Source organism: Lepidochelys kempii, chromosome 9 (assembly GCF_965140265.1).
Source record: "Lepidochelys kempii isolate rLepKem1 chromosome 9, rLepKem1.hap2, whole genome shotgun sequence".
Lineage (NCBI taxonomy): Eukaryota > Metazoa > Chordata > Testudines > Cheloniidae > Lepidochelys > Lepidochelys kempii.
The window spans coordinates 80,019,443-80,144,543 of record NC_133264.1 but is presented as its reverse complement, the minus strand read 5'-3'; the positions used below and the strand labels follow the sequence as shown (position 1 = coordinate 80,144,543).

Sequence of the window (125,101 nt, the reverse complement as noted above, 5' to 3'; positions counted from 1 at the left end):
AAGGGAGTAACAGTTCAATGGCATGCTCTCAGCAAATTTGCGGATGATACTAAACTGGGAGGAGTGGTAGATACGCTGGAGAGCAGGGATAGGATACAGAGGGACCTAGACAAATTGGAGGATTGGGCCAAAAGAAATCTGATGAGGTTCAATAAGGATAAGTGCAGAGTCCTGCACTTAGGACGGAAGAACCCAATGCACAGCTACAGACTAGGGACCGAATGGCTAGGCAGCAGTTCTGTGGAAAAGGACCTAGGGGTGACAGTGGACGAGAAGCTGGATATGAGTCAGCAGTGTGCCCTTGTTGCCAAGAAGGCCAATGGCATTTTGGGATGTATAAGTAGGGCCATAGCGAGCAGATCGAGGGAAGTGATCGTCCCCCTCTATTCGACATTGGTGAGGCCTCATCTGGAGTACTGTGTCCAGTTTTGGGCCCCACACTACAAGAAGGATGTGGATAAATTGGAAAGAGTCCAGCGAAGGGCAACAAAAATGATTAGGCGTCTGGAACACATGACTGATGAGGAGAGGCTGAGGGGACGGGGATTGTTTAGTCTGCAGAAGAGAAGAATGAGGGGGGATTTGATAGCTGCTTTCAACTACCTGAGAGGTGGTTCCAGAGAGGATGGTTCTAGACTATTCTCGGTGGTAGAAGAGGACAGAACAAGGAGTAATGGTCTCAAGTTGCAGTGGGGGAGGTTTAGGTTGGATATTAGGACAAACTTTTTCACTACGAGGGTGGTGAAAGACTGGAATGCGTTACCTAGGGAGCTGGTAGAATCTCCATCCTTTGAAGTTTTTAAGGTCAGGCTTGACAAAGCCCTGGCTGGGATGATTTAATTGGGGATTGGTCCTGCTTTTGAGCAGGGGGTTGGACTAGATGACCTCCTGAGGTCCCTTCCAACCCTGATATTCTATGATTCCTCCCCCAAGAATCCACAATTCACACTCCATGCCTGTACCCAATATTTATCCCGGTGACAATTTATCAGGAGCTCCCCTCACCTGCTCTGGCTGTCTATAACTTCCCTTTGGTCATAGTCTTTCAGATAGCTTTCAAGGCACAGGAATGATCCTTTTCCAGGAAATCTTATGTGGGATGAAAAAACATTCAAATGCTTTAGGAAAACATATCTGCCATGTTCCCTTCACCCAGTCCAGTTGTACTTCTAGTAAAGAAAGCAACCAGGCTTGCTTGACAAGATTTAAATTCACAATACTTGATGCACGTTTCTAATAAAACAACAGAACTTCTAGAAGATAAAGGAATCAGAAGTTAGATGTATGAGATAGTATTTGCCAAGATCACACTTCCTTCCTTTCTAAACTGCTACATTTGCTTTGATAAAACCCCCAAAACTATCAGATACAACAATTGCTGGCTTACTCCCTTATCTGTCTTCCGAGCTATATATGTTCAAAAATTTTAAGTACTCTCTCAATTGCTTTCAGTCACTTTCTACAAGGTCTTCCAAATTTATCAAAGTTAAGAAGTTTGGACAAGTTACCACTAACGTATCCTTCTATATTACTGGACTTAGGCACATAATTTTAATGGTATTTAGGTGTTAGACCTTGCAATGCTGAATGGATCAATGCCTAAATACCTTTAAAAATATGGGCCTTGCTGTTTATCTGTACTTTCTCATTTGTAAGAGCCCTTGTTACCTTTATCCCAGGCTGGCCAAGAATTTCAGAAGTGATTATTTTGAGTGCTCAACTGAAGATGCCATAATGGGATCTGTTTTCCAGAAAGTCTGAGCACTTATTTTTTGAAAGGCAGGTCTGTCCAGATGGGTAATCACAGTCACTTTTTTAAAAATTGGTATCTCTGTCCCTTACTTTTTCCTTACAGCCCACTCCTGACTTTGCTTTCTTGTGTGGCTTCATTCCCTGTTCATAGAATCCTAGAATATCAAAGGGTTGGAAGAGACCTCAGGAGGTCATCTAGTCCAACCCCCTGCTCAAAGCAAGACCAATTCCCAACTAAATCATCCCAGTCAGGGCTTTGTCAAGCCTGACCTTAAAAACCTCTAAGGAAGGAGATTCAACCACCTCCCTAGGTAACGCATTCCAGTGCTTCACCACCCTCCTAGTGAAAAGTTTTTCCTAATATCCAACCTAAACCTCCCCCACTGCATTGAGACTGTTACTTCTTGTTCTGTCATCTGCCACCACTGAGAGCAGTCTAGATCCATCCTCTTTGGAACCACCTCTCAGGTAGTTGAAAGCAGCTATCAAATCCCCCCTCATTCTTCTCTTCTGACGACTAAACAGTCCCAGTTCCCTCAGCTTCTCCTCATAAATCATGTGTTCCAGTCCCCTAGTCATTTTTGTTGCCCTCTGCTGGACGCTTTCCAATTTATCCACATCCTTCTTGTAGTGTGGGGCCCAAAACTGGACACAGTACTCCAGATGAGGCCTCACCAATGTCGAATAGAGGGGGACGATCACTTCCCTCGATCTACTGGCAATGCCCCTACTTATACAGCCCAAAATGCCATTAGCCTTCTTGGCAACAAGGGCACACTGTTGACTCATATCCAGCTTCTCATCCACTGTAACCCCTAGGTCCTTTTCTGCAGAACTGCTGCCTAGCCATTCAGTCCCTAGTCTGTAGCAATGCATGGGATTCTTCCGTCCTATGTGCAGGACTCTGCACTTGTCCTTGTTGAACCTCATCAAATTTCTTTTGGCCCAATCCTCTAATTTGTCTAGGTCCCTCTGTATCCTATCCCGTCCCTCCAGCGTATCTACCACTCCTCCCAGTTTAGTGTCATCTGCAAACTTGGTGAGGGTGCAGTCCACGCCATCCTCCAGATCATTAATGAAGATATTGAACAACACTGGCCCAAGGACCAACCCTTGGGGCACTCCGCTCGATACCGGCTGCCAACTAGACATGGAGCCACTGATCACTACCTGTTGAGCCCAATGATCTAGCCAGCTTTCTAGCCACCTTATAGTCCATTCATCCAGCCCATACTTCTTTAACTTGCTGGCAAGAACACTGTGCGAGACCGTATCAAAAGCTTTGCTAAAGTCAAGGAATAACACGTCCACTGCTTTCCCTTCATCCACAGAGCCAGTTATCTCGTCATAGAAGGCAATTAGGTTAGTCAGGCATGACTTGTCCTTGGTGAATCCATGCTGACTGTTCCTGATCACTTTCCTCTCCTCTAAGTGCTTCAAAATGGACTCTTGGAGGACCTGCTCCATGATTTTTCCAGGGACTGAAGTGAGGCTGACTGGCCCGTAGTTCCCCGGATCCTTCTCCTTCCCTTTTTTAAAGATGGGCACTACATTAGCCTTTTTCCAGTTATCCGGGACCTCCCCTGATCACCATAAGTTTTCAAAGATAGTGGCTAATGGCTCTGCAATCACATCCGCCAACTCCTTTAGCACCCTCAGATGCAGGGCATCCAGTCCCATGGACTTGTGCTCATCCAGCTTTTCTAAATAGTCCTGAACCACTTCTTTCTCCACAGTGCGCTGGTCACCTCCTCCCCATGCTGTCCTGTCCAGTGGGAGCTGACCTTGTTCGTGAAGACAGGCAAAAAAAGCATTGAGTACATTAGCTTTTTCCACATCCTCTGTCACTAGGTTGCCTCCCTCATTCAGTAAGGGGCCCACACTTTCCTTGACTTTCTTCTTGTTGCTAACATACCTGAAGAAACTCTTCTTGTTACTCTTAACATCTCCTGCTAGCTGCAACTCCAAGTGTGATTTGGCCTTCCTGATTTTACTCCTGCATGCCTGAGCAATATTTTTATACTCCTCCCTGGTCATTTGTCCAATCTTCCACTTCCTGTAAGCTTCTTTTTTGTATTTAAAATCAGCATGGATTTCACTGTTTTTTCATTTGCAGTAGTTTGTTTAAAACTCAGGAAGCCCTGTTAGCTGCTGCTTGTGCCTTGTATTCTTTTCCAGAAAAAATTCTCGTCTGTTGCACCTTGACTATGGTGTGCTCTAAATTTTCCCACCATTTTAACACACCGATGTATTGTAATATTTCCCTTCACATACTTAGGACCTCAATCCTGGAATTCAGAGTAACAGCCGTGTTAGTCTGTATTCGCAAAAAGAAAAGGAGTACTTGTGGCACCTTAGAGACTAACCAATTTATCTGAGCATAAGCTTTTGTGAGCTACAGCTCACTTCATCGGATGTATCTGATGAAGTGAGATGTAGCTCACGAAAGCTTATGCTCAAATAAATTGGTGGGTCTCTAAGGTGCCACAAGTACTCCTTTTCTTTTTGCGAATCCTGGAATTGGATCTGTGAATCCTTGCAGCATCAGGGCCTTTATCACTTAATTTGCTAAATGTTCTGCTGTGTAAGGAGCAGAAACCTTAATTAAAGTCAGGTCATTGATCAAAGCCCTGAACCCAGCCTGGAGATAGCTGGTTCTCTTGGAACTGTTCCAGAATCTTGTCCCAAGACATTAACCATGAGGCCAAAGGACAGTTCTGGGATTTTTATGCAAACTGACTTTCCTTTTAAGCACAGTTTCCATATAGGCAACATCTGATCGAACAGGGACAATTGTTTCAGGGTTATCCTTTTACATCTAACCACTTCTAAAAATTAAGACGCTATCTTTCCTGACAAGAGAAATTCAGCCATGTACATGATTAAATCATGAGAGGAACCAGAACATGTGCTTCACTGAAAAAAGAAAGACCTCAATAGTGATCTATTGGAAATCAAGTATCTTTTTCAAGAACAATTGAACACAAAAGAGAAGCCAAGATCCAGGAAGAGGGTTCACTTTTAACTGGAGAATATTTTATTAAATATAAAAGTTTAAGAAACAATGAAGGATTCCAATGTAAGTTAACCCTAAAACTATATTTCACATAGCTCAGTTAAAAAGAGGTAGGAATTAACTTTTGTTGTTAAATAGACTAGAGTTAATAGACAAATGACCTCAAGCACAAATCAAGTTATAAAATAGTCAAACACTTATTTCCCCCAGGAATTTTTTGCATGATAGACTATTTTAATATCACCATGATATCTCTTTGTGCTACTTATCTTGTCTAAAACTGGCTGCTTAGAAGAGCTGAAGGCCACTTTTTATTCTATGGAGGTCATTCTGGGTCCACAATAATCCTTCCATCACACCTCCATTCGATTCAGGAGAGCTGCAGAAAGGAAGAAAAAGAGCAATTTAAAAGCCTCAGTGATTTGTGTAAGAGCTAAAGTGAAGAAAAATCACTTTGAAAAGCACTTTTAACTTTGCCAATGAGAGCACGCGAAAAAGGGCTTGTGATGCGTGCCCTTTGGCACCATACTCTTGGCTCATTTTTAACTCGAGCTGCAGTGTCTGAACGTCCCCAGTCAATATTCAGGATCAACTATGAAGCTGCCTTTCCCCTCTACAGGTAAATATAACGTCTGCTAATGTGAAAGATGCAAATGGATGCAGAATTACCTGTGCAATAATATTTCAGCTGAACTGCTCTTTGGAATCGGGAACACAGATATATCAGGCAACATGGTATTTCAGCAAGCAGTCAACTTGAGACCTGCCTATGCCAGGAGATACCTGGTATGCACAATACAAGTAGGCACAAGTCTCACAGCCTTGCTGTATCAGCCATTTTCTATTACTGAGGTCCTTGTTGAGGTTGTGACCACCCTGCTCTCGGCAAGAAGGGGCACAGATCATGAATAACATCAGGAACTCCCACCTGTCAGCAGGATGCTAAACCAGTATAATGAGAAGGATGGTTCTGAAATAAAGGTGCAGCTCTGGGGGTCAGGAGATGTAGATGTCACTCCTGGCTCAGCCAATGACTCCCCATTGCTTAGATCATAGGAGAGTCTCTTGTGCCTAGCCCAGTGCAGTCCTTACCCATAAGTGGGGCTCCTACCACCATACAAATAACTTCTAGAAACCAGAGTGTACTTAGAGTTTTGTTTAAGGAATTTATTGTTTGGGCAATGCCCACAGTGTTCTAGGCCATTTCCAAACATAGATGGTGGCTCGCTCCCTCACAATCAGTATAAATAACCCTTTCCACGGCACAAATTACCCTCTATGGGGACGTTTTAACAGTGTTTCCTTATCCCAGGGAGAACAACTGGGGAACACAGGTAAACCACGCTATGCCCATCAACACTGCAAGACACACGTGTGGTTGAAACTAGTCAAGACACTACCAGGTTGTGAGAAGACCTTCAAACAGTAAGTTTTACAGCTCTTATTCATTTTCCTGGAGTTGAAAAGATGTGAACCACGGTTAAATTTAACAGTTAAGTGTCTAAGGGATTCACCTGAAACCTGCACTCTGGCGCTGTGGAGAGCAGACGGCAGTCCGTGCTGTCAATTTCAAGTTTTTCCATTTTTGTTCTCTTCATGTTCAAGGACAGATCAAATTTCAGCTACAACCCAGCGTCCTCCACAGTAAGTGTATGTTCTCTACTGACACTATTTGATGAAACCCCTGGGTTTAGATACAGACTGCAGTGTCTTTCCTGCTGACTCATCGCTCAAGGGCACTGAAATCCAGTGATTAAGCAAGACTATTAAAAATGAATCCTATTTCTGAAATGTCAAAACTACCTTTTGACATGATCTGCAAGGCTGTGCCATGCTAGCAGCTATGCCCAGCCACCCACAGACAGATTCCCTTCTGGCTATCTTATTGCCAGCACAGCTATTGCTCTCAGGCAAGTATGGAGAAAACAGTGATAAGAGTAACAGAGAGGTGAGAAAACCAAAGGCTCTGCTTGCCTATGTGCAAAGAGCAGTCCCTACTTGAGGAAATGGGAAGGGATTCAAGACTCAGCAGCACCGTTCCTAAACCACCAGTAGCCAGAGGCATCCACTGAATTCGAAGTCAGGTGAAATTCTTCCTTTAGGGCCCACAGTAATTCTTAATTTATTTCCCTGCCGCAGCTTTGAGCTGCGACACACCATCTGGTAATCTGCCCTCCACTGCCTGAGATTGTGGAGTTAGTGGCCAGTATCAAATCTATATTTGTAAGTAAAAAAAAAAAAAGGTGGCTACAAATTACAAGATAGAGAAATGATTCATCACACACTTTTCACAAATACATGGAGATGGGTGCACAAGGAAGACTCCCACGAAAGACTTCAGACTCAGTGCTCAGCTCATCTTCCCCTATCCCTCACCTTCATCAACAATGCCAGTTCTGACACACAGTTTGTTGTCTTTTCCCACTCCTGTCTGTGCCAAACATACAATATGAAGAAATACCCTCCCACCATACCTGTTCACATAGCCACCATCTTCTCATTTAAATCCTGCATAAAGACTGACTCTCTTCCTTTGCAATGCCTACCAGGAGTTCATATAAAAATTCCAACTTTATCCATCCTATGGGATTCCCAGAGTTCCAGACTTCTGTGTTTATCCTTTGAACTGTAAGCTGTTTCAGGCTGGGATTGTCTTGTGTATCTTGTACAACGCATACCACATAAATAGCATTTAAAGAAGACCCTATCAACCCACAAAACTATTTAACTCTTTGGCTCTTGTATACTGCCCTAAAATTGCCTACAAATATACAGAATATAAAAACTAAGGAGATATAATTATGAATAATGGTATGATACTAAGAAAAAACTAAGGCTTTCTGGAAGCATCTCCCAATAGCAACGTCTATTAGGCTATAGCCGAGTCTCACAAGGTCAGACACCTCTTCACTACTGCCATTTTAAAATTGGACATCAAAGAATTCTCATTCAAGTATGTCTCCCAGCAACTCACAATTTCTACAGCTACCTGTGGTAATTTCAACATCAAGTATTGTTCCACTACTAATTGTTTTCATTATATTTTTAATAAAACATCCAATAAACTAAATTGCAAAAGACTCTGGAGACAAATACTGCAGAGAACAAGCTGCACTGAGTGGAAGGTGGACTTCATGTGGTCAGGAAGGCCTTTTCAATCTTTGATTTTTTAGGATACAAATGTGTGTTGCGGTGCACTGTTAAACCGCTGCCAAGTTCCACCCCAGAGATGGCTGCACTTCAGCAGTGGGCAAGATCATTTCCGTAGATACACAGTTTACAAATTGCTTTGGGTACCACTTCAATAAGAGGTGCTCAAGAAGCATAAGGAACAGATTCATAGATTATAAAGCTGGAAAGAACCATTGTAATCATCTAGCCTGACTTTAGGTTACATAAAGCAGGTACCGCAAGCTGCATGTCTTCTGCAGTGCAGTTCTATGTGTGGGCTAGTTTCTGCTGTGTTGTAATTGCAAGAAGCTGCAGCTGAAGTCAGCTGTTAGGTGATTTCTTCAGGAAGGCAGCTGCATCCTATACGTCACTTGCCCTCTTCCTCTTTCACTTCCAAGAGATGCTGGGGAGAGCAGAAAGCTGAAGATAAAAGAGGTAAATAACCCTCACTCCCAACCACAAGACATTAAAAAAATAAAAGCCTGAGTCACAGAGAAACGACATTTCCAAAGGTATCATTCGTTGTGTATCGTTGGTTTTCCTTATGGCTGCTTCTATAAACCCCACCAGTCAAGGCCTCTCCCCCAAGCACCACCACAAAGTTTCCCCCAGCCTACTGGGAACTTATCTCAAGAAGCAGTTACTGCTCTCTTCAGGATTATCTGTAGCCTTTCAGATCATAAGAATGACTGACCAGCATCCTTCCTCCTCACTCCACTCTGAACAAAACACCCCCTCACACCAACAACTCTGTCACAAATTCACACTTACTACTGAACTGAGGCCTGTATTCTGCTATCACCTATTGCATTCACTTCTGCAACACCCCTGCTACACCAAATTACTGAGCACTGACAAATTATACATCAAGAGACAAAAAACAAACAAACATCCCTCCCCCAGTATCTTACAAAACAAGAAAGAGAGGAGGGAGAGAGAGAGACACACATACAAAAGCTCTCTGGATGGATGCAGATATGTAGATAAACTAGACGCCATGTGTCATTAGTTATTCTATTGCTGAGAGGAGAATCATTATGGGGATTTCAAGGGGAATGATGCATGCACCTAAAGAACATTTTGCTGCAGGCAGGAAGTTAGCAGAGAGTTTGAAAGTACAGCGAAAACAGCTAAAATGGGTCAGATCCCCACATTGTCATTTGTGGGACACTGGAAGATTCTGGGGGCTTTCACCCAAGCATTATTAAAACTCTGCATGACTTTCTGGGGTGGAAGTGAAGGCACTACATGCATATATCTGCCAGCACAGTATGCATCCCTGTAAAGCCCGTTTAGGTTTCATCCTCCTGGATCAAGCAAATGTGCACATCCACTTTTCCGTAAATTTTCCCACCAAAAATACAACATCACTCTGATTATCAGTCATTTATTCTCCAGTCAAGGTAAGAGCTGTGGATGAGAGAGTGCAATTGGGGTGGAAGAAGTTACAGTACTAGCTTAAGAACTCAGGAGATATTTTAAGGCTTCTCCCAAGTGAAGTATCTTTACCAATGTTTCCTGTCTGTTGTTCCATAGCTACGTTATACACCAGGGGTCTCAAACTCAATTAACCTTAGGTCCAGTGCCAGTCCTCAAATCCTCCCAGCGGGCCAGTAATGTCACTCATGCCGCCCAGAACCCGCCCCCGCCTAAGGCTCTGGGAGGGAGTTTGGGTTGGGGAGGGGGTCTGGGGTGCATGTTCCGGGATGGAGTTTGAGTGCTGAGTGCAGGCTCTGGGACGGAGTTTGGGGGCAGGTGGAGGTGCAGGCTCTGAGAGGGGGTTGGAGGGTTCGGTGCTTACCTGGGTTTCCAAGGTGAGGCAGGCCAGGGGGCCTCCACGTGCTGCTGCCCCCAGGCACCACCCCCGCAGCTTCCCAGAGGCCGCAGGGACGCTCGGGGTGGGGACAGTGCGTGGAGGCGCAGCCCCACCCTGCCCTGGGGCCGGCAGCCACATGGACCAAGCGCGCAGGAAGCCGCTCAGCTCCACTGCACTGCTGGTGGTGGGTGGGCCCCGGGCCATTTTAAATCGCCCGGGGAGGGAGTGCCTGGGGGTGGCAGGTGGGGCCAAGAGAAAGACCCATCTCCAAAATTGCTGGAGCCCTGCAAGCCACATTGGGGAGGTTCTCGGCTGCAGATAGCCCGCGGGCTGGGACTTTGAGACCCCCCATTATACAGTAAACATTCCAGTTATCCGCTTGAAGGAAAACGTTCATCTGGGTCTTTAGTTTTACCAACAAACTAATTTCTATTCTGTTTTTCTGTTCTACAGCAATGTCAGCTGCTCACTGCTCGACATGCTGATAAGTCAATCATTTTACCAATGGACATCCCTACCCGACAGGAATCAATTTTTTTAAATCTCTGTCCTGTTTTGTGTGTCAAGCAAAGTTTACCCCTTATTTCAGTCTATGGAAACCATGGCAGATTGTCAGAGGTCATCTGTGGAGAGACAGAAAAAAGCATTTCTTTGAATTTGTTATTTGGGGTGAAGTCCTAAGTAGGGAAGCACAGTGAATGACTTCTGAAGGCCTTGATGTTCAGAAATAAAGACAAATACGTTCTGCTAGGGGTCACTACTGTGATAGACAATTGAACGCCACATTGCAAAGGACACTTTAAAAAGAAAGAAAGATTGCCTAGGAGGTTGGAAATCCACTTCTGTACCAAATTACCCACATAAACCCCTTTTCTTTACTGTTTTAAAAGTACAATGACTCTAAAGACACAGGTGGCTTTTTACCCATATACCTGCCCTCTCCAGGCTGGAAGGGTCAGTTGGGACCAACTACAAGCCTGACTTTTTAAATATTCTCTTAACAGCCCATGAAACAACTGCAAAGTCAGTTATAAGGAGGAGGCGTTTAAATCTTGACAAGTAACATTCTATAAAAATTATCCAGTCTGGGGGAAAGTCTCCCAAAGGGTTTGCCAAGGATTTCTTCATGTTGCGACTGCTTTTTAGAGACACAGCTTTTACTTGCTCATCATTTTCATTTAAGAAACATATTTGACTGTCCTTAGTTTTGGCTTTAAAATAAATAATAATTTTTTTGCAATTATTTGGTGTCTTTCAACCAAGACTCTCAAAATACTTTACACATAGTAAGCCTTGCTGCACAAGTGCACTATCCATTTAAGGACACAAATGGTGTGTAGCATTTAAAAGTTGTATCAACAAATACAAGAGGGAGAAAAAATCACTCTAGAAGTTCTCGTTTTGGCAAGGTAACTCTGGCAGGTTTTACCCTGAAAATGTCTATAGCCCCTGCTGATAAATTATTATATGCCCCAAAATCCACTTAATCAACATGGCCAGTCCAACTCTGATGTACCAAAGGTGATGTTCCATCAACTTCCGTGGGAAAGGAACAGTTGCTAGCAGTAGTATCATAGTATTCACCTGCTACTTCCTTTTGTTGTGCAATTACAATAGCTTCAGCTACCTCACAGTATTTAATACAGCAAATGAATTTCACATAAGCAGCTAAAGAAATGAGGAAGAGTAATCAGGTGCAGCAATGCTAAGAGAATACAATATTCAAAACAGCAGGTGAGCAAGAACCATGTGTCTAAAGCCATTTCTACTTTCTACTTGTAAGGAACTGTTCACAGGCTCTAAATGCAAAGAGTTTTTTCCTTCTTGTCAATCTATGTGATGGTATATATACCCCATATAGTGGTGAAAGGGTTAATGTGGGCTTGAAAGACCAATTAATCCAGCTGGCCATACCTGGAAGGTGGGCCAGCCCTAATTAAAGATGATGCCCAGCTGGGTAATGGCTGTAAAGAGAGGTAGTACACCATAGACAGGTGCTCCAGGGAGAGAGGCAAGAAATCTGTAGTCACTGTTTTGTTAGTGGAGAGACCTGTGGTGAACAGGAAGGCTCCTGCAGGGTAAGGAAGAAGGTTAGAGAGGGAAGATAGCTGAATACACATGACTGAAGCAAGCTCTCGTGGTTGACCCTGACACCAGGATGAGAAACCAGACCTGTGGGGAGAAGCCCTGGATGGTGTTTCTTATTACAAAGAGCCCAGAAGGAGCTGTGACAAAGGTTATGGTAGGAAGGGAGGCAGGAGTGTGTTTGGCACAACTTGGCTGCTCATCCAGGGGTCCCTGTGTAGAGGATGGGTCTAGGTTCCCCTACCAGCCACTAAGAAGGTGGTGTCAAGCCCCTGATGATGCACATAATGAAAATTCAGAGCCTTGAGAGGTGGTGTGATGACTGCTGGGTGCAAAACCAGAGACCTGATGCAAGGTTTTGGAATTTCTTGTTGTACTGTGTTACACTGGAAGGGATGGGACTAAATGTGACCTGGCTGCAGGACCAAGTCTTGAGAGGGGATGGACCACTGCAGGGCCGGACTGACTATCTGCAGGGCCGTGAGAGCTGAGAGCTGCCCAGCCATGAGAGGGCACACCAATGCTGAGTCTACAAGGAGCAACGGAAGCTCCCTAAAAGGGGGGGAGGCCCCCGTGCTGCCCCTTCTCCTGAGGCCATGCCCCTGCACCACCCTAAGCTCACTCCTCTCTACAAACCCCCAGCATCCCATCGCTCACCCTTATGGCCAGTAAAAAGCATCTAAAAGTGATGGGGCCCTGGCCTCCCCTGTTCTGGTGCCCCTGGAATCTACCCTTCCACAATCACACAAATTGGAAACACTGCCTGTAGGATTCCTACAGCTCAGACACTACAGCCAACGTTAGATAACTGTGTACAATTCTAGTACAAGGATAAGCAATGCTTGAAAACTGCAGCGGATGTTGGCAAGTCGGACACATTCTGTGAGGAGTGGGTGAAAGCTGGCAGGAGTGGAGTGAAAGTGACCAGAATGTGGTTAACGCCATTGCTGATAAGAAAGCAGCTGTGACAATAACCAGATGCCTATCAGCTGCGTGAATGGCTCCCACAGCAGTACTAAAAGCATGAACTTAGTGTCTGAGGGAGGCACTTTATGGTGATGAGTGTTTGTTCTTCCCCTCCTCCCCTCTTTCAAACAATGGAGGAGAGAATTGCTGCCTCTTGTGTTTGCTTCCAGCAACTCAGCAAAAAGCAAATCTCTGTTAGCTTTCACTGTCCCTTAACATTATGAGGTGTAGGAGTGACTGGGGAATGGGGGAGGGTGAAGAAGAGAGCATGAAGGGTGGGGAGAGATTCCCCTCTCGTTTCCAGCAGCTCTGAAAGGAAGGGTGGAAAGCTGTAGAGACCTTCAATGCCCATTCCTCCCTCCCACAAGGAGGAGAGCAGAGACTTCCCCCTAGGGTGACCAGACAGCAAGTATGAAAGATCGGGACAGGGGGTGGAGGGTAATAGGCGCCTATACAAGAAAAAGCCCCAAATAATGGGACTGTCCCAATAAAATCGGGACATCTGGTCACCCTATTCCCCCCTGCATTTTGCAGTAGCTGGGTGTGGTCAGGAACGGAGAAAAAATAAACTCCCGGTTCATCTAGCAGACAGGAGGAATTCTAAACATATCGGACAACAAGAAGAAAAGGGCAACAAGACAGACAGAGAACCTTATAGCAATGGCTCATGCCTGTTCTCCCCCACGCCCTCCCCAGGCATCAGGACGTACTGGGCTACTCCACTCTTCTGCAAGTCTTTTATGTTAGCCTCCAGCTAGTAGATTTAGTCCATTAGCTAGCAAGTGTTTGATAACTGTTTCAAACCCTATCTACAAAGATGTACTAAATCACCTGGAATGTGGTTAAGATGTAGGGGAAGAAATGATCATAGGCGCCCTGGTCACCTTGATCGATTGGTCTATCAGCCCTGACAAAGAGAGTGCCAATCACGTCTTTCGTGTTGTCCTAGCCATTCCTGGTCAGGCTGTCAGTGGCACCGGATGCCCAATCCGCATAGCGCACTGCAGCCCAGAACCCTTGAGCGCAAGTGATCTACCAGCCTCAGCCTCCCAAATACCTGGGATTACAGGCACATGCCACAGCACCTGGTTATAGGGCTCCTTGACAAGTTTAAAAAAATTTCTTATCAAATAAGATACTCTCTGCACTAAGAGACCAAAGTTCTAAGGAATCAGCTTTCCATATTAGGGTCCCCTACTATTCCCACTGAGTTCGCTGGCAAGGCACTCTGAACTCAGATGCATCATAATCAAGCCCATAAAAATCGTAAACATTACTGAATTTTGCTAATGAAGGAAAACACTGTGTGCTACAGAGGCAGGGATTGTACATTTACAGCTAGCTACAGGCAAACTTTAATACAATCCAAGTTCCAGACATTTTAACCAATGGACTGATGAGTTTCTATACATGGGAATTCCTTCACATGTAGACCGCAAATGGCAGTGTCCCAGACAGTGGGATTGTAGGGTAGCTATTATTCCCTACACTTCAGAAAAGCTGTATCACCACCAATTCTGGGAAATATGTTTGGACTACAGTATGTCTATTATGCCTACCTGGGTTGAATCAAAGGGCATATTCTGCAGCTGGCATCTAGAATAACAAGTTGCAATCAAACCTGAGGAATGAATCACACCATTCTTTCATGCATTTGATTGCAGCCTCCATAAGCAGGAGTCTATACTGTATAGCAAAACCAAGAGTTTGTCCACATGACCCTGCAGTTTCGACTGGAGCGGGAGGGAGATGAACCTCAGCGTGCCCCATAGTGGTATGCTGTAACTCCCCCCTGTGGATGCCGCAGGCATGAACTAAAAACTATGTAGTTCATGTTAATATAAATGATCTTCAAACAGAACTATGTTAATGTGAACCACGCACCTTTTAGTTCATGCCTGCAACAGCTACACGGGGGAGTTAAAATGCAGTGCTTTGGCACACATTGCAATTCATGCCCCAGTAGTCCGAATGTGGGGCCGTGTAGACAAGTCTTAAATCTACTGATGGGAAATGAATGACCATTAAAGAACAAGCAACCAGTCTCCTATCAGAGCATTTGCTGTCAATTTGACAAATCTAAAGTTCTACCACAGCTCCCCATTCTGATGTCTTCTCTCATCAATCTAAATACTAGTTATACAGCTGGATGTTATATTCTTCAAGGTAAAGGCTCCCTACCCAGCAGTATCAATTTTGGGATACAGAGATTTAATTAAAAATAGATCTCTAAATTCCAATATTTACCCTACATGAAACATGTCCTGATGATTAGAGTTCATGCCTTGGGTGACTTCGAAAACAAGCAGCAGGCTACAGGTCTGAGGGGTTGGAGATCTCCCTTTAAATGGAAGCAAACACACCAATGTCTAATTTTACCCTGACCAATCAAGCAGCAACACAGTCCTTGGTGCTGACTAAGAGAAAAGTGTACTATTGTGGCTCCATTCAGCTGACCATCTGTGCTTACTGTCACAGAGACAAGGTGGGGAAGGGAATATCTTTTATTGGACCAACTTCTGTTGTTGAGAGAAAAGCTTTCAAGCTTACACAGAGCTCTTCTTTGAGTTTCTATGACTTAGGCAGACTGAGCTAATAATGGATAAATTGAGGAGTTCCAATTGGAAAATGGGGCTGTCACTCTCCAAGGGTTAACCTGATGCAACTCACAGCAAAATCCAAAGCCAGCTCAGAAAGGTCAGCTAACACTACAGAAATATCTAATGAGCATGAATTATTCCATAGCAACTGTAAATTGCCATAGCTGCTTCTGTTACAGTAACCAAGTGAACAAAATGCCTTGAACTGCATGCAGAAAACCACAATCCACTTGGTCTCTTTACTGAGGGCTTCTTTTTGCCTGAGGTAAGAACTTGTTTGTATGTTCCATAGCCTGAAAGACACCAACAATTGTTCTGTATCTTGTTCATTCTGTGGACCAATGATGTGCAAGAGACTTCACAGACCCTCTCACTCTCCCAACACCCCAATCCTGAAATATATGGATCTCATGTTTCCTTCTCCAGAACACTAGGACAGGCTTTACAGACCAGTTTGAGAATCACAGGTCTAAAAGTGTGGTAGCTATCACAAATGCAATGCGTAGGAATGTAGGAACTGCCATTTACTTATATTTTGTTTTCGAAGAAGAAAGAGTTTCTGTGCCCCTGTACTGCAATGTAAGAGACAAAATTGACTGGACAGTGAAACAGCCTTGCCAAGGCGGAGCTACTGGATTAACAGGGCAAATACCACAGCCAAGTTAAAAAAATCTTAAAATGGAATTGATAACTCCACATTAACCAGAGCGGTCCCATTCCCTAGAAGAAAAGACTCAGCTAAAGCTTCCTCCAGTACTACCACCATCTCCAGCACATCCTGTAATTCTTCACTGAGGCTGGGTGCAACCCAGGGGGGGCCAGATCTTTGGCTAGTATAAATTGTGTAGTTTCTTTGAAGTCAATGGTGCTGTTTCAGTTTATATCAACTGAGAGTCTAATCCTTGATCTCTAACACAGCCACAACAGGTTTGAAAATTCAACTCCAAACATTCATCACAGTCTGTGAAAAACAATAGCTTCCCTGATGGGATACAGCAAAAACCCACCACTGCTGGTTTTTTTGTTTGTTTGTTTGTTTTTAAAGGACGACAGAGGAAGGGGTGGGACATATGGGGGGATGAAGATGGGACTGCCAGGAGCTGGTTTCCTCAGCAGGATTGTACTGAAACTGTGCATGTGACAATTAGGTTCATCTTTCCACAGATGTAACTGCATTTAACTGTCCAACAGGTTAAAAAAAACCAACCCTGAGGTGCAAAAAGAGACAACACACAGATTCTCAGACAGAAAAAAAGAAAAAAGCTGCTTTTATAATGGCGGCAATTACAAAAAAAAAATCTCTCAAAATTATTCTTGCTAGATATAGGGGACAAACATTAGTGTAGGGTAAGATTCCTCCATTCAGAAAATGACTGCCACTGCTTTCTAAAGATTCATAGTGAGATGCTGGATGAGATTCAGAGGGTGTGCATGTCACTGCCAGGCAAAGATAACTTTCGTCCCATTATACGCAGCCCTGATTTTCTGAAGGTTTATAGAAGCACACACAAAGTCTCACAGGGAAACAAAGCATGAAGAGAATAGCCATCAGGGATGCCTGACTCACCTGTGGTTAACCAGAGACTGGATAGCTGAGACTACTACATTGTTAATGAACTCATTCAGTAAACATTTTGTAATAGTCACACTGAGCATATTAAGTGAGATAAGTTTGTTTGCTCACACCAATTTCCAGGTATAGTCATCTCCATGGTTATGTAAAAGAAGCACCATTCTATATTATGACACACATTCTGCAGTTACTCATTTCCTGTAGCCCCCTGTGATAAGATTGATTTTTCTTTTAGTTCTTTTCACCAGAGTACCTCAAAGTGCTTTTATAAACACTTGTTCATTAAGTCTCAACACCTATCCCATGCAAGATAGGCTAATATGGGAAAAATGATGCACAAAGCGGTTAAATGACCTGCCTATGATTAAGCAGTGAGTAAGTGCGAGAGCCAGGAACACAACACCCAGGTCTCCTGGCTTCCAGTGCTGTGCTTAAGCCACAAGATCATGCTTCTTTCCATTAAAGGCATCCTGACCACATCACATCATAGAGTGGCTGTTCTGGTTACTTGGATTTTTAACTTAACTTGAGGGATCTGGGTAGGAGGTAGTGATAGTAGGTGCTGGGACAGCATATTTTACCCAGTGACATCACTGAATGCATTTGCCAGTGGTTAAAATAATACAATTTGGACTGCCACATTACCGTGTTAATTGATCTTGTCAAGGTAAAGGTCTCTATGCCCCTGCCTTTTTCCTGTGAGATTCAGCCACTTTGCTCAAAACAGACCCCCCCCCTTTTTTTTTTTTTTTAAGTAACCCTCTCTGGCCTCTTCCTGCATCCTCAAACTACAGGTCAATGAAATGCTAGTGGAGAGAGAGAGAACAATTAAACATTTCTCAAACTGCTACAGCTATTAACAGGAACAGCTGTCTCAGACTCTTCTTGTGGTGGTGCAGGGCTGAGCATAAACAACATGTACTTGTGGCATAATAGCAGAAACCCCCACCCATACCATTACTTACTTTGTACTGGGGGAGTTCCTTCCACCGTCTCTTGTCACTGGCTGATCAAGCATGGACATCATAGAATAACTATCCACCAATAGGCTATCAGGGTCATCTGTCTGACCTGGAAGTTTCCCAAGAGGAAAGTCTTTCCACTGCACTCCATCTGGGTGGGAAAATAACATTCATGGTACAAAACAAGTGCGCACTTTCTAAATAAACTTCAGAAAACAGTATGTGGGCTGTTCATACATTTCATAGCTCATGTAAGAATTGTGTAGCACACATTTGGGAATAACTTCTCCAAATTTTGATTCTGACTTCTGCTGCTTCTCCAAAGTATAGCTTGTCCAAACATTTTGGGATACTCTGAGTTATTAAACCCCACAGATTCCAAAGCCAGAAAGGACCATTCTTGTCATCCAGTCTGACCCCCTGTATAGAACTTTTGGGCAACAGAACTTCCCCAAAATAATTCCTAGAGCAGATCTTGTACAAAAATATTGAATCTTGATTTAAAAGTTGCCAGCGATGGAGAATCCACCACAACCCTTGGAAAACTGTTCCAATGGTTAATTACCCCACTGTTAAAAATTTACACCTTATTTCGAGTCAGAGTTTGTCTAGCTTCATCTTCCAACCACTGGATCGTGTTATGCCTTTCTCTGCTAGATTGAAGATCACATTATCAAATATTTGTTCCCCATGTTGCAGGTATTTATAGACTCTGATCAAGTCATCCTTTAGCATTCTTCTTCATTAAAAGTTTGAGCTCTTTGAATCGATCACAATAAGTTACAGTTTCTTATCTTTTAATAGTTCTTCTCTGAACTCTCCCGAATTTATCAACATCTTTCTTGAACTGTGGACACCAGAGCTGCACACAGCATCCAGAAGTGATTGCATCAGTGCCAAATACACAGGTAAAATAACCTCTCTGCTCCTACCTGAGATTCCCATTTATTCATCTAAGGAACATATTAGCCCCTTTAGCCTCAGCATCGCACTGATAATCACTTTCAGCTGATTATCCACCATGACCCCCAAGTCTTCTTCAGAGTCACGTTCTAGAGCAATTTCTTTTATTTAAATTTAGATTTTTTTTTTTTAATATACTTGTGGCATTTGAAAACTAACAAAGCCGTTCATGTGTGTTAATTCCGAAAAGCACCTGATTTGATTCCTAAAAAAGTCCAAGATCTAGTACATGGAAAGAGCCACTTGCACACATGTAAGACACTCCCCCATCTTAAGGAGCAGAAAGCTATATGTTTGCCACCAAGCAGTTTGCTCCTTTGGTTTCCATCCACAGTAACCTCTTTGCCAGTATCCCCATCAGCAAAGACAGGAGCGGAAGAGAGGAAATATATTTTTAACCAAGTGGGAGTTGGATAATTGGAACAAGATCACTTAAGATAAGGGGGATTCAAACTGGGATTTTTCAAAAAAGCATAAGGGAGTTTGACACCAATCTCACATTGAACTTAGGTCTCTTTAAAAATCCCAGCCTGAAAGTGTTAGCAAAATACAGTAGTAATTGAAAACAGGAACTTGCCCTACAGAATAGAAGGGAAGCAAGACAAAAGCTGGGGGAATAACCTGTAAAAAATCTTTTGCACATGACTGGCCAGGGTGGGGGGGAGAAAGAGATGTGAAAGAGGGAACACAGCAATAACTTGGAAAGTACACATTATCTTATCAACTGGTAGGGTCTTACAACAGTGATGGGCACAGTTGTATCTTCCCCACCACTTCCTACTCCTTTATTCAGTTTCTGATAGTCTACAGGCTGCACACTCTCACAGGAATTATCTGCCAACTTGGACAGCAGTAATGAGGCTGTTTGTTTGTACTTCATATTCAAAGTTCAGCAGACAATGCCAAATCCAAGTCATCTCCTACATTTCAAAAGCCAAGTCAAAGATAGGTGTGTCGCATATCATTGTTTGGAAAGCAAGGCTTCTCAAAACTCGTTTGCTTTCCTGATAAAGGGATGGCTGCTACTTTGGAGGGGGAGAACAGGAACCTGATCAATCTAAAAAAATAAGTGGTATTTCATGTTCCAAGTAAGAATGTTAGCCCAAAGGAGAATGGAGTTGGGGGGTGCAGGAAGAAGGGTAAAACAAAGCAACCTCACTTGTCTCAGGCTACTGGAAGTGGAACCAATATGGCAGAGCCATGTACGCAAACCAACCACAGCACTGAAAATGTTCTCTATTCCAGCCAGCCATAGAATGTGAACCGAATGTTTCCAACTCCTGCTTACCATGGAAAAGTTGCTCATTTCACTGTTACTTCATTCTCCCACTCACCTGAATATTCAGCTCCAGTGACGCAGCATCAATCTGATTAAGAGTAATTGCTTAGACAAACAAAAAATAACGTACTTAGGAAAAGTATCTGAGTGAACTGCCTTTCGCATTGTTGCCCATGTCTCCTTTCATGCAGCTCCATATCTGAAATGCCTTCCCTGATCTGACTCACCAGTTCTTTCCTCCTCATCCCATCCCCCCACCAAAGTCTTCAACAAATTGTGCTTCTTCCATGAACCCTGTAAACCTTAAAATCCTCCTAGTCCCTCAAAAATAAGTGTTCAATAGTAGTGGGGAGTAGTCTTATAACTAACAATGTGCTTGCTAAACTGCCCTAAACACAATAGTTTAATCTCTTAAGGGTTGTAAAACTTTGGTCTAATTCCAGTTGTTGGGTTTAGTGTGCGGGGTACTGGGTGGTGTTGGTATTCATCCATTTGCATGCTGGCTGTGTATATTGCAAGCTTCCTGAAGCATGGTACTTGTATGGAAAGCACTTTGCACATCACTGGAAATACATAAATAACATTTTTAATGAACTCTTGGTCTGATAAGGGGAGGCTTTCAGCATGTACTGCCAAAGTCCATGAAATGTTCATATTTTCTTTACTGCTCACTACTAGCCCACACCCTTCTCCACCAACTAGGTGAAGTGGAATTTTAAGTACAGTGATATGAAAGTTAATGAAGCATTAACTGTGTGTACCTGTAAAAAGTAACCACAGCGTTATGGGAGCCACGAGAAGGGAGATGCCTATAAGTGGCAGGCTGTGAAAAAACAGTTTACAGGGTTTAGCTTTAACATGGATTTGAAGTACGCTTCAGTCTTAACCAGGCTGAGAGGTTTGAGGGGCCACTGTGCGTTTCAATTTACATTTAGTGGTGACAAAAAGACCCAGGACATCAGAGTAAGTCTTAAAATCACTTTTACCTGCACTGATCTGCCAGATGGACCCATGCAGCGCTGCCCTTTTCTCAGCAATAACCATCATGTTATCAGCATGAAGAAGTTCCTCCAAAGGCGTTGGCTCAGCTTCCATCTCTTCTTCCTCAGCTTCCTCCTCCCCCTTGTCTTCTTCATCACCAACACCACCCAGTACAGTTTCTCGCCTTTCCACCCTCTGGCCTTTGGCCTGACTCTCCTGTCTGGCCTTCCACTGTAAGCTCTCAATGGTGTAAATTGGCTGCCCACTGCTGTCTGAAGAAGAGCCTGGACTGGAGAGAGAGTCTCCTTCTTGGGTGTAGATGGAGGAGAGATAGAGAAGGTTCTCCTGAGCATCTGAAGGCAAGGGAGGCTCCATGTCTGACAGGATCCTAGAAAGAGAAGGAGGGAACCAAAGCATTACAAGCAAGGAGAGACTCCAGGACAGAGGCTTATGGAATTGAGCAGCTCTTAAAAAGGGCTCTTCTAAACGAGCTCTCCCATGCCATTGGGATGGTGCGCATGACAGAGGTGGTAATTCTCCCAAGCTGAGTGGGGTCCTAGGCTACTCACTCTCCCTCTTTGCTTTCTTAAAGATTCTGATTTTTTTTTTCTTAATTTCCCCCCTAATGATTTTCATGAAACAGCACAGATTACAACCCTTATAAGATCTCACTACATTATTAACTTCAACCAGCCTTGTCAATGATTCTTTGCCCATATTGCTTTTCCGATACCTCAAATGTGGATTTTTTTTTTTAATCACCAATTTCTAGTTTCTCTACTCCACTCTTAATTTGTTTTTTGAAAGAGAGACCTGAAAAATTCTGCTGCTTTCTCTCTTGTAGCACCAGTGGAAAGAAGAGCAGAAACAATATAAGTTTAGTATACACCACAGGGTTTCCACAAGGGTGACAGCAGGTCAGTGAAGGTGTCCCAGCCACAACTGAACATACTTCTTTTTAGTGGCTCTGACCAGGTTGCGTATGATCTGTTTCCTGTCCCCTCTTTCCTTTTTCAAAGAGATGAGGGTCACACTTACAGCTGCAGGAGGTGTGGGGTTGCCCAGCAGGGAGCTTCCAAACATTTATCAATGAGCTTTATCCACTGCAAAGAAACTCTACGGAGAAACAGCTTCCTTTTGTTTATCTGACTCTGTGAAGGGCGTCTCATTTTCCTCCCTTAAAAAACAAAACAAACAAACAAACAAAAAAAAGATAAAGAAGAGAGGGGCCTCACAACATAAGAAACATGTTTATAACCAACCCTTTACATTTTTATAGTACCTTTCACCCTTAAGAGGCAGAGTTAACGTGCTTCTCAGGCCACCATTCCAACCAGCTGTGGAATGCAGCTACCTCTGGAATGAAGCACAACATACCATGATCTGGCAGTTTCAGCAACTCTCAAAAGTTCAGGACAGGAAGTGAAAGACAACTCACCCAAAGGCAACATATGCTAAGTAGGAAGAATAAAATGAGAATAGCCATAGTGGGTTCTGGTCAGGACACTAAGAGTAACCCCAGGGTGTTGCAAAGGCAGCACCGTCTGACCTAGTGGTGGTCTGAGCACAGCACTGGAAGCCAGGGACTCCTAAGAACTGCTTATTATGAGAAGTCCAGCCGGCATCTGTAGTAACACAAACTACTGGTTTAGGTTTTATGTATAAAACAGCACTTTAGCAGTGCAGTGCTCTCAACACCATGCTGGTGCATTGGTCCCTTACAGGAAAAATTACCACCTTTCAAATCTTGATAAAACCCATAATGAAGTTTTGGAAATGATTTTTCCATATATTACAATGAACTAAAGGGTACCCAGAAAGTGCACGTTAAAAAGCATGAAAACTGAGATCTTGAAAGCCATAGGAAATTAATGTGACCAGTATAATTAGGATCCTGAATTTCTGACTTGAAAGTACTACCATCTTCCTTGCACTGGAACAGGAGAGGATTTTAAAGCCATCTTCATATAGAACCTAAAGAATTTCAGACTCACTCACTGGCTTTTGCTTTGGCGTTGGCAGTCAGAATCTCAGCAATCCAGTTGATCAGGTACTGAGGCCTGAGTTCTGAAGATTCAGAACACTGCTTCAGGTCAGCAAACATTTTCTCTAGCAGGGTCTGTGTAAAGTCTCGGGACTGGAGGCCCTTTAGCAGAGGCTGCCAGAAGTAGTAAAATGTCTGAGGGATTTTGAAATCCAGCAACTCTTTATTTTCTATGAGAAAAAAACAAAAACACTACACTTAAATGGTAAAGTATTTTAAACATAACATCTGGTTCAGTGATAGCTCCAAAGCGAGTAGCATATACTGTATTAAGTGGCCTTATATTTCTCCTGACATCCCACTCTGAAGCAGTCATAATCAGCAAAGACAGGAAAAAACAATGAATGGATAATTAGGTAATTAATACAATCTTTCAATGAAAGCAGAAAATATGAAGCCTGATCTAATCATGCAAGCCACAGGAAAACCTCTCTGTTTGGCTAATGCTTTGCCATCATAAGCTCAACGCCCACAGAACTGAGAGCTAATCTATCTAAAAAGTTACTATAAAAAGGGTTAGTAAAGGGTAAAGCAACATAGTATTGAGCAGCTCCGAAGAGCTCTATTACTGTAATATAATTACAGCAACATGCAGATAACCCCCTGGGAACCTCTGAGGTGGGGATTTTCAATTAGTCCCAAGGGAGTTAGTCACCCGATTTCCAATGACAATAGGGTTTGGGTGCCCAACACTCTTTAGACAGCATTTTAAAGGGGCCAATGTTGACGTCTCTCAGTTCAGTCTCTCTCAACCTGTGAGCAGCAACACGGAAGCAAGTCACAGCTAGAGGCAGTCATACAAGGGTAAGAATTATTTTTGACCAGTTCCAAATGGAAATTCCTGTGGTCTCCATGAAACCCGTAGCTATAGTGGATACAGAAAGAGAGTCACAATCAGACTTAGAAGGAACCCTCCGCTTGCAACCACTTAACTGCAGCATTGGCATGGAAGGTCTGCCTTCATGCATGTAGGAGTGAGTACATGAGAAGGTAGACATGAAAATAAAAGGGGCTCCAAAAAGATGGGGTAGGATTTACCAAAACTTGTCGTAGACAAAAGGGACACGAGAGTAGGCCTGGTGTAAGCACACAGCATGTTTCAATACAAATTACACTAATGCAAACTTAATTTTTCATCATAATGAGAAAACATATTAAGCCTAACTCACTGCCTTACCCTGGGGTGTGTTAATTTAAGGCAGGGATTGGCATCCTTCGGCATGCCGCCCGCCAGGGTAAGTCCCCTTGTGGGCAAGGCCGGTTTGTTTACCAGCCGTGTCTGCAGGTTCGGCTGATCGCGGCTCCCACTGGCTGTGGTTCGCTGTTCCAGGTCAATGGGGGCTGCGGGAAGTGGCGCGGGCCGAGGGATGTGCTTACCGTGGTGGGCCGCATGCCAAAGGTTGCCGATCCCTGATTTAAGGGATTTCACATAAAGTCTGAGACACTAACCTTCACACTTGATATTTAAAGTCTCCAGTTGTTCCACAGTTGGGATGAGACAGCCATCATCTAGAAGAGCTTCAGCCACCACCTCCCTATAACAAATAGAAATCCCCATTAGTCCCACCCGTACCTCACATTTCCAAAGCATCTCTTGTCCTGACCCCCAAAACACTTCACATGCTACATACAACGGGATTCATTTCATCTGCTGCTGAAATGTGGTGGGACGTGCCAGCTCCTTAATAGGCAGGATTTGACTTTAATCAACTAAGGTCATTAAATGTCGACTTCAGCTGACACCCTCAAATCAACAGAAAAAAACCCCCAATCGATAAACAAGCGGCACAAATGCAGCCTCCCTCCCCCTTGCACCTGCAGGGATTGGTGTCACCAGCCCTGTGGCTGTGCAGGGAGCCCTCTGCAGCCCTGCCATCACAAAACTGCTCTCTCACACACCAGTTGGGAGTGCTGGGGCGGGGGTCTCTGCTCTGTTCCACCAGGACCCGCTCAGTGGAACTGCAGAGGGCTCCCTGCATGGCTGCAGGGCTGCTGACACACAATCCCTGCGGGCACAAGGTGCGAGGAGGCGGCTGCAGTCCTGGAGGGACAGAGCAGAGATCCCCAGCCAGGACTGTGAGGAGTACTCCAGCAGGAGACATTCAGTAGCGGGGTGGTCTCTCCCATGGTTGGGGAGTTAGCCAGGCCAATGACACCCAGTAGAAACCTCAATTAAAAATTGATTAAAATAAAAACGTAGTTCTGCCAAGCCTATTAATAGGCCCCAAAACACTATACGAGCTCTAGTCTGAGAGTTAAGATACCCACTGAAACGGGAGGGGAAACACAATCCTCCAAACCAGAATGTGACCAGGTCACTACAGTTAACACTTGTACTCTGGTGAGGGGGGAATCCCTAGGCATTGAGATTTCAAAAGCAGTGCAGGGGATTCAGCACTATGTTTTTCATTAAAATGATTCGATAATGTGTGGTAGAGGTCTAACAACCAGGATCTATAAGAACCACAAGCAGTCAGCCCTGTTAAGTCCCATCTGAAAGATGGCATCTCTGAACCTCTGGCAGAAAAGCATCCCCGTATCACGATGTTAAAGATACTAGTTCAAATGTCAGAAGACGGGCACTCCCTACTGCCATTTTCTGCAATACCTGGGATGTACTTTGATGTCTCCCATCCAAACATCAGCCAGGGTTAGCATGGGAGATCTGGAGCTCACAGCCCAAGATGGCGTGCAATTGCTAGTACAAGGGCTTGGTGCAACTGAAGTGGGAGACAGAGGAAAGTCATTTAAACTCTCTGGTGACTCTCTGGTTCAGATAGGTTGAACTGGAGGTTGGCAGTGAGAAGCAGCAGTAGGTTCAGGTATAAATTCCTACAGCCACTCATTATTTGAATAAGGGCTTCTGCTCAGTCCAGTGTTTGGTAATATACAAAGGACAGCATTAAAAATAACAGCACAAATATCAAACCAGCAATTTTCAAATGCAAAATGCTCAAGTGAGAGAAAACGGCATCTCTGCTTCTATTTTCTTTGGGTTTACAGAGGTAGAACCAGAGTTAAACAAGACATACTTTGTTACAGGATGCCTGTGGCTTTTATTGTCTGGGGGGGAAGGGGAGATCCCCAAACCCAAATCTGAACATCAAGACAAGTTAAATAGACCTGATCTAAGATTCTATAGACACCAAATTGCAGCAACTAAGTGATTCAGGGAGACCCCAGCTACTAGAAAGGCTATCCATAGACTGTGACTTGCCCTACAAAATAGGTTCTAATTTAGATCCCTCTCTTTTCTGGAATCTGTTCTAGGATAATTACTGTATTCCTAGATACAATGACTGTTCCTCACTGACTATTTAAGGTTACAGCCATGGAGATGCAGGCTCAACCTTGTGATTACGCAAACAGGGATGACAAGCACAGCTGACTCAAGTCATTAGCACTGGAAACTAATTCTGCTTTTAATCTCTAGAGGCATCTTCCTGCCTTTCCACCACTGCACACATGTGGTCTATATGGACAGAACCATAGCAATGAACAGTACCCAGAGTCATGTAGGAATGCTAAATGACGTGTCTTCTCAGGTTGTATGGAGCACTAGAAGAGGTTATTGGACCCCGTTAGCCCTGGACTCTGCCACCTGGATTGCCAAAACCAGTGAACTAGTAAATTTGTCATTTTTAGACTCATTTCCTTCCTGCCTTCCCAGCAGTTTCTCTGTTTTCCTACAAACATGAGACCACTCCCACTACTGCATACCGGTATCTTATTGCTCGTTGCCCACCTTACCACTTCTGACAATACAGTACCATCTTTCAGCTGATCAGTGCCATCATCTCCATGCCAGGCCTTCCCTACATTCCAGTGTAACCCTTTTCCCCTCCCTGATGGTTCTCAGTCTGAGGGAATGGCAAGGAACGAACATCAGGTAGGAAGAGGGTCATGCTATGGGGGCAGGCTTGGATCCTCTCCACTAGTCCCAACATCACTTGCAGCTGGTGGCCAGACAGCTGCCTCCATCCCTGGCACAATGGCCAGATAAATGCTAAGGGGGGCAGGGTAGGGGAAGGGGAGTGGAAAGTCTAAAAAAAAACTTGCCATCAAAGAACTCCCATCCAAATTCTAGGTGCTTCTGACATACATATAAAACCAATACTAAATGGAGTTACAACAGTCATCCAAAGCAGTGGTGTTTCTCCATTACCCACACCCTGCCACATCTCATTTAATCATCAGTCAGCAGGATTTAGTTCCCCACCACGCATCTCCATTCCAACTGCCTCAATTCCCTGCCAATGCCCAGACTGTACTGCTGTATGCCCAGGCCGGGCCAGCCACTTCAGATGGGGTGGGAGAACAGGTCAAGGAAGGGACCCTCACAGAGTATACACTACCAGTAGCTCTCTCATACAAAAGCAAACCAAGCTCAAGCACCCCTGTTCATCCTAACTGGGCAGAGTGTCATAGGAAGAAGGCAACCTCTCAGGTAGGAAGGTCTGAGGCCACTTAGGGCTTCATCGGTTAAACACACCATTTTAAATTCCACCCATTAGTCAATACCCAGTCTCAGCAGGTCCTGGAGCACAAGCCTAGTGTGCTGAGGGCAAGAAACTGTACTCATCAAGCAGCCTACCAACATTCTGCACTAGGTACAGCTTTCCATTACATTTCAGATCCAGTCCCAAATATGTTGCATTACAATATTCAGTCTAGAGATGAGAAGACACCGATCATAGTTAAGGCTACATTTTTGTCACTGTGGTCACAGAAGTCAAGGAATCTGTGACTTCCAGAGACCTCTGTGATATTCTCTGCTTCAGCCCCAGGTGTTGCAGGACTCTGGAGCTGACAGCCAGTGGGACCCTGGCAGGGTTCCAGCGACAGCAGTGACAAGTGACAGGAAGCCCCCTGCAAAGTTCCAGCAACAGGTGACAGACTCCTGAGGGGCCCTCCTCAGGGTTCCAGCGACAGCCTCACGCGGGGGAAAGGGGGCGCCTCAGGTAAGCGGCTGGGGTGTCCCGTTTTCTCTGTGGGAAATATGGTCACTCTGCAGCTCCCAGCTGCCCTGGGCGGAGGGGAAACCCCACAGCTCCCAGACACCACAGTAGTGGGGGAAACCCTGGAACTACAGCAGCAAAAGTCACAGACAGGTCACGGCGTCCGTGAATTTTTGTTTACTGTCCGTGACCTGACAATGACTTTTACTAAAAATAACCATGACAAAATCTTAGCCTTAATCATAGTGCAAGTTTCATATCCAGGAGAGAACACAGCAACCTCACCCAATGCCACTATTTGATCATCTGGAAACAGCTGGGAGTGAAACCAGACCCCAAGTCGTAGACTTTGGTCACAAACATTGATTGTACATCCCCAAAAGGGCTGAGAGATCCTGACCCAACTACTCTCCTTCCTTCCCCCAGTGATTGAGCTACAGCCAGTTTGCTCTCATCCATGGTCCAACAGTACCCAGACGCCAGGAAATGCATTTGGTTGCACTCTTCAGATCACATGAGACAGCAATTTTAACCTGGGCATCACCAGCATACTGCAAATGCTTCAGCCTATGCCTCCTCACTAATTCTCTTCATATATGCACTGAATAAGAGGGGTGATACAGTAGATTCTTCCAATACAAAACACTAGAGTATCCTTGGAGCAGAATACACCGATCGCCAGTTCGCACCTTCTAGCCACCGGGAAATTAGCACATTTTCTAAGGGTTAACTATGAAAATGAAAGCAAAAATTTTCCCATTTTTAAGAAGTAAAATATCCGCAAAAATTCACAGGAAACAGTTGTTATGCCCCATCTTCCCAAGAAAGAGGGCTATGGTAGTCCTTTAAGAACTAGACTCTCTTTGCAGGCCTCCTGGAGGTGTTATCTCTATAGTACCTGTGGCACTAGTTAGAATTCCCTGGACTGACAGAGTATTTCTAGCACTGCCAGAAACATGCACAACACAGAGCAGTTCCAGTTGGCTCCTTGGGGCCTCTGTACGGTTAAGCAAGAGGGTACTTATCAGACCAATGGTATGCATCATAAAGCACTCCTCCTGTTCTCTCTGCTGCTTTTGCATCCAAATACCATTCTTTGCTCTCTCTTTGGTGTCAAAAGGCAATTGGCAGATTCATGGCAGAACTTCAAACTGGAAGCCACAAGCTGTAGGGAGCAGAGGTTCTATTTTTAATTTGTAATGCTTCGGTGGCTTATTGGCCATTCACTTGCAGTTTACAGACAATTCCAATTAAGGGAGGGAGGTTTGCACTCAGAAGAGGCGAGATCCATTGGCATTACCCAGTAGGAACCTATGCTATGCTATAGCATTGGTTTTGCTATATAAAGATCAATGGAAACAATAATGTGACAGGGTCTTATTTTCATTTTTAATATAGTAATGTACTACTGCTAATAAAAAAAGGCAAAAGACACAGGTAGGATTCTTTTATGGGAGATGCTTTTAATCACGCTTGACTCTCAAAGAAAGCCTGTGGGAGGAAGAGAAATGTCACTCCAGTCAGAGCATCATTTCCAGCTGCTGGAAATAGGTACAGCCTCCCCTTAACTATAAATATAACAGCCCATACTGTTCTTTACAAGTTTGAAGCTCTGGACTTAGTAATAAAGATAGAATGAGAGGAAATGTGGTCTAATGGCCCAAGCATGGGACTGAAAGCCAGATGATCCCGAGTCCAAATCCGGGCTCTGCCCTCTGACTTATCACATGGCCTCCATCAAGCAACTTCACTTCTCTGTACCTCAGTTTCCCTATCTGAAAGAGGGGTAGTTCTTGAATATGTTTGCTACGAGTCACAGCAAAGAAATTCCAGTAGAGTTTGTTCCTCCAGTGGTTCACCATTTCCCCAGCAAGCTCACCTGCTTAGTGCAGGCAAGTGCAATCCATTCGCACACAGCATTTCTGAGAACGTGGTTGCATCTGTGCATAGTGGAACCTGTCCCATTTCATCAATCAGTTCCACAGGGCAAATGGATGAAAAGAAGTATGCTTCTATATTTTACAGGCCGACATGCATACGCGCACCACGATTTTCAATTATAACAAATGACTTTTTGATGCCTCAGTTTGTAGATGCTCAGTTTGACACACATTGAAGGGGTCTGATTTTTCAGATAAGCGCTCAGTAGATTACTTTTACAGCATGTCTCTAATTGTGCCTCATAGCTGTGCATACATAAATTAACACAATATCCATCTTTACATCCAAGTTGCATTATGCTCCCTTCGGTTTGTTCAATGGTTTATTCCAGCGATTGTTTCCAACTGTTCTATTTTGCCCACACAGTGTAAGCAACAAAGGCCTAAATTCTCACACAACCATCTGCAGATACCAGGGCAGGAAATAAAACTGTCCCAGCATCCACTGCCTAGAGGCCAGGAATTCATTTTGATGGGCATGAAGCACTTTTGGCGGGCACATGCTGACAGAAGTAAGAAGCCCATTTCATGTTTCTGTAGGATTGTGTTGTTGCTGGACTAGTAGCTTCCTTTTCTTGAGCCTTGCCCTGTAGGTTTCAGGCATGGGAGTGGACCAGAACAGGGTCCCAAAGGACATGGCTGTATGAAATAGCCCAGAACTCAGTCAACTGCTCGTCATCTTCCCTACAGTGGACTCCAAGATGGGAAGCAGGAGTTTGTTTAAGGACTCTCAGGACAGCGGACATGCGGGCACAGGGAGAAGAGAGAGACACCAGTGGCTTTTGGTGCAAGCGTGAGACCTGCCAACTAGGCATGTTATCACCTAGCATCCCTTTTTCAGGACTTTTGAGGCAGCTGCCTCCCTACAGTTGCAGCCCTAGCCCTAACTAAATGAATACAGTCCTCTATCCCAGGGAATTTAGCGTGTGTGCACGCTTGCTTACTGACCACCCTCCACTGGGTGAAGTGTTTTTCAGAAGATACACATCCACTGTCCACCCCCAAATTTTTACTGCAAGATAAAAAAATCCACATCCTACATTGTTTTATTTTCAGTTAGCTGCTTTGTGCCCTGCATGTATCCTCTGTGGGAGCAGAGTACCAGGCACAGACAAGACCAGTTAAGCACCACTGCAACTGCTCTGGGGCCCACACAGAATTGAGCAGTGAAGGACTGACAAAGGGTAGGGCTGGTGCTCTAAAGCTGTGAGAGCTGACATTGAAATATAGGTACAAGCACCATGCTGGGAGGACTAACCAAGCCTAGTACAGCTGCAGGGCCTGTAATTCCCATTGACCCCGGCACTAACCATTGAGTGGGGAGCAGAATTACGAGGAAACGTTACCAGCACATCCCTGTTATTTCAGGTAGCTTAAGTTACAAAAAGCATTGCAAAAATGTAACAAAACCCCCAAAACCTGCCACATGGTGCAAGAGTAAGAGGGCCCTGTGTAAACCACAGTTTCACAGAGGGCGAAGGATGCATGAAAGTGCCACCAAACGCTGACTTAAAAAAAAATAAAATCAAATCAAACCTTGAAATTGACTAAAGTTAATTGTAAAATTTATTCTGTGCAAACTCTGTGAAATTCAATACTTTGCCATTTACACTGTGGTGATTTTTAAAAACAAAATAAAATTACATTTATGATTTACAAAGGACCCTATGCATGACAAGATCAGGTCTCAAGGCCCAGCATGCTAGGGAACCTGCCATTCTCCAGCTGATAGTCTGGGCTGGTTCAGGAAGGGAGCTTTGCTCTACGCTTTGTCTTCTCTGCTTCCTGTCTGCCATGACCAAAGCAAATGTGCAGAAACGCGCACACCAAGACTTTTCTCTCTGCCAACTCAACTCCTCCTTCCCCTGGAGGGAAGAAGAAAGTCAATTCATCTGACTCAATTCTTCCTTATTCAGGCCTCCAATGCGGAGCAAGGAGGATAAAGAAATAGCCCTGCTCATCTTGCACGCCATGGGAAGAGGTTCTAGTGGCAGACACACTCACATTCTCCCCTGCTTGGGCAGTGCTCCCTTCCTCTATGGGGAAAGAGGAACCCACCATCCCTCTCCCAGACTGAGAACAAAGATATAATGCCTGGAGTCCTCCCAGTCCCCTAGGCAAAAGGCTCCACTCCAGCAGCTGACATGCTGCATGTCAATGCTGATCCTACAGTGTGCAGGTGCATAGGTCCCAATGTAGGAATGTGGCAAGCAGATGCTGGGTCACCCATTGGTGCCTCTCTCTATGTATCTAGGGCAGGTATGGGGCACAGAATTAATACTGTCTCAGCTGAAAGGCAACATGACTATGCGGAACTGGGAAAAAAGTTGTATGTGATGGCAGGGGTAGGGGCAAGGGATGCCCCTTCCCTCTTTCCCCCCTCCCCGCACACAAAAATGTTTGCTAGAAAGTCCATCCAGAGGTTGTCCTGTCCTTGGGCCAGAGAAGTTACCTGTGCCCAAGCACGAACAAAAAGGAGGCTGGACTGAAGTCCAAAATTGTGAAACCAGCAGTTACAGGAAATAAATTTTCTTGGAGGCTTGGAGGAAAATATCAGAAAATGAAAACAAGTCTAAGGCAGTTTATTGCAATCGCAAAACCTCTCTCTAGCACCATCACCACTGCACGCTCCAGCTCTCTGTTGGTTTTACAAGTGGAGAATTGGTATTTTGCAATCCCATCCTCCAGAGGTGGCTGCCATGAGCAAGAATTTCCTTACATAACAGTAACAGCCCAGTGCAGTGCAGTGCAATGCAGCCAGATTCATAGTACCCCACGTGACCCCAGCGATCGGATTACCCCATGAAAGTACTTAGTAAAGAATTGGAACACAAGTCACAAGCTATAAATCTTGTTACATTAACAGATGCTCACTTCCCCCTTCTTTCTTCCTGCTTTCACAGTTTGGAGTCTTTGTTTTTCCAGAGAAAAAGCCCTAGTAATCATTACATAATGCAAAAACAAAAACAGCTAAGTAATGGCATCCAATTACATTTTATTAATAAAGCTACGAGGGACACATTATTCAAGTACTTATTTTTAAGGGAGTGGAGTGTGGCGGCATGGCAGATCCTTCCCCCACTTTATAAAAACTCCTTTAGGTCATAGGCTATGTTCAAGCCCCATTCTCTGTCATCTAGTCACTGCGCCAAGTCACTGCCCTGAAACTACAAGGGAGGCTCCCAGAGGTGAAATTTGAACAGTGAAAGGTGGAAGTGAAAGCTAGGCTATACAGCTTTTATAGCTAACCATCTGGCCACAAGGTTTCCTCTCACCATTATCTAATCCTTCACAAACTCTCATGTCTCGGGCTCTCTTCCTACAACAACTGGTACCAATGACCTGGAGCAGAAAGGCTTTATATCACTTTCCTGGTCTTTTGAGACATCCAGTTCTCCACAAACCAAGGACATTGACTATCAAAAGTTAAAACAATTAAATAAATTAACAGCAAGAGCTGACAAAAAAAAATCTACTTTTTAGTTTTGTGGCAGTTTCTACAGATGTATCTTGTGAAGTAGCAGAGATATCATTCCAACTTCAAGCCTCATTCACACTCTGCCTGTTCTCTAAAGCAGTGGCTCTCAACCTTTCCAGACTACTGTACCCTTTTCAATAGTCTGATTTGTCTTGTGTACCTCCCAGTTTCCCCTCACTTAAACTACTTACTTACAAAATCAGACATAAAAATACAAAAATGTAACTGCACACTACTGCTGAAAAATTGCTTACTTTCCTATTTTTACCAGATAATTATAAAATAAATCAACTGAAATATAAACATTGTACTTACATTTCACTGTATAGTATATACAGCAGTAGAAACAAGCCATTGTCCATATGAAATTTTAGTTTGCACTGACTTCGCTAGTGCTTTTTACTGTAAAACACTGTAAAACTAGACAAATATCTAGATGAGCTGATGTACCCCCTGGAAGACTTCTGAGTACCCCTGGTTGAGAATCACTGCTAGATGCTTACTGTATACCCTCAGCTACAGTATGAGGAGTGGCTGTAGTGACACCCATCAGCCACAGTAACCAAGAGCAACACAAAAACTTTCACTTGAATGTAAGTTAACTCCAAGAGGATTCTCTTTCATGCTTTCTTGCTCTACAGAACTCCAGCCTGGTACCCAGACCTGTGTACAGCAGATACTTTAATTAAAAGGGCTACCGTTTATTTTGCCCAGGTGCTAGCAAAGAGAAACCACTGCTCAGATACTGAATTCAGCCAGAAACCCGAAGAGAATTCTTCCAAGCACCCACATTAAATATTCACAGCATGATACACACAATATGCTTAAAAAAAGGGAGTTTGCAACGTAAATAATTTAGAGAAAACATTAGTGCAGCGCTGCTATGCCAATGGTGGAAAGCCAGCACTGCAGAGCTCTGAGAGTGCTTAAGTCGGCAACCCTAAGGCCACAGATTCCTTAGCATTTCATCACCTCCAAACATTTTTAATTGGGCTGACACAAATTCACCTCTCCCGTAGCATATAATGATATTTGGTGTGTGACAGGATCAGGCCGGATGGCTACAGGAAAGTAATAGAAGGCAGATATATTAGCCCCAGGCTAAGTAGGTCCCTTTTCCCTGGGTAAGGTAACAGGGAAGGTTCCAGATCAATCAGGAACCTTCTGGAGACAATTAAGACAGGCTGATTAGAACACCTGCAGCCAATCAATTAAGGCAGGCTAATCAGGGCACCTGGGTTTTAAAAAGGAGCTCACTTCAGTTTGTGGTGTGCGTGTGAGGAGCTGGGAGCAAGAGGCACTAGGAGCTGAGAGTGAGAACGCGGACTGTTGGAGGACTGAGGAGTACAAACATTATTAGACACCAGGAGGAAGGTCCTATGGTGAGGACAAAGAAGGTGTTGGGAGGAGGCCATGGGGAAGTAGCCCAGGGAGTTGTAGCTGTCACACAGCTGTTCCAGGAGACACTCTAGACGGCTGCATTCCACAGGCCCCTGGGCTGGAACCCGCAGTAAAGGGCGGGCTCGGGTTCCCCTCAAATCCTCCCAACTCCTGGTCAGACACAGGAGGAGTTGACCTGGACTGTGGGTTCAGAAAAACAGCCAAGCTGAGGGCTGCTGTGAAGCTCCAAGGCGAGCAAATCCGCCAGTAAGCGCAAGACCCACCAAGGTAGAGCAGGAACTTTGTCACAGGTAGTATAAGTAGAGCAGCAGCTTCTAAAAGGCCATTCAGAGGCACAAACAGCTCCAAGTTGTCAAGTGAAATATTTTTGGAGAAGCCTAACTAATTAAGGACCAGACAACATTCTGGGTGCATTTGGAAATGCACTTCAAGTGCTGAATGTACCCAGTACACACTCATACAGCATAGCGAGAACAGTGGAAAACAGAGCAAAAGCTGAGAGAGGACACATCTGATGACACACCAAACCCAGAGCAGTGCTTCAGACAAGCTGCTAACTTATGATTTCAGGGTTTGTGGGGGTAAGGTTTTCACAGAAACAATCATGAAGGAATACTACAAGATGGTTTACCGTACCATCTTGCTCTTAATGGAACAAACATACCAGGCTATGTAATAGTCCTAACGTGAAGAGAAGCTATACAATGTAGGATTCTCCAGAGAAATGACACTCCCTTCAGTCGGAGCAATGATCATTCTCTCCTATATATTTGATTCCCAAAGGCTTTGCACAAAATCTTGGACATATGTGTTCAAATAGACAAGAGCATCAACAAGGTAGCATTAGGAAATCACTGCAATATATGATCAGATCTAGTTGCAAAGCTTGTCTGCTTCAGTTTTGCCATAATTAAAAATGTACTAAGTTCACTTTCTTTTCCTGCATCAGCACCTACCTGAATCTCTCCAGTCGATCCCATTTCACATTAGAGTCAAGCATCTTGTTTCATCATCAAAACCTTTCACCGCTCTGTCCCCTAGTGTGTTTCCCCTTGCCCCACCAATGATGCCAACCTCAAGTACCCGTTTGTCAGCTTCTTACACTGACATCTTTATGCTTTCTTCCTTGATACCCCCTATATCTGAACTGAAGGGCAAAACTACCATCCAATGATCTTTCAATTCCCTCTTTAGGATCCCCCTGCAACTGATACCTAAAAGAAAATCAACCAATTTATGATGTCCAGGTTAAAGTGCAAATGGGGGCATCTGACATTCTTTATATTTCTAATTATCAAAAACTTTGCAGCTGCATTTCTAACATATATTATATATTTGATATCTCTCTCCCAGCCCTGCATGTGTCACTTGTCTCAGACTGCAAGATTCTTGGGGCAGGGACTGGGGCTTCATACGACTTTGTACAATGCCTAATGAGGCTCCATCCCAATCGAGTCCTCCAGGATCTACTGTTACACAAATATTTAATGATGTGAACAGAGCTAATATTGCCCCATAGAGGTCTTGCGAAAGTTAGACCATGTCCACCTCATAAGGCTGTTGTGAAACTGAATTCTCAGATGGAAGTAGAACATTCACAAGGAACTACTGCTCTATTTTCTTTTAATTTTTTCATCTCTGCTGCCATTTTGCCAGCTGCCTGTATAAAGCACTGATGTGTAGTGCTTCATAGAACTGGGTTTATTCTACTTCTCGGGTAGAGCATATTGCCAAAGGGTTAAATACACAAAACCACCCCATCGGTCAAAGTGACCTTGACTGAGTTGTCAATTATCCCCACCCACCCACAAGCAAATGGCTGCTGAGGTTAGAGCAACAAAGAAAAAGGAAGTAGAAAGAGTGGTCACATATCCAAGGGCCAGCTGCACACACAGGCCCCTGGCAGGGGAAACATTCTTTAGCAGAAATCAAGAACTAAGACCATAGGTGAGTTATCATCAGCAACCTATGACTTTGTCTGTGACTAACTTAAAGTACCCAGTAAAATGGTGCAAGCAGACAGCCCTACAGCTGTACAGAGTTATGGTTCCTGCCTGGAGTATGCGGCTGCTCTCCAGATAAACTGTACCTGCTCTCTTGCAACAAGTCTTTAATCTGAGCCAAAATCCACTCCACCTCGGAGGAAGAATTACACCATGCTTTGCGGGCCTTTCGTAAGGACTGAAGCTCCTGAAGAACCTGCATAAGAGAGAAAACAGTATCAGTAAATAAATATATTTTGCTACATGGGAGTCATTGAGAGCAGGAGGCACTACTATAAAGAGCAGATGCATAATCCAGGCATTTCATTCATAACCCTGAGAGTGGCTCTCAGAGCTTCCCTCTCAACCGCATTATAAAGCACTAATACGGAAGTGTTCTGACTAAGGACAGGCCTAAACTGAAAGGGGAGCATGATCAAGGATTCAGAGGCAGAAAACTAGGTATTAGGACTCCCTGGTTCTATCCTCTGCTCTCCAGCAAGTCCATCTCTGTTCCCAAGTGCACACCTGTAAAATAGATAATGCCTACTCGAGTCAGGATTTTGCCATTAATGTTAAGCACATGGCAGAGACGCAAGTGTCAAATCAGCTTAGTGATCTATGCAGCATTCAGGATGCAGTAGCAGTTGGAAAACAGCAAGCAAGGTGTCAGGCTATACCAAGAATAGGAAAGACTAACGCTAGAGACATATGCTGCCACTCTAGAAATCAGACTCGCTTTCAGCTTCACACACACACCCTTTAGCACAAAGTTATACACTCTGCTAATAGGGACATTCGCACCCAGAGCAAGTAGCATTTCCATCACTACCCTGAAAAGTACCAGTATAGGGCACCTTCCGTTTACAGCTGGGAAACCACAGGCATAATGCCAGTGGAGGCTGCAGGGAATGTGACATCATTGAAAGTGTAAATTTCCCAATGTTTTGGTGACATGCTCTCGCAGTTTTTGTGCATGGGAGAAGGTGCAGAGACTTTTCAGCACAGGGCCCTCTGCACTATATTTCACTCCCTTCTGTGGTACACCGGAGTCTTCTGGGGAGGGGTGGCTTAATATGCCTTCTGATTTTAATATCTGTGTCAGGGGGTAGATGGCATTAATTTACTGAGCACTAATATGGTGGGGTTCATCCTGTATGGAAAAGAGACATGGCCACACACTGCCAAGCTGACAGTGTAAATCAGACTCAAACACCACGTACATGATAAAAGTAGGTCAACCCTTCGTGTGCTCAGTGATTTTTTAAAAAAAAGACATTTCAGCACATGGTGTTCATCACCAACAGGACTTCCTGCAGAATTCTGTTCTGAGGAGGCTGATGAATACGGAGAGTTAAGGAGTCCCATACACAGGGGTAGGCACAGAAGTTGTTGTGCAGATGATGAGACTGAAGGAATACCAGTTAGGCCCTGGAAGAACCTAGAGAACCGTGATTTCTTGTGCTTGTCTGAAGTTGCGTGTGTTTAATTTGCTTAGCACAGGTCACAATGATGAGGTGCAACAGATGTTTTAAGTAACAAAAATCAAGTCTGAGATGTGACCTGAATATCACGAATCATTAAAATATCTCCAAGCCAGTTAAACATGAACATGTGCAGGAATATGTGTCCTTATGTTAGAGTATTTACTAAAGAAACTCACCTAGGTCTGATCTACACATTAATGTTTCACTGTTACAGTCAATTCAGTGATCTTAGCTTTACCAGTATAGTTAAAGCAGTACAACCTCCCTAGTATGGATAAAATTATACTGCTATAAAGATGTCTTATACCAGGATAGCTTGCTGAATGGTAATAGCTATACTAGTATAAAGGCACCTGTACACCAGTATAACTGTACTATAATTGAACTGTAGTTCAGACAAGCCATTTGTAAAACTAGTTAATTTCCAAAATTTAACATTGATTCTAGAAATCCATACATCTTTTTAGGTCTATAGACATCCACTGTTCCCAGGTATGGACCTTAAAGAGTAAGCCATTGGCATTTTACAGTCTCTAAAATGCAAAATCAGACTGTACATTTTATCAACAGCAGCTAATTCAAGAATATCTCTAGTTCAGTGATGTAAGAATCATTTGTATCCAACGCAATATTTAAAATCAGAACCAATCTCAGATACAATTAGGATTACTTCATAAATTAATCAAGCTAGTTCACACCACCTCTGAACTGTTGGATGGAAATCTTGTAGAAATAATAATAATAATCTCACTCTTCTGTTACCAGTGTATTGCTTCCACAGAGTTTAACAGTGTGAAAAGTTATTTCTTGCCATTAATTACTTCTATTGTTCATTATATGTATTCCCTCCATCATGAAAACACTTACCAAACACATTACATATGAGTGTAAGAACACTTTACCCTATAAAGTTGTAGAACAGCATACTGCACAGTCACTAATATCATTTAGCCTCTCTGGAGCAGTTTCCCCCACACTTTTAAAATGAGGATAATTTGCTTATTGTACTGTAAAGTCTCAATGTTTGTAAATTCCCTCAACACTCCTTAATTCAATGTGTCATTATATACATGCAAATTATTACTATCCTCTATATACCAAGTCTGTGAAACAGTTTGTTGCTAATTCTAAAACTATAAGCCACATGTAATTGCTTCTATGAAAGTCTACTCACTCCATCCGGAACTTGCTTAGCCAAGTTCCCGTAATCTGGAGCTTCTTGGATTTGCAATGATGAAGTCATGCCTCACTAAATGTGATTTTGATTGCAAAGGATTTTCCCCTTGAATATTCTAGGATATCTGGGCACTACAGTGAGAGCAGAGGAAGGAGAGACAATAAAAGAGGGGCTGGGGAATTTAATCCATGATGTATCAATTGTTTTAAAAACAAAACTTTAAAAAAAAGTATTTAGAAGTTTTCCCCTCCTACACAGAGCAACTATGTCACCTTCTCTTCATCTTTCCTACTCTCTCCCCCTGCATTGCCAGGTGCTGTCCAGGACACTATAAATAGCTTTGGGCAGACTATTAAAAAAAACCCACACAAAACAAAAGACCCCTGAGTTATTGGAACAGTCACTTCCTGCTCTGCTCCAGAAAAGGGTGGGAGTGCCTGAACTTTCCAAAAAATGACTTGTAAGGCCGATTTATTACCTGTCCCATCATTGCAATGTATCACATTTAATGTCTGGTTAAATTGGGCCATGTTTTGATTAACAGTTTATTTGTAATGAGAAAGAATGGGGGATAAGAGGGGTTTTGAGAATCCCAGTACTGAAGAACTGTGATTTATTTGTTCCAGAATGGAGCCAATACAGGAAACTATTCCCTGCATCTGACCTTCCTCCCCAAACCTTTTTGGTAAGAAATACATAAATATTCCCCAGCAGATATTTAGCAATGGTTTTGCAGTAAACCAACCTATGTGCTGAGAACTATATCTATGAATTTATAATTCAGATCATATATTTAACATAACAATCAAATAGATAAAAAATGAACAGGGGGGGGAAAAAAAGCATTCAAATAGGAGTTTTACAGAGATCCTGTCCATGGATCTCCTACTGTGTTTGGTGGGCATAATTCTCAAAATGGTATACTCAATACATTAAAAATGAGAGGAAAATGTTCACACCGTTTATTCCACTGAAGATTTATTTTCCAGCACTCAGCTACATTCCCAGGCCTTTCCTATAGTTAATAAGCACAGACTGGAAAGAACACCTTACTTAAGAGATGTCCAACAAAAAGGCTGGTGTACAGGATAGCATGTTTGGAGGGTATGGTATCAGAAGCAAGCATGCTAAAGGGTTTATTTGGTTAGTTGATATCAATAGCAGGGCATTTATACATGGTCATTCATGCATACCATTTTGATGAAATAATGTTGCTTTTCTTTAGCAGTTGACACAGAACTAAGGGAGGGGAGGGGGGATTTTTAAATGCACAAATGGGAATTAAGTGCCCAATATCTATTATCTTTCAATGGGAATTGGGTGCCTTTATTGCCCCTTGTGCCTCTGAAAATCTCACACCAGATTTAAGGAATTGCCAGGAGACAACTGTCCAGCCAATAAAACATTATATATATACACCTGTCAACTTGAAATGTAGCTAATGAGTTAAAAGGTAATTCCAGATCATGCACCAGCTTCTTCCCTTCCACTGCCAGTTTATGTACTTTTATAATCACAATTTCCTATTCATTTTGTAACTTTTTCCTCTCCCCTATCACTACTGTAATGACCCAGGAGAAAGACACTGACTGTGTTTCACAGTTTCCCTCTATATAGTACTGTGAAACAAACAGAATAAACTAGAAAAATTATTTCCTAATCTTTCAGTTAATGTAAGTATTACTTGTAACAGCAGTAACATTTTTCAGACAGAAATGTTATTTACATACACAATTACCAAATACACTGTTTCCCAAGGATTTTAGGAATTGGGATGGGGATGCGTCATTATCTCCACATATACCTCACAGAGAAATCTGGATGTTTATTCTAAATACATTGTAAAGTTGCCAGTTGTAGTTCTTACCTATGGTTTAGTTAATGGTCTGTGGGGTGGAGGAGAAGGAGTTACTGGAAAATATTACTTTAGGGAAATGGAGATGAGTTCTCAACAGACTTGATCCAAAGCCCATATAAAGCCAATGTAAAGACTCCCACTGGCTTCAGTCCTTATCTGAAGGTCTTCTAAGGTACCTGTCACCAGGGTATCTCAACATGCTTTACTAAGGACATAAGTATCATTATTGTTGTTTTAAGGAGAAGGAAGCTGAGAAATTGAATTATTTGTCGCAAATCACAAAGCAAGTCAGTGGTAGAATTTCTGTAAGAGTAGAATCCAGGTCTCCTGAAGCCCAGCACTATCCCTATCAACTGAACCCTGACACAAATACAGCAGGCTGGCTGATGGAAAAGCTGGACTGAAGATCTTAGACTATTTTAAAATGACTGATATCAATCAGCTTCTAAAGACTTGAGTCCAATAATTAAAAGTATATTGTTAAACCTCCTGCAGGAATAAAAAGGCACAGGATTTGCAGAGACAGGTTTGGGGCTATTACATATAAACACAAACAACCATGCTATAACGTTTAATCATGTCCCAAGCCACAAGAAGCCCACATTTCTTGCTCTCTGAAGTGAACCTGTGCCTGCTTTGCTTTGATGAATCACACAAGACACTTAGTACCAGGAGAGAAAAGACCACAGCCAAGCTACATAACAGAGAGCTCTCTTCATCAGCAATGCTCACAGCCCCATCTACAGGTCACTGGATGAACTGCTATGTCACTGACAACACAGAGCCTTCACACTTTCCATAAGAAATGGCACTTCTGAAACTGGCAAAAATCACCTAAGTTTCAGTCTACTTCTACTACTAGCAGGACTGCAAAGCAGCATGGGCAGAATCATCAGAAGTACTGGTATGACACTCCTATGCAGGTTTTTCCCCCAGGATGATTTAAAAATTACTGGTGGGGAAAAAAGATATTCCTATAATTACATGTAAGGCTAAGATTTGGTCATAGTTATTTTTAGTAAAAGTCACAGACAAGAAACCATAATTCACGGAAGCCATGACCTGTCTGTGACTTTTGCTGCTGTGGCTCTATGGTTCCCCCTGCCATTGTGGTGGCAGGGAGCTGTGAGGTTCCTCCTCTGCCTGTGGCAGCTGAAAGCTGCGGGGGAGCGCGGGGGGCCTCCACCCATGGCGTCTGGGAGTTGCAGGGTGACCGTATTTCCCAAAGAGAAAACGGGACACCCCCAGCCACTCGCCTGAGGTGTCTCCCTTCCCTTCGCCCTGTGCGAGGCTGTTGCCCGTCACTGGAACCCCAAGGACGGCCCCCTCAGGAGTGTGTCATCTGTTGCTGGAACCTTGTAGGGGCCCCCTGTCACTGCTGCCACCTGTCGCTGGAACCCTGCCAGGGCCCGCTGACTTCCAGCTCCAGAGTGCCTCAGCCCCTGGGGCTGAAGCAGAGAATGTCATGGAGGTCTCTGGAAGTCACAGATTCCGTGACTTCATGATCTCAGTGACATAAACTAAGCCTTAATTATATGTGAACTAGCCAATCTTGCACACAGATATTCCAAGTCAGGCCTTGCAAGGCATGTCAGTTTTCTGAGTCTGAATAAGAAGATTTGTGATAAAAGCACAGAAGCAGTTACACAGCAGGGAAAGAAGCAGCACTCGAAGAGTTAATCAAATTGCACTTACCCCAAACTGCTGATTTTTGTAGGACACCAGCAGCTCTCTGACTTTCTCTAGAAATAAATACAATTACATGGTTTAAACAGGTAATGAGGAGCTAATATAACTCCCATTTCACACAGAGAAATGGAACCTTCCTATCTTTAAGGAACTAGTGAGCTATCCTCTCCAAACTGACCCCCCTTGGGCAAGCCATTTACATACTGTTCAATGCTTACTCAAGGCTTAAGACAGTGAAATGCAGAGATTATATAAATCCATACCTGGCAATTCTTTGATTATACTAGATTAGCAGTTCTCAGTCTCTTCAGTTCAATACAGGAATTGCCATACTGGATCAGACCAGTGGTCCACCTAGTCCATATTTTGTCTCCAACAGTGACCACTTCCAGATGCTACAGAGGAAGGTGCAAGAAACCCTGTCATAGACAACTACAAAAGAACTTGACCATAGGAAGAGATGTTTCCTGTACCTGACAATTAGTAGTTATCTTGTGCTTTGAAGCATGAGGGTTTCTAGCCCTTATAATTTTGTTTTAAGTCCTATGTAATGGAACTGTGGATGTTATAAACATACAATCCTTTTTGTACTCCTATTAAACTCTTGACATTGAGGATATATTGTGGCAACAAATTCCACAGGCCAATTACGTAAGTCAAATTGTATTTCTTTTCATCAGTTTTAAGTGTTTGTCTACGTCTGGACTTCTTCTGCTTCTACTGTATCTATGAGACAAGATGACCAGAAATGAAGATAGTGTTCTGGCTGAAGATGTAACAGTTCTTCCAAAGTGAATTTCCCTGCATTTGTTATCACTGAGTTTTATCTGCCATCAGGCTGCCCAATCACCTGGCTTTGATTAGGTCTTCTTGGAATTCTTCAGAGTATTTTCTAGTTTTAACTATGTTAAATAATTTAATCATATTAGGACATGTCTACACTAGAAATGTGAGTCGACTTATTAGGCAAACTGTCAACCACCACAGTAATTGTTACTATGTCCACACTATCCTTCTCCCGTCGGTGGTGCGCATCCTCATCAGGTGTGTTTCCACTGACTTAAGAGGAACAGTGTGGTGGGCTGAGAGCCTGAGCTCTCAGCTCCACATGTAGCTTCCTGCTGGGAACCCGGCAGCTGCCCCGAGGCTCCCTGCTGAGCCAAGAGCCGGAGGAGTGGAGGAGCCAGGCTCCCAGCAGCAGGGAGCCTCCTTGCAGCACCAGGGTTCCCCATAGGGAGCGGGAAGTGTCCGGCAGAAGCCTGGCTGGCAGTAGGGAGCTGGGATGGCACAGCCCGGCTTGGAGTAGGGAGCCCGGGCAGCAGCTGGGCTGGGAGCAGGGAGCAGCCAGGCTCCAAGTGGGGAGCAGGCAGGCGCATGGAGCCGTGAAATTGACAAGAATGACAGCCAATAGCCCATGTAAGTAATGCAGTGTCTACATGGACACTGCATCACCCTAACTACCCAGACATAAGCTCTAGGCCTCTCGTGGAGATGAAGTTATGATATTAGTGTAGTACAGCACTTACATCGGCAGGAGCAAGGCTGTAGTGTGTACACTGACATAATTAGGTCGACATAAGCTGCCTTACGTCGACCTAACTCTGTAGGGTAGACCAAGCCTGAGTCTCAAACCATAAGACGTTGGCTCCTTCAGCCAATACCCTCTGTCTCTTGGTCACTTTACACACACAAAGCCACCAAGTAACGTAGACTAGGCTCACAACCGAGAGGCAGGGTCTGAAAGCAGACCAACTGATATAAAAAAAAAAAAAAAAATCAAAGGCAGGAAAGGACCATTATGTTCATTTAGTCTGACCCCCGGATTAACACATTTAATAGAATTTCACCCAGTACTTCCTGCATCAAGCCCCTAACTTCTGGTTGAGAGAGCATCTGTCCAAAGCTCAATTAGACTGTGACCCCTAGACTCAATTTCATGTAGGGATTGATATATTAATAAATCCTGCACCCAACATTCTTCCTAATAACCTGGCTTTTTCAGGAGGCATTAGAATGATTCTACTGTGAGAACTGCTTCTACCTTTTCAGCTACTATTCACTACTCAGCACTTCCCATAACTATAATACTGTTCAATTATACAAAACTGCTACTGATCCAGATCTCTTCTGAGAAGGCAGAAGAGCTGATTCAACAGAAGAAGGACCTGGACCAGGCCGAACAGCATGTGTCTGCAGATAAGCAGGAAAATGCAGAAGAGAGATAGGGCTATAGATGAAATTGACTAAAATTCCTTCTTCAGAGAGGTTACTTGGCCAGCTGGGAGGCTCAGTCTAACACTTGGCTTAAGCCACCAGTAAGTTAGACACAGGACTGGAAAAAAGAATTAGTGACAGACAACTAAGGTGCATCTGATCTGCTGGTGTCCTCTCTCTTTGAAGGTGTCTCCTGTTACCAAGAGGCACCGGATCAGCACTTGCTGGATTGATGACGTATACCTGGGGTCTGATTATTATTATTTTTTTTTTTAAAAAAGCGGACTCCTATTTTGCACTCAGTTTTATGGGGACCAACTGACATCACTTAGAAGGATTATGTATCATCCCCGCTCAATAGAAAGACACTGCAGAGACCCCTGGACTAAATAGGTGATCTAGGCTTTTCAGGAGTGTAGTGGGGCATTAGAGTGGAACTTGGAATTAACCCTTAGATTTATAGTCAGGAGTTGAAACCTGGTTTGACCAGTTTCAACACTAAATTATTCCAACCTAATACATATTACCCTTATGGTACTGGGGTTCCACTGCTAAGAACAGTGTTTGTGCTGAAATCCAGACAGTTGGTATGAGAAAAGTCAGACCCACCAATAACCATCAAAGCCCCAAACAGCAATTGTACCAGCTGTGCTAAGGGAGTGTAATAGGATGGCCTGCCCCTTTAAGGTCCAGGAGGCCCAGGGCTAGCCAACCCTGCTTAATTAGCCCCGCCCTCCCACACCTGAGCTGGATGTAGGACTTAAAAGGAAGAAGCCCAGCCGTTATGGGCTGATGGTAGAGAAAAGCTGAGCCACAGAAGCAGAGCTAACTCCTGTGGTAAGTCCCTAGAACAAGGGGCCAGGCTTCAGGGAGGCAGAGAAATGGGGAGCTGAAGAGAAACCCAAGAGGCTCAAGATTTTTTGGGAGGTGTGGGGATGCAAGGTTCTTTGTAGCATTTAATTTAGTGTGTAACTTTGGATTTCTACTGAAGAACCCAAAGAGAAGCCCTGAAACTTCTTATTTTATAAAAGAAGTGTGATTCTATTAAGTTCTGTTTGATTTAGCAGGACTTTGTGCTGGCCCAGGGCTAAGCTGGGCAAAAGAACTTTGAAAAGGCCATATGGGAGAAGCCAGGTTGGGGCCTGACTACTTAGATACCTGAGAAGGACATCAAACTTTTAAATGACCTGGCTGGGAGGATCAGGGCATAGAAGACCAGCCATCAGAGGACCAATTAAGTGACTAAGGGGAAAGCCCAGCAACCCCACACCTCATCACAAGGAGGTGCCAGCTGGTGAGTGACTTCTGTGCATGACATGCTTGTTCTGGGGATAGAAGCCTGTAACAGGGAGAATATCCATCAAGTAGCAGTAGCAGCAGTACTTGTGTGTTCTTTAAGCTCCCAGCTACTAGAAGACGACCATGATCTAACTTTGATACCTCTGTCACTGTTCCCCAGACACCCACCATGAAGCTCCTTGTGTTTCTGATAGCCCGGTGGTTGTGGGTTCTGAGCCTCCTCTGTGTCACTGTCCACCTCTGCCTCGGTTGCTGCTGCCTCTACCTCCTCATTCTGCTCTTCTTCACATTCTCCAGCCAGACTATTACCCAGCTGACGGCTCCAGTACGTCCGGCGTAGCCACTCCAGCACCACATCACAACCTGAAGGTAAACACAGCAACACGCCCATTTGTTCCCTCTTTATCCCAGAGAAATTCACTCTATTAGAATAGAGCAGGCACTTACTTAATCCGCACTAGTGACTAAGCTCTTTTGAGAGTTACTGAATTCAGAGATGAAATAATACAAACGCTATGGCTAATGTGACTTCCTGCTAAGAAAGGAAGTGTCTTCTGACTGGACAGCCAAAACACACAGACAGCCCTGGGGGGTTGTCAGCTGTCACCTTGCCAGATTCTCAACCTGGATGATTTCAGTCCAAGAGGTGAAAGTTTTTAGAAAACTGATCAGATTCTTATACTGTGCCCATCAATGTAGTATTCAAGCACCTAATTATAGTGTTTGTTACCTAAGCAAAGACTATAAACATCCAATTGTCTGACAACTTTTTTTTCTAGTCACTATCTCACTACTATAACCACTTGTAAAAATTCAGCGTCCACTCCAGAGGAGACCACTGGTTCTCAATCTTTCTAGGCTCAAGACCCATTTGTAAGTGTTTATGGCCCGCTGAGATGCAGTAAATAGGGGGTGGAGGCCCTGGGGTGGTTTTAGTCAGGTCCTGCCCTCCTGGAGGGGTATGTCCTGCCCAGCACACACTCCACAGTGGCAGCTCCTGTGCTGTGGGGCTGGCTGGGCTTGGCTCTCTGCTCTAGGCTTTGCAACCTCTGGGGTTGCAGCACTGCTCAGATTTGGCCCCATCCCCCTGACTGGACCAAATTTGTGTGAGTGGAGTTGTGACCTAGCTCATGGGGTTTCAGTGCCATTCACTCAAATTTGGACTGCCATCATCATGATGGCTGGGCCAGACCTGAGTGGCACTGGGCCCCCAGAGGCTGTAGTGCCTGGAGCAGGGAGGCAAGCCCAGCCAGCCTGTGGGACAGGAGCTGTCATCTGACCTTTAGAAACATTCTGGTGACCCAGTTTAGGGTCCCAACCCAAAGGTTAAGAAAACCTGGATTAGATAACTTCTAGCAAAATCCCTTTCTATCTAGCACCTCAATAATTAAACCAAAATTTGCAGACTTGGATACCTACTTAGACATCAGACCGCTTATGCAGAGGTGCTGAAAATCTTACTTCAGTGAGAATGGTAGTGGGTACTGCCAATTCTCAGCACCTCTGAAATCAGATCTCTTAATCCAAGTCCCTCTATGTAGATTTAAGTGCCAGAATTTGAACACAGTCTGACAATCTTGTTTTAAATCTATTAATTTCTGCTGTACAGGAGTAATTCCAGCCCCACTCAGCTCCCGCAATCAGGGATGGCAGACAGAAGGGGTGCAGGAGCACCTATAGCATAACCAGTTTTCGGTTACCATAAAATGGTGCCAGCTCCATTTGTCATTCCTTCCCTTAAAACCAATGGAGTTGTAGTCCTTTCCCTCCCTTCCTCCACATCCCTTTCAGTTGGCTTGTGAGGCTTTTCAGTTTCTTATTTTAGATTTCCCCCTCTTCTCCCAAAACTGGAAGCTTTGGAAGGAAAGGGCCTGCCTCCTTCATTCCCTCAGTCTCTTGACCTCTCACCTACACCATTCTGCTGTCCCCAGCCTAAGGCCACATTGCCCCTTTGGCAGGATAACCCACTGTAGCACCCCACTTCCCAGATTCTCCTCCTTCCCCTCCCCCAGGCTACTGCCCCCCTCCAGTCATAGGCACGCCCGTCACAATCAGCTGGCAAGGCCCTCCTTGCCCAGCCCACTGGGGCTGCTGCCACATCTGTCTCTACATTGACCTCTCCTGGGAGTTTGTGGATCTGCGCTCTGCTACCATGGAGACGGCAAACCCATGTCCAAAGCACCACATAGTAGAATACTGAGAACTGTGCCTGGCAGCAGCAGAAACACAACAACCAGCAGCTCCCAGAAACATAAAAGCTCCTTAGGCACAGAGTGTGCCTGTGTGTACATGACTCTCACCTTTTCGGCAGGCAACTAGCTGAGGCAGTTTCCCATGGGTCAGATCATGGCGAAGGTTCACAATCCAAATTGGGATGTTCATCTTAGAAAGAACCACAAAATTATTACATGAGGCATTGCATTTAATTGCAGCCAGACATGCAGGCAAACAGCCACCCAGGTGAGACAGAGCTCAGAAGAGAGTAAAAAAAAAACTCCTCACGGCCAGAGATATTCTCCTATGCATATCTCCTTCCTGCATATCTCTGCCTCATCAACTCTTCAGTGCATTACAAGCCTCAGCTGATGGTACCATCTCCCACACCTTCACCTCACTATTTCTTTCTGCTACTTTTCTTGTGACTTTAAAGGGACACAATCACCTTGAAATCTAGTCAGTTAGAAGTAACTTCAGATCATACACCAGCCCCAAGTACCAGTTTATTTTTATACTCATTTACATATTTATTTTGTAAGTATTTTTCCTCTCCCCCAACACTTTGTTAGAGACCACCCCCAACAATGGGAAGGTCACCAACCAAGAGGAAAACAGTAAAACTGACTACACAAAATACACAGCAAGCAATTCTCCCCTCCCTCGTCTTTCCATTCTCAAGATTGAAGGTTACATGCAACAATGGCAGATAACACTTTTCAGACAGAAGTATGGATTTACACTAGGGTCCCTTTAATTGGATAACTTACTCTTGTGAAATCTTTTGAGTCAATTTGTTCTAAAGACATTACAACATATTATATTCAACTCTGACTTCCCTTAAGAATAAGTTCTGACTAGGCAGGGAGTTGCGGATTTTGATGTTTGTTTAGGTAATGGAGACATTTTATTCTGTCCTTGAAAATTAAAGTGGTACAGAACCATGAAAGTTAAAGATCAAACAGACTTTGGCCCTGTGCACAAGGCAGGGTGGTGCCTACAGTATAGTCTCAGAACTGACCAGACAAGCATTTAACTGACTTTCATCCCTTCCCCTGGAAATTCTTCAATAAGAGGAAGGACATCACTACCACAGGACTTCTCTTGCCATTCATCTCAAGTTTCTTTTGCTTTAGTTTGATCCCATTACTACAACTGGATCCTGAGGTTTTGTATTCAGGGTGAGGGGGAAGAAGATCCACTTCTCTCCTCTGAAGCGATCCACTTCAAAAGGAGACAGACCATGGTCACACCGGTGTTGCACAGGAGATTATTGCTGTATTAGCCTTTGCCCTTGAGTGAGATTTCAACACTGGCCTTAAATTCCAAAGGATTTTATAATGGCTCCTATCTAGCCACAGCTCAATATCCAAGAGATGCAAGTACATATTTTTTCGGGGGGAAGAAGAGGTGCTACATATGTTGCAGGGAAATCTTTACATCCAAAGCTGTGTTTCTTCATGGGACTAGGTTCCCCTTGCTCCTCAAACAATATTCATGAAAATAATTCCATTAACCAATCCTAATCTAACTTAAAATTCATACAAAACCAATGTTTTTGACAAACTACCTTGAGTTGCAATAACATTTCTTAATTGCTCAGATTAGGATGGATTTTGATTTAAACTAAAGCATTTTAAGTCACCCCACAGAAAACCTTGCTTTAAATCATCTTTTAGTTTATTTTTCTAAAGAAAGATTGACTTTCATTGGCTGGTAACCATCAAAATGTTGATTTACAACTAAATATAATCTTTACACTAAATTTGGTGCTTCCCCCCACCCCCACGGAGCAGGCTACATCTTTCTCAAACACTAAATCCTTTTAGCTGGCAACAGCCAGGCAACAAGTGGCCAAACGTTTTAACATATAACAGAGGAACATCACTGACAATTAGACACCAACATGTATGTTGTCTACATGCACATGTAAACCAGCAAGGAACTCTTATTCAAAAGTACCTCTTTAGCTAATCGTCTCAGGGGAATGTTGACAGTTTTCTGCTTCCGCTCTGTGATTAGATTCACAAACCTATGCAGAGGTTACAGACAAGAGAAGAGTATTTCAAAGATTAAAAACAGCTACCAGAAACCCTGACACTCAGGGGGAGAGTTAACCCACACATTCAAGTGGGATATTGCTGTCAAGCAGCTACAAAATGGAATTGCGCAAGAGAATACTGCACTCCCCCAGAGTCTGTCCTCTTCCAACTGTACAAAGACCTTTAAGTCTTACCTCACAAGAGCCAGACCATACAAAAGGACCAGTTCATGAGATCTCATGTTGCCAGATGTATCCAGGATTTTACAGCGAATCAGATCGGCAGTGCAATCCACAGCTAAAGGCATTCTGTGCCCATACCTAGAGACAGGGGAAGCATAACAAACATTCTTATACCATTCCCATTAAAAAGGGGGAAACGGCAAAAAGTTAATTGCCTTGAGGTCTTCCTGCTGGATTCACAGCCTAGTCCATGTAAGATACTCCTTCACTGCACCAATTCACTGAACAGTCTCCTCAGCAGGTCTCTGCTTATGAGCAGAATCAGAGATACTTTGCAAGTGCTGGATGGAGACGCACGGACACTCAGAGGCCGGACGAGCCAGGGCTCTCAGCACCCCCCACTCTACAAATTATTCCAGCACGCCGGGGCCGGCAGTGCAAGGCGCACCCAGCCAGGACGGGCAGAGCGGGACAGCCGGGGCTCCAGCCCGGCCCCGCCTGGGGCACTGTGGCTCCCCTGGGACAGCCCCTCCGCCGGCGCCCCCTCACCTGCTCCGCCAGCCCGACACCCGGTCCAGCGCGTCCCGCTGCAGCCGGCAGTCCCCGCAGTACAGCCCCACCATCACCTGGTCCCACTCGGCCTTGCTCCTCCAGGCCACCACGCTCCGCCGCGGCGGGCGCTTCCCGCGGGCCGGCGCTGCCGCCCGTCGCCCCGGCTCCGCGCGAGCCCCGCTCCCCGCCATGCCGCGCGCCCAGAGCCCAGCCTTTCCGCGGGGCCGTGGCCCCGGCCAATCAAAGCGGAGAGAGGGCGGTGAGCTTCCGCCCTCCTCCATTGGCTCCTCCAGCGAGCACGTGGCTGAGGGAGGGTCTTGCCGCGGGGGCGAGGGTGCGGGCGCGCGCGCGCTCCGCAGCAGCCCGGCGCACAGCGTCCCCTAGCAACCCAGCAGGTAAGTGCCCGGCTGGTCCTGGCCCCAGCATCCACTTGTGCTGCGGCACCGCGCTAGCGGGGGGGATCCTGGCCTCTCCCCGCACTTCCCCAGGGCTGCTGTCTGGTGTTTCCTTGGTCCCTCCCGCTACCCAGCCTGCTTCCTGGCCCAGCCTGCTATACCAGCTCCCACAGGGGCATCCCACTGCTAGCTGGATCATAGTCAGATAGCTTCATCTCCTGGCTCCAAGCCCCAAAGGACTCACACACTTACCCTGGTTTGCTGGCCAGGGCCCAGCCCATACCCCTTCCTCTTCCCCTCCGCCCCCATCTCGGCTACTTGGCTCCACTAGGGGTGTGGCCGGTTGGCGGGGAGAACGGTGATGCTAGGCGGGTTGGGCCAGTGGCAACGCCAGGCAGCTTGGGGCCCCCCTCCGTGCATCCCGTTTTCAGTTTAGAGAAATATGGTCATCCCAACTCTTTGGATTTCAAATGGGCGCCACAACGGTATATCAAGTTAATATAAATATAAATAATTATTTATATAAATATTGAAATAAATTTTAAGCTGAGTTTAAACAGAGCCTCAGGAGCTTCTGTTGACTCCACGGCCTCCCTTTATTCCACGTCTAGCAAAGTGGTAGGTCAGCATGGCTTGTTGAAAACAAACTACTTTGCAACACAATGAAAATTATCACATTTCTGTTTTCTTTCTTTTGCAGGGTAGTTGCACTTTCAACTGAATAAAATTAGCTCATGTGAAAGTGAAATTATTTTGCCTTGACAGAGGTGTAGATGTTTTACTTTATATCAGGTTAGACAAGTCATCACATCTTTTAAATCCTAGTCTAGACAAAACCTAAAAATCGGACATGACACAAGGTGGGTGAGGTAATGTTTTATTGGACCAACTTCTGTTGGTGAGAGACAAGCTTTTGAGTGACACCAAGCTTACCTCAACCAAATATCTATCTCATTCAGTGGTCTTCAATGAGTCAGTCCTCCTCAGGATCCTCAGTAGTGCTGTGGAGAGAGATGGCTTCCATTTATGAATAACAGTACTTACATAGCACTTTGCAGCTGTAAAACAGGGATAAGGCTTATCCCCCTGTTGAAAGGGTTTTCATATCTCAGACAAACAACACAATATATGACGAGTATTATTACTTTCAAAGGACTGTGTAAACATTAACATATACAGCCTCACAACCCCCCTTCCCAGAGGTAGGTAATATTATCCCCATGCTATTACCCCGAAAAATGGATTTTGGAGTGCCCCAGAATAACCGGCCTATCAACACCTTAAGCTATCCCTCCAGAAGTATGGGTTTTCAGGGCAGTTAAGGAAACACTGAAGGACATGGATATAACCTTCCAATAAATGATTGACACCAGCAGTATTCTTTCCAAAACAAAGTGTATTTTATTGATGTAACTAATAATCCCTTCTACAATGTAATCTAAAATAACTACTAATGATCTAAAACATAAATTAGACACAAATCTCTTATTGCAAATTAAAAAAGCATCTAAACTACAATAGCATGCAGTTTAAATTATTCTAAACAATGTGTTCTGCCACAGATGGTGGACAGCAAGTTCTTAATTTTATACTTTGTAATTTTCTTATGTAAAATTTAATTAAAATACACACACACACACACACACACATGCACACTTCAAGCATACAAATACTAAAACTACACTAAACTATTATACTTAAAACTAAAAACTAGCAGGGTTATGTTATCTGCTAGTTATTAATGGTTGATGCTGATGCTGTTGCTGCTGTTGTCACCTTCAGTCAACTGCCAATTTAGAAAGCTTGGAATTCTCTCTCTCTCTCTCTCTCTCCAGCAGCTCTTCCTGCTCCTTTCCAGTAGTTCATCTTGCTGTTTCCTGACTGACTGCTGCCTCCTGATCCTCTGCCTTTTATGCTGTCCTGTCAGAACTGTTTTTTATACTGTCTATTTTAATCTCTACTGAGTATGCTCACTACTAGATATTACCTCATCCCTTAGCTACCAGAAGAAGCAAACTGACCTCTTCTCAACCTTATGTTTCACATGCTTATTGTCCAGCATTATCTCATTTGGCACATGCCTAGTTGTGTTGTTTTACCTCAGAGCCATGATTACCTCATCTAACTTACTGCCCATGCTCCAGATCTAGGCAACTTCATGTCCATACCTCATTTTATGCTGAGTTCTGGTCATTTGACTTACAATGTCCTATGGTAAGTAACCTGCAACGTTCTGTGGTGAAATGATTTCTGCTTACTCCAGAGAGAAGCCAGAGACACAAAATGGAGGTTAAGACTGCAAAATGGAATTCAGAATTTCTTCAGTATCAATGCTACCCATATGGACACTGGGACATAGAGAACCTAAGTGACTCCGGATCAGAGGTCAAGCACAATATGAACACAGTAGCATCACACAGAGGACACTGTAATGAGGAAAAGCCACTTCCTGGAATCCCTCCAGCACCTTGGCCATCACATCTGCTGAATGGTGCTTCTAGAGTGACACCTGCATGTCACTGGCTGCATTCTGGAATAGGTACTCCACTTCCTATGGCAGCAGAGAAACATTAATTCCCGCATTAGCATGTTCAAAGTGAAAGGTGTGGCTGTCCCCAGGAGGGAGGCCATTTCTGTTATAGTGCCCTGCCCCTAAATAAAGAAGAGAAACAACAGCGATGCCTCTGAGATCCAGATGGCCTTTCTTTGGAAGTGTGATCAGAGGGGCAGGGAAAGAGGCCTGGAACCCAACACGTCATTTGAAAATGGAATCACCCTTTTTGCAGCTGATGAGCCATGACAGTGTGATTACACCTTTGCAATACTGGGAATCAGATTCTGTATTCTGTATCAGAATCAGTATATGTCCATTGAAGTCAATGGAACTGTCACCATTTATATTAGATGAGGATCTGGGTCTAAGAATCTGTCTGAGTTTTTGCTCAGAACTTAACCCAAGCCCCCAAACCTCTTTGCTACTTGAAAACTTTTCCATGCTGCCTCTCCACTTTGTGTCACGAACAAATACCAAAACACATCAAGGATCCTGTTGGTATTTCTGAGCCCCAGCTCATTTTAGAATTGTGAGAAGGCACTCACTGCCATACAAGAATGGCACTTTTCCTTTCTCGAGTAGCTGAAAGCACATGGCCTCACAATACACCAAGGAAACACACACACACACACACACACAATCTGGTGTGTCTCATCACAATAGCATTCGTTGGAGGAAAAGTTTGGAGAGCTATTTCCATAAATTAGGACTATTTAATTATTGAGCTTTGTGTGGTCTTTTTCAAATGTCTGTGTATATTTAATCTCTACATTTTGCTCTTACTGTGCTCTTTGTCCTATCTTCAGAAGCCAGGCTAAGGAACTTGTTAGCCAGGCTATGGTCAATGTGGCTGGAAGAGATGATCATGGTCTGTAGAGCTTAATAGATACGGAGTCTGTGTTTTGGGGATATCTGCAGAAATATAAGGCAAGTATGGATCTTAGGGGAGTTGATGTTTCAGAGGATACAAGCTAAACAAAGCCTTAAAGAAATATTGTAAGTGGGATTCACCCAAACTCAGTCATCTGGATTGGTTACAGAGACGGAAGGAAAGGGCTAGAGTCAGTGACCCTAGTATACAGACTACAAAAATCCATTAAGTTCCTTCACCTATATGATCAAGTTCGTCTTTGTCTGGGCTCTCCTTCAGCTTCACCTGCTCTGACAGTATGGTTCTGTTTAAGGGAGAAGTGCTTCCACCTTCTTGGAGAGGAAACTGTTCTCTCACCATCAGCATTTGCCATAGAGTTTCCAGATTTCCTACAGACACAGATTCTTTTCATGCAGATGGGATCTTCCATGAGAATTTGTTTTTCTTGGGCATTTCCGGAAAGGCCTGCCCTTGATGGCTAAAGAGCATGTTTCATTTGCTGCAGGTTGGAAGAGCACTTTTGGAACATGAATCTCTCTCTGCTCCCTAGAGGCGAGTCTTTGAAAAAGGGAGCTTAGCCTGTAAAATAAGGAGCAAATGTATTCTGGCATTCTTTAAAATAAGGGATAGTTTGCACCGGATTCACATTATTCAAGATAGTGGTGTTTTGAAACTTTCTGCTTCGCAAAACATTTGTTCCTCTAATACCCAGGGCTGGTTAATACAACCCAGCCAAAATTGAAGACATATGGGACCATGGGTCAAACCAGAATTATTCTGGGGAAGTTTTAGGGCTTGTGTTATGCAGCAGGTCAGAATAGGTTATCATGGTTGTCCCTTCTGGCCTTAGAATTTTTGAATCTATTAATTTATGAAACTAGAGTTGGCTTTAATTGCTTGTGTGAATATTTCTGCTTCAGTAGAATATGATATGCTTTGTCTGAGGTTTACTTGGGGAGAGGAACCAGGATCTCTGTTCCCCCTTTCTGTCACAGCCTTCACGGAGTACATCACAGGTTCTCCCCTCCTGCTATATAACAGGAAACCTCCATCCACCATATCTGTAATTCCTCCAATCCTAAACATGCACAATCTCTGGATACATTTCCTATTCTGACTCTCACCCTATGGATCTAATGCCTCCTCTGCCAGTGGACAGAAATGGAAACCGCAAAGTTCAATATATATTTTCTTTGGTTATTACCTGGGCCTAGTTATAAAGGTGCTTTATTATTAAACTCCACTCTTTTGTGCACAGAAAGTTTGGACTCTGGCAACTGCTAGGGCCAAGCTAAAAATCAATAAACTTCTATTCCCATAGAACCCAGTAAGAGGAAGAAAAGACTATCATCTAGAAGATTTGTACGTCTGGAAAGATGGATTATCAGCTGAAAACATGTTTAATCATTCTCAACTATTTCAAAATCTGGAATCATTAGCATAGGAAAAATAACCAGTAAACCCTAAATGAAGATTTGTACATGCTATTTATAACATCTAATCAGAAGATAGGCCACCAAAACAATAACAAAGAAATCATAGCTAGACCCATGACAGATTTAGACTGTAGTTTATTTAAACCTCTTTTGTGAAAAGGAATTTCAGGGGAAATTTTACATGTGTATTTTATATAGCCTGATGGGAGTATAGTAGAATTTGTATAGAGTTTTGAATTATATCTTCATGAGATTATTTCTGAGAGAACTACCAAGAGGACAACTAGGGGGTGGAAGTGGAGCTGTATCACTTTCAAAATATTATGATTTATTTCTTGGGTAATGATTACTTAGTTTCATTTATTTTCAATAATGTAAATTCTGAGAGATTAGATAGCTATTGTCAGAATACACATACATTAGACAATCATTACATGAGACAAAAAATTTATATACATTTTGAAAGAAATGAATCCATTGGGGCACCTCTAAGGGAAATAATCTTCATGGAGATAGTAGAACTTGTGTAGAATACCAAATTCTATCTTTGCTTTAGGTTATATCCATGGACATTCACCCATACTAGTCTGCAGAAAGATTAGATTATTTAATCTGCCTCAAAAGAACTTGGAAGATTGAAGCAGAAGGAGAACTGAAAGGTGAATACAGTCAAATCAAAACGGAACGTTGAGAAAACCCCAAATTCTCTCTGACACCATGGGTGGAATTTTGGGGGAAGGGAGGGGCGTTGTCCCTGGCTGGGTAGGGTTATCATATATTTGGGTTTTCCCAGACGTTGCTTCTTTTTAGGTAATCTGCTGTCCATCTGGGCAGATTTTTCAAAAAAGAGGCAATGTCTGGGATTTTTCCTTGGGGAGCAGACAGTGCAGCTCAGAAGGAGCTGTCTCTATGCCTCGATTGGTCCTTCCCCTGCATCTGCAACTTATTGGTCCTTTCCCTGTAGCAGCAGCTGCTGGATCCTGCCCACCCTGGCTGAGCCTGCCCAGTAAGTGCAGAGATGTCGAGGGTTGGCAGTCCTTAAGAACAAGATTTACAGCCCCGAAGAGGGAGATTCAAGCCCAAAGAGTAAGACTTTCCAGGTTGTGTGTTAGGTCATTGCTTAAGACAGGGACTCTCATCTTTCATCCTTGGTGACATCCAATAGTCCATTTTTAATCTTATCACCACTTAATAGTTTGTTTCAAAATGTACACTACTTAATATTGCATACAAAACACTTAAATGGCCTAATTCATACTAAAGTCTAGGGCATGTGAGAATTCTATATGCAAGGCAAACCAAGGAATTTTTAATAAAAATTATTTTCTGGTTGAAACAAAAACCTGGATGGTTGGAGACCCCTTAGAGTTAATAACCCCTGGTTTAGGGACACAGTCAGTGGACAGAACAAGAGAAATTTTTTTTAATGTTTTTATATAAACCTAACAAAAAAGGAACTTTTATCAATATGTTTATTTTGCATAGCACCTTGTCATAGTTATCATCCATTTGAAAAACACTTTACGTCACAAATATTATTTGGTTTGTATATTATTGTTCAGATTACATTTACAGCAAACTAAAATAATCAGATTCCAAAATAAATAAATGCAAAATAAAATTAAATGATTAATAACACAACTGAACAATACATTATATGAATGTAAAAATAAAATAATTAAATTGAATTAGTTAATTAGAAGCTAACAAACCATAGATAAAGGATTCAGATTCCACATTTCTTTTAATATCTAATTGGGTTTCACATTTTATTCGCATGCTTTATTGTATTGCCAAGTGGCCCCCTTTGCTGTGTTTATAAAAAAAATTGGTGGCTCATGCTTGAAACATGTTTCAGAATTTGCCAGTTTCACTTGGGGCTCAACAATAGATGCAGCAGGTGTTGATTTAGTGGGTCTAGTGAAGACCCATTAAATCAACCGCAGAGCGCCCTCCAGTGGATTCCGGTACTCCAGCTCCCCGAGAAGAGTAAGGTAAGTCAAGCAGAGAGCATCTCCCTTTGATGCAGCGCAGTGAAGACACTGGGGTGAGTCGACCTAAGCTACATCAAATCCAACTATGTGAATAACGTAGCTGGAATAGCGTAATTTAGGTTGACTTATCCCAGTAGTGAAGACAACCCCTTGGATAATAGAGGACAGTGTTTTCCCCCCTAGTCCAAGGTCTGAATAGTGTCCTATTCTTTTGAACAAGACTGAACGCTCTCCTGCATTTGAATGAGGTAAAACTAAGACAAGCCTGGCAATCCTGGACAGTAATAGGAACTTTGAAAAAGGGCTTTTGACATTGCTAAGATATGCCCACATAGTGTCCACCTTGTATGGCACAGCAGTGTTGTCTCTGTCAGTTTGTAGTGCTGCCTCAACTGTACACACTGAGTGATATCTGATTTCTGCATTAACTGGTAATGAACCAACTCCTCTTGAACCTCCCTATCTCAGTTGTGGAGAGATTGAACACGTACTGGTATCTGTCAGCAAAGTGCTCAATGTGTCTTTTCAAAAGTGCAGTTTTCCTTACTATCAAAGTTTACAAATGCTGCCATCTTTAACATTTCATCATTCAAAGGTAGCTTCTCACATGTATACTTGGCTACACTCGAATGCTCTGGCTGCACAGAAGAACTTCTGTTTTTCAAGAGGAGTAATATCCCCCTGCTCTTCCAACTTCCAACCTGTTTTGTGACCAAGCCTACAAACAGACGTGTCTGGAAGCTGATTGTCCGAATTAACAAAGTCTACATCTGTAAGTGAGACAGCATATTTTTGATCATTTGCATGTGAGTAAACTTTCCTAGCAGTTTCCTCACAAAAGTAGAAAGCACACCATCTATCATGTAAACACAAGGATCTTCCCTCTGCAGAAACTTGTTAGTGGTGCATCTGATGAAGTGAGCTGTAGCTCACGAAAGCTTATACTCAAATAAATTAGTTAGTCTCTAAGGTGCCACAAGTACTCCTTTTCTTTTTGCGGATACAGACTAACACAGCTGCTACTCTGAAACCTGCATCTGTGAAGACACTGCTCTGCTATTTGTGTGGTGTATTTTACTTTCCAGATGATGAGTTACATCTTTTTCTCTTTGATGGCTACAGGACTGCTCCCAGCGATACCAGAGGCGGAGCTAGGGGAGGTTTGCGGGAGCTATAGTCACCCTAAAATTTGCTTTAGTCCCCCTCCCCAATCCCCTAGCCACCCTTCCCAGCACAAAGGTCAAATATTATGCAGAAGTATGGGTGATATGGCATGGCATTGACACCCTGACTTCTCAGCTGCTGCTGGCGGCATCGTTGCCTTCAGAGCTGGAATCCTGGCCAGAAGCCGCTGCTCTCCGGCTGTCCAGTTCTGAAGACAGAGAGGAGAGAATGGTGGCTGCTGGCTGGGCACCCAGCTCTGAAGGCAGTACTGCCACCAGCAGCAGTGCAGAAGTAAGGGTGGCATGGTACCAACACACATGTAGTCTTCATGGTTACCACAGTACACAAGCTTGGAAAGCAGCTTTAGAACAAGTGAGATAAGCTCAGGAATATGAGTATGAGATAACATGCTAATGAGTGAGTATCACACCCAATGAGTGAGTCTTGACATGTCTGGAAGGATCTCTAGGCCGGTCTGCCTGCCCTGCTGTGGGACCTCAGAGCGCGGCCGGTAGGGGTGACAGGGCCAGGCCCTGACTCCCCACCCTGGGAAGAGGGAGAGGCCCGCAGGGAGGCACTGACTGACTGCATCATGGACCTGTGCCAGCCAACCTACCACCATGACAGGGAGTGCAACGCTTCTCCCCAGTATAGGTAACCCCCCCAATGCCCCCTTCCACTTCCTCCCCCCTCGGGTTGTGGGCTCCTGCATATTAGCCACCCTGTGGCCCTGGTTAAATCCCCCCCCCCCGGGTTCCTGTGCAAAAATTAACACACCCACTCTCCTCTCAGGGCCAGGATAAAAACCATGGGCACAGGTTCCCAACTGCTTTGATCCATGAAGCCCCACTCCTCCCTCAAAGCTAATAACATAACCTTCTTTCTCAAATTTTTACATACTGGTTAAGTTTTCCATTATATCCTCTCTCAGTTTGCTAAATTTGCTGTTGTTGCCTGTACTTTAAGATAATTTAACAGAGTTAATTTTTTTTGACTCAGGTTTCCCTCCCTTCCAAGGCTGCTCGCACCCCTCCTCCTCCCGCCTCTCCTCACTTCTGCTTTGTTTTTGTTTTAAAAGTTAAAAGTTTTACTTATTACAGAAAACTCTATTGCTAAAAAGATGAAGCAACTAAAAATAAAACAAATCAAGAAACAAAGAGAAAATAAGGTAAATGTTTAAGCCCAATGAATTAATTATTTTAACCTTTCAGGAATGTAACAGCTGGAAATACTCCTAACTTTCTTGAAGATACGGTTGCCAAGCAACAGAAATGTTAACTTTACTTCTAATCCGAACCACTAACTAATAAGAAATATGGGCTTTTCTTATTTCCATTTAATAGCATTTTTACAATAAAAGTAATATAAAGTAATGGAAAATGACTTAAGTTACTAAATTAATGCAGCAAAGGGGAAATAATTTAATATGGATTTTTATCAGTCCTTATTAAAAGTTTTTAATAAAAAGATAACTTGCTTATTTAAATGTTTAATTATTTTGTTTGTCTGCCTTTTTAAAATGCATTGTTTTAATAATTTTGAGCTCTTAGTGCCTTATCTTGTAGTTATGATTGTAATTCTGGTGCCATTTGTTTTTAATTGTAAGTTTGTCCTGTATGTTATGTATTTTGTCCTGCATTGTATGGTGTGTGTGTGTGTGTGTGTGTGTGTGTGTGTGTGTGTGTGTGTGTGTCACGTGGCTACTTTTTTGTTTTTATTTTGTTGCAACAAAAGTCGATTTTATACTTTTTTAATATGTTACCACACTATTTTAATATTATGGTTGAAGTGTAACCATCATACCACCAATTAATTGGGTTTTTTTTGCAAAGCTCAAAAAGGCCTCAGTTATAAATATATGTACATATATTTTTGCCTCAATAAATAATACAATTGCAAACAAAAAGAATTCTCTTTTATTAATCACAGGCTTTTTATTTAAAGGAAAATGTAAGGGGAAACAGCAATATTAATGTAAAGGTAATAGTAGCAAAATGTCAGTTTCTTGTTTGTTATTTTATAAACTTGATTGCGCCTTTATTAAATATTAAAATATAGTTAAAAGAATGTTATAGAAAAATGGTAAAAAATATAAAAAACCATATACTATGTCTGGTTATGTTGCAAAATGTTAACACTAACCAAACAATTTCAACAGGTTTCCCAGTGTCATAAAAGTTTAGTACCCTCAAAGTGTTTGCATAGACCTGCATTTAAAATTCAGTTTGGTTTAATGTTTATACTCTTTTCTTCTATGTTATGTTAAAGGGAAGTAGTTGTTAAAGTTTGTGCTTCTAAATAGTTAACAAAAGTGGAATTGGTGCGACAAGCAAATTAACTCTAGAAAGTTTGGATAAAAATTCTGTTATCAACTCTTCTGCTAAAACGGAGTGCTTGGCAGGGGAGAACAATCTTCTGTGTGGTGTATTGCGAGCATCTATTTTAGCAGTTATGCACTATAGTATAAAAAATTAATGTACATTTTAAGGAAGTAAAAATGAATGTCTTCAAAAACTGCAAAAGCATTTGAAGCAGTTACATTTGTGCTAAAAAAACGGGAAAGTCTGCACAAAAGCATACTTTGTTTTATAGAGTACTTGGTCCCTATTACAATGTAAACAAACTAAGTTAATGTGTGTATCAAATTTGGGCTATTGAAAACAAGAGAAATGTAAAACAAACAAGCAAAAACCTTATCGTGTTAACCAACTCAAGTTGTTAAGAGTGGATCCCAAAGACACCAGAAGATATCAGTGTACAGTGAAGAAGCCCCTGGGTATCAGGAAAAGAAAAACAAAGTGCTTTGTATATAACATACTGGTCAACTAATTTCAGTCTACTATATATGGACAATTAAGTACGCAATTGTCTACAGAGACATTATAGAAACCACAAGCTGGGCCAGGTCTAATTGTTGTTTAGAAATGGATATTATTAAGCAAAGTAAGTTCATTTTATTCGCCTGTGGTTTTAAATCTTAATCACTGAAATATGGATGAATTTGGTTACTCTGTAAAAGCAGCTGTATCATTGGTGCATACTTCTCTTTTAACTGATATACTAGCATCTTATCAGGAATGTGCATGAGAATCGGGCTGGGCAAAAGACTAATCCTCAGTCTGGTATCTTTCAAATAGCAGACTCCAAAATCTAGATACAATGACTGAGTATATTTCAAGATTATTTGAATGTGGGGACCTATTTAAAATAAGGGTAATATGAAAAATATGTTTGTATATGAGTGCATATATATATAAAACAAAACATTAATTATTTTGACCACCAGGCAGTGGAAACTGTTTTTGAACCTGTAATTCATGGATAAGGGCCTGGCTACTAACAAAACAGTACCTCATTTATAATGTGTATAATATTGCTAAACTGTAACAAACTAATTGCAGCAAACAATATAAAGGCAAGGAAAAAACAAATTGGTAAAGAAATTATTTGTACAGCTTATGCAAGTTACATAGTAACTACCATAACCAACTCATTAGGGCAAGTTTAAAAAGGAAAATAGAGCAATTGGTGCCCATTGCCCAACTAATTGCTGAGTAACAAGCAATTGGGGATGATATTGCTTGCACCCCTGCTTCGTACTTTAAGCCTAATATTAATGGTGGTTCAAATGATTACCACCACTGTGGTCTTGGAAATGTGCAGCTGGGTAATAAACTTGAAAAAGAAAGCACAGAAAGACAGGAATATAATGCAAATGAAACAAATGCTGATATAAAAAGAATGACAGAAGCAGAGGAATGTAGCTAATGCCTGGCCCAAAATGAGTAATTAACACCTGGAGGGAGACCTAATTTTTTGGAAGCTAGGGTCAAAGAAGAAAATAAAGTAATAGGTTGAAAACAGAATGTGCTAAATTAAGATAAGTAAATAGGTCAGTAGGCCAAGAAGACAGAATGTCAAGGCCAACTAAGATAAGAGGGAAAACAGAGAACTATTTACTATGAAATAGATAATAAGGGACAAAGAATGTAGAGATAAGGTAAAGAGCGAGCAGAATCAGTCAGTGGATGTATAGTAAAGGCAATGAGATGTGTAATGTACATAAAGGGAGAAGGTTTCTGTTTAGTTTTGGCACTGTAATCTACCCTGCATCCACCCCCACTGCATTTGACTCTGACCAACTCAGTGTAGCACTGCAGTATGTAACTTACCACTTGTATAAATAAACTCCTGCGCCCTGTCCAACGCCCCCGTTCCCCATCCCCTGACTGCCCCCGAGACCCTCTGGCCCGTATCCAACCCCCCCAGTCTGGCCTGGGCCCCTTACCACACCGCTGCTCAGAACAGAGTGCTCACCAAATCCCACCCTGTCAGGGTTCCCTCCCCACTCTGAACTCTAGGGTACAGACGTGGGGACCCGCATGAAAGACCCCTAAACTTATTCTACCAGCTTAGGTTAAAAACTCCCCAGGCACAAATTCTCCCTTGTACCTTGGACTTAAGTAACGCTGCCACCACAAACTGATTTTAACAAAGAACCAGGGAAAAGGACCACTTGGAGTTCCTCTTCCTCCAGCAATCACCCCAAGCCCTTACACCCCCTTTCCTGGGGAGGCTTGAGAATAATATCCTAACCAATTGGTTACAAAATGATCAAAGACCCAAACGTCTGGGTCTTGGAACAATGGAAAAATCAGTCAGGTTCTTAAAAGAAGGATTTTATTTAAAGAAAGGGTAAAATAATCACCTCTGTAAAATCAGGGTGGTAAATACTTTACAGGGTACTCATATTCAAAACACAGAGGATTCCCCTCTAGGCAAAACTTTAAAGTTACAAAAAACCGGGATAAACCTCCTTCTAGCAAAGGGAAAATTCACAAGTTGAAAACAAAAGGTAATCTATCGCGCCTTGCCTTATTTACTTACTCTTTTTGTAATATCAGAGACTTGTACAGGATGGTTTATAAGAGAAGGAGTTTTTTTGACCTGATGCTTCTCTGCTTTCTCCAGAGAATACACCACACAGCCTCCCCCTCCCCACAAGATTTGAAAGTATCTTCTTTCCCCATTAGTCCCTTTGGTCAGGTGCCAACCAGGTTATTTGAGCTTCTTAATCCCTTGCAGGTAAGGAGGAATTCTAGGCTACCCTTAGCTGTATGGTTATGACACACCCCCTGGATATCCCCTTGACCAATGACACGATGGCACTTACGGGGCGGGCGCAAAGAGCGCCAAACAAGCTGGAGCCCAGCGGTGGAAGTGTGCTATGACGGACGTGTAGTGCTGGGGAGGCGGCGATTGGCTGTGCAGGCCCGGGTGGGAGGGCGGCCATGGGAGGTCACGGTAGCAGCGTGGGGTTCGCTGTGTGACGCAATTACAACTTTGTGCAGCTGCTGGGGAAGTTTGTTCAGGCAACAAATACACCCTGCGAGGGTGGGCAGGGGGGACCCCGTCACCAGGGGTGGCAGGTTTGTAGAAATTTTGGTGGTGCCCAGAACCTGCCCCTACCCAAACTCCACCCCAACAAACTCCACCCCTCACCTGCCCAAGGCTCTGGGAGGGAGTTTGGGTGGGGGAGGTCTGGAGTGCAGGCCCTAGGCTGGGGCAGGGGATTGGGGTGCAGGCTCTGGGAGGGAGTTTGGGGATGGGAGGGGGTGCAGAGGTGAGGGGTGAGGGCTGTGGGGTGTGGCTGCAGATGAGGGGTTTGGGAGGGGCTCAGGGCAAGAGTAGGGGTGTAGGGGGTGAGGGCTCTGTCTGGGGATGGTGGGGTGGGGTGTTAGGCTCAGGGCTGGGGCAGAGGGTTAGGGTGCGGGGGATGAGGTCTCTGGCTGGGGCTGGAGATGAGGGGTTTGGGTGTTGGAGGGGCTCAGGGCTAGGGTAGAGGGTTGAGGGTGTGGGGGGTGAAAGCTCAGAGGGGTGAGGGTGTGGGCTCTGGGGTGGGGCAGGGCTGGGGATGAGTTTGGGGTGCAGGCAGGCTGCTCCAGGACAGGGGCCAGAGAGGAGGACTCCCCCCAGCCCTCTCCCCACCGGCAGCAGCAAGCTCTGGGGGAGGAGCCCCCCCAGCAGCACACTCACCCCCACCACTGTCACTGCATGTGCTCCTAGGGCCCCTCTCAGGTCCAGGAATCTCCCTCGCCTCCCCCGTGGTGGGTGCCGGTGGGTGCTGCATGCGCCTCCTCCCCTGCTGTTGCCCCTGACTGTAGCCTCACTGGGGGTGAGGGATGGGGCTGCCTCCTTGTCCTGCATGGGGCAGGAGCGGTGACTGTGGGTGGGGGGTGGAGTTGGAGGGTCCCGCCAGAAAAGGGAAGGGTCTGAGGTGGAAGGGCAGGCTCAGTCAGTGCCCTGGCAGTGGAGATGGGGGGCACTAGGACCCTGCGGCAGATGCAGGGACTCTGTGCTCTAGAGGTGTGTGGGAGCAGCAACAGGGGACAGGTGGGGCCAGGGAAGGACACCTGGCCCCAAATATTGTGGGGGCTGGGCCCCGGGCCGATTCCACTCACCGCGCGCCGCTGGGGCCAGCAGCGCAGCAGCGATGTAACTGCCTGCAACTGCTGCAGCCTCCTCCTCTTCCTCCTCCCCCACCCCGAGCCTCCAGCAGGGGAGGAGCAGCCTTCCCAGCCGGAGCTCAGGGCATTAGGATGTGCCTGGGCACACCCCGTGCGCACGCCTATGGACATGAATGTATGGATGGGTAAAGCAAAAGGACCAAGAAACCGTGTGTAGCTCACTGGGTCATTTTCAGTCCATGCATTGTGCTTTTCTGTGATGATGGGTAAACATCCTCCCCATAAAAAGACAAAAAGCAGGGGAATGTAGTAGATAGAGTCTGAAGCACTACGCCTGGTGCACGATTTGAAGCCTGAACCAGAGGCTATGAACCAAAGTCAGGCCATGTAGCAAAGTAGATGTTTACAAGTTCATTGTCCAGTACATGAACTTGGCACAGTTGTTGCTAGTTTATTAGATATTTACATAAATATATTTTAGCTAGTACAGATACATTCCAATCTAATACAAGATAAGATGGTTTGACAAAATAATGAATAGGGATGTTTTGTCCAAGATATCAGGAACAAGGGGAGGTAACATGTCATGAAATATGTAAGAGGGTGTTTAAATTGTGTTTTCCTGTTGTTTGCTTCAGCCTATAAGTGTCAGGGTACTTCGCCTTAACCCTTTTGTCCAGCTGAGGGGGGCTAAGGAAAGTCCCGCCGCTGACTGAGCTAAGTCCATTGTAATGAGCAGACATAGGTTAGTGTAACTGTAGACATTGATCCAGGGAGGTAGGACCATGCTTCATTGACAATAAATCTGGCCAAGTGCCTTCACCACTGAACCCTGTTTGTGGTCTTCCTTTATTAGTAAACTCCAGGTCTGCTGAACTACCATGCTGCATTGTTTACTAAGAATATTGAAAAGGAGTACTTGTGGCACCTTAGAGACTAACCAATTTATTAGAGCATAATAAATTGGTTAGTCTCTAAGGTGCCACAAGTACTCCTTTTCTTTTTGCGAATACAGACTAACACGGCTGTTACTCTGAAACCTAAGAATATTGAAGCTTCAAGGACAGAAGCAATGAGCAGCCACCTTAACTGTGTGTTATTGCAGTTTGGGTGCTCTTTAGCTTGTTATTAAGGATTTGTGTTTTATAACATCAGTAAGGGAATTCTTAGCTTGTTATTGTATGAGGAATTTGTGTTTGCACCAAGAAAGGGTGCTTTGTTTTGGAAAAGATACTTGTGTCAATCATTCATCAGAGGCCTGCATCCTCTAGTATTTTCTTGGGCACGCTGGAGACCCACACCTGATGAGAACAGATTGGGTTTGAGGGAGCCTTTGGTAAACCTGGGAGAGGACACTAGGTAGCTACTCAGGGGCTGGGGAGTACCTACATTCTGTTTTCTGGGGTAACCGTGGGGGGCAGTTGATCTCACTTAGATGTTTGGCTGATCATGCCCACTTGGAGTGGAAAGATGCTGCAAAGCTCCCTGAACTAAATATGGAATATTGGATTTTTTTTCAGGAGCACAGAGTAGAGCGTGTCATTAACATAGAAATTGGGATTAATTCTCAATTTGAATTCAGGGTTGAAACCTGGTGTTAAAAGGTTCAACCCTAAATCAACCAATGCAATGGATATTACCCATTTTCATAGATTCCAAGGCCAGAAGAAATTATTGTGATCCTCTGGACTAAATTCCTGTATAAGACAGGCCATAGAAATCCCCAAAATAATTCCTCTTTGAACTAGTGTAATTTTTATTTATTTATTTATTTATTTATTTATTTATTTTTGGTAATTTAAACATCCAATCTTGATTTATAAATTGCCAGTGATGGAGAATCTACCACAAAAAAATGTACATGGGTAAATTTTCCGAACGGTTAATTACCCTCACTGTGAAAAATGTACACCACCTTTCCAGCGTGAATCTGTCTAGCTTCGGCTTCCACCCACGGGATCTTGTTATACCTTTAGCTGCTACATTGGCCAGCCCATTATCAAATATTTGTTTCCATGTAGTAAGTGCTTAATACTTCTGCCGTTTCTGCATTATTATTGACATTATGTTTGAACATGATGATAATATGGCAGACTGATCCTATGGTGGCTCAAGAGAAAGGCCAAGAGGGGGTTGTGCACAGATTGGGATAGAGAGACTGACCTCTTAGCAGAGCAGAGTGAGTGGGGTGGATCAGGTAGGGACTTGGAAGGGCCAGCAAGACACTCATGTGGTTTGGTGAGGAGTTTGGTAACAAAGAGTTTTCTGGAAGGAGATCAGGGAGCAGAACAAAGAAATTCTGTGTGCATTAGACAGTAGGAGAGAGATTGGCCATCAGGGCCCATACATACATACATGTCAGGCATGGTCTTTTTTATGGTATTGCTTCTGGAATGGGCCTCACAGCCTCTTGTCACGTATCTGATGGTTCTCATGGAGCTGAAGGAATTTAGCAGCAACACAACCCTACAAGGGAAATAATTTATAGAAATCAGTCAGTTAAAATGGTATGAACTGAAATAGGGTATATGCAGTGAAAATCCTGGCCAGGTACAACAAAGGGAGTTATTCCCTTCAGTATGGCCACCCTTTCCCATTTGGATTATTAGAAAAATAACAACCTCTTCTGTAGAGAGACTGAATGAATTTAGCTTAATCTAAATAAATTGTCCCTGGAAACTGGACGAGACAGCTAGTTCTAGTGCTGTCTGGTGCTGGAGAAACTCCACTCCACAAAGTTCTCCTGCATTGTATCACACAATAAACATTACAATATTGAAATAAACTTTACTGGTGAAACATGCCTTGAGAGTGGGACACTGATGCCTCGCAATTACTGGTTTTATAAAAATCCTTTCACTGGTATTTCATATGCTGCGGACATATTATCTAGTGAGGTCCCTAGCAGACTTAATTTATACACCACCATGATATGAGGCTGTCAACATGATTTATCCCCCTCACTAGATGGGTCATGGCTGCTGCTTATAGAATCAGAGATGTTAGAGATGGAAAAGTCCTACAAGAGTTCATCTACTCCATCCCTAGAGTGCTCCACTTATTCCGTGGCTGAGAAGTTGGCTGCAAAATGCATCCATCATTATGGAACTGCACAGAAGAATATTAGTTTAAAAGGTAAATCGCTAGCCCCTATAAGTGTGAAAAAAATCACCCCCATGTGATCCAAGTGTAAATGCAGTACAGTCTGCCTGAGTCTGCAGTCAGCCTGAAAGAATAGCTCTGAACGGTGTGAGTGGCTCTTTTCATCTCAATAAATTGTTAACTCTGGATCCTGCTGGTTCCTGCTGATCACTTTAGCAGAGACATCCAGCTGACGATATGTTTATTGTAAACTCCCGTACAACTGGATGCTGTGAAGCACAACAATACCCTAGCCAGACTTCAAACCTCTGGCTCTGTAGAAGGAGTTTAGAGAATGAAGATAAATTATTGGAGGCATATAGAGACTTCTATATGAAGAAAGACTGAAGAGACTGGGATTATTTACTTTGGAGAGGAGTGTGATATTAAAAAACACCTAAGTGGATTACGTACCCCATTGACTTCTGTTGAATTTCAATGGGAATTAGGTGCCTAATTCACTTATGCGCTGTTGGAAGTCCCACCTGAGATGACATGACAGAGGTATGCAAAATATGAACAGTGGGGGAATTTAAACTCGGCATTCCTATTTACTCTAATGCAGGGATTCTCAAACTGGGGGCTGGGACCCCTCAGGGGGTCACGAGGTTATTACATGGGGGGTCATGAGCTGTCACCCCAAACCCCGCTTTGCCTCCAGCATTAATGATGGTATTAAATACATTTAAAAGTGTTTTTAATTTATAAGGAGGGTGGGGAGATTGCATTCAGAGGCTTGCTATATTCAAGGGGTCACCAGTACAAAAGTTGAGAAACACTGCTCTAATGGGATATTCAGTGACACTTACAGGTGTGCTCGCACACGAGGGCTCCCAGGAAAAGAGGCATTTCCAAAATATGCTGGGGATTTTAAAGAGGGGGAGGGGTGGGCTTCTGGTCACAGTGCCCCCTGGGCAGTGGTGTTCAAAACAGTGACTAGAGTGGTCACTGTTGAGGGAAGTAGGGCATAGTGAGACTGTTGCTGATGGACTGTTTTTTACCAAAATAGGTAACATTGTCCATGGTGATATTTTGCAAGCAGAAGTATGTTGGTTATGGACTTGTGTAATTCGGGGTTTCACCAACTGAACCAATTTTGGGTGAGGATGTATGCAAACCTGCAGTGACAAAATGCAACTTCAGCCAACAAAACTTTGTAGTGCAGACCAGGCATAAGAGATCAAGTGGATGGAGAATATATTTCTATTTTGCTGAATGCATAGAAGTGTCCTTATCACTGTATTTCATCCATGTGCTTTAGTTCAGCTAGGCTCATTTATCTGTCATTTTTATCTTGAGCGCAATTTTGTACATAGTAATAGAATACTTCCAAGTGTCTGTGGTCTAGTGAGTCATGCCTGGAGTTAGAGACCAGGAAGTCCTGAATTCTAATCACAGCTCTGATGCTAGCATATCAGTTCACCTCTCCCTGGTTTGGTTTCTTTTCCCATTTTAAAAATGGGTGAAGTTTAAATATATTGTAGAATAAGAGGAACCCGTATGGCCTCCAAAACCTACTTCCTCAAGTTTGAATGAGAGAAAATGGTGGAAACGGGATGATTCTTGACACCTTACAGTTATTCATGTTAATTGCATTTTGATCACTAGTTAACAGTTTGATATCCTCAAATACCATTTCTCTCTCATTGTGGAAACCATGCCCGTTTCATCTTGTCTTGCAGACAGCAGTGAAAATTCACCCTCTTCCAGAGCATCAACTTTCTACAGTGAATTCAGCGGAGACAAATGCTCCACAGCATCATCTGGGACTATGATTTGCAGTGTATCTGGAAGTGCCTTGTAAGTGATTCTTGTCATCTTAGTATTGAACAGTGATTTGAGGGTTGGTAGCATGAAGTGTACTATAGCTCAAACTCACTTTCAGGCTTTAGGGTGTAGATAATATAGCGTAATCCCCTTTCTCCTTCATAGGACCTTTCTAATTCCATATACCAAGAACCATAGGGATTGCTCCATTTGGTCTTATCAAGAACACACACAACCTAAGAATTGGGCTGGCTAAGCTTCTAGCTGGACTATTATGAGGCAGTATGGAGTGCACAATGTATTCAAAAGAGGAAACAGCTTTACTGTTGCCATCTTTCAGTTACTTTTCAAGTCATCTTAATACTCACCTTTGAAGATCGGTTTGTTTGCTAGTGCTTGGCAGATGATATATGCACTATGCATGTGTAACAGGATGGTCTGCCCCTTTAAGGGCCTAGGGCCACCAGCCAGCCCCGTTTGAGTGTCAGACCCAGCTAGGAAGGGGTCCAGTGATCCCTATAAAGGGCTGAGAGAGTTCAACTGGAGGGAGATGGGTTTCTGCAGTAGGTTCCGAAGCAGGAACTGGACGAGAAGGGTATGTTCTCCTTTCAGCCCTGAGGAGGAAAGAATGATGTTTTGCCTATATTTTATGTTTCAAGACTAAAACTGCCCTGAGGGAAGATCCTGAAAGAGATCTAGGCATAGGGCTGAGTTTTTCCTGTGCCTACAGTGTCCCTACGACTTATATTCAGGAGGGATAAATCCCCATATTCAAGAGAGAGGATGTGGCTTGAGCTCTGACTCTGGAATGTGTGCCCCACAAAGGGTGTCACTTCTGGAAATGAAGACTTCAGTTGTTGTGTGTTCTGCAGATGGTTCATATCCTAACACCAATAAACCTAGTCCTGCCTGTTGTCCTAACAATTACATCACTCTCTGGCAGCAATGATTGAGGCCATCTCTCTCTCTTTCTTCTCCTCACTACAAAGCAGAGTTAGGTCACCATGTTCTAAAGCACTTAGGATTTCTCATCTGTTTCTCTTTTATTCTTTTAAGTGAATTAAGCTCTGGTGAAAAGTGCTAGTTTGAAAGCCCCAGAGACTCCAGTCTCCCTCTTTATCCTCAGAAGAGGAACAGTATAAGCATCAGTTGTGCAAGCTCCCTCTAGCAATGTGCCTCTTCCTTGGTGAGGAGGCACTGCTTCTAGGGGTGAGTAGGGAGTTCAGTCTCTGGCTGTTTTGCTCCTTACCTTCTCTACTGAGAACAAGGAAATCAGTTATTGCCAGTTGTGATTGTTGTTTCTATGATGCAGACACCTGTTGCTTAGGAACTGGATGGATATGTCTGACCCCTAACTCATTTCAAACAGGCAAATGACTTTCAGGGTCACATTCTTTCCTGTGCTGAAGGCTGGAGGAGGTGTCAGGGGCCAGTGATGGCTCCCTCATCTCAAGCAGTCCTGGTGTACATTAGAGCAGCCTAAGAGGGATGTTCTAACTTAGGCCAGCAGGTTATGGAACATCAACAGTGGCCAGATTGGTAGAAGAGAATATGTCCCTCAGTTGCTACTGACTTGAGATGGAGTTGAACCGGTGAACTGCTTTGTATCCCCAGTGGCTCTGTTTCCTGTCAGCCTTTCAGGACCCCAGCATATCTTATACTTGTTTAGTATTCTTAGGCACCATTTGTATTTAATAAATTGCTAATCATCTCCACCAGCAACTCATAAATCATCTTTCTTTCAAGAACCTTTTTGGGAGTTTATTCTATCTTTTTCAGATGATAAATTACTTTGGACCAGTTTCTTTTCCCCGTTTATACCAGTGTAAATGCAGAGTAACTCCAGTAAGTAAATTAAGCCACACCAGATTTAGACTGGTGTGACTGAGAGCATAGTTTGGTCTTTCCTATATATCTCAGTATGAGCAGATGGGAAAAACATCCTAAAAGGTTTGTTATACACAAAAGCTGTTTTTATTAAATCAGAGAGAAAATACAGAGAAATGCTATAAAGAATCTGGTATTGGAAAACAGGAAACAATAGCTCAGATGTTGTTAGCAGCTGGATCTAGTCACTTTCACTATCTTCATTTCATCTACTAGTGGATCTGAATCTGTTTTGTTATAATATGGTCTTTGAAAACACAGCAAAGTTTATTACAGTAATAACTTTCCCAAATCTGCCAGGCCCTGGGCCTGAATAAATCGAGGTCAAAATGAAACAAGAGATTCATTACCCAAAGAAAAGTGAAATGCGGGAAGAGATTTGAAGGTCACTGCCAAGCTCCTGCAGTGCTTCATGCAGGGAAAGTAAATTCTCGGAAAATACCAGACAAAGAGAAAACTTGGAAAAGGGCCCTGTTCTCTGGAACTGGATTTGCACTTTCCATCTGTGTTTAACCATGATCGGAAAACACAGGCTCTTGTTGTATTGCTATCAAAGGGCCTTATTCAGAGCCCAGTAACAGCTTGTATCATTTTGTTTCCTATTATTTCAATGGCTTTTCGCATCTGGAACATACCTCTAGGCTTCAGTAACAAACGTTTTGAGTGCAAACGTTTTAATGTGCTCATGTGAAAGTGTACTGTAGGAGGTGCTGTAACGCCTGTGGACTTAATTTCTTCCATCCACTATGAAACTAAGTAGGACCTTAGAATAGATGGGAAAATTGAGCAGCTAACACCAGACCATAACACCATGAAGGAACTGGAGAAAGACCTGAGGCCTGTAGAGCAGCTAACACCCATATTTATACAAGAGCCAGGGAAAGAACTAAGTATCTACAGGGTTTCCATGTTGCAAAAGGCACTAGAGTCACCGTAGGTGAACACTTGAGAGGGCACAGGTTGGTGATAGACACTCAAAAGGGATTAATCAAGACTGAGTCAAACTTGATGTCTGTGATGAAGTGATTGTGACGGGGACAGGAGTGAAGCAGCATCTATGATTCACTTGGAGCCACTCATCCCCCTCCGCTCCCCCGGCATCTGGAGCAGAGGGAAACGTATTCACACAACGGCCCTGACCATTGTGTCTGGCCGAGCTTCGCTCACTGCATGAGTGTGAGGGGGTGGACAAACGTGACTTAGTGCTTCCATGATCCTGAGGCCAAGAGCCAGGCCTACCGACGGGGGGGAGGGGAGGAAAGGGGGCAATTGTCCAGGGGCCTGGGAGATGTAAAAGAGCCCAGGGGCACTGGCCACCACCACTGCTGCAGTAGCAGCGGCAGCAGCCAGGAGCCCCAGGCCCTTTTAAATCGCCCGGACAGGCCACAGGGCTCCTAGGCGCACACGGGGTGGTACCGGCGGTGACAAAGACAGCCAGGCAGGCATATGGAAGCCCTGGACATCCTGGAAGAGCACCCAGTGACTGTTCTGCCCTGGGGCCTGGAATTGCCAAGAGCTTTAAATTAAAACAACAACTAGCAGAAAGGGGCCATTCTGGCAGCCAGGGAACAGCAACACTTTGCCATACCCCTTCCACCAGCTACGTCCCTGTGCTGAACGCTTAGAAGCACGTAGCATGGGGCTGTCTGTGATGGCTGTGCGCCACCCTGGGAATCCTCAGCTGCCTGGCTAGTGCAGCTGTACAGCCTCTTTAGCTGCAGGAGTGGTGCATATTGGGGGACCAAAACTGGCCCAATTAATCAGCCTGGAAAGTCCAAGTACAAATACCTCTTTTCAGAAAGAAGTGAGAGGGATTGCAGAGCCCTAGGGAGCATAACTAGGTGTAGTGGGTTAAAATGAAACAAACCAATCTTAGGTGGAATATCTGGTAGATCTTTCTCTGATGAGGTCTGAATCTGCCTCTGTGCTTGTGTAATTTAAAACTAGACTGGAGCCTTAGGGTACGTCTACACTGAAATAAAACACCTGCGGCTGGCCTGTGTCAGCTGACTCGAGCTTGCGGGGCTCAGGCTGCAGGGCTATAAAATTGCAGTCTAGACATTTGGGCTCGGCTGGAGCTCATGTTCTGGGACTCCGTGAGGCAATTTTATAGCCCCACAACCTGAGACCTGTGAGCCCAAGTCAGCTGTCACAGGCCATCTGTGGGTGTTTTATTGCAGTGTAGACATACCCTCTTAGGAAATAGCCTAATGCAGGGGTGAGAAAGGTGACGTGAAAGGTCCTTTTTGTCTCTAATTCCTTTGAATAGTATTACAGGTAGTCTGACAGAGAAAATCTGGAAACGGACTTTGAGGAGTAATTAAAAGACCATCTCAAACACTCTGTCTTGAACAGTGAATTTTCTTTTAACAGTCTCAGCAGTTAGATACCTAAAATTTTCCTAATATAATCAGGGACCAAAACAAGTTAAAAATTTGCAGGTGCAAAAGTTTACTTCCTCTGCAGCTAGAAATGAATGGAAAGCACTTTACATGAAAGGAGGGTGACAGCTCTTTTTTTAATTTAACTTGAGTAAGGAACAGTCAGGAAAGGAACAAATTTTCCCTGCATTTCTGTTGCTCAACATTCTAATTTTAAATTAGGCCCAGGAAGCTTGAGCATTACATATTTTCAAAATACCACTGTTCTTTGAGGCTGTAAGAAGCACAGCGGGTGGCAGAGGGAAGAATAATGTGGCCAGGAGAACATCTGGCTTGGCAGTTGTTGACATGTTTGAGTATTATTCCTTAGAGGATGAAACGTGATTGCTGATAGGACAGACTTGGAGGGGATTGGGGGGGGGGTTCAACATCTTTTCTGTTCGATTGGTTGGTTTTGTTTTCTAGCATCCCTGAGCCTAAGCTTGGAGCCCAGCCACTGAACATTCTGTTTTCACTGAACTTGTCTCTTCCTAGGCTTCTTCTCCTCTCCTCTGGTCACAAAGCTACTGCAATAGCTCCAAGGTAAGGCTCTGAAATGTAGCTTTTTAGTTGATTACTCACTTGGGATTTGTACTGTTGAGCAAGAGGCATCTAGCATCCTAAGCAGATGAATAAGAATTTAGCAAAGACATTTAAAATCAGCTTTTTACACAGCTACTTGCTTGTAAAAGGAAAGAGAATGCTCTCGCAAAGGTCCAGTAACAGGTTTTTTGAACTCTGAGAAGGTTAGTCTAACTTGCTGTGTCACTCATATCCTCGCTGCAGTATTTGAGTTTATGTGCTGCAAGCACGAAGCAGTGTGTGTATCTATGTACTGTGTGGGCCCAATCCTGCTCCTATTGAAATCAATAGGAGTTTTGCCATTGACTTCACTGGAAGCTGGATCAGGCCCTTGGTGTGTGCACATGTGTGTTGAGGGCAGTCACTGTGGCAGCCAAACAGCAATTAATTTATGCTTCTAGTGAACTTCTGAGCTAGCCCCAGCCTTCTCTTACCAAGCCTTCTGGTGAAAGGGCACTATATGGGGAGCCTAGTAACATACTGTGATAGTGTCCAAGCCCTTCACTTCTGGACTGCAGGTTCAAATCTTGATTACCAGTAGGTCACAAGTGGAAAGGCGCTGAGCTCCCATTCCTTGGTACCACACAAGGGAGCTGGTGCTTCTCTGCCCAAGTGCTTTCCACAAAGACAGAAGAAGGTGACAACTGGACCACACCATAGTATAAAGTACAGACAGGAATGAATGGGTGGGGTGCACATATGTGAGTGGGAAGGAAAGAGAGGACAGGTCTAGACCAGCTCGCAGTGATACAGGTCAGAACTGAGAGGTATACCCCAGGACTGCCATAGAAGGCGGTGCAGTATGTCAGAAATGACAGAGGTGTCTGTGTGCATGATATCCATGGGTCCTTTCTGAAATGCCCCAGTTCTCTGTCATGGCCACATGTTGTATGGTGCAGGAGACTGAGGTTGACTCATGAAATTTCTCTTGTAATGACATTAATACAGAACTGAGAAACAGCTTCTACACATTTGGGCTCAACATATTTTAAGCTTTGGAGAATGGAGCTGATACTGGGTTATCAGTAATGGTACATGAATCATGCTGCTCAGTGACAGAGTCCTGGGCAACAGGGTCTGGGATTGCTATGGAGGCATCACATTCAGCCCCTGGAGAAGGGAGTGCCTCATGTTGTTCATGAGCCCCTCCAGGCTGACCCAGGCGTCGTGTTGATAGACTTCAGGAGGAAACAGCATCCTACAGCTGAGCAGATGGTTATGCCCAACATGAGTCCAGAGGGGAGGAATGAAGAGACAAAGGGGAACCTCAGAGAACATTTACCTTCCCCTCCCAGAAAACATGGTCCAGTTGACAGCCATGCAGTCATATCATCTCACTTGTGACACTCCAGATCATCAAGGTAATGTGGAGAGAGGAGAAAATCTCCCACACCCAGCAGGATAGGTGAAGTCTAAAAGATCACCTAAAGCTCTGGGATGAAGACCGTGGTCAAAAGCTCTGCTCCTCTGGAACATGGGACCTTGCCTTCTCTAACATAAATACATGCCAACATGTATATTAAAAAAATAAATTATATTACATTAAAAAACCTCTACCAAAAACAAGACACTCCACAGTATATCCTTCTTCCATAGGGAGAAGATGAGAGAACAAACAACACGTGACAGACAGTCATGTTGCTTAGTGCATTATTCGAAGGCATTCAGATGAGTGATGAGCTCAGTAGAAGAGCCTATATTGAATAGAATATGTCAGTAGTGAGAGGAGTCGGACACTTTCTCTAGGAAATTCCAGTGCTCAGGGAAGTTACAAAATGAGCTTTAACAGAGTGGTGTGACTTGACATGGAAAACTGCCCTGCTTCAGATTTGCAGCCTTGAGGGTTTTGTTTTAATTTACATTCTTACCCTTTCTCCCTCTTGTAGGCTTGCTAGAGATTAACAGAAGCCAATCAGAACGTGAACTCACCACTTGACACCTGAAGGATGGATGGCTCAAAAGAGAAGATCATCCTGAATGTTGGAGGAATCAGACATGAGATGTACTGCAGCACCCTCCGGACCTTCCCAGGGACCAAGCTGTGCAGCCTCACAGAGCCCCATGCCAGCACACTATACGATTATAACCCTATCACCAAAGAATTCTTCTTTGACAGGAGTGCTCAGCTCTTTGGCTATGTGTTGAGCTATTACAGGACCAAACACCTCCATTGTCCTGCAGACACCTGCAGATCAGTCTTAGAGGAAGAGCTGGCTTTCTGGGAGATAAGTGATGCACAGCTGGCACCCTGCTGTTGGCTGAAGCTGACCAACAAAGACAGCCAGCTGGAGGAATTTAATGTTTGGGATGAGAACGAACATACTGATGACGAGCGCCTCGTAGTCCAGGTGGAAAGAAGGGATTTCAGCTGGAGGGCCAGATGGCAGCCAAAGATCTGGTCTACCTTTGAAAAGCCCTTTTCCTCTTTAAGTGCCAAGGTAATGCTCCCAGTGGAGAACCAGATAGATTTGTCAGCGTGAGCCTGAATCTGTTGGGGTTAGCTGAATTTAAACCTCAGTGGAAAAAGCTTAGGATCTTGCAGCTCTAGTGCACGGGTTCAGAGTCCTGCTTACAGATACAGTACTTGAATAATTAAATACAACATCCCAGAATAACAGCTTGATTCACCAATATTTTTAGTGCGCAGTTCAACTTGCTCTGATTTGGGTAGGTGATGCTGCTATTCGTTACACAGAAGTATTTGCCTGGGTATTCCAGGGCAATTTGTGAATCCTAGAGGTTTCATGAGTTTTAGCACTAATGAAAATTCATACTAGAAATGAGCTATTTACTATGAGTTATTTTTATATTATAAAATCTTACTAATCCCACTTGGGAGCTGAAACCAGACCATGTGACTTAGGTGACCCCCTTCCCTATTCAACATGATTAATAAACAATTGAAGTGATCATTTCATAAACAACCTACTGCAATGGTGGGCAACCTGCGGCCCATCAGGGTATGCTGAATGCAGGCCGTGAGACACGTTGCTGACATTGACCGTCCGCAGGCACGGCCCCCCGCAGCTCCCAGTGGCCACAGTTTGCCGTTCCTGGCCAATGGGAGATGTGGGAAGCGGTGGGAGCTGTGGGAAGCGGCGGGCCGTGCTGGCTGCCGCTTCCCACAGCTCCCATTGGCCAGGAACGGTGAATCGCAGCCACTGGGAGCTGCAGGGGGCCGTGCCTGCGGACGGTCAACACCAGCAACATGTCTTGCGGCCCGCAATCAACTTACCCTGTTGGGCTGCAGGTTGCCCACCACTGATCCATAGGCTCTAAATTATGCCTCCAAAGCATTCAGCAAATATTTTTGAAAATAAGGATCAGTTCATGAAAGTTCTCCAACCAGAAACAGGATAAATGTGCAATTAATATAGGGTCTGATTCTGACCTCACTCCAGTTTTACAGCTGACTCCACTGACTTCATTAAAATTACTCCTGATTTACACCAGTGTAAATCTGTTATTTGTAAAGGAGAGTTTGACCAGCTTTAGACCTACTATCTACCTGTTGTTATTAAACAATACAAGGCATGTAATTTGGAAGCCTGTGAAGTCCGTTAAGAGTCTGTTCACTGGAGTGACTAAAATTCAAACATTCTTCTTTACCTTGGGTTCTACCAGGTCACCTGCTTTTCTAAACCTTGGAATGGAAGTTAAACCAGGTAATGGTTGAGTTAATGCTAAACACTTAGGCCAGGGGGCTTAATTAACTCTCAGGTGATTTCTGCTTGTTCTATCAGGGGAAAAAAGTGTCAACTCTCAGCTCATTTTATTTTCTGTAACTAAAATGCTGTTATGTCTCCCTGCTAGTGCTGTGCCATGGCTGTGGCCCTTTGCTGTGCCCCACTGCTCTTCATGCTAGGACTGCGCATTTGCTACTGTGCTGTGTACAGTTAAATAGTTATTTAGTGCATTTCATTAATTCCTCTCCTCTCCTCTCCGAATAGGCACTTGGGGCAGCAACTGCAGGTTTGGAGAAGGCAGAGGACATTTTCCAGTCTGTCTAGAACAGCTGAGTCACTTGAGCCAGCACTTTGTGCTAGGGCAGGGATCGGCAACCTTTGGCACATGGCCCATCAGGGAAATCCGCTGGTGGGCCGGGACGGTTTGTTTACCTGCAGCAGCCTCAGGTTCGGCCAGTCACAGCTCTCACTGGCCATGGTTTGCCGCTCCAGGCCAATGGGGGCTGCAGGAAGCAGCACAGGCTGAGGGATGTGCTGGCCCCCGCTTCCTGCAGCCCCCATTGGCCTGGGACAGCGAACCGCGGCCAGTGGGAGCCACGATCAGCTGAACCTGCGGATGCGACAGGTAAACCAGCCCGGCCTGGCCCGCCAGGGGCCTTACCCTGGCGGGCTGCATCCCAAAGGTTCCCGATCCCTGTGCTAGGGCAATCTCAGTGAATCTGTCCATATTGCTCCAGCTGTCAGATGTCTCCCCTTCTCTACAAGTCCAGATGCTAATAGTTCACATTATTTTCCTTGACCCAGATCCCCCTCTTGGCCTTGGACAGGTAAGAATGGAAAAGAAAAAGAAACCTTCAATATGTGAATCAATTCCTAGACAGAAATTGGGTAAAAGTTAGTCTAGGAGAAGGTAATGTTTGATGCTGAGAATCCTGGATGTGAAGTGAGGCTTTGAAGTTTTGTGATACTCTCACACTGACCTGATCCTACATTTGACTTTTCTGTCCCTCTGCAGTGCCTGGCTATTATTTCTCTGCTGTTCATCATTGGAATCGTCATCATTTTCTGTGAGGAGACGAAGGCACAGTATGAGTACTTTGCTGCTAACCTTACCATTTTCGGCCGTTCCGATGTGATCCACAGCATCCATGAGCCTTATTATCACCAGGCCCCTTACCTGCTCCACCTGGAGCTGTTCTGTGTCCTCTGGTTCACTTTTGAGTTTTCCATGCGATTTTTCTTCTGTCCAGACAAAAAGAAATTCCTCAGAAATCCTCTGAATGTGGCTGATTTCCTCTCCCTCTTCCCAGTTTACATTGAACTCTTCACCACCGAGCAGATTCAGAAAATGCCTAGCCTAGCACTTTGGCTGGGTTTTGTCCGCATAGTCTACCTCCTCAAACTTCTGAAGATAATCAAGCTAATAGAGACCCCTCTGATCCTGAGAGTCCTGTCCTACACGTTCAAGTCCATCATCCAAGAGATCTGCTTCCTGCTGATGATCCTGGCCTTTGAAACCCTCTTCTTTGGTTCTCTCTTTTTCTATGGCGAGTTGCTAGGTGTTCATCCTTCTTACCGGGGGGATTTGCACTTCACAGACATTATCATTTGCTTCTGGTGGGCTCTGATCACACTAACCACTGTGGGCTATGGCGACATCATCCCTCTCACCACCTTTGGCCAGGTGATGGCAGCCTTTGCTGCAATATTTGGCATGTTAACTATTATCATTCCAATCCCCATTTTCCTGGTCAAGTTTAAAGGCTATTATGCCACTGCCATAACCAAACAGAAGCTGAAAATGAGCAAAAAGCAATAATGCCATTGACTTCAGATCATTGCTGCCTCAGGGCCCTTCAGAATTAATTCCAGTGTGGTTTGTTTCCACCACATTGTGGGAAGAACACATACTCCTATGAAAAGTCTATGCCACATTAATTAAGTCTGCCCCCTTGCTCCTGTTGGTATATTTCAAATCAATGTCAGGTACCCAGATCTGAGTTATAACTTTCTATTATAGTGGCTAATGCTCTTTATGGCCTATCCCTATATCAAACAGCACTACAGTAACACTCAGTGTGACCCAATTAACACTGGAATCTTACCTATCCTTTGTCAGAACAAGATGAGAAAATTCACTTTGGACAGTTTCATCACACAAGATTTTTTTTTTTTCCCCACCAGCAGGAAAAAACAATGCTGTTCACTGTGCAAAGCTATGACAAGCGATTCCCAGAGAAAGCGGGGATGAAGGGCTGCACTGAAGCATAGACCAAGAATCTGCAATGTGCTGAATACTCTCAACCCCAGTAATGCCAGTTCAAAGTGGGGCCTAATGGGAAAATGTATGAGGCACACACCCTTGCACCAGTCTTCTGCACACTCTCTGGGCCTGATAATCAGCTGGTGTAAATCAGTGCAGCTCCATTGCCTTCAAAGGAGCTGTGATAATTTACACCAGCTGAGGATATGGGTCTGTGTGCCTCACAGGGACAGTCACACCTCCATTTTCATAGATGCCCTCTTTATGGAGAGAAATGTGTAGCTAACATCTAAGGTTAAGGGTCAGATCTTGGGCCGAGCATCTGCTCCCAGAGTGGGATCTTTCACCTGTGAGATCTCACCTTGCATGGAATGGGGAGAGTCAATTATCTCCATGGCACTGGACGCCACCAAGAGGCTTTTACTGAATCCTGGTGTGGGAAGTGGGTGAAGACTGCATGGACAGTGAGGCAGCCTGCATTAGGCTATGGCAGGCTGGGAGGAGAAGAGATGTAGGGATGCACATTATCTTCCCATCAGCCCTGTTACCAGTGGTGGGGAATCTTCCACCTTTAGGAAAGGACCTGGGACAGCTGCAACTAGAGCAGGGATCTCAAACTCAAATTACTAGGAGGGCCACATGAAGACTAATACATCGGCCCGAGGGCTGCATCATTGACACTGCCCCCCTGCTGCCCCTGGCCCCACCCCCACTCCACCCCTTCCATGAGGCCCCGTCCCGCCTCTCCCCACCCCTTCCCCACCCCCATTCCAACCCTTCCCCAAAGTCCCTACCCCAACTCCACCCCCTCCCTGCCCCTATTCCAACACCTTCCCCTAAACCCCGCCCCTGCCATGCCTCTTCTCCGCCTCCTCCCCTGAGCACACGGCTCCCCGCTTCTCCCCCCTCCCTCCTGGAAACCGCTAAGTGCCGCCAACCAGCTGTTTGGTGGTGGGAAGTGCCTGGAGGTAGGTAGAGGACCGGGGACGAGGTACGCTGCCAGGGCGGCAGGGGAGGGGAGCTTGGCAGCCGCAGGAAATAACTGGGGTGGGGGCACGGGGAGCTTGGCGGACCACAGCAAAATGCAGCCCGCGGGCCATGTGTTTGAGACCCCTGAACTAGAGGAAGTCCTTATAGTACTTTTTCACTGGAGTCCATTGGCACAGGATCTGTGTGTGGAAACGCAGGTGGCAGGGAATCCACAAAGTCGGATGCTGACACACAGCTCCTTCTAGGCAGGGTCAAACTCCCCCATGGAACAACACCTTCCCTCCATGAGTTTGACTGGGGGGTGGAAGCAATCTGGCCCTAAGGAATTCTGCCCTGTCTTCTTATATTTTATTAAAGAAGCAAGGGATGTAGTACGTTTTGTCTGATTTGCCTGCACATAGAGGCCAGTGTGAACTAGTGAACAGATCTAAAATCTGCAGTCCTTACAGTCAATATTTTTAGTGATTTTTTTCCTTTTAAAACTCACTTGACCTGATTCTGATCCTCACACACCCCACTGCCAATGGGGTAGGAAAAAAACAGTGGGAGATCAGAATCAGGCCCAATAAGTTGGTGGTGCATTCAGTGTGCAATAGGGAGCCCTCCAATGGCAATTCCCTTGGACTGCAGCCAGAGGCTGCATATCCTAGTGGAAAGAGTTTGTTTGAAATTGCAAAAGCAATCTGTTCTAGTCCACTGGTGGGGCTGGTTTTATATGAGAAATCCTCTGTATCTTTTAGTGTCCCTGGATGAAATCCTGGCTTCATTGAAATCAATGGAAAATTTCTATTGACTTCAACAGGATCAGGATTTCACTTCCCATGTCAACTGGATCAATACCTGTTCAATATCTCATGATTTTTATGTAACCAGAAAAGCTCTACTTTTAATAAAAATAGTTAAACAGCACTATTCTGTCAAGAAACAAAACATAAACAAAACAGTATTAAATATAATGTTCATTACATTTTATCTGCCTATAGATATTGTTATAAACTAGAAAGATTACATTTCTAATTTTGTAATCTTTATATGCCATCTATTCCTAATTTTTTTCCTTATAATATCCAATACTGTATGCTTCTGTTGAGGTAAAGAAACAAGATCAGATGTTGTGGCTATTTCAGCAAAGATGAACAAAAGTTATGTTGCTTAGTTGAAGAAAAACATGTCTTTTATACTATTCCATCTGTGAATTTAAAACCTATTAAGACTGTACCTTTATTAAAATTTCTATTACTGTATGTTCATCGGTGTGATTATGTTGCAAAGGGCATGAGTTTAAAGGCTGCTTTATTTTTATTAAAACTTTATTTGCTTTTTTTGCATTAATGCAATTACAAAGGAATTAATTGTCTCTAAAGAAAAAAGGATATGCTTCAAAACATTTCACATATTAAAAAACCACCCAGGGAAAAACAGAAGCTCAGGCACATAAAATATAAGATCAGATTCTCCCCTGCATCCCAATTCTGCTTGGCAGGGGGAGAGAGGAGCCATCAGGGCAATATTATAGCAATCTGAACCTCTGTATGTGGCTAGTGTTAGTTAGAGTAGCCTTGGTGTAACAAGGTAGTCTGCCCCTTTAAGGGCCTGGAGCTAGTCAGCCCTTTTTGATTATCAAAACCATCTGGAAAAGCATCCAGTGAACCCTATAAAGGGCTGAGAGAGCTCAGTTGGTGAGATCTGCAGGAGGGAGATGGGTTCTTGTAATTGGTGCTGAAGCAGGGGGATTGACGGAAAGGGAAGATTAGGGTGGTCTCTTCTCCTTTCAGCACTAAAAGAGGTAAGGGGGAAAGCCTCTGCAAGCTGAAGTCTGTGGTGGGTAGAAGAACAGCTTTGTTTTGATGTTTTAAGTTTAAGACTAAAACTGCTCTGAAGGAAGGATCTGAAAAGGCTGGGTGTGGTACGGAGACCTTCATGGGCTGGGGAGCCAGGCCAGCTGCCTACATGTGGGGATGTTATACCATTGGTATACAGCCTTTATGTGACCAGATGTAAGTGCAGGGGATGGTCCTGCTATTATGGGGAACTTTCCTGGCTTATACACTACCCAGGTGGAATTGGCTAGCGAACGGATCTGAGTCCTCCTTTCCACTCCTTTTAAATGGAGGCCGGCCTGGCTTCGAGGACTTCCTTTCCACTCTTCCATGCAGCAGAGTCCTTGTAACCTCAACCAGGCTGGGCCCAGGATTCCTGGGAGGCTGAACCCCCAGTCTTGTTGTGGTCACTTACAGCAGGGGCTAGGGTATCCCCACTCTGGGGTATTCTCTTCTCACTGGATGCTTCCCTGAACCACTGTCCATTACATACAGTTCAAAGCAAATACAATTTATTAAACAACTGTAAGGGGGGGGGAAATGGAAAAGGTTAAAGGAAACAAGTAACCCTGCCATGTGAGCACAGGGAATCCACAAACAGCAGTCTTTGGGACATAAGGAAAGTTCAGTCTGTTCCTCACACGTCCCAGGTCCTGGCTGTGCTGCAGTGATAGCAGAGGTCAGACACCCGCTCTGGCAGCGGTCACGCACCCTCAGGCTCTAGGTGGTAGGACCCTTTATTCCCAGCATCGGCCCTCCCATCGGGGTCACAACCCCCCTCCTCCAAGTCCGGCCTACAAGATTTCTTGTCTAGTGACATCTCCCTCCTCTGGGCCCTCACTGCCCAGGGTCCCCCCTCGCTCTCCCCAGCTGCTCACCACGCTCGGCTCCTGTGTTACTTGTGGCACAGTGGACATCCACGCCCCAGCTCTGGGCCCACATCTCCCCGCTGTCGCTCAACCCCAGCTCTCCATCAGCACAGCTGGTCAGGGCTCCTGACTCCCTCATTGGTCTGCCTGCCTGCCTGTCAATTAGGCTGACCTGGAGCATTGGCCTCTCCCCATTGGCCCTGGGGACTGTCAGTCTCAGGATCCTGATTTCTCATTAACCCTTCCCCTTTCTTTTGATAGTGGGAGAGGCCAACCAAAAAGCCCCACTAACTAAGTTTCAGTAAGGGGGCAACAATCCCCTTACACCAGTGTTCTCAAGCAGGGATCCGCATACCACTGGGGGTACGCAGAGGTCTTCCACAGGGCACATCAACTCATCTAGATATTTGCCTAGTTTAAAAACAGGCTACATAAAAAGCACTAGTGAAGTCAGTACAAACTAAAATTTCATACAGAAAATGGCTTGTTTAAACTGCTGTATATACGGTACACTGAAATGTACAATATTTATATTCCAATTGATTTATTTTATAACTATATGGTAACAGTGGGAAAGTGAGCAATTTTTCAGTAACAGTGTGCTGGGACACTTTTGTACTTTTAGGTCTGATATTGTAAGCAAGTAGTTTTTAAGTGAGGTGAAACTTTGGGGGTATGCAGGACAAATCAGACTCCTCAAAGAGGTACAGTAGTCTGAAAAGGTTGAGAGCTACTGCCTTGCACAGAGGAGAGCCACTGCCTTACACAATGTAGCTCTGCTATGTTCTCTCCCCAGCACTGACAAATGGTGGTGGGTAGCAGACATAGCACCTGGCTTCACAAGAGGATTTCCCTGCTGGCTAATTATAGCTGGAATCTGGCCACTTTGTGCCACCTGAGCTTAATAGGGCCAGCATTTGGCCCCATTACACCCATTTTAGGAGTCCAACTTAAACCTGCGGTGTAACTTTCACCACCGTTTATTGTATGCCACTGCTATACTTGGCCCCTACTTTCTAAATATAAGGGATGGTCCAGAATGCTGTTGCCGTACTCCTCTCTCATGATTGAAAAGATGCTCATCTCTCCATCCTCCCCCAACTTCTTGTTTTTCTTTCCCCAGTTGCTGCATAGAGAACTAAAGGTTTCCATGATTAATGAATATTACTGACTATTAAGTCTTTGTCCAGCTGGGGGTGTTCTCCTACCGCATATGACAGATCCCAATCTACACAGTCAGTATGACTTAGAAATCCGAGCAAGGCCTAAAATCTCTCCCAGTCACAAACTTCCATTTAGACCCAAATTTACCTCAGTCCCATGTTAATCTGGTGTTTGTTCCCTTTTGTCATTGTGTCAGTAACTTACAACAGAAACATAGTCACAAAACGGAGGCTTAGAGAAAATGTTAATTAGCAATTGAGCCGGCATTTTTGTTGAGCTTCCTGTGCTACTCTCCCACATTTTGGGGATCTGTCACACAACTGGCCTCAGCAAATTGAGACATAAGGACAGAAGAAGTGCAGATTCTGAACTGGTGTAAATTAGTGTAACTCCACTGAACTCAATGGTGCTACACCAATTTATGGCAGCTGAGAGTTAGGCCCTGTGTGCATTGAAAGAGGTAGACATTCAGAACCGCCACATGCGGTTGGCTTTAAACTGGCTGCATCGGATCAATATTGATGGTCTAGTTACAAGAGTGGTACATGGGAACTACCTCTCTCTGCCTATGGAGTATTGTCAAGCTTTATTTTAATTATTCATTAATTATCTCTGTAATGTAGATTGCAAACTCCTTGGGGGAAAGAACCTCATTTCCTTAGATGTCTAAAGTGCCATGCATACCAACCACACAGTATAAGCCAAATAATCACATTAACAATAATATAAAAAATGTAGAAACTTCAGTCCAGTGACATAATCCACTCCAGAGAAAAATCATCCAGCCAAGTTACAAGGTGCTAAAGACAAAAATAATCAACTCAGCTAAATATTGGAGATGCAGAAGTAGCTCTGGGAGTTTTTTTATAAAAAGTCATTGTATCAGGGGGGAAACCTTCCTGTATATTAATAATATATGTTCTGGAAAACTTTACCTCCACCCCAAGTTTCCTCACATGAGGAGGGGACATCTTGGAGCTACAAATAAGGTGGGTTATTTTTAAGCTCCAAGTAGTGATACTGATGGGCAAAAAATGTAACTGCTGAAATAATAGGACACACATTCTCCTGAAAGGAAGATTTGGGGGGAAAATGACTTTAAAAAACTATCTATGATTGCCCCTACCCTGAGACTGCTGTTATCCCAGGCAGGCTGGTCCCTGATCAAGCTGTTTTGACTGCTCACAGCCCCAAGAAGCTGTTTTGCCAACTGGGGCTCAGTGGCATCCTGGCCATAACCTCTACACTGGGCAGCAGGAAGGAAATGGCATAGCAGTCACTACACCACCATCTTCATTCACAAGTGCAGGGAGAAATCCCTGTAACCTCCAGTTGTATTGCATGGGCGTGGGCGGCGGGTGAAGTTTCCCCTTGGAGAGGCTAGTCCCCTTCCCCACCTCTTCTGGCTCAGGCCCCACCACTGCTTGCAGTTCCCCCTCAGCTCACCCATGACCCCACCCCATTCTGCCTCCCCTCTGCCTTTGCCCCGAGGCCCTGCCCCTGCTCACTCCTTTCCGTCCCCCTCGGCCCAGCTCTGTCCCTGAGACTGGAAAAGCTCTGTGCCCCTGCTGTGGTGGGGAGTGAGAGCTCTTCCAGCCCTGGGGCCATGACAGGGGGGAGATTTTTCCATGGGCCCCAAATCCACCACTGCTCCCCCCAGGCAGCATGAGGTTTGGGGAGGCTTAGCCTTACCCAGCCTTCATTACGTGCCACCCATGGGTTTATGGCTGCTTTGTGCCAGGGTACTGTCACAGAGTGAGCACAGAATGCTGAGCACAGAATGCTGCCTGTATGCAAGAAGAGCAGTTGCTTCCCTGGCAGGCTTTTAGTAAAATGATGGTGTCTTTGTTTATCATCTCAGCTGTTGTCTCCTTTCGGCTAGCACTAGAGGTGGGACCAAACCACAATGCTCAGGAGTGTTTGGATATGTGATTTGAGTTCAACTCGAGGAGGAAGGGTCAGCTCTGAAATCCAGCGATGGATCACATTTGAATTCAGACCAGTTCTTCCCACCAAAGCTGAGGAGCTCAGTAAGTAAGGCTCATGTTTTATGGTGAAAGGGGAAGTGCTGGGATCAGAGAACAGCTTGTGAGAAAGTTCTTGTGCCGACCCCCTCTATGCAGCAAGGCGAGGCTTTCACAACCCTCAGGATAGGAGTCAAAGGGGAAGGGAGTTTCACCACACAGAAGTCTGCACACATTGGGCTGAGTGCTACACCATGGAAAACAATCTCTTTGTTTGTAGGGCAGGTGCACCCCCCCACACACACCCCAGGGAAGGAATGGTAAGTTCTTTCTGTAAAAGAAGAGGAGCATCACCACCTACTGTGGAATGGGAAAAGCGTCTGTAGCAAACTCATGACATCCTCTGTGGAAGGCTCTGTTTCAACACCTTATCTCCTGCCTGCAGCAGGCAGAGGGAGCAGGCAGGACTGGGTGATAGGCTCTTGTCTTGGGGGCTTTCCAGCCCAACCCAGCCCCATCTTCTCTCTTGTTGGTCAAACCATGTATTGTTTCCTGTAACAGTATAATGACAGGTTGTAGAGAATCCAGCCCACTGGATATCCCCAGACAATTCCACTAGAAAAGTCCCATGCAGCAGACCAGTAGGATTAAAGAGCAGCCATTTCCATTTTAAACTTCATGCTTTGAATTGCTGCCTGGGATGAGGCTAAATCCGGGTCTGATCCAAACACTGACTGGACATCCTCCTGATCTGTGCAGGAGCTGGAAAGGTGCGTGAGATGTGGAGAATCTACTCTTTTATTTAATTATTTGAGAACAAGTATCAGGCATTACGTTTGATACTGAGCTTCTAAACCTCTGATGTAGGGAAATGAGGTGAGGGGGAGAGATTATGGTTTATGATGGTATTAGAATAGGCCTCAGTGACATCATATCCTTGCAGCTCTTTAGAGCCCAACCACCCTGTTATATCATCTCTATGTAGTACCTAATTCTACTCTGACAGTCAGATGCAAATCCCCTTGAAGACAGTGCGGAGCAGCAGGAATCAATGCAGACTGTCTACATATACAATATTTATATACAGGTTATGGGTAATGATTTTTTATTTTTTCAACTGGCATTGAAATTATGTACAGAATGAATGGAAAGCTGTTTAGGCTTAGCAGGCTGAAAGCCAAGAGAGCAAGAGAGAGATTTCCACGACATTTATTGTGGAACTTCAGTATGCTGATGACAACGCAATCTTTGCCCACTCTGAGAAAGATCTTCAAACTATCTTGAATGTGTTTGCCGATGCTTATGCATGTCTTAGTTTCACTCTTAATATCAAGAAGACTAAATGCTGTATCAGCCCTCTCCAGCTGAGGTATTGCATGCCCCATCTATCAAAATCAATGGAGTGGCACTGGAGAATGTAGATCATTTCCTCTAACTTGGAAGTCATCTTTCATCCAAGGCAGAAATTCAACATCTCCTGAGCTGTGCCAGTGTAGCTTTTTCTCGATTGCGGCACAGGGTTTTTAAAGATCACAACTTTCGAACAGACACCAGGCTTCTTGTTTATCCAGCCGTTATTCACCCAACCCTGTTGTATGGGTCGGAAACTTGGACAACTTATACACACCACTTGAAAGTTCTTGAGAGGCACCATCAACGCTGCCTTTGTAAGATTCTGAAGATCAAATGGGAAGACAGGTGCACCAATATTAATGTCCTGGAAGAGGCAAAACCACCAGTATCAAGGCAAAGATAATCCATCATCAATTCTGCTGGACTGGTCACATTGTCCAGATGCCAGACCATCACCTCCCAAAACAGGTCCAATTCTCTCAACTGAAAGAAGGGTACTATAACGTGGGTGGACAACGGAAGCATTATAAGGACTTGCTGAAGGACAACCTAAAAAAGTGTAATATTGACACTTGGGAGACACTTGCCCAGGATCGCTTAAAATGGAATGAAGTTCTACGTGATGGTCCCCTGCATTTTGAATGTGCTCGCTGACAAGCCAAAGAGGACAAGAGGTGCAGGAGGAAGGAGAGACTGGTTTCCAGTCATTGTCAACAGCCTCCTGCTGAGCCTGAAAACATCTGCCCTCATTGTAATAGAACTTGTGGTTCAAGGATTGGCCTTATTAGCCACCTGAGGACCCATAACTCCCATGGAAGATGATTATACTCGGTAATGAGTGATTGCCCATCATGGGTAATAATTCTGAATGCTTTAATACTGATTCCCAGAGATCTATCTTTGTTTCAAGCCTGACAAGATAAGATCTATGGGGAAGAGACCAACTTTGTGCTAGAAGCTGTAGAAACAGTGAACAAAATGGGGTCCTGGTCTATTATTAGGGCTCTTAGGTGCTAATGCAATAAAAATAATAATTATAATTAATGCACAGTTCAGAGTGTGGATATACCTACAGGGATATGGTAGTTCAATCTTTCAGAGAGAGCACAGGATTATGTACAAAATATACAACTCCAGTGATATGAATAATTATGCAACCTAGCACTTACTCAGGTTTAGGAGATAACAAATGGGGACAAATATTGATATGTTACTATTTTTATAAGGCTACAATAATGACCACTATAGAAATGCAAATAAATAATCCAAATTGTATACAGCACCTCTCATCCTGAACCCTTTCAATATACTGTATGCGTAAGGATTATTCACCCCCCACAAAATGTGAATAACTCTATAACTATTCTGCTGGGACAACACAACATGATAGTTTCTAGAACGAGAAGTGAAGGATCATGTATGCAGATGAAACTACGGGGGGGTGGTATTTAAGGAGACAGAATTAAATTACCCAAATGGAATTTGGCCAGCACACTAGGACTAACAGCGATAAAGTGCTATAAGATCTTTAATGACCACAGGGGGTTAGGAGATTTGTTCATCTCATATCTCCTCTGAAAGATGGCACCTCTGGTGGCATAGTCCCCAAGAGCATCACACCTGCGTAGTGGCACAATGTGGCATCAGAGAGAACAGTTAGTTCAAGCAGTTTGTACTGTTGCCAGTTCTTGCAGCCTTGGAATCTTTCCATGCAAGCACTGACTCAGTGTCTCTTCGAAGACAGAAGGAAATCAGAGCCTGATTTGGTACAGCTGCAGACAACTCACTTTTTCTCCTCATACCTCCCTCAGCTTAGCCTCCCACTGAGCTGAAGCTGAAAACTGTATGGTCACTGGCCTTTAAAAGAAAAGGAGTACTTGTGGCACCTTAGAGACTAACCAATTTATTTGAGCATAAGCTTTCGTGAGCTACAGCTCACTTCATCGGATGCATACTGTGGAAAGTACAGAAGATCTTTTTATACACACAAACCATGAAAAAATGGGTGTTTACCACTACAAAAGGTTTTCTATCACCCCACCCCACTCTCCTGCTGGTAATAGCTCATCTAAAGTGATCACTCTCCTTACAATGTGTATGATAATCAAGGTGGGCTATTTCCAGCACAAATCCAGGGTCTAACAAGAACGTCTGAGGGGGGGCGAGGGGGTAGGAAAAAACAAGGGGAAATAGGTTACCTTGCATAATGACTTAGCCACTCCCAGTCTCTATTCAAGCTTAAGTTAATTGTATCCAATTTGCAAATGAATTCCTATTCAACAGTCTCTCGCTGGAGTCTGGTTTTGAAGTTTTTCTGTTGTAATATCACAACTTTCATGTCTGTAATCGCGTGACCAGAGAGACTGAAGTGTTCTCCGACTGGTTTATGAATGTTATAATTCTTGACATCTGATTTGTGTCCATTTATTCTTTTACGTAGAGACTGTCCAGTTTGACCAATGGACATCGTACCAAAAGGACTGAAGGTAAAAAATCCATTACAATCTACATACCACACAGACTATGCTGACAGCTTGTGCCACGCACTCTCAAAGAAACTGCGGAACCACCTGATCAACATCCTCTACAGCAAACAGGGAAAGATAAAGAATGAGCTCTCAAAAATGGATACTCTCATTCATAAAAACCAACCTTCCACACAAACTTCCTCGTGGCTGGACTTTACTAAAACTAGACAAGCCATTTACAACACACTTTGCTTCTCTACAAAAGAAAAAGGACACTAAACTTTCTAAACTACTACATGCCAGAAGGGGCCACAGCAATGGTTCCCTCAACCTACCCAGCAATATTGTTAACCTATCCAACTATACTCTTAGGACAGCTGCTTCTGCTGTGCTATCTCGGGGCCTCTCCTTCTGCTCCTCCACCCCCACGAACATGATACAGTTCTGTGGTGACCTAGAATCCTATTTTCGACGTCTCTGACTCAAGAAATATTTCCAACACACCTCTGAACAACGTACTAATCCACAGAGACCTCCCTACCAACACTACAAAAAGAAGGATTCTAGGTGGACTCCTCCTGAAGGTCGAGACAGCAGACTGGACTTCTACATAGAATGCTTCCGCCGACGTGCACGGGCTGAAATTGTGGAAAAGCAGCATCACTTGCCCCACAACCTCAGCCGTGCGGAACACAATGCCATCCACAGCCTCAGAAACAACTTTAACATCAAAATCAAAAAGGCTGACAAAGGAGGTGCTGTTGTCATCATGAATAGGTTGGAATATGAACAAGAGGCTGCTCAGCAGCTCTCCAACACCACTTTCTACAAGCCATTACCCTCTGATCCCACTGAGAGTTACCAAAAGAAACTACAGCATTTGCTCAAGAAACTCCCTGAAAAAGCCAGAGATCAAATCCGCACAGACACACCGCTGGAACCCCAACCTGGTGTATTCTATCTACTACCCAAGATCCATAAACCTGGAAATCCTGGGCGCCCCATCATCTCAGGCATTGGCACCCTAACAGCAGGATTGTCTGGCTATGTAGACTCCCTCCTCAAGCCGTACGCTACCAGCACTCCCAGCTACCTTTGAAAGCAAAGGAGTACTTGTGGCACCTTAGAGACTAACCAATTTATTTGAGCATAAGCTTTCGTGAGCTACAGCTCACTTCATCAGATGCATCCGATGAAGTGAGTTGTAGCTCACGAAAGCTTATGCTCAAATAAATTGGTTAGTCTCTAAGGTGCCACAAGTACTCCTTTTCTTTTTGCGAATACAGACTAACACGGCTGTTACTCTGAAAGCTACCTTTGAGACACCACTGACTTCCTGAGGAAACTACAATCCATCGGTGATCTTCCTGATAACACCATCCTGGCCACTATGGATGTAGAAGCCCTCTACACCAACATTCCACACAAAGATGGACTACGAGCCGTCAAGAACACTATTCCCGATAATGTCACGGCTAACCTGGTGGCTGAACTTTGACTTTGTCCGTACCCATAACTATTTTACATTTGGGGACAATGTATACCTTCAAATCAGCGGCACTGCTATGGGTACCCGCATGGCCCCACAGTATGCCAACATTTTTATGGCTGATTTAGAACAACGCTTCCTCAGCTCTCGTCCCCTAACGCCCCTACTCTACTTGCGCTATATTGATGACATCTTCATCATCTGGACCCATGGAAAAGAAGCCCTTGAGGAATTCCACCATGATTGCAACAATTTCCATCCCACCATCAACCTCAGCCTGGTCCAGTCCACACAAGAGATCCACTTCCTGGACACTACAGTGCTAACAAACGATGGTCACATAAACACCACCCTATACCAGAAACCTACTGACCGCTATTCCTACCTACATGCCTCCAGCTTTCACCCTGACCACACCACACGATCCATTGTCTACAGCCAAGCTCTGCGATACAACCACATTTGCTCCAACCCCTCAGACAGAGACAAACACCTACAAGATCTCTATCAAGCATTCTTACAACTACAATACCCACCTGCAGAAGTGAAGAAACAGATTGATAGAGCCAGAAGAGTTCCCAGAAGTCACCTACTACAGGACAGGCCTAACAAAGAAAATAACAGAACGCCACTAGCCGTCACCTTCAGCCCCCAACTAAAACCCCTCCAACGCATTTTTAAGGATCTACAACCTATCCTGAAGGATGACCCAACACTCTCTCAAATCTTGGGAGACAGGCCAATCCTTGCCTACAGACAGCCCCCCAACCTGAATCAAATACTCACCAGCAACCACCTACCACAGAACAGAACCACTAACCCAGGAACCTATCCTTGCAACAAAGCCTGTTGCCAACTGTGCCCACATATCTATTCAGGGGACACCATCACAGGGCCTAATAACATCAGCCACACTATCAGAGGCTCGTTCACCTGCACATCCACCAATGTGATATATGCCATCATGTGCCAGCAATGCCCTTCTGCCATGTCCATTGGTCAAACTGGACAGTCTGTATATAAAAGAATAAATGGACACAAATCAGATGTCAAGAATTATAACATTCATAAACCAGTCGGAGAACACTTCAGTCTCTCTGGTCACGCGATTACAGACATGAAAGTTGTGATATTACAACAGAAAAACTTCAAAACCAGACTCCAGTGAGAGACTGTTGAATTGGAATTCATTTGCAAATTGGATACAATTAACTTAGGTTACCTTGCATAATGTCTTAGCCACTCCCAGTCTCTATTCAAGCCTATTTCCCCTTGTTTTTTCCTACCCCCTCAGCCCCCCTCAGACGTTCTTGTTAAACCCTGGATTTGTGCTGGAAATGGCCCACCTTGATTATCATACACATTGTAAGGAGAAAGGAAAAGGAGTACTTGTGGCACCTTAGAGACTAAACAATTTATTTGAGCATCCCCTCCAATGAAGTGTGCTGTAGCTCACGAAAGCTTATGCTCAAATAAATTGGTTAGTCTCTAAGGTGCCACAAGTACTCCTTTTTCTTTCTGCGAATACAGACTAACATGGCTGTTACTCTGAAAACTGGCCTTTAAGGAGATGGAGACCAGCCCTAGGCAACTTTCTTGGCTTTATCCTCCTTTTCACTTACAGGGACTCTCAGCAGCTGAATGTCTCCACAGAAAGAATCTAACAGGATAGGACCATTCACCTGGCTTTAGGATTGTAAAATCTGTCTCTTCTTTCCCAGCTCTGTGCTACCTACTCCCCGAGCCCCAGGCAACTGTAATCTGTCTATGATTTGCAAGCCTGCCAAAGGGGTGACTTTTTAAGGTGGGTCATATCAATTACTTCCAGACTGGGCTTGCTCAGGGTGCATCTGAGGATTTGTTAAGGCTCATCCTTTGCAGTGCTGAAACTCTCCTGAGCTGCTTGAACTACATCAGAGCAGGGCCTCGGCCTGCCGCATTAAGTACCAGGCTGCTGTATAGCATTTCCACCTCTCTCCATCTGTGCTTGTCGTCTTAGATTGTGTGAGCTCTTTGGGAAATAGACTGCATCTCCCTATGTGTGTGAATGGTGCTGGCATGGTGGGAGTGCTATCACAATACACCAATAACAACAAAGATAAATAGCAGTGTGAGGCCTCTGCTTGCTGGGTTGCTGCTGGATTTGTGCTGGTTCTTCATTGTCTTAGTCCTGGGGCAAGAGGCTGTGTTAAAACAGGCACACTCTGTCAAGAGCAAGTGAGCCATAATGTTTAACAGGGCGGGTACAGGAGCCATGTTAGAGACATAACAGCCAAACGTCATAAAGATGTAAGAGCTACACAACCAGCCTGTGAGTTCTGCACTACTACAATACAGATAATAGGAGTCAGTTAAGGCTATTTCATTCTACGTAGGTTCTTTTTATCCTTCACTCATCACCATGGTAACTGAGCCCCTCACTTTATTGCTGATTTTCTCCCAAGAGTTTTGCCATTGATTTCAGTGGATGCAGGGTCTAGCCCTAGATATGCAGAAACTAGTCCTCTAGCCAGCTGTGGCATCCAGCCTGCGGGGGATGAAAAGAAAACTACTTAACTAGCGATCGTCATCTTGCATATTGTTAACTTTGGAAGGCACTCAGATACCACAGTGATAGGCCTGGTGAAGAGCTGAATAGAACAGAATAGCTTGGCTCTCCCAAAATATAGCCAGGTGTGATGAGGCAAGGCCAGATGGCTATAGAAAAGTAGTGGGAGATAGATATATTAGCTCCAGGCTAAACATATCCCTGGTACCAGGTTAAATGAAATGGAAGCTGCTCCTGGTCAATTAAGACACCTGGGGCCAATTAAGAACTTTCCAGAAGGCAGGGAGAAGGCTAGTTTGATTGGGACACCTGAAACCAATCAGGGGCTGGGTGAAACTAGTTAAAAGCCTCCCAGTCAGTCAGATGGGGGTGCATGTCAGGAGCTGTGGGGGGAAGTTGTGCTGTTGGAGAGGCTGAGTCGTACACACCATATCAGGCACAAGGAAGGAGGCCCTGAGGTAAGGGTGAAATGGAGCTTGAGGAAGTGAGGGCTGCTGTGGGGGAAGTAACCCAGGGAATTGTATATGTCCTGTTTCTAAAAGGTCAGCTACCATAGCTGATATTATTAGGGTCCCTGGGCTGGAGTCCAGAGTAGATGGTGGGCCTGGGCTCCCTCCCCGCCCTGCACCTTTGCCCCCTGATTAATCACTGAGACTGGGAGACAACAGAGACTGTACAAGGAAGGATAACTTCTCCTCACCTCCCTTGCTGGCTTATGATGAAAATGGCTTCAGTAGACTGTGACCCTTGTCTCTAGAGAAAGAAGGGTTATGTGGAGGGTCACAGTGATTCTCTGAGGCTAGCGAAATCTGCCAGGAAACGTGGGACCCACGGAGGCAAGGACAGAGCTTTGTCACACACGTTAGAGCAGTCCCTCTTTGGATTCTAGTAAGCCCAACTCTATAATAATCATAAAATAATACCTGTACCCTTTCTTCTGGATGATTGCAAGGGCAATTTTTCTCCCTTTTGTCAATCCCATCTGTATTTTCTTCACAGACCTTCCTTGCATCTCTCTATAAACTGAAAATGCTTACTGATTTTTTTAGTTTGTTTGGCCTTAAAAGGGCTGTTTCAGATTTTGTCATTAAAAAGTAAGTCTTTATGTGATGGCATCTTATAAAATGCTAAATAACATTTGAAGGGATGAGCTTGTGGTTAAAACCCTGGACCAGAAGCCAAGTGATTCATGTTCTATCCCCAGCTGTGTTATAGACTTGCTCTGTGACCCCAAGCAAGTCAATTAATCTCTTTGCCTCAGTTTCCCCACATATAAAATGGGGATAGTGATATTCACTGGCTGCATAGTGGCAAAGTGAAGTTACACTACACTAAAGTTTGCAAAGTGCTTTGCAATCCTGTGATGAAGGATGCTATAGATGTCCAAAATATTATTTATACAGTAATATGTTTCCATCCCAAAACAAAGTTAAGTTCCTTTTTTAGTAGAAACAAAATATGTAGACATTCTACCCTGGCCTGTCTGAAACAGTGGTCATGGGGAGTGCCGACTAGGATGTAGTCTGATTGCAGTAAAGCAATTATTCCTCCCAGAAAGTCTATGGTAACCAGACTCGGGGTAGATTCTAATCTCTGTTAGAGTGGTGCAAATTCAGTGAAGTTATTTAGGATTAACACTAGTAAAAATGAGACAAGAATCCAGCCCAGTGGGTCCAATTCTTGCTTAGTTTCACATCTGAGCTGTGAAGAGTTTGGTCTTTAGTTTTCATTTCTTGATAAAAGTTTCTTTTTGATTTAGTGCACAGAAAAAGGACATTTTAATTTGCAATCCTTGCTATATTCAGTGCTAGCATCACTTTTCAGAGTGATCAAATCCATTCCATATTTGCCCTTTTACTGGATCCCTACTATTGATTCAGCTGCCTTGATTTGGGAGGGATTGTGAGTAAGACATTCTTGTCCAACACCTCCTTGAAAAGCTGATCATTTGGGAGGAAGGCATTGCCAAAATTTTATGGGGCGGGGGATGGGCTGGTATATTTCGGTCCCATCCCTTCAGCTCATCCTCCATCAAACAGCCCTTCTCATATTTCAGCTCTGCTGCTGCAGCAGCCTGTGTTCCAGGCATCAATATTGTATGTGGCTAAATGGTTCCTCTTTAGGAAAAGTAAAAGGAGTTTTTCCTGTTTCTTAGTCTTGGCAATGCTGAGATTTCACAAAGTGTTGGAAATCCTGCATCTTCACTGCAGTCCAGGCTTGCAGAGCTCCACTGCCTTATAGGGTCTGAAATCCCCTGGATTCACTGAAGGGGTGGGCCAGGAATGCTGCCTTTTCCTCCTTCTGGGTAATTCTGGGAGGCTCTGAAATGACGTCATGGTACATTTTAGGCTACAATAACAGGAAATCGTCAAGTGTTTACACTGGCAGATGGGGCTGTGATGTGATTTCCCTCCCCTCCCCACCCCCCCATTTCACTTCCTTGGTATATCTGTTTCCTCCGATTAAAATACTACACAGTGACAACACGAAAGGAGGAAAAAGGAAAGGGGGGAGGGATATGGAAAGGCATAATTTAAGCGGATGGCTCCCCTGGTGTCATTTACACACTGTAAATACACTGTAGTAGTGCAGCAGCCTGGACGCAAGAGGCATCAGCACATCCTGCTGAGAGAATAAAGGGCACAGATCTCTGAGCCACAGGAACAAAAAAGAAACCATCCCAACTCGCAGCCCTGGGGTAAATTAGTCGCTTGGGAAACCTCCTCTGCAACATTTGCCCTGACTCTCCAGTGGGGTTAGGCACCCACTTGTACACTAAAGAAGTCATAAGACAGAGGTTGGTACAATCATTTAAAATGAAAGTTCCAGCAGCAGGGCCAAAAGGTGGATTGGATACACATCAGGGTGGCTGGGTGCTGCACCACCATATTAGGCCAAAGTCAAGCTTTGGGCCAAGCTTCCAGGTTAGGGTCAGACAGGGTTTGGAGATCAGGCTCCATTTAGATCAGGGTTCTCAGCCTGCCCTTCCCATACTGCTAACTGGTGGAGAGAATCCCAGCTAGGTGGAAGGAGGTTCTAAGGGTCAGGGGTTCCAATATGGAAAAGGATGAGAACTGCTGGACTAGATGGCTTTCAAATTTTGTGAGGTGTTCCGGTAAGATTTTGGCCTCCCGTGGCAGAAATCTTCTGAGATCAGCAGTTCTCATAGGCACAGGTAATCTCTCAGAGTTTTGGTTGCAATGGAACTAAGTCTGCAAATAGGCCCCTTCCAGTTTGGGATCTAAATCCAAGCCACAGAGCAATGTTTTTTGATTTGGGTATTGGTAACCAAAGCATCGCAACTAAAATTGGGGTTCAGATTCTGGCCAATTGCTAGTTTCAGGTAACTATTATCGTGGGCCTAATTCTCCTTCCACCTACACCAGCGTGACTCCATTAACTTCAGTGAAGCTGCTCCTGATTTATATCAGGGGGAGTGAGAGAAGAATTAGGCCTTCTGACTCAACCTGATTTATTAAATTCACTCTATACAAACTATTGGTGTAGTTCAGATTTCAAGTATAGTTCAGATTTCAAGTAATGATTGTTTTTACTTGTGTTGAGTAGTAAAGGATCAGTGCAATTAGCAATTAATTTGTCCCTCCTGTAAGTAATTATTTATATTCCATGTGAAATAGTTATTTTGGTTTTCTGGAGGGTAACTGCAGGAATGGGCCCTTAGTATGTGCAGGCCTCTCCAATGGGGCCTGAATCTAATCTCTCTAGTGCTTCTGTCGTTCAGAAATTACTACAACAAAGTCGATGAAGTTACACTGGGGTTCAGTCAGAATCAGGCTGCTGCAGAGTGGGATTCACAGAACCTGGGGAGCTACTATCCATAACTTGGCAACTATCGGGTTCAATTTTCATCTCTTGAGATTTTAAATTAATTGATCAGTTGCCTCTCCAGCACAGACTAGCTCTTCCGACTGCCTACCCCATCATTAGGGCTGTAGATCAGATTCATCATCATGGTGTTACTCCATTGACTTCATTACAGTTACATCTGGGATGGATTTGGCCCTGCGTGACTCCCTAAGAGGAAAATTGTGCATATAAATAATATAGCACATTTCCTATTAATAGGGTTGCCAACTGTCTAATCACACAACCCCAAACATCCTTGCCCTGCCCCTGCCCGCAAGGCACTGCCTCTACCCCACCCCTTCTCTGAAGCCCCGCCCAGATCACTCCATTCCCCTCCCTCCTCCCTTGCTCACTTGCTATCCCCCACACTCTCTCACTTTCACCTGGCTGGGACAGGGGGTTGGGGTGCAGACTCTGGGCTGGAGGGTGGGGCCGAGGGGTTCAGAGTGTGGGAGGGGGCTCTGGGCTGAGCCTGGGGCAGGGGGTTGGGGTGCAGGAGGGGATGCAAGGTGCAAGCTCAGGGAGGGAGTTTGGGTGCAGGAGGGGGCTCAGGGCTGGGGTAGGGGGTTGAGGTGCAGGAGGGGGTGAGGGGTGCAGGCTCTGGGAGGGAGTTTGGGTGCAGGAGGGGGCTCCAGGCTGGGGCAGGGTGTTGGGGAGGTGGGTGTGGGCTCTGGGGTGGGGTTGAGGTGAGGGGCTTGGGATGCAGGAGGAGGCTCCGGGCTGGGGCCAAGGGGTTTGCGGTGTGGGTGGGGGTGTAGGGCCTGGGAGGGAGTTAGCGTGTGGGAGGGAGTTCTGACCTGGGGCACTGGGTTTGGCTGGGGTGCAGGATCTGGGAGGGAGTTTGGGTGTGGGAGGGGATTTTGACTTGGGGCAGGAAGTTGGGGTGCGGAGTCTGGGAGGGAGTTAGGGTGCAGGAGGGGGTTCTTACCTGGGGTGCAGGCTCCAGCCAGGCGCTGCTTACCTCAGGCGGCTCCTGGTTGGCGGCGCAGCGGGTCTAAAGCAGACTGCCTGGCTCCGCGCCACTCCCAGAAGTGCCTGGCATGTCCAGCCCCTAGGCAGAGGCGTGGCCAGGTGGCTCTGTGTGGTACGTGCATGTGGCCCGCCACTTCCCGCAGCTCCCATTGGCTGGGAATGGCGAACCGCAGCCACTGGGAGCTGTAGGGGGCCATGCTGGCGGACAGTCAACATCAGCAAAATTCAACATCAGCAAAAATCTCTCAGCCTGCAATCAGATTACCCTGATGGGCCTCATGCGGGCTGCAGGTTGCCCACCACTGGACTAGATGGACCAGTGTTCTGACCCAAAATGGCCATTCCTGGGTTCCTATAAAAAAAGGAGGAGTTACACCTTTATGGAGAAAACAGAGCTTTGTGAAGAAAACTGATGCACCGTAATGCACATCTGTATCATGTGACAGGGTCGGGCCAGGTGGCTACAGGAGAGTAACAGAAGGCAGATATATTAGCCCCAGGTTAAGTAGGTCCCTTTTCTCTGGGTAAGGGAACAGGAAGGTTTCAGAACAATCAGGAACCTTCTGGAGACCATTAAGACAGACAGGCTGATTTGAACACCTGCAGCCAGGTGGGGCTGTTCCACCAGTTGGGAATATTGGATGCATAGAGGCACCCTGGCTCTTTCCCCAGCTACTCTCCTTATGCTGCGGGCTCCTAGGGACAAAGGATCCAGAGAAGTACACAGACTAGGCCCCTTAAAAATGGCCTATTCAGCCTACAGAGTTGTGACTCAACTTCCTGTAGAAAAGCTGTGGGGAAGCTCAGTGGAATAAATCAGTGCAGGAAAAGAAGCTGGACAGGTAGAAGGAAGGAGACTGTTCAAAGATAAATGCTGTGATTGGGTTCTGTCTAGTCTGTATCCTCTGTAAAGCAGAATGTTACAGTAATGGAGGCTGCACAGTAGAAGGCAACGGGAAGAGTCTCAAGCATCTTAGCTACAAAGACAGGTTAAACCGTATAATAATACCTAGTGCTTATTAAGTGCTTTTCATCCCAGGCCCTCAAAGCACTTTGTGAAAGGCAGTATTCTTATTCTGAATTATAGATGGGGAAACCGAGGCACAGAAAAGACGGGCAACTTGTCTAAGATCACCCAATGGCAAAGCTGGGTATAGAACCCAGAAGGACCACCAGTTCAGAGCTCCAGCTACATGCTGCCTCTCAAAAAGGGCTGTGTGTGAGTGAGAGGAGAGAAGAGAAGAGGATGGGCTTTCAAAGAGGAAATGCACTGCGGATGGAGAGAGAGTGAGGCTAAAAGTCTGCTTGAATGAATGTCAAATGCACAGGCTGCATGTTAAAGAGATGGTCAAACATGATAAACATTTGGGCTGCATTACTCCATACAGTGTCATTAATGCATGGATTAAATCTTAGCAAAGGCAGTGACAGGGAATTACAGAGCTCCAAAACTTCAAGTTGCAGTGGGGGAGGTTTAGATTGGATATTAGGAAAAACTTTTTCACTAAGAGGGTGGTGAAACACTGGAATGCGTTACCTAGGGAGGTGGTAGAATCTCCTTCCTTAGAGGTTTTTAAGGTCAGGCTTGACAAAGCCCTGGCTGGGATGATTTAACTGGGAATTGGTCCTGCTTTGAGCAGGGGGTTGGACTAGATGACCTTCTGGGGTCCCTTCCAACCCTGATATTCTATGATTCTATGAAAACCATTGCAGAGTCCAACTGCAAACTCAGAAGAGGGGAATGTGCCAAGAGGAGCTTCCTGTCCCATAATTTCCCACCCCTGTACTGTATCTTCCTTTCACTGAAAGAGTTCACTCGGTCACACTTTTAGAACTGGTCCAAACCGATCTATCAGCCTCCTATGTTTTCTCATTTGCTAACAACAGCCTGGGAGCCTGCTTTGTATTGTTGTCTTGGCATCCAAGAGGTGAAAGACTTAAGTGTAATCAGTGGTGTGGAGATAAAAAGGTATCCCCCATTATGCTGTGTGAATGAGTGAGTCTGGCGCTGTGTGTGACGGTGGCTGTGTGCAAACAGCTCTCTTTGTGAATGACTCCCAGTGTGTGGTATCCGAGACCGTGCGTTATATGAATGTGCTGTGTATGGGGCTCTCTGTGCAATCTCTGGGCGTGAATGCAGGTAGGTATTAAAAGCCCAGCCTAATGTGCTTTACCAATGTGTCTTCAAAAGGAATCAGAAATCAAACAATTTGGGATCAAATTCTGCTCCGAGTTAGTCTTGTAACCCTGTTGAAATCAATGGGCCAGATTCTGATCCTTGTTACTCTGGTGGATGTGTGGATTTCAGTTGATAGTTACAGTGGTGTAAAATTGCTGTAAGATCAAAATTAGGCCCAGGAGGTTTACACAGGTGTAACTCAGGGAAGAATTTTGCCTTTGAGGTATTGTCTGCTGTAGTTTTGTGCAAGTATCTGTATTCTGGTCAGTTTTTCTTGAGCACGCTGCTCAGAGTTGTGAGGGGGCAGCACATGGTTTCACTCCTACTCTAGGGCTGTTGAACTAATCTAATCCATGTGGTTTGGTGGTGGTGGTTTTCTTTGGCATGTCTGTTATATTTGCATGTGGATGAACCAGGATATGATGGAGCACATGGCAGAGGCAGCTCCCTGCTCTGTTCCTACCATATGTAACTCCAATTACAGAGGAACCTGCATTTTCATAGAAAGCAGGAAAGACAACGGAAGCACCAGAGTTTCCTCTGCCACTTCCTAATTTCATTCTGTTTGATGCTAATGTCAGTAGTCTGTCCCTATGAGTCCGTGTTTGTGTCTGTGTCTATGCAGGGGAGGGGGCCTGCTTTTCAGTCAAAACTCAGCACCACTGAAAATCAGGCCCATATAGATAGATATGCATGCTGGACTCGGGGTGCTGTGCTAGAACAAGTTGTATTGTGGGGGTGCTGAGAGAGCCATTGAGCCAAACTGTCAACTCTGTATATGATGGAAACTGCTTCAAGCCAGAGCATCCCCAGGACCCCTAGTTCCAGCACCTATGTTCTAGACTGTATGATACATTTTGTATGTGTATATAAGGAAGAGGATCTTCTGTCCTGAAAGGTCCCAAAGGTCAGGCTAAGTCTCCAGACAGGGAGTGGAGCTTGCATATTCTGGGCATCCTGCCATTTTGACATTTCATTGTCCTACTGCAGGACACAAATACCACAACTGAGGCATAAGCAAGCAGGGTGTTACCTATGTACAACGGTGCAGCAGGCTAAGGCAACATACATTTCTCGTTACCACGGTCCTGAAACACAAAATGTTACTATGCATTTATCAGCCATCCCTTAGTGATCACAGTCTTTCTCTTGTCTTCAGTGATCTCTTTTATTTCTCCAAAGAAATAGATCTTTATACTCTGTTTGTTTACCTAGAGCAGTGGTGCTGGGGCCCATTAATGCAGAAGAGTCAAGAATTCAGGCACTGAAGCTCAGATAGGAAAATGGAGAGTGTGAAACGTGGAAATAATCAGTTCTATTAATTATGGCTGAAAGGGCTACAGTCCCCAGGACCCCGTACAGCACCTTTCACACCACAGGATCTCAACATGCTTTATGGACTCCTTGGATACAGTCACCTCTGCCATACAGAAATACACTGACGTTCCCTGTTAGCAGCAATGAGCAGTGCAAATTATCCAGTCCTACCAAATGAGCCCACCCAGGAGGGTTAAGCATTGCCATGACTTGGCACTTATCCGTTTCTTTCATCCCAGGGTCTCAGAGAACTTGATAACCATTAATTAAGCCTCTCAGCATCCTGATAGATCAGAATTACTATTCTTATTTTGACAGGTTTTTTATTTTATCAATGGGGAAACTGAGGCACAAAAGGTGTGACTTGAACTAATTCTTTTGGTGATGAATGGGTCCATTGTTTCAAAGCATCCCATTGTCCCAGAGAGATAAGAGCAGACCAGAGGCATCATTTCCATACCATAATGTGGTGGTAGCAGCAGGGCTGTAACTTGGGGTTTTGTTTCAGAAACTGTTTATGGGTTTTATATTGTGAGCTACGAAAGTCCCAGATAACTGGGCAGCCATTGCAGGCTATGTCCTCGCACTGGGCCAGGGATCAGTGGACTTGCTCCAGATTTATATTGGTGTAGCTGAGATGAGATTCTTGCCTGCAGACTCTCTTCTATTAATATATTGACATTTTCAATAATAACCCACAAGGACATGATGAATGGGGGTTAAAGCAGGGACCTGCAAGTCAGGATGCCTGGGTTTTATGCCCTGCCCTGCCATTGGTTTATGGTACGCCCTTAGGTAAGATTCTTCAACTGTAGTTGTGCTTAGTGAAGCCCAGGGACACGGCCAGCTACCATGCTGTAGCAAGACAACCCAGTGGTGTAGAAATTGGCCACACCCACAGGGCCTCATTCTGCCCTTTCTGACTCTTCAGCAACCTCACTGGAATAAAGAGTTGCATAGGTCAATAGGCACAATTTCATCCTTAGAATCTTGGGGTGAGGTTAAATCAGTCTCTCACTTATCAGCCTTGCCTAGGTCTCTGGGAGGGACCTTTTCTCACTCTACTCCAATGGTCTCTCTAATTTTTCCCATCCATGTGCAGAATGAATTTTGTTATGTGCACCAATATGGAAGTGATGTGTGGTGGGGGTGTGGCTGAGGGTTTTGGAGTGTGGGAGGGGGCTCAGGGCTGGGGAAGAGAGTTGGGGTGATGGCTCTGGCTGGGGGTGCGGGCTCTGGGGTGGGGCTGGGGATGAGGGGTTTGGGGTGCAGGCTACCCCGGGGCTGTGGCAGGGAGAGAGGACTCCCCCACCTCCCCCAGCCCACTCTCGCCGCAGCAGCCCAGGGCTGGGGGAGAGTGCCTCTCCCCAGCTGCAGCAACTCCGGGGATAGGGTCAGGGGAGAGGTGCCTCTTCCCACCTGCGCGGCCCTTGATAGCAGCTTAGAGGGAATTTAGCTCTACTCCTCTTTCCATTCCTGTGTCCCATCTTGCATGGGCCTTCTTTCTGTTCCTTTTCGCAGTCCCGCCTCTTGATGTGTGAAAGCCTTCTCCTCTGCAGCTTGTAGCATCTGGAAAAGCCTCTCTGTATCTTTCATTGCATTGCCCTTCCATCTCATTTCATATCTCAGCTGTGAACATCTTTCTTTTTCCATATATTTTTCATGCCTGCTGCTGTTTAACTTTTTAAAACATTCTGGGCTACAATTTGTCTGGGAGATACTATAGAAAACAAAATCCCATACCATATAACCTCCCCACAGCCTCAGAGATAACTGCTGACTCTAGGAGGTGCTGAGCACCTCCTGCCCATGGGCGCTGGAAAGTAATATCTTGCAAGAATGGGTCCTGGATAGAATGTTAATTACATCTGGGTTATACAGCTCTTCTGTGCATCATGAATCAAGTCAGTAACTGTAAATCTTCTTTGGGAACAGTGGCAACTATCTGGTTTTCTTATCTCTCCTTTGAGTGCTGTGGGGGGAGCCCATTGTTCTTCACCACCCTATCAACAACTCAGATTGCAGAATAATCTATAGCAAACACAGTGGTGCTAGGGCTGAATGAGAGCAAACAAACAGGAATAATGGACTTGTGATTTCTGTCCTCCTTTCTGTTGATTTTTCCTAACTACTGTACAGTCAAATGAAAAACCCTCAAAGATATGCTCTATAAAGGTTTCAGAGTAGCAGCCATGTTAGTCTGTATTCACAAAAAGAAAAGGAGTACTTGTGGCACCTTAGAGACTAACCAATTTATTTGAGCATAAGCTTTCGTGAGCTACAGCTCACTTCATCAGAGGCATTCAGTGGAAAATAGTGAGGAGATTTATATACATATAAATATATATAAATTGTATAAATAATACAAATAAATTATATATATATGAAAAAATGGGTGTTTATCATGCACACTGTAAGGAGAGTGATCACTTAAGATGAACTATTACCAGCAGGAGAGGGTGGGGGGAGAGAAAACAAATCTGCACAGACACACCCCTGGAACCCCAACCTGGGGTATTCTATCTGCTACCCAAGATCCATAAACCTGGAAATCCTGGGTGCCCCATCATCTCAGGCATTGGCACCCTGACAGCAGGATTGTATGGCTATGTAGACTCTCTCCTCAGGCCCTACGCTACCAGCACTCCCAGCTATTTTCGAGACACCACTGGCTTCCTGAGGAAACTACAATCCACCTGTGATCTTCCTGAAAACACCATCCTAGCCACTATCGATGTAGAAGCCCTCTACACCAACATTCCACACAAAGATGGACTACAAGCCATCAGGAACAGTATCCCCGATAATGCCACGGCAAACCTGGTGGCTGAACTTTGTGACTTTGTCCTCACCCATAACTATTTCACATTTGGGGACAATGTATACCTTCAAATCAGCGGCACTGCTATGGGTACCTGCATGGCCCCACAGTATGCCAACGTTTTTATGGCTGACTTAAAACAATGCTTCCTCAGCTCTCGTCCCCTAATGCCCCTACTCTACTTGTGCTATATTGATAACATCTTCATCATCTGGACCCATGGAAAAGAAGCCCTTGAGGAATTCCACCATGATTTCAACAATTTCCATCCCACCATCAACCTCAGCCTGGACCAGTCCACACAAGAGATCCACTTCCTGGACACTATGGTGCTAATAAGCAATGGTCACATAAACACCACCCTATACTGGAAACCTACTGACCGCTATTCCTACCTACATGCCTCCAGCTTTCACCCTGACTACACCACATGATCCATTGTCTAAGGCCAAGCTCTACGATACAACCGCATTTGCTCCAACCCCTCAGACAGAGACAAACACCTACAAGATCTCTGTCAAGCATTCTTACAACTAAAATACCCACCTGCTGAAGTAAAGAAATAGGTTGCCAGAGCCAGAAGAGTACCCAGAAGTCACCTACTACAGGACAGGCCTAACAAAGAAAATAACAGAACGCCACTAGCCGTCACCTTCAGCCCCCAACTAAAACCCCTCCAACGCATTTTTAAGGATCTACAACCTATCCTGAAGGATGACCCAACACTCTCTCAAATCTTGGGAGACAGGCCAATCCTTGCCTACAGACAGCCCCCCAACCTGAAGCAAATACTCACCAGCAACCACCTACCACAGAACAGAACCACTAACCCAGGAACCTATCCTTGCAACATAGCCCGTTGCCAACTGTGCCCACATATCTATTCAGGGGACACCATCACAGGGCCTAATAACATCAGCCACACTATCAGAGGCTTGTTCACCTGCACATCTACCAATGTGATATATGCCGTCATGTGCCAGCAATGCCCCTCTGCCATGTACATTGGCCAAACTGGACAGTCTGTACATAAAAGAATAAATGGACACAAATCAGATGTCAAGAATTATAACATTCATAAACGAGTTGGAGAACACTTCAATCTCTCTGGTCACTCGATTTCTGACCTAAAAGTGGCAATTCTTCAACAAAAAGACTCCAACGAGAGACTGCCGAATTGGAATTAATTTGCAAATTGGATACAATTAACTTAGGCTTGAATAGAGACTGGGAGTGGTTGAGTCATTACACAAAGTAAAACTATTTCCCCTTGTTTATTTCCCCTCCCCCGCCCCCCACTGTTCCTCAGACGTTCTTGTCAACTGCTGGAAATGACCCACCTTGATTATCGCTACAAGGGGTTTTCTGGGTTTCTACCCACCACCACTCTGCTGGTAATAGCTCATCTTAAGTGATCACTCTCCTTACAGTGTGCATGATAAACACCCATTTTTTCATGATCTGTGTGTATATAAATCTCCTCACTGTATTTTCCACTGAATGCATCTGATGAAGTGAGCTGTAGCTCACGAAAACTTATGCTCAGATAAATTGGTTAGTCTCTAAGGTGCCACAAGTCCTCCTGTTCTTCTTGCCCTATAAAGGGCTTGTCTTCGTGTACAGCACACGCTGTAGTGAAGACGCTACTACATGTGAGTTAACTGCCTCCCCGAGAGGTGGTGAGTGGGAAAAGCTCTCCAGTTGACAGCATTGTCTACACCCCTGAGCAAAGTAGTTGTACCGGTATAGGTCTGTAGTGTAGACCTGGCCTAAGGGCTTGTTTGCATTATGGAGTTTTGCACCAGTGTGACTGCACAGGTATAAAGGGGCAGAACTGATGTAAAGGGGAGTAAATCACACTGGTGTAGCATTCTCTGCTGGCAGCTTTGCACTGGTATAACTCCAATGTTGCAAAGATGTCTAATATAGATAAGTTTCAGAGTAGCAGCCGTGTTAGTCTGTATCCACAAAAAGAACAGGAGTACTTGTGGCACCTTAGAGACTAACTAATTTGTTTGAGCATAAGCTTTCATGAGCTACAGCTCACTTCATCAGATGCATAGAATGGAACATACAGTGAGAGGATATATATACATAAAGAAAATATGAAAAGGTGGATGTTGCCAGACCAATTTAAGATATAATTAATTAAAATATAGATAAAGGTCAGCTCTTCACGCATAATGCAGGTGAGGGTTACACTCTTTGCCTAATAGATCAGGATAAATCCAACAAAGTTCACTTCTTTTAGGCCCTGATCCAATTCTTATAGAAATCAACAGAAGACCTCTCGTTGACTTTTACCAGAGTTGATCCTGGTGTTTGTGCTTAAAGCCCCAGCTCCTGGAGTCACATGAATACATCAAAATCTCAGCATTCATTTAAAAAAAATGTAATTTTCTAGCTCTCATTGTGGAAAATGTGATCCCTGAAGGTGCAAAAGCCAGATGGCAAATAAAAAGAACGCAAAATGAATTTTTAAAATCATATGGTTTTTAAACTAATCCCATGATTTTTTGGGGCCTGACTCATTATTCTGGAGTACCTGGAGCAATTCTGTGGATCCAGCCCTTAAGGAGAATCCCCAATATAGGAAGAAATTCAAAAGCCATTCCTTTTGCAGTGACATGGTGATTCACCGCCGTTCACAAGCATGGAGCCAGATTCTCTGCTATTGTAACTCTGGAGGTATACCAGCAGAGAATTTGGCTCTTATTGGATTAAAGCAATGCAGTATTGCCAACTCTCACGGTTTAATCTTGAGTCTTGCAATATCTCCTGTTTATCTTCAAGCCCCATCTCCTGGCATCAGGTGATTATGTGAGAATCTCTGTTTTCATTTTAAAAAGGGTAAATTTCTAGCTCATTTCATTGTGAAGAAAAGCAGGAAAGTATGGCATGACTATGACCTAAAGGCTTAAAAGCCAACCTTCCCACCAAATTTGTTATTTTTTAATAAAAATCCCATGATTTTTAAGATCCAAAAAATCATCAGATTGGCTTGTCTCATTATTTTGGAATGCTTATGATACCCCACAGCACTATGGGCAACAGCCTTGGTTGTTCCTTGAGGTGGCAGGTTGTTCCTCTCTAATGAATGAGCAGGGGTTTTGGTGTGCAGAATTCATGGTCTCTATCAAGATTCACATGGATCCATGCTGCGAGGGATTGCTTTGCCCTCTGTTGTCCCCAGCATCCTCCTTACAGGGAGGGACTGCAGAATTATTACTGCAGATTCACAGCTGCTTTGGAAAGGGGCAGAATGCCAGCGAGTTGTCATTCCCTCTTGTCACTGCTTTCAGGGTGTCTTTGTTGCTTTTGGCCATGATTTGTTCCCTTTGGTGCCAGGAAGAGAGGAAAGAATAGAACAATGTATCTATGTTAGCCATAACTGAAATGCAGTCACCTCTGGGGTGTAGCACAGCTGCTTTTATATAGTATACAGTAACATCACACATTGTCCATGACAGAAAGGTTATGCTGCTCTTTTTGGAAAGCTGCCCTTAGCATATCCAGCCTTGCTGATGGCTCCAAGCTGTAAGACATTTTCGTAGCAAAAACTCTCTTGGGCATTGATAAAGCTGGTGGGTAGCTCAGGTGCAGAGTGGGAGAGGTCATCTGGTAAAGGCAGGGAGGCATTCCAGTAGCCACTAAGGTGATGGAACTTTACTGCCATCTTAGAAGCTTTTAACCTCTGCAGGGGAGGCATGGGGAAGGGGAGAAAAGAACTTCTACGAAACAAAGGCCTCAAATGCCACAGCACTAAATAGAACCCAGAAAATTTTATGGCTCCTGAATGAAAATAGTCCAAATACCAAGCTGCTCTTTCCATCCACTGACTTCCTTGCTCACATTCACCAGAGCCAGGATAGTCAATTATTTTTTGTCAAGGTCCAGATTTCTTGGTCAAGGTATAGTCAAGGTCCACACTCCAGAGAAAGATATTTCACACTGTAATAGCAGTAATAAGTACATAAAAAGATTTTGTGGTCCATTCAAAAGTATCTGGCGGTCCGGGTTTGGCCCACGGTCTGCCTATTGACTACCCTTGTCCCAGAGTGTCGGTCCAGGGCTCCTTGCTTTATAGCAAAACTTCCAAAGACTTCAGCACTATGGACTGGAGTCCTTGCAGCTCTCCATATAATATCTCCTCATATGCAAAGTCCTTGCCTACTCTCCTTTTGGTAGTAAATTCCCATTAGTGCTGAAAATTGCTTAATTACCAGTTCCATTGAGAATATAATGGCACAGATCCTCCCAGGGAAAAGAGCATACCAAATGTATGTATTTTAGCACTAGGGCCCAGTCCTGTGACGGGCAGAACACCCTCTACCCCCATTGTCTTCGGGGAGAATTGAAGGTGCTGAGTACCAATCAGGATGGTGCCCAAAATCCTTCTGATTCATCAGTTTTGCTTAATGATCATCTTTAGCTGCACATTATCTTTTGCTAGTGAGGGCTTTGGCTTCTTGAAGGCTGCAGGATTTCAGAGAGAGAATCACCTGGAGAGCGTCTGCTTGTTCAAAGCACTGTGCAAACACAGCTAATTAATCCTCCCTGCCCCCGGGAGGCCGAGGAGTGCTGGGGTGGGGGAGTACTGAATTTTACAATCCACTCAAAATATGTTTTTGGGTTTGCAAAACTAGTTTTGAGTTTGGGAGCCTTTTCCTAGTAATACAAATCCAGGGGATTTTTGTTCAAAGGAGATTCTCTTTAGTGAGACAACTCCCTCCCCCCACCAAAACCCCCAAACCAACCAACCAAAAGTAAGTGGTGATGGTGGTTGTTTTAAAAGGGAAAGCCAGTGTTCTCTGTTTAGGTTAAAGGAACCTCCAAACGCAAGGCTAGTATAACTGGGGCAATCTGTCATCCATGTGCTATCACAGTATTTGTTCTTTACTATGCCTAGGGCCCTACCAAATTCACAGCCATGAAAAACACGCCACAGACCGTGAAATTTGGTCTCCCCCATGAAATCTGGCTATTGTAGGGGGGGTCGTGGTATTTCAGCAGTGCAGAATTAAGGGTGGCAATAAGATACCATGCCGCCCTTACTTCTGCACTGCTGCTGGCGGCAGCGCTGCCTTCAGAGCTGGGCTTCCAGACAGCAGCTGCCGCTCTCCAGCCGCCCATCTCTGAAGGCAGTGCAGCAGTAAGAATGGCAATACCATGACTGACCCCCCCGCAATAGCCTTGTGACCTCCCCCTGCTTGAGAAACACTGACTTAAAGGCTTTAAATGTTTATATTAGGGCTGTCGATTAATCACGTGATTAACTCAAAACAATTAATTGTGATTTAAAAAATTAATCGCAATTAATCACATTGTTAAACAATAGAATACCAATTGAAATTTATTAAATATTTTTGGATTTTTTCTACATTTTTCAAATATATTGATTTCTATTACAACACAGAATACAAAGTGTACAGTGCTCACTTTATTATTATTTTTATTATTTTTATTACAAATATTTGCATTGTAAAAATGATAAAATAAATAGTATTTTTCAATTCAATATGTATGCACACTTGGAGTCTTGTGTCAGCGGGGCACGTCCTCACCAGGAGTTCTTGTACGGATTTTATTAGGAGTGTGGGGCATTGTGGGATGGCTCCTGAAGGCCAGTAGCAATCAACATAGGGAACATAGTGTCTACACTGATCCTGCATCAACCTCATTACATCGACAGTGTTGCCAGCTCTCATGAGTTTTCATGAGTCTCATGATTGTTTTCCTTAAAGCCCCCAGCTCCTGGAGTCAAGTGGATATGTGATGAATTCAGCCTTCATTGTTAAAGAAAAGGTAAGTTTTGAGCTCTTGTGGCTGTGGAGAAAGCTTCAAAATGTGACCCCTGTGCGCCCCAAAGGCTCAAAAAGCAGAAGGCAAATAAAGACCCCCAAATCTATTATTTTTACATAATCTCATATTTTTAAAGCCACTCTCATGATCTTTGGTGAGCCTGACTCATGATTTTTGAAAATTTGGGATTGGCAGTGATGCACCAACCACAGCTCTATGCTGCTTGGGGAGGTGGTGTTACTAATTTGGCGTAGAGAGGCACTTACGATGGTGGTAGCCAAAGTTTAAGAGAAAACACTTCCACAGCTAGGTGGATGCAAGGCAGGTTAACCATGTAGTGTAGACCAGGTGTAAAGCTCTGTTAATCTATGCCTGTTACATCTCAGTAATGACTAGAGTAACCATTTGGCCAGCTTTTTTTGTGGCTTAGGTTTTGCGGTACATCTAGAATCCACTTTAAGATGAGGAGAAGCCAGTTGGTTTTTTTAAACTGTCTTCAGTAAATAAAGTTCCTGTATCTGAAACAAAGTGGCTGGCAACTCCCTGGATATTTTTAAAGCTTCCAAAAATAGATCCAAGTCTCAGACAAAATGAATGGAGCCAAGAGTTAGATGGAAAGAAGAAGTAAAGGGTGGTTTGTCTGAAGCAGTTATTACTAAAATCCTCCTCCACCCCAAATGCCACTACCTTGAATCCTGGACCAGTTTTTATTCCCATCTTTATAGCCTTCTTTCTGAACCTTATACCCCAGCCTGTTTGTTCACTTGTCAGGTTTCAGTGCAGCCTGGGAGGAGCTGATTTAGCTTTGGTAGGGAAAAGTAGAGGGAGGGTGCTCATCCTCTGTGTTTGTGCTCTTTGGAATGCATGGGGTGAGGAACCAATATCTCTGGCGTCAACCCTGATTACCAAATAGACATATCTACCTGCAAATCAACACAACAGGCCAGATCCTGGGCTGGTGTAAATCTGCCTAGCTTCATTGACTTCAGTGGAGCTGGTCTGACTTACACCAGCTGAGACTCAGCCCCTGCATCATCCAACTTTGGGAACTCATTCTGCAAGGTGCTTATTTTGCATATGGTCTTTCATACAAACTGTCTTCCAACTCCTGTGAAGAGTTAAATGATATAGTACAGTAGAGTGGGAATTATAGAAAATGCAACGACACCAGACTCTTCAGTTTGTTTATTCCTTAAATCAGAGCAAGCAACAAATTAAAAGGTATAGGCAAGAGAGAAGAGATCTCGATGTAATGGAGAGAGGGAAGGTGCTCCAAGTGGCAGGAACTGCAAAGGAGAAGACTCTCTCACCAACAGTGGTGAGACTGTGTAAGAGGCCAGTGATAGATGAGTGCAGGGAACAGAAAAAGGAGCAGTGACAGAGCACAGGACAGCTTCAGATTTGATGTAACTCCACTGAGATCAATGGAATTGTGCTCACTTGATACCAGAGGTGTTATACCATGATGTGGGACTGGGGAAGTCTATGGAATGTTATAAAAAGGAGAAGGGCCATTTAGAAACACAGGTCCTGACTGTCATCTGCAGTTAAGTTTTGAGCTACCTTTGTGCCTCCTGCAGCATGGAGGCAGCTGGGGACCAGATTGGTCCTTGGTGTAAGCTACAGCAACCTCAGGGGCTGCTCTAAATTATGCTGTGCTGCTAAAAAGCTGCACTGAGCTCCAGTCATGCACTCCAATCCGCCCCAACCACTCCCCATGCCAGGGTCGCAAGGGGAGAGGGCACTGTAAAGCTTTTACATTGGTTCTGTACTGGATAGGAAACCTCTCTTTATTAAAGAGGATTCTGGAGAGTGGTTCCACTCCCTTTGTGGCCCCTTTACATTACCAGAGTGGCATCAAGGAGTTACAGATTTTGGCCTAGAATACCGAAGTGACCGTGGAATTGATGGATGGTTTGAAGATGAGTTTGTGCTTCTCCATATGTGTGAGAAGGCAGCCAGTGGCATTTTGCACAGGCTAGAGTCACTTGCTATGAAACAAGGTCATGGGACACTGTCATAGGTGCAAGTCATTACAGCTCGCCATCAAAGGGCACAATGTGCTCTGCACCATAAGGGGGCAAGCACCAGGGAGAACTGCCTCTCAATGCTGGGTAGCACCTAGGAGTCAAAGGGCTGTTTTGTCCTAAGAGTTTCACACAGCCCCAGACTTCAGCAAATGAAATGCAGCTTTGTGCTTAGAGTGGTGCCAATATGGCAATGACTTATTTAATGGTCTGTTAAAGCTGTTGCTTTGGCTGCAGCTCGTGGGGTAGGAGGAGTTTGCTGTCTCGCTCTCTCTCACAACTTATGGGCTGTGTCCTCATTCTGCTGTTGGAGCTGCTTGTGAGCTCTGGCAGGGGCAATGCCAGAATCCATTGCAGGGAGCCATAACAATCCTGTGAAAAAATGAACAAATTCTCCTGGAACTAGCCAAGAGGAGAAAGCACCCAGCCTGTGTGCACTGAGACAGAAAACCAGAAGATCCCTTCTGACCTTTTACCTTTCTATTCAATGGTTAGCTAACACATATCTATTCTTTCTGTGGCATGGTACCTTTCAAAACCCTGAAGGCATTTTACGCACTTACAAAGTACATAACTGTAGAGGCAGTCACCACCGAAGCACAACTGCCTCTGGGGTGGAATATGACAGCAAGAATACCATGTACCACAAAAAACAGTTTAGGACAGGAAGTGACAGAGAATACTGTTCCCAATTAAAATACCAGATAAGTTTAGGTGGGTGGAATAGGATTCCATGTAAATTTTCACCAGTGACTGTCATGAGATATCCGCAGACTTTATTCTATATCTCTCTGATTCCATGATTTGCCTCCCAAGTGAGGTTTTAAGCTTAACGTACTGTGCCACCTGCCATGATTTGATCAGTAGGATGCACAAACAGATCTACAGTTAATTTGCAACTAATAGAAAGTGCTGTGACAATGATTCAGAAACAGACTCCAACGAGAGACTGCTGAATTGGAATTAATTTGCAAACTGGATACAATTAACTTAGGCTTGAATAAAGACTGGGAGTGGATGTGTCATTACACAAAGTAAAACTATTTCCCTATGTTTATTTCCCCCTCCCCCCCGGCCCCCCGCACTGTTCCTCACACGTTCTTGTCAACATGTTCTTGCTGGAAATGGCCCACCTTGATTATCACTACAAAAGGTTTTTTCCCCACAGCTCTCCTGCTGGTAATAGCTCACCTTACCTGATCACTCTTGTTTACAGTGTGTATGGTAACACACATTGTTTCATGTTCTCTGTGTATATAAATCTCCCCACTGTATTTTCCACAGTATGCATCTGATGAAGTGAGCTGTAGCTCACGAAAGCTTATGCTCAAATAAATTGGTTAGTCTCTAAGGTGCCACAAGTACTCCTTTTCTTTTTGCTGTAACAGTGAGTCACTCATGGTGACAGGTTTCTGTGTGGTAGCCGCGTTAGTCTGTATCGTCAAAAAAAAATGAGGAGTACTTTTGGAATCTTAGAGACTAACAAATTTATTTGGGCATAAGCTTTCGTGGGCTTACAGCCCACCTTAATTGATTGGTCTCGTTACAGTTGGTATGGCAACACCCATTTTTTCATGTTCTCTGTGTATATATATCTCTCCCCACTGTATTTTCCACTGCATGCATCCGATGAAGTGGGTTTTAGCCCATGAAAGCTTATGCCCAAATAAATTTGTTAGTCTCTAAGGTGCTACAAGTACTCCTTGTTTTTTTTAGTGAGTCACTCAGATACTCTGGTAATGAGGGCCTAGAGCGAGAAAGTGGATCTGCTTCACCACTGCCTTGCCTCTTGTGTCAGGATTTGGATCAGGTCACAAAGGATGAAAAACGAATAAGGAACTTTATTCCTCACTTCCTTGGAGCTTGTGTCATCACTTACACCTGAGTAAAGTGCATGCCAAATGTATCCCACTTAGAATGGGAGCATTTTACTCCCATTTTGCACTCACTTTGCACAGGTTTGGATGTTGACACAAGGTGCAAGGAAGTGGAGAATAAGTCTCCTGATTCCCTTTTCATCCTTTGTGACCTGATCCAACTCCTGTGGAAGTCAAACATCCATTAACTTCAATGGGAGTTGGATCATGCTCTTGTGCAGTGTGTTTGCTTGCTATATTTTACCCAGTTTGGGCAATGAAAACACAGCTATCACTGTCCTTTTCTAATTTGTTTCATTCTCTGGTTCTTGCTCAGTAACCCGGTGCTGCAATACTTGGGTTACAAAACAGCAGGGGGAATTTTTGCCTTTAAAAATAAACTATTTGCATTGACATAAATAATGGAAACAATTCTGTCTCTCTTTTTGTTTTTTTTTTATTTTTATAATTTAACATGTTATTTATAAAACTTAAATGTGGCTCTAAACTAACCTGACATTGTCCCCTTTAATTAATCCTCCCCAGTGAAATAGCTCAGCATTATCATGCTCGTTTTATAGATGGGGAAAATGACGCATAGTGAGGTGATAAGAAATCACACAGCTAGTTTATGATAGGGCCCATAGAACTCAAAAGACCTGTCTCCTGGTTCTCATCACATATCCACTAGAGCAGTGGTGGGCAACCTGTGGTCCATCAGGGTAATCCACTGGCGGGCTGCCAGACCATTTGTTTACATTTGCATGGCCGCCTGCAGCTCCCAGTGACTGTGGTTCACCGTTCCAATGGGAGCTGCGGGAAGCGGATTACCCTGATGGGCTGCAGGTTGCCCACCACTGCACTAGAGGACTCTGCTTTAATGGTGTGATTTTTCAGAGATCTGGAGCACTTGCAATTTCCATTCAGTTCACAGGGAGTTGTGGGTGCTCAACATGAAGATTAAGCCACAAACTACTTTTGCTCTGGTCAAGGAGAGGCAAATTGACCAGTAGTAACTCTAAGAAAAAGGAGGTTATTGCAGCTCCAGGGAGTTGACTGCAGCTAAAGGGTTTGTTAAGAAATGAGGTTTGTTATTGCTGCTTCTTGAGAGCTTTCATTTTCCTGTCTGACACTTCCTATCTCATAACGCGCACCCTTTATTTCCTCTTGAGCCCGTTCTTCCCTCCCACCCCAACCACAACTTCCAGTAACTTGTGAGTCAGAGACTCCCCAGGGCATGTTTTATGCAGATACTTTCATAGGTCCTGAATCTGATAAAAAAGCCAAAGGGAACCTTTCCATTGACTAAAATGGCCTTTGGAACAGGCCCATAATTTGCAAGTTTAACTCACTGGTAAAAGCAGAAAGACGGGATCAATTAGCTGTTTTTTCATCCCCTTTTAAATTTATTTATAGAAGAAAATTTAACTCTGAGGTAGTGTCCATTTTTGCAGCCATCTCAACATCACTGGTTTGTTAAGTAATCAACATGTACTAAGTAGTTTCTACACTTTAAAATCAATTATAAATAATTTTAGGAAAAACCAGGGGCCAGAGTCAAAGCTGGTATAGGCAGGAGACACTGCTACAGGCAAAGCTATTGTAAGTCAATAGCATTTCACTGACTTGTACCGGATCTGAATATCGTAGGGTTGCCATATTTCAGGTTTCCAAAAAGAGGACACTGCAGGGGAAGAGCATACTTGTGGCAAGGGTATTCACTAGAGATAGGGGGCAGTGTTGCTTCGTGTCACAGTGGCGGGTGGCCAGGTGCCCGGTTTTTGACTGGAAAGTCCAGTCGAAAAGGGGACCCAACAGTGTCTGGCCAGATCTACTGATCGGACACCCAATGTCTGGTCACTGCAGGCAGGAGTGGCGGGGAGATGCCAGGTCATCAACCATGCCAGCCCCTACTCAGCTGGGGCTGCCTCCTACCTGTGTCAGGTGGCTGCAGCTCTCAACCCTGGCTCCACAGGCAAGTCTCTCCTGATCCGGACGGGGTGGTGGGAGAGGAAAAGCAGCAAGCGACAGGGGGAAGGGGGAGAGGGGAGGGGAGAAAGAGGAGTGGATGGGGCAGGGCCTCAGGGGGAATAGGTGGGGACAGCGGTGGGGCCTCAGGGGGAAGAGGTGAGGCAGGGGAGGTTCTGGCACTCCTGCTGGAGTGTCTGGTTTTTAAATATTACTAAGTTGGCAACCCTAGTGTCAGGGCAGCTAACACAAGCTCAGGACACACTGACAGCCTTCAGTCAGTACCTCTCTGCCTGCCCCACTCCCCAGAGCTGAAAGCCGAGGTCTGGGTAGGCAGGTGGATTCCAGCAGCTGTGGCTGCAAGGGAATGGACCAATCAGCTGCAGATTCATGGGAGGGACCAATCGGGAAGTGGACCAATTGGGGTTCTTTCTGAGCAGCAGTGTCCGCTCTGCAAAAATCCAGGACATTTCCTGTTGTTTGAAAAATCCACCAGGACAGAAGACGGAAGCTCAAAACAGGCAATATCCTGGAAAACCAGGATATGTAGTTACCCTAGGAATATGACGCTTCTGGCATGTACAAGGTCAAATATTTGTGTTTGTTTATGAGGTCCAAGAGCAATTTATAGGGCAGAAATAATGAGATATATGGTCATCTCAATGTATTTGGTTGCTGGATTCTGGAAAGACCAGATCTTACTTTATTTTGGCCCCATCATGTGGCCAAAGTGTAAAAAAAAAAAAAAAAGTTCATAAAAAAACAAAGAAAAATGCTGAGAGATTCATCTTTTTCCAAATTCCTCTAAAACCCAATTTTGCAGTCCTTGTAACCGCATATTTGTCAAGTCTTTGTATCACTTCAGCACTAATGCCAAGTTAATAAGTGATTTTTTTTCCATGGAGTGCTAAAAAGAAATTAAAGGAATCTCAAGAAAAATGAATAGCGTCTCCCCAAGTCCTGGAAAAGGGAACATGGATTTAAGAAATAGATAACCCCTGTGTAAAGGCCTTGTCTTCTTGTTTCTAAGCAGGCAACACTTCATTTGCAATCAGAACAGGAGCTGCAGGATTAGACTCTCAATATTGAAGCCAAAGCGGTACAAATGTGGGAAGGTCAGGGAGATTTTTGGATGGTCAGCTGGAAGGCAGCTCATGTGAAATAATGATTTAGGGTATGTCTGTTTGAGGGCTCTACAGCATAAGTAAAAGCATAGCCCCTCAACTAATCTTTTCAGTGATTTCAGTTGCAAGTTTCTATCACTGACCTGTGATTAGAAAAGGAGTACTTGTGGCACCTTAGAGACTAACAAATTTATTTGAGCATAAGCTTTCGTGAGCTACAGCTCACTTCATCAGCATCCATCTGATGAAGTGAGCTGTAGCTCACGAAAGCTTATGCTCAAATAAATTTGTTAGTCTCTAAGGTGCCACAAGTACTCCTTTTTCTTTTTGTGGATACAGACTAACATGGCTGCTACTCTGAAATCTGACCTGTGATTGTATTTAGAATAATGTCCTGGGGGCTCCAGGAAGCACTGCTGAAGCTGATGTGTGCATTTATGGCCTTGTCTTCACTGCTAGAAAAGGCATAGTTTTTACCTCAGAGTAAATAATGTGGATGAGCTATCCTGAGGAAAAGCACGGTGAAGACAAGGCACTTTAGTTTTATCACCAGGTAAACTAAGCAAGGACACCTAGGGCTGACCTCACCTAGTTTACTTCACAGTAAAACTTGTTAGTCTCTAAGATGCCACAAGTACTCCTTTTCTTTTTAGTAAAACTAAGGTGCTTTGGCTTCATTGTGCTTTTTGCTCAGAATAGCTCCTTGGGGTAACTAACACAGGTAAAAATATACCCACCTTTTCCAGCAGTGAAGACAAGGCCTGTGTGTGTGTGTGTGTTTGTGTTACCCATGTTGGTGTTACATGAGTGAGGAAGGGGGCACATGCACTGAGAGCTTTATTTGTTTCCAAAGCTGAGTGAAGCAGAGTAGATTTTTTACAGGAATGTTGTGTACCTATGATGAGATCAGAGTTTCAGTATAAGTAACCCTGTACTGACCTCTCCTATCTTAAAGATCCAGGACACTCTCTCATAAATCTTAGACTCTGGTCAGATCCAACAGGCTTCTTTCCCTATGTTCACTGGGTCAAATTCAGTCTGGTATAATTCTATTGGCCCCAGTGAATTCACCTGAGGGGTGAATTTAGCCCAGCCTTCTTATTACAACCGGATTCTAGAGCTCTGCCTGAATACCCTGCTTTTGCATGCTATGAATTAAATGTGGGGAGCACAGTCTGGATCCACAGTTATGCTGATGGAGGAAGTGGTGTTAATGACCACTCTCTGCCTCACATGTCTTAGCACTTCTGATCTAGCTCTGCTATCCATCTGTGTTTGTAGCGAGTGGCTGCTGCTGCGGTATTTCAGCACTTCCATTTTATGCTATTAAACCCTATTGATGTGAAAAACACTTTCAAAATCAGTTTAGCCCTGTGGCTTCTTTAGACAGGTTTATATTAATAGAATTGTAGAAACATAGGGTTGGAAGGGAAATCAAGAGGTCATCTACTGCATCCCCTTGCTCTGAGGCAGGACCATGTAAACCTAGACCATCCCTGACCGATGGTTGTCTAACCTGTTAAAATCCTCTAATGATGGGGTTCCACAACTTCCCTTGGAAGCCTATTCCAGTGCTCAATTATCCTTATAGTTAGAATTTTTTTTCCTGATATGTAACCTAAATTTCCCTTGCTGCAAATAAACCCATTACTTCTTATCCTGCCTTCAATGGACATGGAGAACAATAGTTCCCTCTTCTCCTTATCACAACCCTTAATATATTTGAAGACTATTTTCAAGTCCCCGTCAGTCTTCTTTTCTCAATACTAAGCATGCCCAGCTTTTTTAACCGTTCCTCATAGCTCATGCTTTCTGAACCTTTTATCATTTCTGTTGCTGTGTACCTAGCTAATATTGCACAGCCCCCTTCTCCCAACTCCCTCCATCTTCCAGACTGATTCTGTATGCTATCACACTCAGCCTATTTAAACTCGTCTGCCCATTAGACTCCCTGTATCTCAGCTAAACTTATAATTGCCCTTTAAAATCTTGAGAAATCCCTAATTTAAATACAAGCATTCCTGACATATTCCTGTCCACCCAGAGAGCAGTCCTACTGGCTGGACTATGCATCAGAGTTCTCAGGGGGAGGGGCGGGGGCGGCTGTCCTCCACACAGAGCCAGGGAAATGCTGTATCATCATTACTTAAGCCTCAGGACTCCCCCTGCATGGGTCAGAAGAGCTGACGGATCTGCATAGTCATAGACCCAGCAAACTTGTCCCTGCTCTGTGCTAACTCCATATGCTAGAATGCAGGGAGCTCCCAGAGAGCCCAACTCACTGGCACACCACAGGGGGTCACTAAATTTACTCCTGGGGAATTCTGCGCCAAAAATTTAAAAATTCTGAGTACAACATTTTAAAATTCTGCATATTTTATTTGTCAAAATAACACAATATAATCATGTCAGTTTCAGTTATTTTGGTAATTTATTTCAAAATACCTGTCAGCAAGTAGGTCTCTAACAATATAGACACACAAAAAATCCTGATTTTTTTTTCTGACAAATAGATCCCTTACTAGGCACATTAATACAAAACTTTGAGTAACTAATTTAAACTACAATACAGAAATGTATTTCCCATACCCCTCAGAAGCAGTGCAAAGGCTTGGGGGAGCCAGGGATAATAGAGGAACTGAGGGAGAGGGAAGGAGCCTGGGAGTGAATCTGGAGGATTGTTGAGGGTGAGTGGGAGAAGTATGGAACAGGGGTGGTTTTTTTGGGGGGGGGAAGGGATTGTTAGAGAGCCTCTCCCATGCAGACCCTGGCTGACCCCTAGCCTCTGCCATCCAGTCAGGCACATCTGCCCCTGTCCCCATGTGTCCTTGCACCCCTCATCCATGTGTGTCCCTGCACCCCCTACCCCCATCCCCATGTATCCCTTCACCCCCATGTGGCCCTGCAGTCCCCTCCCATTCAGCCACTGGCTCAATACTGTCACCCCTTTAGCTCCTGAGCCCATGCCCCAGTCTGCTTTCTCCACTAGCCCTTCTGAACCCCAGTCTGTGTCTCTCCCCCCAGTAGCCCCATATGTCCCTGTCCATCCGGTGCCTCCTCACCTGGCCCTGCTGCGAGGAATACAGCCTCTCTGGCTGGCTGCCCTTTCTTCTCTTGCCACAGCAGCCCTTGGTGGGCGAAAGGTGTAACTGCAGTGCCTCTCTAGTAGAATCTATATTCTGCAGAGAAAAAAACATCTGTGGGGGGGACATGAATTCTGTGCATGTGCAGTGGTGCAGAATTCCCCTAGGAGTATAAATTGTATTTCCACTTTCTGCAGCAGAATCCTACTGGCTCTGCTGGATCTAGGCCAGTGTTTCTCAAATGTGACCACCATGGCCACATGGGGCCAATAGGGGCTTTTCTTGTGGCCACAGCCTCCTGATGGGGGGGAGGGCAAAATAGTGCACCTTCCCCCTCCCTGTTGCTCCTGGATGCACTGCCATGGAGTTGGTTGCTGGGGCTACCAGTAGGGATTGGACCCTGCCCCCATCTGGAGTCACTTGGGGCACAATGCTATAGGAGCAGACAGCCAGTGAGTTCCCTGCCTTCTCAGGGGCAGTGGGGCTCAGGCTTTGGGCTTTAGTCCAGGGGTGGTGGGGCAGCAGGCTCTGGATGTGGGCCTTCGGGCTCCAGCCCTGGGCTCTGGCTGCCTGATGGCAGACCCCAGGCTCCGGCCGTACAGCTTCAGTCTCCATCCCTGGGCTCCAGCTGCCGGGCTTCGGGTTCTGGCAGCAGGGCTTCAGGCTCCAGCTCCTCACTGCCTCCCCCGACCCCCCATCCAGGGCTTAATTTGTCCCCAGGCTTGCCAGGGCTAAGTAAGTCTGCTGTGAAAAGTGATAACTTGTATGTTTGTTAATATCACTTTTCACAACAGACTTACTAGCTATCTATAACTAAATTACAATGATTTGGACTTGCATATGTGCATATTTATTTGGTTTTCCTAAAGCTAATTAAGTATTTTAGGAGAAAGTGTGAGAGCGGCCACCAGCAAGAGTTGGTGGCTGCATTCTGAGGCCACGAAAAAATTTGTCCTGAGAACCCCTGATCTAGGCCCTTCCCAGCAATAGAGGAGGAGGCAGCATTTAGCCCTATAAAATAAAATATTGGTCAGATTTTATGCTTGCCTGCCCTAAGAGTGTCTCTTTAAGTAAATAAGGTTGGGAAAGAAACAGAGTGACACAGAAGCATT

The 125,101-nt window shown here is 44.5% G+C and overlaps 2 protein-coding genes and 2 long non-coding RNA genes across 5 annotated transcripts; 2 read left to right on the top strand and 2 right to left on the bottom strand.

Moving 5' to 3' along the window:
• Positions 1 to 4,789: 4,789 nt before the first annotated feature.
• LAS1L (LAS1 like ribosome biogenesis factor) lies at positions 4,790 to 51,905 on the bottom strand. Of its 2 annotated transcripts, none has more exons than XM_073361027.1 (13): positions 51,679 to 51,905; positions 51,142 to 51,267; positions 50,868 to 50,937; positions 48,992 to 49,073; positions 46,860 to 47,054; positions 43,185 to 43,231; positions 37,075 to 37,184; positions 24,658 to 24,743; positions 23,163 to 23,378; positions 22,203 to 22,341; positions 21,170 to 21,552; positions 17,945 to 18,092; positions 4,790 to 5,147 (listed from the first exon to the last, which is right to left on the bottom strand). In XM_073361027.1, the coding sequence occupies exons 1-13, from the start codon at positions 51,870 to 51,872 to the stop codon at positions 5,057 to 5,059; spliced, it is 1,887 nt and encodes a 628-aa protein (XP_073217128.1). In that variant the 5' UTR covers positions 51,873 to 51,905; the 3' UTR covers positions 4,790 to 5,056. The 2 variants fall into 2 exon arrangements, with proteins under 2 accessions (XP_073217128.1, XP_073217130.1); XM_073361029.1 differs by having other exon boundaries at positions 4,792 to 5,147; positions 51,756 to 51,826.
• Positions 5,900 to 43,802, top strand: LOC140917702 (uncharacterized). The gene is made up of 3 exons (XR_012160953.1): positions 5,900 to 6,193; positions 40,258 to 40,316; positions 43,558 to 43,802. It is a non-coding gene; the product is annotated as an uncharacterized lncRNA (long non-coding RNA).
• A 1,682-nt stretch (positions 51,906 to 53,587) lies between the features above and the next one.
• LOC140917699 (uncharacterized) lies at positions 53,588 to 86,098 on the bottom strand. Its single transcript, XR_012160952.1, has 3 exons — positions 85,997 to 86,098; positions 68,918 to 69,028; positions 53,588 to 55,542 (listed from the first exon to the last, which is right to left on the bottom strand). It is a non-coding gene; the product is annotated as an uncharacterized lncRNA (long non-coding RNA).
• Positions 58,657 to 84,578, top strand: LOC140917698 (voltage-gated potassium channel KCNC1-like). Its single transcript, XM_073361011.1, has 5 exons — positions 58,657 to 61,263; positions 71,386 to 71,503; positions 76,273 to 76,320; positions 78,246 to 78,797; positions 81,061 to 84,578. The coding sequence occupies exons 4-5, from the start codon at positions 78,306 to 78,308 to the stop codon at positions 81,862 to 81,864; spliced, it is 1,296 nt and encodes a 431-aa protein (XP_073217112.1). The 5' UTR covers positions 58,657 to 61,263; positions 71,386 to 71,503; positions 76,273 to 76,320; positions 78,246 to 78,305; the 3' UTR covers positions 81,865 to 84,578.
• Positions 86,099 to 125,101: the final 39,003 nt, after the last annotated feature.

Excerpts from the sequence above, each read along its gene's own strand:
- LAS1L (XM_073361027.1), bottom strand. The coding sequence starts at position 51,872 with ATGGCGGGGAGCGGGGCTCGCGCGGAGCCGGGGCGACGGGCGGCAGCG. Across the intron at positions 37,185-43,184 it reads ACAAAAATCAGCAGTTTGGG|GTTCTTCAGGAGCTTCAGTC; the intron begins GTAAGTGCAATT and ends TCTCTTATGCAG. Across the intron at positions 18,093-21,169 it reads CATCTGGCAGATCAGTGCAG|ATGGAGTGCAGTGGAAAGAC; the intron begins GTAAAAGTGATT and ends TTTCCCACCCAG.
- LOC140917698 (XM_073361011.1), top strand. The coding sequence starts at position 78,306 with ATGGATGGCTCAAAAGAGAAGATCATCCTGAATGTTGGAGGAATCAGA. Across the intron at positions 78,798-81,060 it reads TTTCCTCTTTAAGTGCCAAG|TGCCTGGCTATTATTTCTCT; the intron begins GTAATGCTCCCA and ends GTCCCTCTGCAG.